At 58.7% G+C, this 113,533-nt stretch overlaps 7 protein-coding genes, 2 long non-coding RNA genes and 2 pseudogenes across 14 annotated transcripts; 5 read left to right on the top strand and 6 right to left on the bottom strand.

The window, feature by feature from the left end:
- Nucleotides 1-8,922: 8,922 nt before the first annotated feature.
- Nucleotides 8,923-20,227, bottom strand: RBFA (ribosome binding factor A). The gene is given in 9 exon segments (XM_016126534.2): nucleotides 8,923-11,071; nucleotides 11,074-11,123; nucleotides 11,125-11,271; nucleotides 12,174-12,247; nucleotides 15,096-15,180; nucleotides 17,204-17,316; nucleotides 17,655-17,831; nucleotides 18,425-18,467; nucleotides 20,035-20,227. Coding segments are annotated over 9 exon segments (882 nt in total). The 5' UTR covers nucleotides 20,193-20,227; the 3' UTR covers nucleotides 8,923-11,036.
- Nucleotides 20,228-21,574: 1,347 nt separating this feature from the next.
- On the bottom strand, nucleotides 21,575-23,942 carry LOC107500849. The gene is given in 2 exon segments (XM_036229033.1): nucleotides 21,575-21,861; nucleotides 23,014-23,942. Coding segments are annotated over 2 exon segments (774 nt in total). The 5' UTR covers nucleotides 23,568-23,942; the 3' UTR covers nucleotides 21,575-21,641.
- A 2,344-nt stretch (nucleotides 23,943-26,286) lies between these two features.
- On the bottom strand, nucleotides 26,287-28,583 carry LOC107500848 (annotated as a pseudogene).
- A 38-nt stretch (nucleotides 28,584-28,621) lies between these two features.
- Nucleotides 28,622-38,577, top strand: TXNL4A (thioredoxin like 4A). Of its 2 annotated transcripts, XM_016126533.2 has the most exons (4): nucleotides 28,622-28,740; nucleotides 28,891-29,063; nucleotides 34,568-34,671; nucleotides 38,271-38,463. In XM_016126533.2, the coding sequence occupies exons 2-4, from the start codon at nucleotides 28,911-28,913 to the stop codon at nucleotides 38,440-38,442; spliced, it is 429 nt and encodes a 142-aa protein (XP_015982019.1). In that variant the 5' UTR covers nucleotides 28,622-28,740; nucleotides 28,891-28,910; the 3' UTR covers nucleotides 38,443-38,463. The 2 variants fall into 2 exon arrangements, with proteins under 2 accessions (XP_015982019.1, XP_036086078.1); XM_036230185.1 differs by lacking the exon at nucleotides 28,622-28,740 and having other exon boundaries at nucleotides 28,911-29,063; nucleotides 38,271-38,577.
- Nucleotides 29,070-31,496, top strand: LOC107500858. 2 transcript variants are annotated; one of them, XR_001594602.2, is made up of 4 exons: nucleotides 29,070-29,525; nucleotides 30,249-30,381; nucleotides 30,607-30,780; nucleotides 30,998-31,496. It is a non-coding gene; the product is annotated as an uncharacterized LOC107500858 (long non-coding RNA). The 2 variants fall into 2 exon arrangements; XR_001594601.2 differs by having other exon boundaries at nucleotides 30,243-30,381.
- Nucleotides 38,578-43,196: 4,619 nt separating the features above from the next.
- Nucleotides 43,197-47,874, bottom strand: HSBP1L1 (heat shock factor binding protein 1 like 1). Of its 3 annotated transcripts, none has more exons than XM_016126525.2 (4): nucleotides 47,405-47,874; nucleotides 46,828-46,894; nucleotides 45,795-45,889; nucleotides 43,197-44,089 (listed from the first exon to the last, which is right to left on the bottom strand). In XM_016126525.2, exons 1-4 carry the CDS (start codon nucleotides 47,765-47,767, stop codon nucleotides 44,084-44,086), a joined length of 531 nt encoding a protein of 176 aa, XP_015982011.2. In that variant the 5' UTR covers nucleotides 47,768-47,874; the 3' UTR covers nucleotides 43,197-44,083. The 3 variants fall into 3 exon arrangements, with proteins under 3 accessions (XP_015982011.2, XP_015982008.2, XP_036086077.1); XM_016126522.2 differs by having other exon boundaries at nucleotides 43,540-44,089; nucleotides 45,795-45,884; XM_036230184.1 differs by having other exon boundaries at nucleotides 43,540-44,089; nucleotides 45,795-45,881.
- Nucleotides 47,875-50,036: 2,162 nt separating this feature from the next.
- LOC118610466 lies at nucleotides 50,037-50,153 on the top strand (annotated as a pseudogene).
- LOC118610067 lies at nucleotides 50,097-53,643 on the bottom strand. Its single transcript, XR_004953788.1, has 3 exons — nucleotides 53,045-53,643; nucleotides 50,800-50,935; nucleotides 50,097-50,144 (listed from the first exon to the last, which is right to left on the bottom strand). It is a non-coding gene; the product is annotated as an uncharacterized LOC118610067 (long non-coding RNA).
- A 92-nt stretch (nucleotides 53,644-53,735) lies between these two features.
- SLC66A2 (solute carrier family 66 member 2) lies at nucleotides 53,736-78,349 on the top strand. 2 transcript variants are annotated; one of them, XM_036230182.1, is made up of 6 exons: nucleotides 53,736-53,814; nucleotides 54,112-54,452; nucleotides 58,342-58,475; nucleotides 61,814-61,867; nucleotides 72,046-72,262; nucleotides 76,887-78,349. In XM_036230182.1, the coding sequence occupies exons 2-6, from the start codon at nucleotides 54,250-54,252 to the stop codon at nucleotides 77,092-77,094; spliced, it is 816 nt and encodes a 271-aa protein (XP_036086075.1). In that variant the 5' UTR covers nucleotides 53,736-53,814; nucleotides 54,112-54,249; the 3' UTR covers nucleotides 77,095-78,349. The 2 variants fall into 2 exon arrangements, with proteins under 2 accessions (XP_036086075.1, XP_036086076.1); XM_036230183.1 differs by lacking the exon at nucleotides 61,814-61,867 and having other exon boundaries at nucleotides 53,737-53,814.
- An 880-nt stretch (nucleotides 78,350-79,229) lies between these two features.
- On the bottom strand, nucleotides 79,230-88,911 carry KCNG2 (potassium voltage-gated channel modifier subfamily G member 2). The gene is given in 3 exon segments (XM_016126513.2): nucleotides 79,230-81,054; nucleotides 88,155-88,778; nucleotides 88,781-88,911. Coding segments are annotated over 3 exon segments (1,449 nt in total). The 5' UTR covers nucleotides 88,802-88,911; the 3' UTR covers nucleotides 79,230-80,250.
- A 12,230-nt stretch (nucleotides 88,912-101,141) lies between these two features.
- On the top strand, nucleotides 101,142-101,660 carry LOC118609931 (proapoptotic nucleolar protein 1-like). The gene has a single exon (XM_036229032.1). It carries the CDS (start codon nucleotides 101,142-101,144, stop codon nucleotides 101,658-101,660), a length of 519 nt encoding a protein of 172 aa, XP_036084925.1.
- The last annotated feature ends 11,873 nt before the right edge of the window (nucleotides 101,661-113,533 follow it).

Below are 113,533 nucleotides of genomic sequence, written 5' to 3'. Positions count from 1 at the left end.
GAGAGATCTCCCCTACCACCACCACTGCACACATAAGCATGACAAAGGTGATGGGCGTTTCTCACTATGCCCCAAACACTGCAGGCGCCTTTCTCTGCACTCGCTGTGCCGTTGCATCCCCATCTTGCCTTTCTAGCTTCTCTCTGACACTGCTGTACCAACAGGGACCGTATCTTTCTTCTTATCGATCATCTCTCTGATGCCTAGGTGACTTTAATATAAATAAACAAATATTTTAATATATTAAAATTGTAATACCTGTTGACTTGTTTTCCTTTAACATTATAGTTTTGATCATATTGAGACGTTGAAATAATTGCACAGTGAACACCATCACCTAGATTTTACAATTAACATTTTGCTCTATTTGCTGTATCACCCAGCTATCCAACCTCCAACCATTCTCTTGATCCATCTTTTTTTTTTTTTTTTTGATGCAAAGGAAATTGCAGACATCGGTCTACTATGTCCCTAAATATTTTAGCCTGGATGTATAAAAATGATATTTAAAACTACAATCGACAGCTGTGATATTGAAAGGACAGCTCCTGCCACCACAGAAGGAATGGGCAGTATGACTCTGGGGCTCATCAAGATTACTTTCAAGATTCAGAAAAGTGCACGACAGAGATGTCATCAAATCATTCAAAAGCAGAAATGAGACCCAAGGACTTATCCGCCAGGCATGTCGCAGCACATGCAGCTTTGTTCTGCTGCTTCCCAGCCTGCTGGGTGCCGGCGTGAGCGCTGACGCTCTGGTCCACGTTGCTCAGGAGGGCGGAACAGTTTAGATGCTATGCCGCACCTTTCCTACGCTCATCTGGTTCCCCCTGTAATCAGCATCGGCGTTTGTTCAGATGGCCATCCAGCCTGAAGAGAGCAATCTGGGTGACCACAGAACAAAGACAGCCTTAAATTGCCACCAGCCCACAGCCTCCTTTGTGAAAATTACAAAAGCGGGGAGCCCCTTGGGCATGTGCTGCCCCGAGGGCCCGAGCTTCAATTAGGATATAAGTGCCAGCCCCAAGTCAGGTCACAGACCCCACTCCCCTACTTCCACTCATCTCCATGCAGTGTGCACACTACACAAGGGCATCCGGCGGGCAACAGCCCGACATGGTGAGCCGCAGAGACAGCTGTATACATGCTCGTCTGCAAAAAAAAAAATAAACGAGATTAATCTAAAACCACTGAAACTTCTATAGAAAAAGGAGACAATTATTCTTTGTGAACAACTTACATGTAATCTTGCCTTTCTCGCCTCTGTTCTTCGTATGCTTTGTGTGTATGTGCTAAGTGCCAAGGAGACAGTATGAGCAGAAAGGGAAAAAAAAGCGGACTCAGTCCCTGCTTTCTTAAAGCTTAGAGTCCAGTTGGGTAGAACGCCATTAGTGAAATAACTATGCAATGAAAGGTTAATTATAAACTGAGGTGAATGCTCCTGGAGAAGGCAAGCTCTCCAAGCATCTATGACCAAGAAAATGGATCGAGATTCAGAGTCTGGAAGCAGCAGCAACCAAGAGGAGCAGCAGATGTTAGCAGATCCAAGCGGCAAGAGGCGGGAAAGAAGATGACTTTGCAGGCACAGCCCCCGCGAAGGCCCTGTGCCTGGAGGGCGCACGGCACAGGCGGACAGATCGGAAACACGACTGGCTGGAGCGCAGACCACAGGAGGGAACGTGTTATGAGAGGAGATGAGGGACCAGATCATGAAGCCGTGTAGGTCTTTTTAGGGCTGATGAGACGCCAATGCAGTGTTCTCAGTGGTTGGGTTGATAGAATCGAGGTTGCATTTGAAAAGTACAGCTGGCCTCAATGTGCAGGAAGGAGTGGCAATGGAGAAAGGGCAGATGTGAGAACAAGTTAGGGGACAGCTGGAATGGTCCAGGTGGAAGAGGACAGCGGTTTGGGAGCGAGGCTAGTTCAGCAGCGCCGAAGAGGAAGAGAAGCAGGCAGCCTTCAGAGGTACCTGAGGTGACACGAACGAGACTTGATGACAGTTTATATGTGGCTGTGAGTGGATGTCAAGAACGATGGCACTGAGAATGGACGGTGGGGACATTGGGAAGAGAGAGGGGATCACAAGTTTGGTCTTAACCACGTTGAGTATGGCAGTTGAGACCTCTAGGTGCCAGTGTCAAATAGACAGTGGGAACTACGGATCTGGATCTGAGAGCCTAGGGCAGAAACACGGATTTAAAGTCACCATAATGTGCATGATAATTAAAGACATGAACTTGGATTAAACAGTGAACCAAGCACAAAGGAATGTACTGGATGCAGGTCGCTTCTTGAAGTCACTTCCACACTGTGATTCCCTTATTTTAATAAAATGATAGTTAAAAAAAACCAAACCACTTTATAGCCAAATAACTTCCTAGGTTTGTTATGACAAATGAGATGATGAAAATAAGATAATGGAAGTCTTCTGATCCATGAGCATAGAATGTGTTTCCAAGATATCTATTATATCTTCTTAATTTCCTTCAGCAATGTTTTGTAGTTTTCATTGTACAAGTTTTTCACCTCTTTGTCTAAAGTTTATTCTTTTTGATGCTATTGTAAATGGAATTGTTTTATAAATTCTTTTTGAGATCATGCGTTGTTTGTGTATAGAAATCCCATTGATTTTTGTGTGTTGTCTCTGTATCTGCTGAATTCATTTATTGGATCTAACAGCTTTTATGTGGAATCTTTAGGATTTTCCTATACATAAGACCACATAATCTGAAAAATAGATGATTTTACTTCTTCCTTTCCAATTTGGAGGTCTTATATTTCTTTTTCTTGTCTAATTGCTCAAACTAGAACTTCCTGTACTGTGTTGAATAGAAGTAGTAGAAGTAGACATTCCTAGCTTATTCTCGATCTCAGAGGAACAACTTTCAGTATTTCACCATTTGTTTGCTGTGGGTTTTTCCTGTACGGCTTTCATTAGATTAAGGTAGTCTCCTACTCCTATTTTGTTGTTTCTCATGAGTGAATTTTGTCAAATGCTTTTTCTGCATTGAGATTATCATGTTTTTTCCCCTCCATTTTGTTGATGTGACGTATTATATTGATTTCTCAAATGTTGAACCTTGCATTCTAAGAATAAATCCTACCTGGTCATGGTGTATAATCCATTTATTATGCTGCTGAATTCTGTCTGCTAGAATTTTGTTGGGAATTTTCGTATCAATTTTCATAAGGAATATTGATCTGTAGTTTTCTTTCCTTGTAGTGTCTGTCTGACGCTGGTATCAGGGTTATGTTGGCCTCTTAAATGAGTTAGAAAGTGTTCCTCTTCCTCTTCAACTGTTTGGAAAAGTTTGAAAAGAATTAATATTGGTTTTCCTTAATGTTTGGTAGACTTCAATGGTAAAGTCATAGGTCCAGGGCAATTCGTTGTTGGTGGTAGATTTGTGATTACCGATTCAATCTTCTTATTAGTTATAGATCTATACAGATTTTCTATTTCTTCATGATTAAGTCTTGGTAGATTTTGTTTCAAGGGATTTGTCCATTTTGTTGAGGTTGTCCAGTTTGTTGGTATACGACTATTCATTCTCTCTTATAATCTCCTTCATTTATGTAGACTCGGTAGTAATGTCCCCACTTTCATTTCTGACTTTAGTAATTTTGAATTTGAATTCTTACTTCATGTAGCTAAAGGTTTGTCAATTTTGTTACTCTTTTTGGAGAACCAACATTTAGTTTCAATATTCTGTACTGTTTTTCTACTCTCTATTTCATTTATCTCTGCTACTCTTTATTTCCTTCTTTTTGTTAGCTTTGAGTTTAGTTTGTTCTTTTTCTATTTTCTTCAATTGTAAAGTTAGGTTGTTGATTTTACATTTTTCGTTTTTTAATATATTTGGCTATAAATTACCCACTTAACACTGCTTTCACTCTGTCCGTAAGTTTTGGTATGCTGTAGAATCATCTTCATTCACGTCTAAGTATTTTCTAATTGCCCTTGTGATTTTTCTTCTTTGAGCCGTTGATTGCTTAACCGTATGTTGGTTAATTTCCACAGATCGATATTTTTGTTTTATTTCTGTTGACATCTAACTTCATCTCCTTCAGTCATAGAAGATATACTATATCATAGCTATGTTTTTAAATCTATTGGGACCTACTTTGTGGCATAACATATGAACCCGTAAAATGTCCCAGGTGCACTTAAGAATGTGTATGCTGTTGTAGGGTACAGTGTTCTGTATGTGTCTGTGAGATGTAGTTTGTTAAGTCCTCTATTTCCTTACTCATCTTCTGTCTGGTTTTTGTATCCATTATTGTGAGAGGAGTACTTAAGTCTCTAACTGTTATTTTAGAATTATTTCTCCTTTCAATTGTCAGTTTTTCCTTATTTTGATGGCCTGTCGTTAAGTGCCTAAATGTTTATAATTATTATATATCTTGTTTTACTGAAACTCTTGGCAATATATAATGCCCTCCCTTGTCTCATGTAATCTTTTTTATAGTCATTTTTGTCTGTTATTACTGTGGCTAACCTTGCTATCCTTTGGAATTTCTTTTTACAGTCTTTCACTTTCAATCTATTTGCCTTCAGCTCTAAAGTGAATCTTTTGTAGGCAGTATGTAGTTGGACAGTGTTTTTTATCCACTGTCATTTCCTGTCTTTTCATTGGAGAATTTAATCTATTTACATTTAAAGTAATTGCTGATAAGACTTCTGTCATTTTGCTATTTCTTTTCTATATGCCATATAGCTATTTTGTGCCTCATTTCCTGCATTACTAACTTTTGGTATTGAGTTGGTTTTCTTGTAGTGAAATATTTAAATTCCTTTCTCATTTCCTTTTATATTTCTTGTATATATCCTATGACTATTTTCTTTGTGATTACTATGAGGATTACACTTAGCGTCCTAATGCTGTAACATTCTAATCGGAATTTATATCCACTAAATTTAAATAACATACACAAAAAATCTGCTTCTTTAATAGCTGTCCCAGCCCTTTTGGCTGCTATGTCACAAAAATACATCTTTCCACATTGTGCACCCCAGCAAATAATTCTTTTAAATGCATTAGACTCTTAAATCACATAGAAAACAAAATGTGGAGTTACAATAATACTAGCCTTTAGACTAATAATTTAAAAAAATGTATTAGTCTCTTAAATCATACAAAAAAACAAAAAGTGGAGTTACAAACTGTTGTTACAGTAAAATTAGCTTTTACACTTGTCAGTGTGTTTACTCCCATCGAGAGCTTTCTTTCTCCATACGGCACAGAGTGACCGTCTCGTGTCCTGCATTTCCCTTGCAGGGCTCCCCTGAGCATTTCTTACAGGGCAGGTCTCGTGGTCACAAACTCCCTCAGCTTTTATCTGGGGATGTATTAATTTCTTCCTCCCTTTGAAGGGCAATTTTGCCAAAGATAGGAATCTTGACTGAAAGATGTTTTTGGGGGTTTTTTTAGCATTTTATCAGCCCACTGCCTCCTGACCTCCAAAGTTTCCGATGAGAAATCTGTTAGTCTAATCGAGGATCCCTTGTGTGCGATGATTTGCTCCTCTCTTGCTGCATTTTGAGATTCTCTGTTTAGCTTTTAAAAGTCCGTGTATCTCACTGTGGGCCTCGGAGTTCATCTTTCTTGGAGTTCCCTGAGCTTCCTGGATGCTTCATCAAATCCAGGAAGATTTCAGCCATTATTTCTTCAATATTCTCTCTACCCCTCTCTCTCTGCTCTCCTTCTGGGACTGCCATGGTGTGCATGTCAGTCTATCTGATGGAGTCCCACAGGTCCCTTAGGCTCTGTTCACTTTCATTCAACCTTTTTTTTTCATTCCTCAGACTCAATAATTTCCATTGTCTGATATTTCAGTGTGCTGTCTCTTTCTTGTGCCTACTTAAGTCTGCCTTGAATCCTAATGAATATTTCATTTCAGTTATTGTGCTTTTCCGCTCCAGAATTTCTTTACGGTTTCTCTTTGTTTCCTCTTTGTTAGATCCATTTTGTTCGTACATTGTTTTGAGTTTCTTTACATTTTCTTTAGCTCTTTGAGCATTTTAAGACAGTTTTAAAGTCTTTGTCTAGTAGATCTGCCATCAGGGATCATTTATTTATTTTTTCTTTTGAATGGGCCGTAGTTTCCTATTACTTTGTATGCCTTGTGATTTTTTGTTGTTTGAAACTGAACATTCGACTCTAATAATGTGGCAATTCTGGGAATCAGATCCCCCTGCTCCCCCAGAGTTTGTTGTTTAACTGTTTTGGGGTTTTTTCCTTGTTGTAGGCCGTCTCTAGGCCTCAATCATTCCCTGAGCCCTCTCCCAATACTCAGGCACCCGATGTCCTCCATCTTACCAGAAATGCACAAGAACCAGGGTCCCCATGAGAGGAGGCCTGCTGCAACCCAAGGGTCAGGGTGGCCACTCTGTGCTCCAGGCCCAGCTGTTGCCACAGATCCCGAGGGCGGGGGGAACACAGCCGTCGCTGTGCACTGGCCGAGTAGTCTAGCCTCAGTGTGTTTCTACCCACAGAGCACATCTTTGCAACAACATAGGACCCCATTTTCAAGCCCACCTCCTCCCTGACCTGCATGGGTATGAGGCTTACCGAGACAACACCAAGTCCACAGTGAGATGTGGGTGGCATAGGCTAGGTGGGAGTGCATGTTGTACATGTCGTGTGAGGGCTGTGCACATGCGCGCACACACACACCTGCACACATGCATACATGGGCACTTGCACAGAAGCGCGCACACGTTCCTGCACACAGGAACCCACACGCGTCTTGGTCTGGCTCTGAGGCCATGTGCAGCCAGGCCTTGCTGGTTCATATAAACAGAATCCAGGCCCAAATCTGCAGGGCATCTTTTGTCATTTGTCAATAGCTCTTCCTCTGCTTTTCTTCTTTGGTAACTAAAATACACTCATACACACTTATTCTTTGCTTTGCTACCCAGATTAACACTCTGATAAAACCTGTTTGGAAGACCTGGTACGCAAGGACGGGAGGCAGATGGGGCAGCTGACTCCTCACGAACATTTCCTGACCCCAAGGATGAGCGGTACAGGTATCCGGCCCCTGCGCCAATTTGCATGTCATAGGCCTGAGCCAACAGGGACCAACATCAGCGAGTCGACTCATCCAGATGAAAGGACCAGCCTGCCACACAGACGCCGCTGTCATGCCAGCCGCTCCAGAACCGACGGCTGCCTGCACCTGCGGTGCGGTTCTCAGCCCCAGGACATGTGGCACCTGCAGGGGGCACGGCTGCATCGCTCGGCCTGAAGAGCCCGCGCGGTGGCCGTCTGCGTGCAGCGAGGGCGCAGGGGGAGCGGCCAGGGTGGCGCTGCGGGCGAGGCTCTGCAGCCCGGGCGCGCTCCACACGGGTTCTTCCCGGACCGGTTCAGCTTCAGAGGCCGCCCCTAACGCGCCCCCACTCCGCGAGGTGCCCCGTGTAGGGAAGCTGGAAGCACGTGCAGAAACGCTGTCGCAGGGGCGTGCCGTCCATCAGACTGGCAGCTTTTCCCAGAGCTAAATGAAAGGTTTTTTGTAGGCCATTTTGCCTTCATTCACTGAAAATCTGTTTAAAAAAATAGATGGAAACCAAACTGCTTCCGCAGTCACCGGGATGATTTGGGTTCCGGTCTCAGCAGCAGAGCACATTCACGGCATGTCACCTCAGGTTTCTAGCATGACGCGCTCTGCCACGTCCATCCTCCACCTGCGACCTTGACAGAGGGGTCAAGTGAGACGTGGACAGCTGTGAGTCAGAGCTGCTGCCCCCCACGCGGTCAGGCCCAATGGGGTCTGTGGCCAGGCGGACCGGAGCGTCTTCAGGGAAAGCGGCTGCACAGGGGCTGCCTGCTGCTCGGTCGTCTCGGGGGACCAGGCCCGTGAAGAATGGGACAGTCTCTCCCGCTGGTCCTCTGTACCTTGCAGACAGAGAACAGCTCCTGACATCTCGCTTTGCCAGAATCTCGGAAGGAGGGACCCGTCTGCATGGCTCCTGTTTGAGGAGAGAGCGGCGAGACCTCGGCCACCTCGCACCAGAGTCAAAGCTTTGGAACAGGCCCGCCCGCCGAGAGGGCCGTGGGGACTCCTGCACGGGCGCGCTCCGCTGGGCTGGCGGCAAGCGGGCTCCGGGGCAACTGACAGGGAAGCTCTCTGAGATCTGGGCTAAGTAGAGGCCACTGTCACCCCAGGGACAGAGGAGACCAAGCAGAGGGCACTCAGCTACTAAGCGGCAGACCCTGATTTAAGAGCCGAACCGCTGCAAGGCGCTGCCTTGTGGTCTGAGGCGGACGCACAGACGCAGTCCCAGGGCCCAGCAGGGCTCGGAGTCGGTGTCTCCTACTCTGCCTCCACCTGCCCCGGGGACAGCCTCTCCCTGATCCCTCACCTGTCCTGGGGACAAACTCCCATCGTCCCAGCCCTGCTCAATGCAGTTCCACACAGAATGTCAGAACCAGGCTGTGCGCCGTCCAGCGCAGGTGGGCGGGCAGCCACCTGTCACTGCACCGCAGCCACTGCGGCAGCCACCAGCTCAGGTCACAACACACGGTGAGACCGCCAGACCCATTCACTGCAGCCACAGCCCTGTACTTTCATTACCAACACTTTAAATCCCAAACACGGGGATCCACAATTATCTGTCAAATTTCATTTGGTTGATTTTGGTTCATCTCAACCTGTTAAAAGACAATTTCAAGTTCTATTGTGTCATATAGGATACATTATTCTTTACAGTGTTACATTTTACATCTTTTTGATAATGTGCAATTATGTGGTGATCAAATTCTGAACTAGGATTTTCAGAAACCGGTCCTCATGCTTTCCAGCAGGCTGGTGCTGAACGCGAGGCAAGAAAGGGGTGGGGCGTCGGGCTTCGCTCCTCCGGGCGGAACGATTGGACCTTTTATTTCACTCTGGAGCTTAGGTACGGCACAGATTTGACTGTGATGCTTGAATATGCTTTTATTCTGATGAAAAATATTTTATTCTCAACAAGTATGTATGTCATAAACTATTGGACAGAGAAGATGCCGTAAGAAATTTTGAGATGTTTCGAACTTTATTGAAAGCGTCTAGAAGGCCGAGACACCAGGTGGGAGACTCGAGATAGGAAAACGCTCTTTGAAGACCACGAAGTCTTTAACATCTGGAAGACACGGTCCTTTGTGGGCAGCATTCCTCTGGCAGCCCGTTGAGCCCTCTTTCCTATCAGCTGTTTCTGGGGCTTCGTCTCTGGTTATTCCGGTTCTGTTCTCTGGCTGCTCAGGAAGCCCTAAGGCACCCTAAGGTGGCCCTTTGCTCTCACCGTCCTCAGGAAGTGACACGCGGTGCGACTTTGGGGCTCCATCTGAGCTGGGCGTGTAGATGGCCACCACACGGTCACAGGATTTAACTCAGGGGCCCCGGGCCCTCTCCAGGCGCCGACCCCACCCCACCCCCCCACACCGCCACCTGCTCACCAGCCTCAAGCCCCCAGACGTGCCTGAAGTAACTGGAGTCCTAAGTCCCCAGAAGTCCTGTGTGCGATTTGTTTCTTTTTGTATCAAAGACAAAATTAACCCTTAAAAATTTGCAGAGTGCTGCATTCCCACTGTAACATGGATGCGATTAATGTCATTTTTCTACCCAAGGAACAGTGCTCCATGTCCACATGGCAATGCCCTCCACCCCTGTCAGGAAACACAGAGGGACGGTGTGGCCGGACTCCCCTCCCTCGTGAACAGGCTCACCCCTGGAGGACCCACCCGGCTCCCTTTCTTGACACAGAAACTTATTCTGGTCCATCTACTGCTGGTCCAAGTGCCATCCCTGTCCGGTCCCCAGCCCCTTCTCTGCGCTGTCTTTCTACCACCGCGTGGTGCTCTGTCCACCCTCTGGACTGGCTTACACCCTCCCGTAGCAGTGTGCAGCGTGAACAACCTCCTGGGCCTGGAAAAAACCATGATCCTGCCATGTGCTAACTGCGTACAGAGCATGGCCCCGGAGCACAGGTGAAGACGGACAGGGCCAGCAGCACCTTGCCCCAGCCTCTCCGCCAGCCTGGCGTGCGGAAGACTGCTGGGCACGTGAGCACGCCCCGGAGCCCGGCCCCCACTCACCCCTCGGTACTGGGGAGCCTGGCGCTTGCTGCAGTGAGCACGCAGAACTGGGGGTCGGGGAGCAGGCAGCTGGGGGTCTGGTCGGGAAGCCTGTCCTCCCTCCCCTTCATCTAGCTCTACATTCCTGGCCAACACCCTTCCGCCCTGTAACACGCCGGGGCCAGGCACTGAACGAGCCCGCCGACTCCGCTGTGAATGTCCAGCCCTGACCTCACCCGTCCCTTCCTGTGGACGGCTGGCTGCGCCAGCCTCTGGGCCTCAGCTCTGGCGACTGTGCGGCAGGCAGCGTCTGAGCACACCCCCGCAGACGTGCATACGGAAGCGCTCGTGCCCCGCCCCCGACCGGCTCGTCCTCCGAAAGGCTCGTCACAGGTCACAGCCACCTGCACTCAGGGAAACTGCTGCAGCCCCGCGCTGGGCGTCAGGCAGTGAAATCAGCAACAAAAGGCTCCAAACTGTGGGGAGCGTAGTGCCGACGAGACCGCGAGCGGCGCCGCTGTCCGCGTGGTGGGGAGCGGGCAGGCGGGGTGTCGCCCGGTCGGCCCTTGACCGGGACGTGTGCATCGCACGGCTGGTTTTCACCTCCGAGCACACGGAGAATGACCACGAAGGCACCATGTGCTACAAGACTTCGGTGAGCCCAGGAATGCTGAGCGGCCTTCCTGTCATCCACCCCATCCACCCACGAGGCTCTCCGCACTGTCTGCCCGACGCCCAGCTTCTCAAAGTGACAGTAACGACAGGGCTCAGACGGATGACAACCGCTCGCCAAACAGGCTGTCCCGGAACCTTGGAAATGACTCCTGGGGGGGGGGGGGCTGTGGCCGCCCCGTCCCGACCCCGGTGCCTGACTGGTCACCTCTGTCTTCCGGCCCCTCCGCCCTCCACCTCCGGCCCCGCCGCGCCTCTCGGCACTCCCGCTCGTGAGCTCCCAGGAAGGGCCGGCCGTCAGCCCTGCCGCCTTCACTCACGGCCTCTCACGGGCAGCTCGTGGGGGACAGGCCCTCGGCCGGGCGGGCGGCGGCCTTCTCCCTCCTTTCCGCGTCGGTCCGCCGGGCCCGCACGTCCTGTCCCCTTCCTCCTCTTGTACTCCACGACCTGCTTGCTGAGCGCCTCGTGGTCGATCCCGCACAGACTGGGGGGCACGGCAGAGCCCACGGCGTCGCTTGGCGATGGGGCGCCCGGGGCCTCAGGGTCCCTGGGGGGAGAAGCACAAATGAAGCGCCAGCGCGGCCTCGAGGGGGCCCCGGCTGGCGCCGCCCCCCGCCCCGCTGCCTGCGCGCTGGCTTCGCCACCAAGGGCCAAGCGGTGGCGTTCTCCAGCCCAGGGCCACCGAGACCGCACTCCCGGTGCCCGAGTGGCACGGGCCAGCCGCCGGGACGCAGCCCTGCACGCGGGCGGCGAACGCGCTGCCTCCCCACTCGGAGCCGCAGAGCGCCAGGCCAGGTCCACGCAACTGTGGGGGGGCCTTTCAGGCCCCCCAGTCGGGCTCCTGGGAGAGCGGGATAGAGTCTGCCCCGAGGGCGAAGCCAGCGCCCCTACCAGATCTGGCCTCGCGCGGCCTCGAACCCCCGAACTCTGCACCGACGGCCCCACGGCCTCGGTTCGCCTCCGCACGCGGGCTGCGGCTGGGACACAGGGCTCAGAGCTGCCCGGAGCCTCTGCTTGCGCTCAGCGGCCCCGAGGGCAGCGCCCACCGCCCACCGCCTGGCCGGTGTCCACGCGAGGCTGACACGGCCGGCCCCGCACACGCCCCTCGAGTCCCTGTGGCTTTCTCCAGGCCCCCCCGGCCGCCTATGGGAGCTGCAGTGCCGCCTCGCCCACCGCCGCGGCCTCTGGTCCCGGGTGCAGACCGCCCCCTCTCGGCCCCACTGCGCGCGGCTTCCACAGATGCTCCCGCCCCGGCGAGGCGCCATCATCACCAAGGGGCGAGGAGACGCTGGACAGCCCGACAGGCCAGTGCTGCGCCGGCGGCTGCCTGAGGCCCTGGCCGCGGCCCCGGGCGCGGTCGCCGGGCTGCTCCCAGGGCGGCTCGCAGGCGAGGCCGCCGCCCCCCCCACGGGGTCCGCCCCGCGTGGCCGCGCGGCGCGCGGGCGTCACCTGCGGCTGGTCCGCGGGTCGGCTTCTCCTTCGCCCGGCGAGCCGAAGTCAGCAACTGCCAGCAGCCGGTCCACCTGAGCGGGAAGAGAGGGAGCGACTCAGCCGCGCTCCTCGGCGCCCGCGCCCGGCCCCGGCTGGCTCCACCGCAGGCCTCCCGACCGCGCCACAGCTCATGCCTCTCAGCGACACCGACCCGATGCCAGGCGCGATCCGCAACCTGCCTTCAAACGCGTTATGTTAACAGCTATGTTTTCTGATAATGAAGTCTTTTTTTAAAAAAACTACATTTAAAACTTAAAAATGACTCAAATTAATGGGGAAAAACTCAGATATTAATTGAATTAAATAACTAACATTTACTGGTTTATCGAATGTTTCAGTTTTACCACAGAATTTGTGTGTTTCAGGAAAAAAAAGCCCCCGGCGCGGCACTGTGAAGTCACTGTCAGGGGTGTCTTCAAGTCTGGCAGAGGTGGTGGAGGGGCCTAACCCACGGGGCGCCCGCGGCGCTGCCACCCCAAGGACCTCGGCCCTGCACGCCCCGCTGCGGCCACCCGCACCGGCCTGCTCTGCCTGGCTCGCGGCAGTGACCGCTCCAGGTCCACCCAAGAGAGCCTGTCATTCTGCAGTGCATGGCACTGTCGCCCACGGTGCACCAAAGAAAAGTCGTCACGAACGTGAAAAGCAGACCAGGAAAACGCCGTGCACACCTTGGCCAACAGCAGAAACACCGGGCAGGACCTCAGGGAAGACGAGCGGCCAACAGGCACATGGGAAGATGGCCAGCGTCGCCAGCATGGAGGACACACACACTACCAGATGTGCCCACGCCAGGCAAGTGAACGCAGCCCCTGGCTCCAGCCCTTGGCGGCGGCAAGGTGGCCCCGCCGTTTCCTGAAAGAGACACACCTGCCACCCCTCAGTCTGACCTTAAGGAAGCAAAACATCCTTTACAAAAAGATTCTACACACATCAGCTTTACGCACAACAGCCTAAATCCAGAAAAAAAGACACACGGCCATCGGCAGGTGAGGTGTGAATGAGCTGCAGTGCGTTCGTGCAACGGAGACCCCTCACCAACCAACACGAATCACGTGCACGAGATGCGGACAGGGCTCCCAGCTCCGCTGAGCCAGCAGCCAGAGGCAGCGGGCAACCCCCTGCCAGGCTCTGGTTACGTGGAATTCCGGAGATCTGACCGGGGAGACTGATCCATGGGGCAAAAGAAGGTGGGTGGTCGGAGAGGTAACAGCCAGGTGAGTGGGGTGGCGGTCGCATGAAGGTGTGACTTGGTCCAAACTATGCACCAAAGAGCTTATTTTAGAAGTGTTTGCACAGAACTAAATGCAATCTCTCTGCGGGTTCACGTTCATTTTCCTAATGACAGTGATGCCAAGACCCCTGCCTGGATTTGTGGGCATAACATCAACACTGCTAGATGTTCCCTGGGGTTTAATCACGACAGGGCTCACAACGTCTCCTCTCCCAGATGCCTAGATGTGACCCAAAGGCCATCCTGAGATTGCGAAGCAAGCTTAAGAAGCTGCTGATGGCTGTTGCCCCTGGCGACCAGCTGCGAGTTCTCAGTACAGAGCGACAGGCGCATGACACAAACCGACTGACTGGGGAAAGACAAAAGCTCCACCCACAACCCCCGATTTTAACGTTTGTGGCTGTCGCTGGCTGGCTTCAAACCTATTCCAAATGTACGCAAGTGTTTGAAAAACACTGCATTGACTCACGCAAGAGAAAGCCGGTAAGGACTGTGCCCTCTGGTCCAGCCTTGCCTTCCTCTTAGCTAGAAAAAACAGGCTTCATGACAGAGTGCTGAGGCTCAACCTTCCTTTCGCCTCTGGCTCAACAGCTGAGCTCTGGGTACACACGGGGCCCACCATGACCACGTGACATGTGGTCTGACCATTGACCTCCTCTGGGCACACGTGGGACGTGGTGAGACAAACAACAGACAAGCCTGAGGCAGCTCCCCACACAAATACCTAGCCACACAGTCTCTGGAGAAAGGATTTCTCCAGAAACACCTGAGCTTCTCATGCGCCACCCTCTTTCCAGTGACTGTTCCCAGAAAGGAGCCCGCAGAGCCAGGGAGGGCCTTGGTGGCCACTCATGCTACCTCCCCAGGGAGCGACAGGTCCGGCGAGCGAGCAAGGGCTCAGCCGCCAGGAGAGACGGGAGCCTCCCCGGCCCGCCGTCCTGCGTGCAGGTGGGCCCTCACGGCCCCGGCCCTGCTGGACTCGGAACCAGGCCTGCGACTCACCTAGTTCCCTTCTCTGCCAAGGTTATTATTTGTGTGATGTTTTCAGCATCGCTCGTACAACGAAGAACAAAAGACAAACATGTCCAATTAGTTATTTTCCTATGTGGATCTAATTACTTAGTTCTACAATGAATAACAGCCATCTAATTATGATATAGTAAATGCTACTTCCTGGCTTTTTGACAAAACTTTTTAAAAGTCTAACATCTTAAAAACCACCAGATAAAATTTGTGAATATATTTATAGACTTTAACTTTTATAATTAACCTATATCTAAAGCAAGGAAAATATTGGAAAAGTCATAGTTACAAGACAGAATGTAAACCTGGTGAGCTGACGGTGCACAGTAACCACAGATGGACTGGAATCTCGGGAGCGGCGGGTGGGCGAGCAAGGGGCTGCTCTGCCTGCCTCCCATCCGCGAACCGAGAAGCACAGATCTGCTTTACTAGCTGCTGTCACAGGGGTAGGCGTTCACGGAGATTAAAGGTAGAAAGCAAGCCTGCCTCTGGCAAACTGGTCTGGCAACGGGAGCCTTGCTTTCCATTCGTACCCTTCGAGCTGTAACTTTTTAAAACTGGACACGGTGTCTTTTAGAAATCTTACTCACGTAAAAGTTTACGTTATCATTCCCCGATGGCCTCACCTCGGCGAGAGCTGCAGCTTCTTTGTCTTGCACGAACACGATAGGCGGCACATTCCTCAGAGTCTGCTGGGACATCAAAAGATGCCTGGAGAGAGACAAAGCAGGCTGATGCCACGGCGGCCGACGTTTGCTGGAGAGGCGGGGCAGTGCCAAGACAAAAACGTATGCCGGTCACGTGAAAACACAAGAGGTAAGACCTGCTTATTGCATTATTCAAAGGTGAAAACATCAGCCCACAAGTCTTTGTTGGCCAACTACACATTACAAAAAGGGTAAGAAATGCATCACCAGTTGTTTTCAATTCTCTAAATGCAACCTTTGAGATTCCAGTAAGTATTCTGATCTGAACGTATCGACATCCTCTTGAGCATCACTGTGGCCTTGGACCTGCAGCTGGGCAACAATGACCTGTCAGTGAGCCATCCTCCACTCAATGGGCATGCACTGGTAACACTGCCACATACGACGGTCCCAACCACCGTGTCGGCAGACAGGCAGTGATGTCTGCACTACCTAGTCAGGTCAATCTGGGTGTGAGCACAGGGTGAAAATGTGGCTGTGACTCAGAGCACATCTGTCAGTGGAAGACCTTGGGACACACTTATGGGAAAACCAACACTAAACCCTGGGTGATCAGAGGTTTGGGAACAGGGACATCCTACTTAACGGAATTTGATAACTACCTAAAATTAATCAGAAAACTATAGTTATCTCGACACTTATTGAAAACCCCTCATTTTAAAATTTCTGTTAAACGTAAAAAATGAAATCAACTGATCATTCTTTCACATACGAGTTTACAGACTCCTGGGAATACCTGCGATGGACATCGGTGACCACGAGGCAGGACGGCTAAGGAGACGGTGTGAAGACACCAGTGCGTGCATGACCGTGTGTGAGACTCCGACCTCCCAACACCGGCCACGCCCACGGCAACGACGGGCGGTGCAGGGGACGCCGCGGGGGACAGAGAGAAAGCAGGGAGGCAGGCCGGGTGCGTGCCACTCCTGAGCGTGCGGAGTGGCTGGGTCTCCGCGTTTAGTCTGAGGAGAGCACTGAGTGACTACTATCACCCGGCTCAGTTCTCAAAATCTTAGGATCCCTTTACACTCAAAAAATTACTGAGGACCCTAAAGAGCTTTTGTTTATGTGGGTTATAGCCATCAATATTTGCCATACTAGAAATTCAAACTGAGTATTTTAAAAATATTTATTTATTAATTCATTTAAAGTAAACCTGCTAAACATCCAGACATTTTTAATATAAAAACTATTTCCAAAATGTTTTTGAAAAGAGGGGCAGTGTTTACGTAGCTGCAAATTTCTTTCACACCCAGGTCGTGGCAGACAGCTGGTCTGCACTGGCATTCGCTCTGCTGATCTAATTTTTGGTTGAAAGATAAGTCTGGCCTCGCACAGATCTGTAACTGGACAATGAAGACTATGAACACCCTTCGAAGCACGGGGCTCTTCTTGACGCCACACGAACACGCAGCATGTGCTCGTTTTCAGGGCTGGTCGCGATGTGGACCGTGGTGGCAGGTCGCCGGGCACAGCCCAGCTGCTCGTGCGCTCTGCACTGATCTCCCCGGCACGTAACCGCAGCCTCGCACACCGGTCACCTGGGAAGACCGGCTCCCCAGGCTGTGCCCGCTGCAGAAGGCCCCCGCGTTCACCGGACCACACTGCACTGTTCATGGCACCACCGGTCTCGTGGAGTCTGTCGGTTCCAGAAAGCTGTCAAACGCACAGCGGTGGATACTAGTTTCCTAAAATTCTGATCTTCACTTGAAAGCCTGAATTTTATCACAGGCAACAAGTTGTCGGTTGCTTTCCCTGAGGTGACAGGTTCACTTGGTCGTTTGCAGAAAACATCTGTCAAGTACCCGTATCTGCAAACCACAGTTGGTTCACTTGCTCCTTCAAGAGAAAAAGTGACTATGGGACAGCTTGACCCTCAAAACCCCGAGAAGGAACCAGAGCCCCCATTCTGAGACTCGCTGACCTACTTATGGCTTAAACGGAAATGTAGATGACACTCTTTAGCTCTTTAGTTCAAGAAGACGCTGCCCAGTTTCCCGCCGAGGGCAGGCGCGGGCGCGGCTCACCTCATGTGCGCGGCGCTCCTCCGCAGCGCGGCCCCGGCGCGCGCGTCGCGCTCCGCCGACGGGGTGGCCTTCCAGTACACGCGGCAGGCGGAGAAGTCCGCCGTCAGGGACACCTGGGCCCGCCCCGAAGCACCGTCAGCACCGTCAGCACCGCCACAGGCCCCCGCCGCCCCGCGCACCCCCGCAGAAGCCGGGCAGGGACACCCAGACCGCACCCGGCCCAGCACCCCCAGGAGACCCTGCCCTGCCGCCTACTCGCCCCCTCCCTTAGCTGTCCACCACGGGGCAGAGGTGGCCCCTGCCCCCCCCTGCCCTGACCCAGGTGTCCCGACGTGGCAGCCCTCACGCGTGGGCAGAAGCGCGTGCTTGCACACCACACAGGTGCAGACACAGCCACATGGCCTACGCCGCTGGCCCGGCCTCTCCGGAGCTGCTGGGCCCGGCCCTCTACCTTGGACAGCTCCACGTTCAGGTCGCAGAGCTCTTGGCTCACTTCAGGGGTGCACAGCAAGTCGGTGAGCGCTTGGTGGAGGAGGCCGTTCAGGGCCCTCAGCCGCACGCTGTCTTCCTTCCTGGTCCTTGGCGAGGTGCCCTTAGTCAGAGACTCCAGCTGCGACGGCTTGTGAGTCTCCGGACACAACAGACACACAGCCGGCATTAGAATGTACCCCACACTGTACTACTTACAGAAGGGGCAGCGGGCAAGACCCTGAACGCCTCGGTAAACAAGGGGCAACTGTCGCGGCACAGTGTATTCTACAGAGCTGGCCCCTTCTGGATCTTACGCAGGTTGAAAGTACTGCCATTATAATGTTTCCCCAACGCGAATTGGAATATAAGCCACATATCATAAAACTCTCCCACTTAAAATGCACCATTCGGTGGCTTTTAATATAGAGCACATTTTTTCCTAATTAGAGCCAATTGTTATATAAACTATTATAGTATATTTATACATATGTGTTTTAAACACACACACACTAAAAACTGAATGGACATGATCTTATTAGAATTTGATAACAATATGACATTCTGGAAAACTTTAGAGTAATTTTTTTTAAGGTCAAAATTCCATGTTACCAACGCATCCAGCCCACTGCTACAGACCCGTCCCCTCCAGCACAGAAATGAGAGGGCCGCCAGGCTGGCACCTGGCTGACTTGGGCAGCCCTGTGCCCACCAAGGTTCCAAAGTGGCTCGTCGCCACTCCTCTGTACTTACCAAGTGAGGGCCCAAGGAAGGACCTTCATACCAGAATTTTTTTCTATGGGGAGAAAATAAGAACTGTGTTGGATATCAATAGCAAATTACAGAAGAAAAAGTTACATAAGTTAAGGCGGGCTTCTGGTACCACAACTGTTTCTCAGGGGCTGAACTTGGACACAGAAATCGTGAGACTGGGATCCAAGAAATTTAGATATCTAACTGACAACATGGTTGTGAGGGAGAGACAAAAGATGGTTTTAATGCACCCTCATAATTTTTTACTCAAAGTCCCAAAGGTAGAGAAAGAGAATCTTAAAAACACACCTAACAAAGGGCACGAGAGCACTGTGCTCTGCTGGACAAAGCTGTGTCCCAGGGGTTCAGGTCAGCGACTCACATTGCCACCTGTGTAACTGGGATCAAACAAGTGAGTGGGGGCAGGGTGGGGAGCCGGGCTGCTCAGTGTTGCCGTGGAGGTTACAGATGAGCAAGGAAAGGAGGCCGGAAGGGTCATGGGGTATGGGTAGAGCTGGAGATCTGTTTCACTTTTCAGAAACAGATGGTGACACACAGAAACATTCACAGGTAAGTGCATATACAGGGCTTAATATAAACACATTCTTTGCTGTCAGCTGAAAGGGCCTAAAAGACACACCCTGGTAGCAACGGGCATGCTCAGCTCTGAGGTCATGGTTTCTAATGCCACCCTCCAACACGGGAACCAGAGCTCCTTGGAGAAGTGGCTGTTCTGGAGCTAAGGCATCTTGCAGTGCCACAGAGAAGTGCTAAATAACTAACCCGTACCCGCCAAACTTTTGAGGTCTTCAAAACAGAGACAGTCTGGGTGAGAAACTGCCACAGTTAAAAGGAGCCTAAAAAGATGATGACTATGTAATGTGGTCCCTCAGTGGGACCCTGGAACAGATAAAGGACATGAGGTGAAATCTATGGGAGCATAAATAAAGTATGGGCTTCAGTTATTGACACTGTATCAATACTGGTTAATTACAACAAACGTGCCAGACTAAGGTAAAATGTTAACATGGGGGGAAACTGGGTGCGGCTTATGGGAACGCTGTACTGTGCCAATTTTTCAATAAACCTAAAAATATTTTTAAACAGTCTACTACAACAAAAACAAAAAATATATCCCGACAAACTACCTGTAGTCCACAAATTACGCCCACATGGAAAGCATTAACATAGAAAGAAAATGTCTCGTATTTTTCTGATTTCCCTCTTTAATTAATGAAACTACTCTCCTGAAAAATTCTCCTGATAAAAAGAATTAACGTAAATCTATACATCACTTTGTTTCATACGTTCAGGATGTACTGTTAGTTTTCAGAAGACTTAAAACTATTACCTGAACTGTGAAAGAACAGAAAAAGGGCTGGGTAGGAAAACGGCAATGTTAAACGGAGAGCTGGAATTGCTAGTGACCTTTCGACGATCACTGGCCGACAAGCAAAGGCTGAGCTTGCTGGCCGGGCGCTGGGGGCCAGGGCCGCGCGGTCCTGGTCCTCCGCGCGGACCCCGGGCCCGTGGGCACCGCCCCAGCCCGCAGGTCCCCTACGTTGAGCGCACCGCCCCCCTTCCCCCACCCCGCACTCGGGGCGCGTTACTTGGTTTTTGATGCAAATTTCTTGAGCAGGTTCTTGCCGCAGGAGACCGGCGAGCCGTGCAAGTCTCGGGCGCCGCCCAGAAGCCCTGAGTGATGGGCACCAGGCAGCGCCTGGAACCCCACGCGGACGGACCCCAGCCAGTACGCCAGCACGCTCATGGCTGCCGGGGAAGCGCTGTGGCGCGGCGACGACGAGCCTGCAGGACGGGCGCGCGGACCTGAACCCGCGGGGCGGGGCGACACGGGCGGGGCGGGGCCTGGAGGACGTGAAGGGGAGGGGCGGGGCCTGGAGGACGTGAAGGGGCGAAGCCTGGAGGACGTGAAGGGGCGGGGCCTGGAGGACGTGAAGGGGCGGGGCGGGGCCTGGAGGACGAAGGGGCGGGGCGGGGCCTGGAGGACGGGGAGGGGCGGGGCGGGGCCTGGAGGACGGATGGGCGGGACGCGAAGCTGCGGGACGGAGCGACCTGCCTGTGGGACGATGTGCGTACGGAGCGGTGCCGAGAGATGGGAACGATGTGGGCGGGAAGGGACCCGAAGAACGGAGAGACGGGACGTGAGGGGGCGGGGTGACGCGGGGCGGATCCTAGAGGATAGGTACGAGAGACGTGAAGCGGCGGAGCGACGTGCGGGACGGGGTGACGCGACGGGGCGGGGCCTGGAGTTGGCGGGGCGGGGCCGAGAGGCAACGTGGACTCGCAGGTGGAACGCTCGCTCCCACCAGGCTGCCGCGACGGGTTTACGCAAGTCACCAAGCTAACCGAGAAGATGCTTTCAGCTCCCCTACCGCAAAATAGCAAATGAAGAGAGCAGGGAGGTGCGCGCTCTTCGCTGGGTAGCTTACGTGCGACGGGACAGCCTGTAGTGCAGCCCCTGCTGCCTACACAATTACCCGGGACTCGTGTTTCTGCCTGTTTCCAGGGCCAACTCGTTTGCTCATGCCCGAAAGTTTTCTTCCTAGGTACCACCTCCTCACTAGGATACCAAGAGGACAACGGATCCAAAACCACTCCGGAAAGGCGCGGTCCCTGGTAACCCCGGCCGCAGAGCCGGCTCTCTCCCCAGTTGTTCCGCGCGCTGATCGCTAGCTGTTTGGTTCTCCCCCACTAGTAAGTAAATCCCCTGAGAGGGGTTCTTTGTTCCCTACAGTAGCCCCAGCACTTAGAACAGGACTTGGCACCTAGAATGTGCTCAATATTCATTTTTTAAATGATCGAAAGAAACGAATAGGGATTAGGGTATCAGGGAGACTATGTAATCCAAGAGGCTGTCAGAATTTAACAGGATGGAAAGCAACAGCCTCCTGGGACATCCGCAGACCTACCCCAGGGTTTTAATCCAAATGTAATTACTTGCAGGACGTTAGACAAGTAACCCTCTATTCAGATGCACTGTGAGTGATCATAGACTCCCCTCGTGGAGCTGCCTTGAGGGTGGAGTGAGAATTTAGCAGCTCTCAATAGATGGTGACTATTATTACCATTCTTAAAGTTTTTCAGATAAAATAATATTGAACCAACCTACATAATGGACTCTAACATAAGTACACAAATATTTTTTTCTATTTTATCTGCCATGTTTTCATCCCTGTGAAGTCTCAGCTCACATAAATCATTTAAGTAGCACTTCACTGGGAATGGGAAGCCCATCAAGAGAAGCCAGTATGCTTTCCACCAAATTTTCCATCATCTGTCATCTGGCTTGATGAGTTGCACTTCCAATGTGAGGTGTCAGAATGATGTTCTTCAACTTCAGCAAAGGATGACCTCTGAAATACAGATGAATTGAGGAAAAGCATTCAGAGCTGTTCTGTCTCCTGAACGTCTTACTCCTGTTTCACACCCCATACTGAGAAGAACAGCTATAGGATGCTTTATGGCATACTTTAATTACACCTAGCTATGACCACCTCTCATCTAACCCCCGTATGAGGGACCCTACATTTTTGGGTGCTAACACCTATTAGTACACAATGGCACAAAATGTGTGGTGGATTAAACACTGGCACACAAGACAGAAAAGGGCCTTGGGGGAGATAGGTGCTGGTCCAGGCATCACAGGACAAGCTGGATGTGCCTTTAATGAGTGGCATTCAGAGGGCAAAGATTTATTAACCAGAATTAGCAGATTAGACAGGGGTCTCTTCCAGAAAGAAGGCAAAGGATGGGAGTCAGCCTAGAGAGATGATGAGGTTTTAGTGGAGCTGGTCAGACAGACTACAGATAATGATGGATAACAGTAGAACCGCTGGGAAAGGGCTGCGACCTACCCCAACAGGGCCTCCTGTTCAATACAGAAGCCAAAGGAGCCATGTGGCAATGACCCTCCATCCTAGCTACTGCAGCTCAAAGGGCAGACTTTTGGGAAGTGTATGGACCCCAAAACCTATGGACATTCTCTGGGGCACTCGTATCAATGCACTAGGACTGCCCTACCCCCCAGGACTGATAGCAGGAAGAAAGACATCCTATAGTATAGTCAGCGGGGGTGAGAACTACTCTTCCCTCCTATAAAACAGCACACACTGGAAACCAGGCTCAGGAAGAGGCCGTGAACTGAGACAGGGTGACTGCCTTAGTCCCAGCTGAGCGGGGACCTGCCGAACTAAATATAACACTGTATAGCATTAAAAAGCCTAAAACGGCAGCCTTCATTGCTTATCTAAAGCCTGGTGGTGCTTTCCAGTGAATGTCCGTGGTGGCATGAGCGCTACCATATAAGAAACCTGCTGTATAATAAACAATCTTGGACATTTATCAACTGTTGATATGAAAAGGAAAAAAATCTCAATCTGGGGAAAATTTTTCAATGGAAACAAGTCACAGCCACATTTCTAGGTAATCGTAAAAATACCACAATCCTTTTCTGGACTGTCAATCCTACTTTCTGGAAAGAGTAGGGGAGTTGCGTGGAAAACAGAGGGACCACACATCCGACGTGATTTAAGGCAGTGATGGTTCACTGCAAGCCCGCTGCCCAGTCTCACCTGCATCTCCTATTGTGGTACAGAATCTTCATGTCAAACGCCTTGGCCCTCTGAGCAACCTTGTAGCTGATACTGCCCATGCCGACGATCCCCAGGGTGGCGCCAGTCACTTCCTGACCCATCCAGTTTGTGGCAAAGTTCTCTGTATCTGGCGAGATGGCCACTTGGTGACCTAAGATACACGACGTGACAGCGGGAGTGGAGATGGCACCACTCAGAAACCCATGACCGTTCCTGGGACCTTTTTCAAAGTTGACGAGGGGAGAGGATGCTGGTGGCCGCCCATGGCTCTCATGCATCTCATTCTGACACAACGTTCCTGCAAGGGAAGAAAGCGGGGCCAGACAGCCATGTCCTCGTGCAGAACCAGCACCTCCTGGTAGAATGCTAGAAACAGCCGCTGTGTTCACCTCAAGGAAGGGTTTTGGTCCAAGTTCATCGGTTTGGGGTGTCTGTGTGTGAGTGATTGTGTGCGCATGTGTGACAGTGCAACTGGGTGTCAAGTGTGGCTGTTCTGTGCGTGCGACTATTGTGTCTGTGTGCATTTGCATATGTGACTCCTCTGTGTGTGTGTGTGAACCAGCATTCAGAGTCAGAAAGAGCCTGGTTCTTGCTTCTCTTTCCCCTGCACTTCACACTACACCGCCCTTCTTGAGGACAGTCTCCGATGCTCCCAGGGACGCCCAGTGTGTGGGCAGGTGGGTCGTGCCTGCCCACCTGTAAGCCTCCCCCCACAGCAGCGCACTGCCCACCAAGGAGTGGGCCCCAGGGCACCTCCGCTGGCACCCCCAGGAGAACACATGGTCTCTTCAGCTATCCTGTAATCTAATCCTCACCTGCTTTCTCTCACCTTCATTTAATCTTCCTCACATTCCCTCCTTGATGCAAAACAAAACAAAACAAAACAAAATAAAAACAAACAAAAATCCCTGCAAACTCATTCTGGAGAGCATTTGAGATCTTGCCTCCCTGCAGTTGTCAGTTTGGGCTCAAATAAACTCTCATAAAAATTCTCTACACGTTTGGAATTTCTTACATTGGCATGATAAGTTTTTACTGTGAAAGTAAAAGACATTTATTATCATCTGTCTAATGAATTAAATAATGTTTTATATTCCTTGTTACTAATTAAAAATAAGAAATATCTAACATTTTATAGCTTTACTCCAAAAAGCTGGTTGTGTTTCAGGAATTGAGGCTAATGGATGAGTTTTATCTTTAAGTCATGAACTTAGCTAAAAATGTTTAAAATTCATTCAAAGCTCAGAGTGTAATTAGTTAAAAAAATCTTTTTGGACTTTGAGTAGATTAAAGGAGCATTATTCAAGATAAGATTCTAGTTTATTTTCACAGACGGGTGGCTTGGTTCCTGACTTGCGTCACAGAGCAGCGACATATACCCACCACGCCATTGTCAGTGGTCTTATGTGGAAAAGATGCAAGATTCTCCAGGTGACTCGGAGCTGCCCCACGTGCTGAGAGGGAGTGGGACTCCCCGTGGGGAGAATGGCAGCAGCGGTGACGGGAGCACTCGGCAGATGCCCGGCCCTGGCCTTTCTTAGCCTCTTTCTCTCACTCTATAATGCCCCTCCAAAGCTGGCTTTTGTTTACCCTCCCTGCCAAACCTGCCGTCTTGTCCTCTCCAACCCCTTTTAAAGTCTACTCTCGTCTCGCTTTACCAGTAGTTTTCTGCCCCTTCCATGAGTATAAAATCGAGGTCACTTGTTCTCTGTTTCTCACAGACACCTGGCTCAGAACCTGCACAAGACTCAGAAAACAGGCTGAAAAAAAGAATTTCCCTTAATAAGGAGAGAGGCGATGCCACCGTTAGCCCCTCTGCTTTCTTATCAACCTTAGCAAATTTGGGATTTAATGGGAAATTATCTGATCAGTACATGACCAGATAAGGGGACCTAAAAGACCAAGGTATGCCAAATGGTTTACAGATTTTGTAACAATCTGCCTGCTGGCTCAGGATTAAAGAACACTGCACTGTTTGTACTTTTTATACGAAGTTTCTTCAGTCACCATGTATCAACAAATCCAATGTAATTTAAAACCAATACCATCACAATGTACTTCAGCAAAAACAGGTGCTGTACGCCTAAAAAACTGGATTTGTGTTAGGGAGAAAACTATGAACTAAAATCTGATATGGGTACCTGAATTTTACTCATTTAAAGCTTAACCTGTCATTGCTTGTAACTTAGATAAATAATAAATACCTATCCAAATCGAATGTTAAATTCTGGCAGAGTCCCTGAAGCCACCTCAATCCTCTCCCAAACGAGGGAGGTATAAATAATAACAACATTGGACTTTCCCTGTTACGTCCTTTAGGCTTCCTCAATGCGGGTCAGAATGGGTCTTAGGATTCTAGTGCAGACCACCTGTCCCAGAGCTCCGTCCAGCCTCCGGCCCACGCCATGACATCCGAGGTGCACATTTACCTTATGAAACAACCTCAAATTTAAGGAGCCCTTTCGTGGAAACCAGCTTCCCGGAAATGGCCTTGACAGTGAACGCCAAGGGTCTAAAAGCAGAGAATTCCCAGCTGCCCAGCACGCCCTACCTAGCCCCAGATCCCGCCCCGATGGCCCCGCTCCAGGCTGTGGCCCACTGCCCCCCCGGCCCCGCCCAGGCCCGGCCCCGCCCAGGCCCGGCCCCGCCCAGGCCCAACCGCCAGCACCCTCTTGCCCCAGGCCCCGCCCCACTTGCCCCGCCCCAGGCTGCGGTCCGCCCAGCGCCCAGGCCCCGCCCCTCTTCGCGCCGCTCGCTCCCCTCCCCTCCGCGGCCTCCGCACGGCCTCCCCGTCGACCGCGCTGCCCCCGCCCAGGCCCCGCCTCCCCGAACGGAGAGGCCCCGCCCCCAGGCCGCGCGGAGCGGGCCACGCCTCCACTTTAGCTTCCGGCCGGAGTCTCGGAAGTTGCGGGGGGCTGTGGGGAGCACCGGAAGTGCACTTGCGCGCGGTGGCCCAGAAGGACTTTGTTGCCGTGGCGACGGGGATAGCGCTTCGGATGGGGTCTCCTTCCGGAACGCTGGGGAAGCCCCTGGGCCTGGTCAGGGCCTGGTGGGTGCGTGCGGCCTGCGTGCTGGGGAAGGTCGGCCGCGGTGACCGCCGCGTGGCAGGTGTGAGCACGCGGTGCGTGGTGGGGGACGGCACACCTCCGGGCTAGGAATCTGGGGGTCGCGTTTAAAGCGCCTCAAGTTGTATGTTTAATAATTTCAAATCCACGTTTATGACAAGTGAATTTGTTTTAGTACATCTGATTATGACAAAGACAAAATGTTGCTTTGATATTAGAACCAAACTAAGTCAGGCTACACCTGTTTTTCCCAGTCAATGAAAGAGAAACTTTATCGAAGCCCCTGGGCCAAGAGGTTTGGGCAGAGGCCGCAGGGGGGCCCTATCTGACCTTACGAGTAGGTTGTTGGTGTGGCCACACTTCTGGCAGTTGACAGCACGGGATGCAGGCGGGCATAACGCTTGCGGCAGACCCTGTCGCACTTGTACTTCTGGGCAAGCTGTCGGAGGGAGGGCTCCATGCTGCCCTGCAGAAAGAGCACCAAGTGCAGGCTGGACTTCTTGATATTTTAGTCTGAGAGAGTGCGGCTATCTTCCAGCCGTTTGCCTGCAAAAATCAGACGCTGCTGGTCAGGTGGGATGCCCTCCTTGTCTTGGATTTTAGCTTTGATGTTTTCAGTGGTGTCACTGGGCTCGACCTCGTGTGATGGTCTTGTCCCAAGGTCAGGGTCTTCACAAAGATCTGCATCTCTGCATTTGCTGGGCAGACTGCTCTGCGGCACTGCTGAAGAGGAAGCACCTGTTCTTGATAAGCAGCAGTCCAGCTGTTGAGGGGCCCCTCTGGGGGCTTATCAATAAGAACATATGGAGACACCACCATGGCAAAGGACATTTAGACTGCAAATACTGAGAGTTTGTAAGAACTCAAGAGTTTTGGTTTGGGTGAGTCGACCCTTTCTAACCTAAAATCTCTCTGAAAACCCTTGGGGCATTCCCGCATGTCCTGGCATTCTTCCTGGACAGTGGTTTATAATAAACCACGGGGAACGATGGCAGCCTGCCTAGCATCACTGCAAGGTTGCAGAATGCGAGATCAGTATATAAAAATGTATTTCTATACACTAGTTGGGAATAACCTGAGAATATTTAAAATAATTCCATCTAGATAGCATCAAAAATAACAAAATACTTAGGAATAAATCTAACAAAAGTGCAAGATATGGGCACTGGATACTAAGGCATAGATATTAAAGATCGAAATAAATGTAAAGACATCCCACATCCATCGATTAGAAGACAAAATTGTTAAGATAGCAGTACTCCCTAAACTGGTGTACAGATTCAACACAATCTCTACCAAAATCGCAGCTGCCTTTTCTGCAGAAATTGACAAATCCAAAAGTTACCATGGAATGCAAGGGACCCAGAAAAGTCAAACCAATCTTGATCAAAACCTGAGGACTCACTTCCTGATATCAAGAGTCACTACAAAGCTACATTAAACAAGACAGTGATACTGACATAAGACTTCACAAACAGATCAATGGAATAGAATTGACACCACATAAATAAATCCTTAGACAGTCAATTGATTTGCAACAAGGGTGCCAAGGCAATTTGATGGGGAAATCATAATCTTTCCAATAAATGGTGTAAGACAACTGGATAGCCACATACAAAAGAATAAAGTTGGATGCCTACTTAACATACAAAGAAATTAACTCAAAATGATCATACAACTAATATAAGAATTAAAAGTATAAAACTCCTATAAGAAAACATAAACATTTGTGACCTTAGAATGCTTTCTTTGATATAACACCGAAAGCACAAGCAGCAACATAAATTGGACTTAATACTTAAAACCTTTGTTCTGCAAATACCAAACGGAAAAGTCATTCCACACAATGGGAGGAAATATATACCTGGTGAGGGTAGAGTTGCTTCCACAACTCTGTGAAGAACCACTTTACCTTAAGTGAGTGAATCTTCTGTGAGTGGTATCCCCACAAGGTTTTTTAACAGACATTTGAAGATGGATAGTGATGATGGTTGCAAATGACACCGAATGCTTAAACACGGTTAAAATATAAACTCATATGTATTTTACCACAATAAAGAATGTGAAACAATGTTTCAGTAAATTATTTGGGGATGTTTGAGTCTTATGCAGTAGCTTGGAGTACTTTTCTGTTAAGAAACTGCTTTTGACAAGCAAAGCAAACGTTTCAATGTCGGGAAAGCATGACCGCCAAAATGACTAATCCGGGGCGGGGCGTGAGCGGGACCAGCCATCCCCTACAGGTGCCCTCCACGGTCCGCCCCGCCTACGGCGCTCGCGGTGTCCTCTGTTCTGCGCCGCCCCCTCCCCGGTCACAGTGGCACCGCGGCGAAGTCCGGTCTCCGACGCCCTGACGGGACAGGTAACAGGTCTGATACGGCGGGGGCCCGGGTCTGCGGGGCGGCGATCTCACAGGCGCGGCGACCACCGGGGGCGACCGCGGGACCTGCACTGCCTCCCGACCACGGGCGCGCACGCGCACGGCGGACGCACGCACGGCGGACGCACGCACGGCGGGCGCGCGCACGCACACGTCGGCGCGCGTCCACGCCCTGGGGACGGCTGCGCGGGAAGCCGTGTGTCGCCGGAGGTGCGTGCGGACACGGCGCGGAGCGGGGCCAGGTGGGAGCGCGGCCAGGTGAGTGCGGGGTCCTGGGCGGGGTGCAGGGCTCGCGGGGAGCCGGGTCCTGGGCGGATGTTCCGGGCGGGGGGCAGGCTTGGGGGGGGGCGGCCCCGCGTGCTGTGACCGAGCCGGAAGAAGCCCGTCCACCGAGTCCCTCTCTCACAGAGGCCGGTTCAGTCGCCAGGATGTCGTACATGCTCCCGCACTTGCACAATGGCTGGCAGGTGGACCAGGCCATCCTTTCGGAGGAAGACCGAGTGGTCGTCATCCGCTTTGGACACGACTGGGACCCCACGTGCATGAAAATGGACGAGGTTCTGTACAGTATAGCCGAAAAGGTAACGCGGCTCCTCCGCTTCACGTTAGGCCCCCTCGTCAGCTCGGTGTTTAATTTCTTTTGTTTTGCCAGTTGGCAGGAAAATGTAAAAGCAGTTAAAAACTGCGTTCTATGTTCATTTTTCATATCTTAATTTCTGATGTGCCTCAGCCGCAAGTCACCTAGCAAAGGGAAGAAGACGCAGGCTTGGTACGCGGACAGATTGTTAGCCTGTGCCGTGAGGATGTTCTCCCTGGAAATGAACACAATAGCGTATGTCTTTTTCCGGGAGGAGTTTCCATTCATTTTTACATTTTAAAGAGGTTCACGATCCCTCTCCCTAAATAAGTTTATGATTCCAAGGGATAGGATGTTTTTCAGAATTGACATCTGTAGTGCCTTGAACAAAACGCATTTGCAGACTGGGAAAAGCTTGGAGCTTACTTTACATAACTCAGTTTAAAAAGATTGCCCCTTTTTTGAGGTACTATTGTTATTTGTATTTTTAAAGCAGAACATTTATGTTATTTGCATAGTAAATCCTGTTATTTTTGCTGTTTTTTAATCCCATCATGCTCTTTGTAAGTTACTTGGTTTATATCTTAAAGTGATGTAAATGCAGAGAACAGTAGGAGAAAATAGAATTGTGGTTTGTTAGAGCTAGTTTTCCTAATTTTAATATTATACTGGGTGGTCTGTGGCACTTGGTAGCTGTTAACGAGAGTGCAAGTTGTAAGACACAATTGTATAATTCTTTTGTATAATTTCCTCATGGCAATTTTAAGTCAACTTTGATTTGGTTTTTTGCAATTGTAGCAAGAGCAAAAGCAAATATGTTAGCATGTTGATGAAATGATTAACATTCTATAAATGATTTGAGAGGTCATTCATTTAATAGAAAGTAAAAGTGGACATATCGAAACCGTCTTTCATGGGAATAGGTGTTGCTAATGTAGGCTGGGTTGGAATAACGCCTCTGAGCGAATAGTAGCAGATGTAAGGCTGTATTTTATATCTAGGAAGGGACAACTTGTCTGACCTGCCACTGCTAATTTTTACCATGTCCACTTGGTAGGGAGGTGCGTGAGGTGGGGGTGGTGCATTGTGAGTGTCCGGCCGTTCTGTGTAGCCGTCACAAGTCCCACTTGGAACACTTACCATAGCGCACTGCAGGATTCTGATTCTGTCGGTCTGTGTTGAGGTGCAGAAACGGCATGTCTAAGGAGCTCCCCTGGGAACTGATGTGACCTTCAGACACCCCTCAGCAGAGGCCAGGGTCAGGGTGGGAGTGCTGCAGTTATCAGCCACCCCGCTTCTTCCTCTTGGACACCCGGACGGAGGTACCTAGGGAACCAGGAGAGCCGACCGTTCTCTCACTGGGGCCCTCCCAGTCGGGTCACGAGTGAGGTGGGGCAGGGGGTCACTTACGCATCGCTTAAGCTGTGGTGGTTGGGCAGACCCTGCTGAATTCAGTGAAGACTCTGCTAAGCACTTTTCCCACACACGCATCGTTAGCGTGCTAACTTTGAAATAACAGGTTGTATGCTCTGGCTTCTACCTTGCAGGTGGTGGCTTAAACACCAGGTATGTCCAGATCCTGTTGCCTTCAGTGTGAGCCTAGGGTGGCTGCAGACCTGAGGGTTGGTTGGCTCTTCATGTCTGAGGAAAACTCAGCGTGACGCCTTTGGCTGGGAGGCAGATTCTCTGTGTCTGTCACAGACCAAATCGCTGTGCCCGTGGTGAGCACACAACTTTCGTTGATAAGGATAGTTTAATTGGATTCACTTTGAACATATATATATATGGGTTTTTTTTTGTTTTTTTTTTTTAGTATAGCGATAAAATATGAGTTTATAATTCTGGAAGTTCTTTTTGGGGAAGCTCAACAAGAATTTTTGAAATCTAAGGTTTTAGTAAAAGAACAATTAAACTCTATTTAAAAATCTCCCTTTGCAGGAATAACAGATAAAGGGGGATCTTCCTCACCTTGTTACGAGCCCCTTTGGGCCCCCCAGCTGTTTTACCTGGAGTGAAAGTTCCAGTGTTGAGGCCAGACCTGGTGGCCCTGTGTTCTCCTGGAAGGCGGAGTGGTGACTGGATGCTCTGGCAGTGCCCGCCGCCCGTGCCGGACTGGTTCTGAGCTGTGCTCGCACAGATAGCTTATGGGTTGTACAGATGTCAGCTGGCCGGTGGAGCCGTAGTAACAGATGACACTTCCTGTTCAGCAGTCGTGTGTAGTCTGCACAGCTGCGAAGACACCGGCTCGTGCGTCTCCAAGCTTCGTTTTGTCACAGTGACTCCCTGTTACCTGAATTCCACAATGAGTAAAAATAAACGCGATGTTTACTTTTTGTGTGTTAAAAAGGCCATTCAGATAGTCTAAAATACGCAGAACTGAAATGATACCGAGCCATGATTGTACGTTCTAATAAAACTGTATGTTTGTGGAACTCTGCAGGAATGGCTGGGGGCCATCCTTAAGTTCACATGAAGTAGGTTGAACCAGCAGAAGCTGAGGCTCCGTCAGTGAGGAGTCTGACAGGAAGCCACAGAATGCCCAGTTTGGTGTTCGCTGTGAATGTGCGCCTCTGGGAGTAAGAGCCTCGCAGCCAGCAGCGAGGTACGCGGGCGGTGGTTACAGGTGCAGACCGAGCAGGTTCTGCCTCCTGCTACCCGTGTGGTCTTAAATGACTTGTCTCTTCACCTCGTTTTACTCATCTGTAGGACAGGGGTGCCAGTGCCTAACTCGCTGGGCAGTTCTGAGGATCCAGTTCACGCAAAGCCTCTGGGGACACTTCCTGTCACAGAGCAAGCGTATTCAGTAATCATCAGCCACCATTATTCTCTCACGTCACAACATCTGCAAGAGTTGTTGTGAGTAGAACTAATCCGTATATAGTAGTTTTCGAAAATAAAGTTATGCAGTTTTTTGGGTGGATTTGAAATGAATTACCTAAAAATGTAATAATTAGCCCTTCAAAAGTGGACAGTGCCAACTGACAGTCCAGAACATTTTCTTGTGCTTCTTGGGCGGTCCCTGGCTGGCGGAGGGGCTCCGTGCCCAGGGCGGGGCGGCGGTGGCACGCACCGGCCTCCGTGCTGCTGCCCTGCGGGGTGGTGGCACGCGGAAGGGCCGCTGGACAAGGCATCACTGACTGGCTTGGAGGAGGTAGGCAGCAGGGTTGGCAAGGGTATTCACTGCTGTAGGTGATCAAAACAACACATATTAAAAACAGCTTGATAACAGAAAGGACATTTGTACATATGGTTCTCGGTTTACAAAAATACTGTTTAACATCCAGTTAAAATTACTGCAAAAATAGTAGGCAAAATGTATTTTACATGTGATTGACTTTTGCAAAAAAGTTTTAAGTACCGTTTAAAAAGATGACTCCTGTGGGTAAATGGGCAAAGAACTAAAAAAGGATATTCGAGGGGTTAAGTAAACTTCAAAGAAATACATTGAAACAGTGCACTGCCGTTTTTCCTGTGAGTAAAGATGAAACGGTGTTTAACTGTTGGGCGGTGGTGACGGTCGCCTGCCTTTGGGAAGCAGCCTTCCAGGCAGGTGGAGCATCTCGCTCTGGGATCGGTGGTGTAACTGATCGCACGGTCCGAAACCACCACAGTGTCCAGTGACGCGGCCCACGGTGCTGCCCGCAGAGTCGCAGCGCCTAGGAGGAGCCCGCCCCCTCGCCTGGCCCTCACCCCAGCCCTCTCTCTGCACTTGGAAATTGGGAGTTAAACTGCACATGTCCACCCTGCTGAGTGGGGTAATATTTGGCCATCGAAAATGACTTTTTTAAGAGCTTGATCTAATAATGTGAGGAAATGTCACATGTCCCAAAGTTAGCTGGAGACCAGCAGGCTCCCTTTCACTGAAAGCCGTTGTGCGGAGAGGCCGGGGGCTCCTCCACCCAGCCCCCTGCACCTGAGTGGCTGTGGTGGCCGTGACAGTGGCACTCTGCAGAGGCTGCTGGGCTCGTCTCCCACCTCCAGACCTTCGTCGGGCACGGCCCCTGCACTGGCCACCTTCCCTCTGTGCCTCTCGACACAAGCGCTTCTCTCAGCTGGACAGGCCCTTGCCCCCCCACCCCCCACAGCCCCTCGGCCCCTCCGGGCAGAATGACTCTCTCAGGACCCGGGTGAAGGCTCCCATCAGCGGTGGGGTGGGGGGGGGCGGTGCTGGAGCCAGGCCTGCTGGTGGCAGCCGTGGCACTCGCTCCCCTGTGGCTTGCAGTCGCCCCATCTGAGAACCTCGGTTTCGTCACACACAGGACAGCGATGTCTCTGTTTAATTAGGGTGTCAAAAGAGCTAGAACGCGTGAGAAGCGCCCTGCACGAGCAGGTCCGCAGACACGCACGGCACCCATCTCTGGTGACGTGGGCCGTGGGCACGTTCGGGTCTTCCTGCTGGGACACCGCCAGGCTGGGCCAGGGGCCCCCCGGCTCCCGCGTGGCCTTGTCTGACAGCTGTCTGCAGTGCACGCAAGTCCATTCCGAGAGCCGGGGGTGAGGGCGTCAGCGGGCCCTTGGGGCTGGGGGACACCATTTAACTACAGCGTGTAAATTCAGTAAGCTTTCTGGAGGGCGTTGAGACAGTATGAGGGACCTTTAAAATGTCATGTCCTTCGTTATAGAGATTCTGTTTTAGGGGTTTATTTTTAGGAAATAATGAAGTATACACAAATTTAAGGGTAAGAATGTTCACAGGTGAATAATTGATGTTAATGAGAATGAATTATGTTCATTAAAATCAAAGAAAATAACAGAAGAATGGTAAAATAATGGCATAGCCATTTAATGAACTGTTATGTAACCATAAAATTGTTTTTGGACAGCATATAATTTATGTAAGAGAATGTGCATAAGTAAAGCAGGATATAGAATATTGTAGCACAATCACCGTGTGATCACATTTTGTTAAAACAGTATAAACAGATATTTTTATATATATATACCAGAAAAAAAAATGGGAAAAATGTAATAAAAATACATTCACAGCAGTTAACTCTATTGCAAGTGAAGGTGATTTGATTTTTAGTTTTCTGGGTTTTCTCAATCTTCTCTGATGAACTTGCAATTAAAGAAAAAAATCAAAGAAAATTTGTTACACAGTATTATTTGGGGTACCAGTCTGTTAGTACAAGAGTTCAAATCTAAGGTGGGGAATGTATGGCTGAATTCTAAAGGCATGTTTAAGGCAGCTGTTTAAAGCACATCATTAAGTAGCTGTCAGTTCAAGTTCATGCAGATTGCTACTGGATCAGCATGAGTAACATATCTGTGGACGTTTTCTGTAAGCTGCTACGTTTGTGTAGCCTGCTGTTCTGAACAGTGTTAGAGAGGTGCAAACAGCCGTTTTTCAGGACCCTGAGCGTCTTATTCTGGGAGGTGCTAGAGAGCAAGTTTGCAAATTGTTCTCTTATACACAGATTGTTGTTTTTGTTTGTTAATGTGTTTTTTACAGAATTAAACATTGATTTGTTATTTTAGGTTTTTTTCCCCAATTTTCTTTACTTTTAGGTTAAAAATTTTGCAGTTATTTATCTTGTGGATATTACAGAAGTACCTGACTTCAACAAAATGTATGAGTTATACGATCCGTGTACTGTCATGTTTTTCTTCAGGTATGTCCTCTTAAAGTTGTTATTTAAATTGCAATTATTGGCCTAGAAATTTAATGTGATCAAGATATCTTTAGATTGTTTACTTGGAAGGAAGTCAGTTTGTAGCAATAGCACATGCAGTTTGTTTCAACAGACATCCTGACCTTTTCAATAATTTTCAAAGTAACAATTCCATTTTCAGTGTTTACTCATTAGCAAATTACCCTTTTGAAATAACTTTGCGGGAACATAGGCGTAGAGGAAGTGTAGTTAAACAGAAGACTTTCTCCTTGACGTTTTAGCTACGTCTAAATGTAATCTGTTGATGAAAGTGTCTGTTTTTAAGTAACTCACTTTAAAAATATGATGTCAGCGACTCTGTAGCATCCTTTTCTGATACCCGAGAGGAAAACCTGTACTAAATTTCTTTGCTATTTATATATACAAGGTGAAAACACCCTGTTGTGGACGCTAGTCAGTCGGTATTGGTGTGAAGAACAGAGTTTCCCTCGTGGCCTTAGGTTAATTTGTATCCATGACTTATGGGCTTTGCAGCACAGGGAAATGTGGGAACGGATTCTGGCCGCGCACCCAGGGCCTGGTGCGAGTGGCAGGTACATTCGATGGTACTTATGTAATAAAGTTAGGTGACATCATGAGTAAAACGTGATAATGTCGTGGAGCTTCAGTTTGGAAGGAAATCATCATTTGACCTTGCACTTGTCACATCTCTTCCTGTTGCTGCAAACGGTGGTGAACAGCAGATCTGTGTCAGGCCAAGTCCTGGGAGCAGCACCTCTGTGGGAGGGGAAGGTCCAGGGGCCCGTGTGGGGCGTGTGTCAGCTTTGTATTCCGTGTGACATGCCGGCACACGCTGAGTGGCTAAGGACGGCCCCTCTCCCCAGCTGGCCAGCTCCATGGGCTCTCAGGGTCTCACAGGCCAGAGCCATGGGCGGGCTGAGCAGGGCAGCCGGTCAGGGTGGGGGTGATCCCCGGGGCTCACTCAGGTTGTTGGCTGACTGCAGTGCCTTGTGCTCATGGGCCTGAGGCCTGCTGTTGCTGGGGCTCCTTTCTGCTACTTGAGGTCCCCCTCCCAGTCCCTGAAGCCCTCGCCGGCAGGCTGAGTTCCTGTCACAGCCTCCCCAGCATCCTGCTCTGCTCCGAGGGCCTGCGTGATTGGATCAGATAACGTCAGTCGTTTGGCGACCGCAGGGACGTCTGCTGATCTCTGTGGGGTTTAACGGAGCTGGTCACAGCCTTGTCTCATCCCTTCTCAGCCCCTGAGCTTAGGGCAGGAAATCCTGGCGTTATTTTAGGGTTCTGCCTCCCACTGTCTGCCCTTCGCCTCCTGTCTGCTGAATCGTTCTGGGCGACCCACAAAACCCAGCTCCTGGACCTGCTCTGTGGCCCAGCTGTCGCGGCGTGCGGCACGGGGCAGGCACAGGGTCTGGTCAGGGCTGAGATCTGCCCCTCCCCGCCCTCGGGCAGGTTCCGCCCAGGTTTCCCCCTTGCAAGGCCTTCCAGCTGGGTCACTCTCAGCCCGCTCCCTGCCAGCAGCTTGGGGCCCCAGCAGTGCCTGTCACTGTGTCCTCGGCCCTCTCAGCCCGAGGGCAGCGCTTCTGCCCTGGGCGTCCGGTCGCCTCTGCGTGGCCCCGGCTCCCTGGAGAACGCCCCTGAGGCACCTCCCCGCGCTGGTGCGCGGTCTGACCTGCAGGTCTCTGGTGGGCTGGACGGACGCGTGGCCTCTTCTCTTTCTGTGCCACGAGTTCAGCCATTTCTAGATTTCAGCATCTGTCTGGAGAGGCTGCGAATTTATTCTTCTTCCGTCACCAGTTTGTAAACCGTCCTGTCTTTTCTCATTTCACTGTCAGCGGGAAGAGACCAGGTAGCGCCTTCAAGACGGGGCTTGATGTTTCTCCAGCTAAACGTCCAAGTTTGCCACTCACAACTTGTGCTTCCCACAAGCTGCAGGACATGGTGCCGCTGACATTGTGCACCGGCAGTGAGGACCCCTCTCCTCCATGACCTGCGATGCACCCCGTTTTCCCCCAGGCCCTCGCCAGAGGCATTTCAGCTGCCAGGCTAGTCAAGGGGTCCGGGCGTTTTCCACCATGCTCCTCAAAACCCCGACTCCTGCAGGGGAGTCGCGAGGGCTGCCTCAGACCCCGCCTGCCACCGAGGGGCAGAGGGCTGTGCCAGGGAGGGAGCTGCAGGGGGGCGTCGGGGGGGCGTGTGGTGTCATGGGCCTGGCGCCTCGTCCCATCTCTGCCGCCCGGAACCCCGAGCCGAGCAGCGTCAGTGCTGGCGTCCCCCGTCCACCTCCCCGGGCTTTGTGGCCTGGCGCTGGGACATCATCAGATAAGACAGGGTTCCCACTGTCACAGACAGTGACCTGATGGCCACCCCCGCACGAACCGGCCAAGGGAGCGGGAGATGCCAGAGGACAGTGCTCGCAGACACAGTCACCGACCAGACGGGGCGCGGGGAGAGCTCGGGGCTGCGCGGTGACGCACAGTGAGGCTCCGGTGAGCGTTGCACTCAGCACAGGTGGGACCCGCAGGACTGAGATGGGGCAGCGTGAGGGCCCAGGCTGTCCCGGAGGCTCAGGTTTGCCGCAGAAGAGACGTCAGACTTGCCTGTCGGACGCCTGCTCTGGTTGAAAGGAGGCCAGACTGAGGCTCGGGACGCAGCGCTCCCCGGGGACGTGGGCCGGTGCGGTGTCCAGCCTTGCAGAAGTGCGAGTTCATTGACGGAAGCGACCCGCAGCCCCGGGAAGGGCCGCGCAGCAGGCAGGGCGAGGGCCGCAGCTCCACTTCCCAGCGCACGCGGGAGGCAGCCTTTCGAAAGGCGCGTTTGCGAAGAGTCACCTGCTTTCCTAGCACAGGGTGTCCTGTTCACAGTTAGCGGTTTCACGTACTTTCACGATTGGTAGGGCTGTGAATGAAACGTCCATGCAGCGCTCACACAAGCACCGTGAGAAGCCCACGCTTGGTGTTTCCAGCTGCACCATCCGGAAAAGCTCGGCTCTCCGAGGGACGGAGACGCTGCCCTTTGCCCTTTCGGTCGCCCCGTGGGACGGCCGTCCTGAGGACGTGGGAGCGCGCGGAGGGCCCGGGCCCGGCCCGCGTGTGTGAGGCGGGAGGCGGTCCTCCACGGCTCCGTTCGCGGCGCCTCGGCTCTGAGTCGACCTGATTTCGTGACCTCCGCACGCCTCGGTTGTCTCTGCCATCTCGCGGCCCTGTGGTGGCATCAGTGCCCAGCTGGCTTTGAAACAGCTCGGCGTCACTCCTGCTGGGGTTACTGACGCCCCCCCCTTGGGCGACCTCCTGCAGGGCCCAGGCCCGTGCTCCCAGCCCGTGCTGCCGGGCATGGCTGTGCCCCGGCACTCCCACTCTGGAAATCGGTGGCCCTGCCTTGCCACTGCTCGCTGGCCGCGTCTCACGGGCCGAGACGCCTCAGGGTGTTTCTGGCCGAGGGAGCCGTCAGGAAGCTGGGCAGAGCTGTGGCAGCTGGGTCGCTGCGTGGCCCGGCCACGTCTGGGGCCAGTGGCAGGCGCTGGCGGCGGGGGAGACGGGCACCCGCCGGCCTCCTGGTGGGCGCTGACCCGTGTCCTCCCGCAGGAACAAGCACATCATGATCGACCTGGGCACCGGCAACAACAACAAGATCAACTGGGCCATGGAGGACAAGCAGGAGATGATCGACATCATCGAGACGGTGTACCGCGGGGCGCGGAAGGGGCGCGGCCTGGTGGTGTCTCCCAAGGACTACTCCACCAAGTACCGGTACTGAGCCCCGCGGCCCGGAGCGCGGGCCAGGGCCTCGGCCCCCGCGGCCGCCGCTTCCAACGAGCGGGCGCCTGTAAATGTGTCGCCAACATGAATAAAGCACACGGCGTGGGAGCAGCCGTGGCCGGCCGTTCCGTGAGAGGCTGCGTGTTAGATGACCCACCGCGTCCGGCCGCCACTCGGGGCGCCTTCTGGGGTGAAAGTCGGGGCTCCGTCCTGCGCACATGGCGGTGAGACGCCGTCTCGGGTGTGGGGGAACACGGGGTGGGGGGCGAGATTCAGCCCGACCGGGCGTCTGTCCCGGCCCCACGGGGTTCACGGCGTGGGGTTCACCTTCGTGGCTGCCCTGTGTCTGTCTGAATTTCCACTCTTCTAAGGACGCCTGTCACTGGATGAGGGCCCCTCGGCTCCAGCAGCAGCCGGATCTCTGTGTAAGGTCTCCTTCCGAGGTCGCCAGGGTTAGGATGCCCAGCGTGTGAATTTGGGGGGTGGCGTGCAGTGCAGTCCACACCAGAGCCCCAAGGCTTGAGTCCGGAAAGAAAACACACTTAAGGAAAAAGTCTTGTTTTTCTTGTTCTAAAAATCATGCAATGAAACAGTCTCTGGAGGCTGCCTTTTCAGTGTGAAGAGAGGGTTTCCCACCGCCCGGGAGGGCAGCAGGGCCTGAGCAGCGGAGTCAGCCCCGCCTCCCCTCTCAGTCCCCGAAGCCCTGGCGCTTGGGGGCTTCCCCAGCAGGGCTCTGCACAGCACGAGATGTGGGAGGAGTGTGGGGTGTCGGGGGTGTGCAGGGTGTGGGGGAGTGCGGGGTGGGGGGCAGCGCGGGGTGGGGGGAGCGCGGGGTGTGAGGGAGTGTGGGGAGTCGGGGGAGCCTGGGGTGGGGGGCAGCGCGGGGTGGGGGGAGCGCGGGGCGGGCTGCGGGGAGCCCGAGTGCACGGAGCACAAGTCCCCGTCCGACGTCACAGCCCAGCTGTGTCGCTTGCTCGCTAAGAACCTGGGCAAGTGGCCTTCCGGAACTCCGTCTTCGGAATGAAGGGGCCAATGGTGACAGGAGAGGAAATCTGAGGTGCTCCGAATTAAACCACAGCAACAAAGGACGCGGGAGTGGCCCGCCCTCAGCTGTGGGCCCTCTGGGCCAGCTTGCCCGGTTCCGGACATGCACATCGGAGCTCTGACCCAATGTCTAGGCACCCATTAGCCCACACCCGATGTCACGGCATCCCACAGGCCCGTGGGCTTCCAGGACTTGCGTGTAACCAATCAGAGGTCCTAGATAACTCTTCCAGACTGCACCCATCGCAAGACTGCCCCCGCTGCCCCTCCCCCCCACCTGTAGCCAGTGAAAGTTCCTTCAGATCAACTTACCTCTTTCTTCCCCAAAACCCTATATTGGAGCCCCTGCCAACTCGGACTACAGGGTGGCTTTTCTGCACCTGCTCTACTGCCGCGGGTTCAGACTGCATCCCCAGGACCTGGCCTCTTCTGGCCAGCATGTGGCTCAATAAACCCTTTCTTTTTAACAATGAAACAAAACGAACTTTTCAGCCACCAGTGTTTTTGCTTCGCAGTAGTCTCTGCTGTCTGATTCACATGCGTCGGGACCGCATAGAACGGTGCCTGGCGGGGCCTCTGGTGTGACCCTGCTCGTTGCCCGGCCAGGCCGACTGTCCTTGAAACAGGAGGGGTGCCTACCAAAGACTGAGCCCAACAGATGCCAGTGAGGCTGCACTTTTAAACGGGTTTGAGATTCAAATGCAGGTGCGCAGTTTAATCTTTCCAGCTTTAATGCTCCCACGTACCGAGACGGAGTGTAACTATCCCGTGAGGGGCTGATGCGGAATCGCCGCAACGCCAGGACCTGGCGTGTCGTGGTCCACGGTGCACTGCTGACGGTCCTCCAGGGTGTTGCCAGTAATCACGTGGAAAGGCGCGCCCTGTCGTTCGTCACCAAGGAGGCTCCAATCAGAAAGGGAGGTTCCAGCTCACACCTGCAGACTCGGGGGGGCAAGGACGGGGAGCAGGTGCAATGCTGGCGGTGCTGGTGAGGGCGGGACGGTCAGTCACCGTGGAAACAGTTACCCTTTGTCGCAGCCACGTCACTCCTAGGCACATACCCAGGAGGACGGGTCGTGCGTGTCCACACAGAAGCTTGCACACGCACATGCACACGCACGATGCGTACAGCCGTGTTCGTAGCAGCCCAAACGTGAACCACCGCAGGGTCCGGCCGCTGCCGGCCAGACAAGCAGTGTGGTCCGTCCAGACAGCGGCCCACCATTCGGTCAGGAGGGATGAGGCGGCAGCAGAGGTGAGCGAGGCCGGCCAGCACGCAGCGTGTGCGCCCCGGGAGCCGGGAAGTGGGCCGCTGGGAGGTGGCGCTGCTGGGTGCAGGGTTTCTTTCTGAAATTGTGAACACATTCTGAAATTGGTGATGGTCGTGCGTGTCAGTGAACGTGCTGAAAACCATCGACCGCTGCTTTGGTTGGGTGAGCTGTGTGGCACATGGATTATGTCCGATGCCATATAGCTTTATTAGCTGTTACCAAAAAAATTAAAAATACACCACATTTGTGAATTCGGTGCACATCATAAATGTGTTGCACTTCTGAGTTGTGATGACCTCCCTCCCGTCTGCCTTCACGGCTCTTCTCGCTGCCGCTCTGGCTGCAGCATGCTGAGTTTACCACACGTGAGTCTCTTCGTTGCAAGTTGAGGTCGTACTGTAAATGGGTCGACTGTCTCCCTCGCCCTGAACCAAGGGATTCTCGAGCCAGTTTCTCACGCCCTGCCAGGTGCCTGCCAGGCGACAGTTTTGCAGAGACGAGTCTGAAGCCCACTTGGCCAAAGGTGGGGCGGGTTGCAGAGCGCGCCGAGGATCCCACCGCCCAGCCGCCCGGGCCCTGCCACTCGCCCCAGCGCTCGTGGGGCGTGTGCACAGCCCTCGGGCCGGCCAAGCCAGTCCAGGACTGGGGTGGGCGGCGGGCACAGGCGCGTTCGTGTGGCCTCATTGGGCGGCGACTGTGGTCAAACGCAAGGCGGGGGCCGAGGACGCCTCCCACGGCAGCGCGCAGAGCCGCCCGTCGCCAGGGGGCGCTCGGGAGGACCCCGGGTGTATGCGATCCACCCGTTTGCAGGCTGTTTTAACACCTTCAAAACAAGGGGCGAACACGCCGGGTCCCGCGGGGAGGCGGGGAGGCGGCTGGCACCCCGTGGGGCCCCAGCACCCGCCACCCCACACTGCCCTGAACGCCGCGCTGCGGGCGCTGCCCCGCCCCGCGCCGGCCTCCCCCGCGTCAGCTGAGAGCTCGGGCGCTACGGGGAAAGACGGGGCTCGCATCAGAATGGGGACCTTGGGAGGGCCCACTTTAGTGCGCGCCAGTTCGAATCGTGTTTCCTACATTTTTACTCACGGCTCTCAAGATGCATCTGACCCTCGCACCCCGTGGCACCCCGTGGCGCGTGTACATCTGCCGCCCAAAGCCGCCAGCGCCACGGCGCCCGGCGCGGCCTGCGGCCCTGCAGGCTGCTCGGTGGCACCGCGCGCCTGGGCGCTCCTGCTGCCAGCCCAGGCCCTCCCTCCCGCCCCCGCTCACACACCTTCGCGCGCAGAAAGCGTCGTGTAAAAGACCGCGAAGTATTTTGAAACTCTTGAAACTCATTAACTTGAAAAAATGTTTGAGTAGCTTTGGGCCCCAGGGACAGTGCACGTGGCGGCGACAAAGCCTGCCTTGTGGAGAGGACCAATCGGTCACGTAAACCACGACTGTGACGGCCTGGCCTCGTGCAGCGAGAGGTCTGGCTGCGCAGCTGCCCCGCGGAGGGCTGAGGCCCGGTGCGCAGGAGGCGACTGGGGGGGCGGCGGCCCTCGGAAGCGGGCGGAGCGCTCTCTGGTTTGGGTTCTGAAAAGATCTGGCCCCAGCCTGGGGAGCGAGGAGGAGATTTGGGGAGAGCTAGAAGCCCTGGCGATGGATGAGGCTGCGAAGAACGTTAGACGTGAGAGAGCGACGCTCAGACAGCGGCGCCCAGAACTTGGGCCCGGCAGGTCCCACCCTCTGCTACTCAGCGTTCCCTAAGAGCCATCACTTCGGTTACGTTAGTTTTAACTTACAGGCGTGTAAATGTAGTATTCGGTGTTGAATAACTCCATGTTACTTGTGTTCTGTGAATAAACCACTTTCTCATGAAGTTGTTGTATTATGTAGTTTAGAACAGAATTAGTTTAAACACACGTCTCTTCTCTGCTCCTATGAAAACATTCTGATTCCTTGTGAGTGTGTGTAAATGGTGAGAGAAAGTAGCAGTCATTTGTTAAAGTGTCAGAAAGATATTGAAACAGGTATGATTTTTTAAAGGGCTAAATGACCTGTAAAGGTGGATGTCTGTGGCTTCTGTGAATGGCCAAGGTGGTACATGCCATCCTCTAAACGGGGCTCAGCCAGGAGCTTCCTGCAGAAGGAAGTTAGTGTATTTTTGACAATAGCGCTGTTTTTATTTTAGTTAATAACTAATAGAAACGTCCTTTATTACTGTTAAAAAATCCTGGATTTTAAACTGTTCTATGTATTGATGAGGATTCAAATTGGTTTACTTCAATTCAAATATACAGTTTCTGCTAAAATGATGATCATAGTTAAGGCGCTTTGAGATTTTTCATATAATCAAATGAACTATCCTGATTTTAAATCACCAAGAATGTTGAATTTAAATGATGCAATTTAAAAACTGGATTAAGAAAAGCACACATCACCGTTGGGAGAATAAAACAACACTCCCTTTTTAGATGCATTTAGGTAAATGATCTTGGCCTTTAGCCAGACTCCGACGCTAATGGAATCTGCCAGGAATTCATGGATAAGAGTGCTCATTACAGATTATAACAGCGAGAAAGTGGGATATGACTCCATGCCAAAGGAATAGTGAAAGGGATGGTTAAATTGTTAGATATGGGACAGGCCATCAGTTAACCATAAAAAAGTGAGTATGAAATGTTCACATAGGAAAATGTGTATGATTTGAAGAGAACAGAATGTTAGATTATAAACAATATGCAGAGAAAAAATGTTGACAGTGGTTCTAAATTGTACAATTAGGGTTGATTTTGACCTTTGCATGAAGAATATGATTTATTTTATATGCAGGAATGCTGTTTTTTACAATGAGAGCCTCTCATTGACCCCTCTTTTAGGTAATCAGGTCTGTTTCACTCGGCCTTGGAGAGTGGGGAACGGGCCGATTTTTTGAAAGCGTTTCCCCATAATCTGCCAAGCTGTCCTTGGGCGGGGCGGGCGAGGGCGACCTCGGGCGGCAGCGCGGCGCCCGGGGCACCTGCCTGCGGGTTTGGTGCGGGACGCGTGCCAGAACATTCCGACCGGACAGATTCGACACGCCCTACGGACCCTGAGATCGGACACGTTGACTTGGAATGCAGTCATTTACAAAGCAGCTTCTACCAGAGACCCGGTTACGGGCTTTTTGAAAAGCGCTGCGGAGCTTCCGGTTCCGAACAAAGCGCCTCACGCGGCTTCACTGTCCTTCCCGGGGGGACCACGCGGGGTGCTGCGGGCGCCGGGGGCGCCGTCCTTGCCGGGTGGCCAGTCGCCGTCTGAGTTCCTCCTCTCACGGCGCCTTCTTTCTGCCACCGTCTGTCTTCAAGTCTGTAAGAAAAAAAATTGAAATTAAGTCATAATTGCCTCTGTACCAGTTAACACAGTTAAATAAACTGGAGTCCAAGCTTTCAGTCAAAATACCTTCATTTCCCGTAATTAGTACATCTTTTGTATAGGAAAAATTCAGTACAGAGAAACATAAATGTTAGATGACCTTCATTTCAGTCAGGGTCAGCGTGGACCCACAGCCCAGCCGAGTGGACGGCGCTGGGTCAGCATGACATCACCGGGGGACGTCACCGGCGCCTGGCGCACGCTCAGGCTGCCCGAGCGTTCGCCTTACAGACTCAGCTTAGTGCAGAGGCTGACGCCGGGCCGGATCTCCCAGAACATGGGACCATAGCTTTTACCACTCGGGGTCACGCCCCCTACCACTCACCACTCCCCACAACAGGGACACAGTTTAGGAGGTCTGAGAGGTCCCCAGACATCCGCACCCCACCCCCGACTCAGTGCCACCAACGGGCACAGGCCGAACGGATCTGAACACACTCAGGCCCTTCTTTTAAAAGGCACTAACAGCTTCACACACTCAGGTTGTGACCTCTCACGCTGCTTTAAGTAATGACTATGCGTCAAAAACGTGAAGTTTGGATACCTATTTAACCATTTAATTTGATGCTTCATATTTAGTGTGTTTTGACCAAACTTAAAACAGCCAGCTGGAGTCTGGTGATGAGCGGAAGGGTCTGCGTCACCATCCCATGCCTGGTGGTGAGCCAGCGCTGGGGGTGGCATGGAAGCTGGCTCAGCAGCCCCTGACTCGGACCCTGGCTTATCCCCTGTCAGCCGGCATTGGGCAGAGGCCTTGGTGTCCAGCTGGCTGGAGAGCGGACGGGAGCGGTCAGGTGCAGCCTGACCCTGGAAAGCTGTATTTTTTGCCCGGTGGACAGAATTTCAGGGTGTCCATCCACCCCAGTGTGTAGCAGGACGTTGAGTGCAGTTACCTTTTCCACCAGAACACCAGGTGTAGGTGTTTCCGAGTCGCCGACAGTGAACCCCCTCTGCCTTAGCAGGTGCGTACATACAGATGATTTGCCAGCTGACTTAGAGTAACACTTGTGAAAGAATCAGGAAAACGAGGACAGCAAAAGCACCTGATAGACTAAAATGTGCTCTGGTCGGACTGTGACGCCAGCACGTGTGGCAGCCTCGGTACGAGGATGCACCCTCCGCTTGCGCCGCAGGGACCTAAATTCCGCTGAGACCCCGAAGCCCAGCGTTCGTTTGCATCTTTAAGGTGAAAGGCAGAGTTCCCCTGGAAAGGCTTTGCATTGTGGGGGGCCAGGGTGGGGTCCTGCAGACCACCCGGGAATGTGCATGTGTCACCTTTAAAGGGTTCCCCGAAAATACTGTCCCAGCGGAAGCTGCTGGTTACAACCCCGTCTCCACGTCATCGTGATTTGTGTTTTGAGTGAAGACTGATTTGAGGGGTGAGAGTAAAATGTACTTTAATAAAATCCAGTTTTCAAATCATAATGTTTTTCACTTAAAATGTGCATTTTCAAAGGGATTATGACAAATTGTCATGGGCGGCCTACTTGGAAGAGAGCATTTGTCATCCCTGAGTTTTCGTGTGGCACGGAGGCACTAATTCCATCGTGGACAAACATGGGAATGCACTTTTCAAGGTGCAGGTCATCATAAAATCTGCAGGAAGTAAACTCGTTTGGTTTCCCAGTGGGGGCCTCACCGTTTGTTCTGTGACAGCATTTTCGATCCCAGCCTGCAGCATCAGGTCGCTGACATTCTTCTGTAGGTCCTCGATCCGACTCCCCATTTCTTCCAGTTCAGCGTTAAGGAGAGCCGCATGCAGAGACCCCCCCACACTCACACAAAAGCCCTCAAAGACCCTGCTTCAAATGACGGCCCCCGACCAGGTGGCCTGGCACCAAGGCTCTGGCAGTGCCACTTGTGAGACACGAGGGAGTCGGAGGCAGAGTGGACTCACCTGTCGGCAGGTACCTGCTGAGGTTTTGAGGTGTGTCTTTATCCTTGGAACTGTGGGCTCAGTTCTGCGAACTCGGCTGCTCCGGTGTGCACGCGGACTTGGGAATGTGAGGTAGTCTGGTATGTTTTTGTCATAACCAAACTCCAACAAGTGTGTAAAGGGAATGGAAATGAACCAAGTTTAGCATTATCACGCCGAATCTCTTCCCCTGTGGGAGCCGTCTCCAGAGCCAGACGTGGCTCCACATGCAAACACTTTGCATACAGCTTTTGAGGAACGAATTTGTGTGAATTCTGCACACACTGTCAGGTCTTGGGGCAGCTGTTCCCTTGTCTGGATTTGCTCAGACTGGAAGCAAACATTCTACCTCAATTCTGTTTGAATTCGTGTCTTAACAAAGCAGTGAGCTGCTCCAGTGAGGAAACACAAACAAACAGACGTAGGGCCGGCCAGCTGCCCGCCTTGGGGCGCCCTGTCGCGCCTGCGGGTGTGAGTGCATGTAGTCTGCACGCCGTCCAGCAGGCCGCCCGGGTTCCCCGAGGGCTTGGCGGGACAGCCCCGTGGTCTGCGTCGTGTCCTTGCCACACGGATGGCCTGTCCTGCCGGTCAGGCAGGAAAAACTTACCTGTGGGAGCTGATTACACCCCGGATGCCATGTAAAGACGTGACTGTGAATACCAGGAAGTCCTAGGTCCACAACTACCCACCAGAACGGCATTCCGTGATGACGTATCAGCCCAGAAGCATCACAGTGTTTGCTATAAAAAAAGGATATTTCTAAGGTTCAGGGCTGCCGTGAGGGCTTGAAAATGTTCTTGGAGTTCCTGGAAGAGATTTTCTGCCTGAAAAAAATGAACCATAAGATAAGAGTCTAAGTTTACACTTCGGCGTGAGCACCCTGGGCGCGGTGGGCAGAAGCGCCCGCGGACAGCGAGCTGGGCTTCGTCAGGGGGCCAAGGCCTTTCCGTTCAGAAGGGCCGCAGCCTCCGTGGCCAGCGGGCTGGGTCAGTGAGAGAGCCCCGAGCGCCAGCCGCCGGGCAGCAGGCCGGGCCGCTGCCCCGGCTCACGCGGGCGCCCAGCGGCGTCGTTCGCCTGACCGTCAGCTCCGGAGCTATCACGCGTCACGAAGATGGCACAGAAAGTCTCGTAAACCGCAGGCTCTGTCTGTACATCATGACGCCTCTTTCGCAAGACACAGGGTCCCACCTTTGTCTCCGGCTTGCCAGGTCTCGGGGTCTCTGCGCGGGCGGGTTTCCGAGCCCCTGGGAGATGCGGTCGGCCACCGCGACCCGCCCCCAGTTCCCGCCCGGGCGGGGCTCCAGCACCCGAGGGGGTCCGGGGTCCCCACTCACCGCGCCGCGCAGCGCCTCCCCGCCCGGGGCTTCGGGGCTCCGCGCGTCCATGCGGCCCCCGCAGCGTCCGCGGCCGGCCGGCCCTGGGGGTCGGGGCCGCTGCGCCCGCGTCTGGTCCCGGCGGCCGTGGCGGCGGCGCGGGCGGGGCCGGGCCGGGAGCGCGCACCGGGGAGCCCGCGCGCGCCGGCACCGCTGGGCGTGCGGCGCTGGGGACGCCAGCGGCGGCCGCGTCCCGGAGGGGCGGCTCCGTCCCTGTGGCCACGGGCCGCGTCCCGGGGCGGAGGCCCAGGTCCGAGTGGATCCGCAGCTCCGGTTCCTCCGTTTCCCTGCGTGAGGGATGAGCGAGGTGGCCGTGGACGCCATCGTTACAGAGTCCGCGCGACATAAAACCGGCCTTCTTCACCACTGTCGAGTGCAGCGCCTGCCGCTGTCACCACCGGCCACCACAGGACTCTGTCTCACAGACACTGTCCCCATTAAACCCACGCCCCTCCGCCGGCCCCGCTCCCCCTCCTGGCTCCGCGCCCCACCGTCAGCTTTCTAGTGGGGGGATCAGGCCTGTCGTCACCCGTTCGCCACGAAGGGAAGCTGCCACCTCTCTGGATCCCAGCCAGGCCTGAGGCTCTGCCCTGTGAACGGCACTTGCATCTGGATTTTGATTTTATTGGCGTCGCAGCCTCGCCTCCCCCTCCCCCTGGTGCCCTCCAAGGTCTGGACGGGGCTGTGGGTCACTTCGCGGGTGGGCTCCCAGGTATGGCTTTAGCCCCCGCTGGACTCCAGCTCTGTGGGGCAAGACTGTGTCTGCCCAGGTCACGCCTGGGCCCCAGGGGCCTAGCTCGGCAACAGCGCTTGGGTTGCCCCGTGTGCCGGGGAAACACGGCCGCACAGGCAAAGACACCCAGCATCGTTCGTCATCAGGAGAACCCGAGGTCCCCGCACACTGACGGCTGCGGTCAGAGCGCAGAGGAGCGGGGAAGCCGGAGCCTCACGCGTCGCGGGGCGCCAGCCTGCAGCGCCGTGAAAAGCGGACGTCCAGGTGCCGCGTAACCCCGCCTCCACCTTGCCGTGTCCACGCAAGAGGAGCGGCACCACGTGCCCAACAGGGACGCGGACGCTCCTGCAGCGTCAGTCACACTGCGGGAGCGGGAGGGGGGACCTGTGTCCGCCACGGACGGGCGACCGGGTGGCCAGAGCGTGGTGTCTCCTGCCGTGCGGTCGGTCTCCGGCCAGAGGAGGGGTGAAGCTCTGACGCGAGCCCCGGTGACATCGCACTCAGGGAGAGAAGCCAGTCACAATGGCCAATGTGTTACAGTTCGATTTAGGTAAAATGTGCACCAACGGAGATTCCGCAGAGACAGCCGGCTGGCGCTGCCCTGGCTGTGGGAGAGACTGATAAAATACTCGCATTTCTTTTAGGACAGAAATATTCTCAAATTAGATAGTGGTGATGGTTGTACAACGCCGTGAATACACAAAAAAACTGTCAAACTGTTCACTTTAATGAGGTGGATTTTATGGTCTGTGAATTGTATCTTAATAAAGCTGTTAAAATAACGTTTTTAAAAGATGGCTGTTTTGCCCTTTTCCATGTCTTTTTAGCATCTGCCTCTTTTCCTCCGAGAGGGGCTGAGGTGGGGGTGGTGCTGTGCAGACACTGGAGTGGCCGGGGCTGAGGGGCACCTGTCTGTGCTACTTCGGGCAGAGGGCGCCCGGGGAAAGCAGCCTCCCCGCGGCTGGTCTCTGCGGGGCAGGCCCACAGGGCGGAGGCCAGAGGCGCCTGCACCCTGGGAAAGCCCAGGTGGAGCGAGGGGTGGCGATCCAAGCCGAGGGAGGTGCCTCAGCAGAAAGTGAGGGTTTGGAGGACCAGAGCTCACTCAAGTGAACCTAGGGAAAAGTGGGGGAAAGTATTTAAGGGGTCACTTTGATTCAGGACAGGGTGAGCCCCCCACCACCCTGAGAGGCAGTGATGGGCCTTGACCACGAGCAGGAAAAAATCTGAGTGTGTGCCAGAGCCAGAGGCGAAGAACAGTCTGTTAGAGAAGGACAAACGCTCGCCCCACGCATGTGAGAGGGACCCCGAGTGCCAGAGGAGGTCACTGTAAATGTTTTCCTTTCCGGAATCTTCCTGTAGGTCCGCCTGGCCTGGGCCCCTGGTCTGGCCACGTGCCCATCGGCGAGGCCGCGTGTGTCGGGGGCACAGCAGGCTCTGAGCACCGCTTGGTTTAAGGTTTAATTCTCATGCTCTTCTCTGTTTCAGCCTCAAAGCCCCACCAGGCTCCTTGGGGTTCCACACGCAAAGGAAGGAGGTCAGGCCCTTACCTAACACCACCTGCCAACGTCCGCTCAGAATGGATCACAGCCCTGAACGAAAGACTCAGACCAGAAACTCTTAGAAGAAGGCAGGGGAAAACTTCATGACAGTGGGTTTAGCGATGGTTTCTTGGATATGACACCAAAGGCACAATAGGCAAGTTGTACTTCATGAAAATTAAAAATGTTGTGCATCAAAGGACACTATCAATAGAAAAAGGCAGCCCACAGAATGGAAGAAAATATCTGTAAATCACACATCTGACAAGAGACTGATATTCAGAACATTTAGAGAACTCTTAAAACTCAAGAACAGAAAACAGTCTACGGCCTCACCACACTGAACAAACCTGATCCCGTCTGATCTCGGAAGCTAAGCAGGGTCGCCTGGTTCGTACTTGGATGGGAGACCGCCTAGGAAGACCAGGTGCTGTAGGCGTAAAAAATAAAAAATAATTGTAAACTAACAAGATCCTTGCAATCTGTGAGGTCAACCAAGGGTTGCCTCGCCTAAAAAAAAAAAGAGAGAACAAAAAAAGCCTGATTAAAAATTGGCAAAGGACTTGAATGGGCTCCAAAGAACACATGCAAATGGCCAGTAAGCACTCAGAAAGCTGCTCAGCATCAGCGGCCATGAGGGAGATGCAGACCGAAATGTCAAGGAGACAGCTCTCTCGAGGAGACAGCACCTCACAGTCACTAGAAGAGCTGCTGGTAAATGACAGAAACCACAGGGCTGGGGAGGGCGCGGAGGGACTGGGACTCTCGTGCCCTGGTGGGCACGTAACACGGTGCCGCCACTGTGGGATCGTCGTAGAATTGCCACGCGGCTCAGCAAGCCCATGTCCCCAAAAGAAGCGAGAACAGGGACTTGACTAGATGTTTGTTCACAGCAGCCAAGAGGAGGGCACGAGCCGAGTGTCCGTCGACAGACGAGGATACGTAAAATGTGACATGTACACAGAGGAGCATTACTCGGCCTTAGAAAGGAAGTCAGTTCTGACGCACGCTGCAGTGCGGGACGGACCCTGCGACATCACGCTCAGCGAAATGGGCCGGACTCAGTGCCGTGTGCGCGCACTTACCGAAGCACCCAGAGCGTCCCGACTCGTGATGAGAGAGAGCGGAGCGGCGGGCGCCAGGGGGTGGGGCTCGCGTCGAATGGGTGCAGAGGTTCCGTGTGGGAAGATGAAAATGTTTTGGTGAGGACGGTGGTGACAGCTGCACAACATGAATGCACTTAATGTCACTGAACTGGACGCCGAAGTGGTTAAGATGGTAAATTTGATGTTCTGTATTTTTTACCACAATATTTATGTTTTACGGTGCATCTCCCCAACTTCAAGCCCAAGGCTGAGAATTCCAGGAGCCATGATTCTCTCTCCTTTTCCGTTGTCCGTTTTACTACATATTTTATCTTTCTCAACCCTAATCTCTCTGGCCCAATGGGAACCTACCCAGAAACTCTCTGAGGACTCTGAGAATCCAGTCTTCACTGCCGAAACAGGACCTGTCATTCTACACCTAGCACCTGGATGGTTTTTTATCTGCACAGCCCAGTCGGGGATCGAATTCTTGGTCCTGCATCCACGGGGCACAAATTCATTACCATGGAAGTGAGACTCGCTCCACGGAAACTCATTCTGTTAAGAATGTTACATTTCAGGAACCAGGTTCAGGAGGAAAATCCTCTCATGTGACTGACCTAGGAAATCTCCACTACGAGTATGAGAGTGTGAGGAAACCTGCAGGAACGAGGTGGTGTTTCACAGGGCAGATCGGGGGGGAAAACAGAGCCTCAGTAACAAGTACGTGTTTGTGGAATCAAAGACACAGATGATAAGAGCAGAAGCTAAATGTGAAACAATACTCTACATTGGAAAACTAAATTTTTGATTTTGATAGATGAGAACATCATGGTGCGACCCAACTTCAGAGCAAGTTCCATCCTGTGAAGCCCCAATGCCGATTCCGTGTCCAGTCTCATTTCTAAGGCCTTCACTCTAACAAGACGCTGGTTTTAGGGTGCACTGTCATTGCCAAGAAATGGAGAAATGCTGCCAAATAGGCTGTCCTGTTAAATTTTTATTTTATATTCATTTAAAGAGCTCTCTTATACTTATTGAGGCTGGGTGATAGATAAACAGTACTACAATCTCTACTTTTGCATCTGTTTACAAATTCTCATTTAAACATCCTGTAAGAAAGGAAGGATTCTTTAGGGGTATAGATTTGGGCATACAGATTTGAGTATAGAATTATTTTTGTTTTTTATTCTAAAATAGTGCAATGTTTTCTTAACTTTAGCTTTAATTTTTAATGCGACATTATCAACTATTTTTTAATCCACTAATTATTTACTATGCAACTCTGGCTCCATAGATGGATAGTAAGTGCCCTTTCCTGGAAGCTGATTTTCCTGAGTCATGGACTTCCTGTCTTGGGTGTGAATTTTAAAGCTGTAGCTCTCAAACCTGGCCACACACTTGAGTTTCCTGGAGGCTTCCCTGGCTGCATAGGTTCCAGCTGCCCCTGGAGGTGCTGCCTGGGGACCTCGCCTGCACCCCCTGGTAGACGGAGCAGCAGGTGGGTGTGGGCTGGCCACCAGTTTGCTCACGTATGCCAGAAAAGCAGGGCCAGCAGCAGTGACCCCACATGTTCCCAGGCCAGTCAGGAGGGAAGTCTGGGTCCGTCCTCCAACATCCAGACTAGAGAGAATGGAACATTCTAGAGGGTTTAAATCAGGGAGAGGAAGTGCTAAGTAGGGATGCCTTCTTCTCCCCAGACCGCCTGGCCTCCTGAGCGGCCTGTGCTGTGCTCTGGGTGACTTCCTGCTGAAACTCCCAATAGTGACAACCCAGGAACAGCTGAGGTATGCTCAGAGGTTGAGAGGGGTGAGAGCAGCCCCGCATTTTGGGGGGCCCCTGTCACATCAGGCTCCTTGGGGAGTTGCTCTTGATGAGACCGAAACTTCCTTTGCTCTCCCACGATAGGTACCAGGTGGGAAGCAGCAGCCCGACCTGGGGGGTGGGGAGAGTGGACTGTGAGCCCATCTGGGCCAGGTGTGTGCCTGAGGCTGCCTTGACTCATCCACCAGGCCTTCCCTTCTGGAGTGCCTCCCACCTGAGGGTGGAGAGGAGGTCCCCAAGGGAGCTGGACGGGAACCCTGGGGTTTCCAGGGCCCCCCTGCACAGGGGTCCTGCAGGCAGGGCTGCTGGCTTCTCACGGGGTCTTCCGGTCCCCACCCCACCCCGGCACTGGGCGCTGTGCCCCCCAGGCCCCCAGCGTCTACGTCCTGGGCACCGACCCCTCGGGCCTCTGGGGTCTCACCTGGGCCAGGTAACAGCTCAGAAATCCTATTTTCTGTCTCAGCAGAGGGCACCCTATTCATTCTGCTCGCAGGGCCGAGACGAAGCAGTGATGTCTATCTAACACTCCTGTGCCCGAGGCCCGCGGTGCTTCCTGCGGAAGGGCCACTGGAGGACCTCCAGCGGCTGCGGGCTGTGGGGTGGGCACCGTTTCCCGGTTAGCCTCCCCCGACACTGCGAACTTCCGAATCCTGCTCCTCGGGTCTCCCCCTGGGTCAGGATGGGACCGCGACTCCGTCAGAGAATGACCGCGTGGAAGGACCCGTGGGGGCGCGCGGGTGGCGACCCACACCCGTCCCGATGAGGGGTGACGTCCCTCCACCTGTACCCTCCCCATGAGGGAGGCGTCCTCGGACCGGACCTCCCCGACCCCGCGAGGCGGGTCCCCAGGCCGCGCGCTGGCCGCGGTGCTGCGACAGGACCGCGTCCTCCGCTCCCGGTGGCCGAGAGCCGCGTCTGCACGGTCCCTGCCTGGGGACGGGTGGCCGGTCCTCGCGGCCCCCGCCCCTGCCTGACGGGAGGCAGGACCCCCTGCCTGGGGCTGCGGCGGCCGAGCGGCGCCCGGGGCGGGCCGAACGCCCCGCGGCGGGTCGGGGCGCTCTAGGACCCCGCGGCGCGCGTGCGGCCCGGCGTGGGCGGGGCCGAGCTTTATGACGTCACGCCGAGGCGGGGCCCCGGGCTCAGACAGACAGACCGACGGACGCGGGGCGGACGGGCGGAGCCGGCGCGGCGGTGAGGGCCGGGCTGGGCTCCGCGGGGCGCGCGGGCGCGGGGTGCGGGGCGGGCGCCAACGGCCCGGCCCCGGGGACCGAGCCCCGGGACCGAGCCCCGTCCCCCGGCCGTGCGTCCCGCGCCTCTGTCCCCGCTGACGCCGATGCGCGCGCCGAGGGCGCCCGAGCCGCGCGTCTTTGCCGGAGCCCCCGCGTGTGCCCGGGGCGCGGCCTCGGCCTCCGGGGGTCCCCGCGGAGCGCGGCGCTCGCCCGGCTCGAGGCCCCTGCCCGGCTCTCACCTCTTCTCCTCTCTTGCCAGGTCCCGGCGGCGGAAGAGCGCGCAGGGCAGCGGCGGCCATGTGGGAGTGACAGTCCACGCGCGTTCCGGGAGCTGGCGGGAGCGGCCGCGGCTTGGCCAGGACCTCGGCCCGCTGGCAGGCCGGCGCAGGTGCTCGCCATGGACGCGCAAGGCTTCGACTGGCTTTTGGTCCCGCTGCACCAGCTGGTGTCCTGGGGCGCCGCCGGGGCCATGGTCTTCGGAGGGGTGGTGCCGTACATTCCGCAGTACAGGGACATCCGGAGGACTCAGAATGCCGACGGCTTCTCCACTTACGTGTGTCTGGTGCTCCTGGTGGCCAATATTTTACGGATACTGTTCTGGTAAGTTGGGGCGCCCTTACTGGGCGGCTGCTCCCAGAGAGATGCCTTTCTCCTTTTGGGGTTCCTGGGTGAGCCCAGAAGTCTGTGCTTCCTGAGAAGGAGCTGGTGACACCAATGAGATTATTTCCCAGGGAGGGCGGTGGGAGTGGAGAACCTCGCACAGGGTCCCAGATCTTTGCAGCCCAGGTGGCTCACACACTCAGCTGCTCCTTCCCCGGCCTTTGTCCTAGGACTGAGTCCCTTACCTCAGGGAATTTGCCCCACGAGCAGGTGGGGAGGGACTAGCCCAATACAGGAGTGTCAGGACCAGAAAAGGACATGCAGTTGGAAGAACATTCCAGGGGCGGGTGAAGCCCCTCAGGAGCGGCCGTCCGAGTCTGACCGGCTTCCAGCCTGCTGTCTGTCCCCTTCAGCCTTCCCCAGCCTGTGTGTGGTTTTGTTTATTTTTAAGTAGGAAGTCAAGTTTCGGACAATACTGACTAGGCTGTTCTTTCTTGCTCCTCCCAGCCCAACTTCCTCTTATCATTTTCAGTCTGGTGAGGCCAGATGTAATTGGGATGGTGAATTTCAAAGGAAAGGAGAAGAGCTCTCAGCCTGATTCTAAGGCCCCAGAATTCTGGAACTTTCCTTCCTCTAGGCGGTCCTTGGTCCTGGGACAGGGGCTCCGGCTCCTTCCTCTGACTTTTGGTCATTGTCTGAGTAATCATGCATTTTTTCTAATTGATAGTAAGTTGTCCTTATTTAATTTTCATTAAATAAAATCGCCCATTCTAAACGTGCAGTTTGATGAGTTTGGATGACTGTCCCCACCCCTGTAATCACCATCTCAATCAAGATGGCAGTTTGCTGAGCCTGGAAGCTCTCTCTGCCCCACCTCCACCCCGTTCGCTTTCACTGTGGGCTAGTTTTGCCCCTGTCTGGGGTCTTTTAAAGGTGAGCTAGCAAGTGTCACATCACAAATGTGTCTCCAGGCGAGCCCACGTCCTGAGAGGTCACCCTGCTTAGCACGGTTGAAAATCTGCACTTTAAAGACCCCTCCTTTTCCTTTGGCGGAGAGCGAGGGAGGCCCACCTCTGAGGGGAGGGGGCGCGCTGCGTCCCTTTCCTGCGATGGCCTTGAGTCTGAGACTGAACAGAAGCAGGTGGACATGTCCGTCTGACACAACCGTTGACCCTAAGCACTCTGGTGCATGCTGGGAGCCCGGCCACAGGTCCAGACCCGCGTGCGATGCCAGGTGTGAGCAGCATGCCCTCCCGGCGTGGAGTGAGGTTTGTCCCACAGCGGAGGGAGCTGCCAGGTTGGATTACCCAACAGGGAAAACATTTCCATTTAGAGGCCTTTTCCCCTCCATATGCTTATTCAGAATTGCAGAAAGAAAGTTGAGTAATCTGAGTACCTGGTTTGGAGAGTCAGAAGTTAACCCAGTCCTTGGATGCTGGCCTGTCGGTGCCTCTGTGTTTACTTGGCACTCAGTGCTTGGACTGAGCATTCTCTCTGCTCCGCAGGGCCTGTGCCTTTGAAGAGTCCTGCGCTCTCTCCCGATGCCACATAGGGTGGCCTTTAGGGGGACTCGAGGCTTTGTCCACTGGCAGGTCTATTTCTGCCCCTCCCCTTGGCCCTTTCCCAGAGAGTCAGTGTCCTGAGCTGTCCTGGGTCTCTTCCGGGGCTCTGTAGCCACCACGTGAGCACGCGGGGCTGCCTCCAGCCAGCTTTCCAGGAGCCCGCAGATGTGCGGGGTGAAGGGGGACAGGCAGGGGCCGCGGGTGTCTCTTCCAGGCTTTCTCCGGCCTGAGGCACACTTTCTCTGTATTTCACTCCCGGGAAAGGCAGGCGTCCCTGTTCACTCATGCCGATGTGCACCTCTGCCCACCTGGTCCCACGATGCCCCTGCTTCAAGAGAGAAGCCGACGCTCCTTTTGTCCTTTCTTACTCCCGAGGCCCCCTCCAAGTTGTCCATTTGATTTCATAGGCTTTTGAGGGTTTCCGAGCGCCAGACACTGGCAGATGCTGTGGAGTTCCCCCGCGGCGGAAGCGCGGCGGGGAATGTACCTTCACGCATGCAAGGGGGCGGCTGGCTCCACGCCAGAACAGCGGTGGCGTGAGACGCACCAAGTGTGCGTTTCCCAGAGCGGGGACCGCGGTCCTCAGGCCGGTCACCTGGTCCGCCGGCCCCCGGGGACGTTCGTGGTGCCAGGCGCGTGAGCGGCTGTGCTGTCCTGCAGCAGGGGCCGACTTGCTGCGCAGACCCAGGGTTCTGAAACTCAGGGAGCTTCCGTACCCTCATTTCTTTCAGTTCAGCAGATCATATGCCAGGAAATGCTGAGGAATGGGGTTTGGTCTTTGCGATGTCAGAAGCCAGGAGAAGGGCTAAGTGATCCCTCATGACCGATATTTTCAGGCTTGCGATTTTGTAGACAGAGGGGACGGAGGGGGCCAGGGTGTGCAGACGGCGCGGCAGGGCCATCCGACCTGGAGCCCCCCGCACTCTCAGGGCCCGCCGTCAGGCCCCATGCCTGCTGGGTGAGAGCGCTGTCTCGGGGACCATGCAGCCGCACTGGAGTGCAGGTCTGGGGACACCGTCAGAGACGGAGTGACTCTGAGAGGTGACACTGTGTCAGAGAGGTCGTACTGCTGGCTAAGATGTCACACTGTATCAGAGAAGAGGTGACATTGTATCAGAGAGAGATGGGTGACATTCTGCTACAAAGGGCCATAGCTGTCAGCGGCACAGAGAAGTAGACACACACTTGAGTGTTTTTCCGGTACTTTAAAGAGACAGAGAAGGTGGTCCCTGTGGCAGGCAGCTTTCCGCCCGGACTTGCCGAAACATCGCACACCCCAAAAGTGTGTATCTCCCCGGGGCGGAGACATGGACCACCACCCAGGGAGAAGCCGCGTCAGCCAGCTTCTCCGAGCAGCAGGCGCCGCACCTGTCTGTGGCCTGCCCCACCGTCGGTGATGGGGGGCCGTGCCCACCCTCATTCTCAGGGGACAAGGAAGCGCTCTGTGACACCCTGCCAGCCACAGACTGTTAGCCCTGAAGGAAGAAAATGTTTAACCAGTTTGATGAGTAAAAATGGCATCTTCCTATTTTAATTAGTTTCTTAAAATGACTCATGATGTTGAACTTTGTTTCTTATTTATTTTATCCCCTGTATATCATTTATGAAAAGTTGTGCTGTTTGAAAATTCATGTCCCGCTTAGCTTACCTTTATCCTAAAATCAGTTAAATGTTTATCTCTGTTCCCTGTCGCTTCAGTTTAATGACCTCATTTTTACTGCAAACATTGAGTTCATCGAGTTCATCTAGATTTGATTTTTGATGAGTGGTATAAAGAAGCACAAACCTTGGTATTTTTACCCCAGTTTTTCTAGTCATTGTTGAATATTAAAGAAAAAACTATTTTTCACATAGTGGCCCAAATAGCACGTCTTCAGCCTCGTAACTGGGAGTGAGCCTGGGGGTGGGGTGCCTAGTGTGAGGCTGGCCACTTGGGAGGCACCTCCAGCCCCCCAGCCTGGCAGAACCTTCGCTGTCCCCTCGTTTGACCACTCTTGTGAGTTGACCTCGATGATCAACCAGGCGGCATGGGGACCAGTTCTTAGGAATCACCAGAACCATCCTCACAGCCTTAGGGGTCGTAGCTGTGCTTTGGAGAAGGGACGAGGCTTGGGGCGGTGGGCCCTGGGCCCTCTGGGGGCGGCGGTGAGTGGGCACGGGCAGCGTGGCCCTCCGCATCTGGGGCTCTGGCCGGAGGCTGGGGCACCAGCGCCCCTGCCCGGCTCCTCGGGAAGCCCGCATGATTCTAAGGGGCTCCCCGCCCCCCGCGGGGTCGAGGCCTGGGCGGGGGCGGGCAGCGCCCCTGACCGCGGTGTCCCCGCCCCCAGGTTCGGACGGCGCTTCGAGGCCCCGCTGCTGTGGCAGAGCATCGTCATGACGGGCACCATGCTGCTGATGCTGAAGCTGTGCACCGAGGTCCGCGTGGCCAGCGAGCTGAGCGCCCGGCGCCGTTTCTTTGCAGGTTGGTGGTCGCGACGCTGGGACGAGGCCGCTGGCTGCACCCGCGAACCCGCCCGCGTCCGTGGGCGAAGCGGGGCGCTCAGGCCAGCGCATCCGAGCCACCTTCCCCCGAGGGCGCCGGCGTCCGTGGCCGCCCCGGGGCAGGCCGGTGTCGCGACCGGGACCGACCCGAGCGGGAACTGCGGCGAGTCCTTAACTGGACTCGGAGCGCGCTTCTCCCCAGGGCTCGCCGCGCGGGTCCGAGCCCGGACGGGCCGAGTCCTTTGGTCCCTGTCCGGCTTGACCAGGTCAGAGAAGCATGTTGGGGGGGTGGGGGGTGGCGGTTACCTTGGGCCTCTAGCGGCTGGTGCATGGCGCGTCCCTGTGCAGAGTGCACGCTGCCTTCTCACGTGCCCAGGGGCGCTTTTGGGTCCCGCTGGGTCCCCGCGTGGGTGGGCGCACGGAGGACACGCCCAGCCCACACTGCTCCTCGATCTCTGGGGGCCGAGGAAATAGAAAGCGCTTCTTCCTGTTGTCGCTTTCTCCTTGGGAAAAGCTGCTTCCGGGCCGCGGGCCCCGCACCTGGCCTCCGACTCTCCCCTCAGCGCCGACTCTGACCCTCTAACCGTCCTCACTGCGATTTCGTCTGCGAGTGGAGAGTGCCGGGTCTCAGGAGGCTGGGCGAAGTGGTTCCTGCAGACCGCTGGGCCGGGGTCTGCGGCCTGAGGTCCGGCCCGTGTTTATTCCTGCCGGGTCCCTCCCTCCCCTGCGGCCTGTTTTCTGAGTGACAAGGATGTGTGCTCACTTCGGTCTCTGTGGAAAGCGGGTCAGCCTCCTGCTCTGAGGTGCAGCCTGGACCCTTATACGGTGAAGGTGACCACCCTGTTCCTGGCGTGGTTGGTTTTTTCTCCCTGCCGATGCGGGTCTCTCCTCTGCGGGTCTGGCCCGGGTTCCCTGTCCTGCTCAGGGAGTCACACCAGGCCTGTGCCGGCCCCTGCTGGTCTCGCCGGCGGCTCTGGGAACAGGCCCGACCGGGTGGGGTGCCGGGCTCTCCGTGCCTCTTGGGCAAGTGCTTTCCGCACCCTAGGCTTCTGCCCCTTGTCCCCGTGGTCTGGGCCCCTTTGAACTTCACCCTCACTTTGGCACGAGAGCTCCTGGCCGACGTGGAGGGGCAGTGGGGCTTCCCAGCGATGCCCCTCCGCACCCAGGAAGCGGGGGGCGGGGCACCCTTGGGCGGGGTTGCTTGTGTCCCTGTGCCTCGAGTTCTGCAGGTGTGTGGGCCTCCCCTTCCCTCGCGTCCTGCCTGCAGGTGTCAGGCTGGCGCAGGTGAGGCGGGGGCGGCGTGCCTCGCGGCTCTCTCAGCGGCGTCCTTGCTGGGGCGGGTGGGGTGGCGGCAGCCTGCTCCCTGTCCCTCGAGTCCCAGTGTTTTCTATGGATGTTCTTAAAGGAGTATTTCTATCCTGTTAATGAGGCTTGAGTTAAAACAGTGAGTCTCAGTCCCCAGAGAAAGAGCTGAAGTCTGAAATTGGACAAGTGACCTTCTGTGTGGCGAGCAGGTGAACGGTCCCCATCTGTTCACACCTGAGACCCCGCGATGTGTCACGTCATGTGGCAGCAGGACTTTGCAGTCGTGATTGAGGTTGGGGCCTTGAGTGGGCTTGTCCTGGGTTGTCGCGTGGCTCAGTGTCGGCACAGGGCCCCTAGCTAGTCAGACACTGATCTACAGGACTCGGCTGCTGGCTTCGGAGGTGGAGGAGGGGTGTGTCCTCAAGGCGGGCATCCTTCACCTTACAGCCAGCAAGGACTTGGGACCCTTAGCTCTCCAGCCGCGAAGAACCGAATGTTGCCACGTGCTGTGTATTAGGAGCTGGGTTCTCAGGACCTGCCCGCCCCGCCCTCGCTCCGCGGTCACCTGTCGGGTTGGTGTGGCCATGGGCTGGGACCTCGGTGGGCTCTCTGCTGGAACACCCACACGGGTCCCCCTCGCATGGCCTGGCACCCTCACAGCATGGCCCAGGTTTCCAGGGGCGTGTCAGAGGTTGGACTGGGCCACACGGTGTCTCAGAGCTCTGCTCCTGGGACGGACCAGCACTTCTGTGGTGGCTGCAGGCCCACCACAGTCAGGACGCAGGCGCCACCTCCTGGTGGGGAGCGGTGGGGTTCTGGGAAAATGTGGGCGGGGCCTGGAGCGTGTGCGCATTCCGACGGCTGAGGGTGGGTGGTGTCTCTGCCGGACACATCCCGTGCTTCCCTGTCCTCGTCTGTCTTGCTCAGAGGCATTTGTCCGAAACACGGGTCTGGCCATGCTGCTTTCCAGCCAGGACACCTGAGTAGCAGAGGGGTCCTCAAGGGCTGTGCCGCTGCCCGCCCGGCCTGCCGCCTGCGCTGCCACGGTCCCTTGCTGCCCGGCCGCTGGGGCAGCGCGTCAGCGCCCTGCCGTGACGCGGACACTGGCTGCTCAGGCAGCCCAGCTGAGTGTGCCCCCGCACACCCTTCCCTGGGCGCCCCCCCCTTCTGGACCTTGATCTTTAGAGGAGGTGCCAATGAATGGCGATATTGGTCTAAATCCAAAACGCAGAAGCAAAAGGCTGAGAAAATCCACTGGGCTCCGGGCCTGACCCGACGCCCGGAGGGTGGAGCTGGGAGGGGCCGGCCGTGGGGGTGGTGCTGTCCACGGGCCGTTTGCTTTCAGCCGCTGCTCTGCAAAGGTCCATGTCTAGGTAGAGTCTGCATTGCCTGGGGTAGACGACGCTCAGCATTTGGTCCCATCGCTGCTGCATTCCGAGCCCAGGCACCTGGCTTGCCTTCGAGGGCCTCAGAATGGAGTCATCACCCCGGGTCAGGTGCTCCTGGGCTGGGTCACCTTGCTGTGAGGTGGCAGCGTCTCCAGGCTCCCCACATCCTGCGTTCGGCGGAGTCTGGCCCCTAGGCCCCTGCGGCAGCCGGGGCTGGTTCGGGGAGCTGCTCTGGGGGCTGCCCAGCCCGGGGCAGCGTCCGCGGCGCCTCCTCCCAGCAGCACTGCGGGCCTGCTGCGGCCTTTGTGCCGCCTCCGACCTCAGGAGTTAAATGAAAATGTGGTGACTTCTCATTTTTGGCCCAGAATTTCCTCCCCTTTTTCTAAGCACTCATATTGGAAGAGGGTAGGTTTGGAGGAAAATAGTTAGATTTCAGAAGTAGATTTCCTAACGCACATGAACCAAAGTCCGGTGCTCTTTCTGTCCCGACTGTTTTCTGGTTTTGTTTGTTTGTTTGTTTTTTGAAAAAGAAACGCAGGAAGGGCTGGGAGGCGCGCTCCCCGTCAGCGTTTAAACCACTGTTTTGTCTTTTCTCTTCTCTGTCTCTCCCTCTTTCTAAATGTAGCCGCAGATAATAAGGATGAAGAAGGCAAAGCCCCCCCCCGGCGGCCGTATCCGGGTACGTACTGTGCTGCTCGAGGCCGCCCGCCGGACGCCGGCGCCACTCACTCCCCCTGTGCCGTCGCTGTCGCCTGCGCTTGCATCTTGACCATGCATGCGACTCATTTTCCCAGTGCGGCCACGACTCCAGCAGTCTGACCAGCCATAGCCTGCTCTTCTCCAGCATGCAGTGTCTAGAGGCTGCCCCTGCTTCCTGCGGGCCCGTCGAGGGAGGGAGGCGGGAGGGGGAGTGACCAGAGCACAGGTTCCGGAACCTTCTGTTAAATTTATTCTAGAGTATTTATTCTTTTCGGTGCTATGGTAAATGAAATTGTTTTCTTGATTTCGTTTTGGATTGTTCGTTGCTACTTTGTAGAAATAAAATTGATTTTTGCACATCGATCTTGTATCTTGCAACTTTGCCGAACTCATTTATTAGTTCTAATAGCTTTTTAGTGGATGCTCGAGGACTTTCTATGCATCAGGTGATGTGATCTGCAAACAGATAGTTTTGCTGCTTCTTTTCCAGTCTGGAAGCTTTTCTTTTTCTTGTCTAACCCCGCTGCCCGGAAGTGACGAGAGCATGCACGTTGTGTCTGCCCCTGGGGAGGCCTTCGGTCTTTCACCACTGAGTGTAGTGGGTTTTAAAGACGCCCCACTACTCTGAGTCTGTGGAGTATTTTTATCATGAAAGGATGTTAAAGTTTGTCCAATGCTTTTCTGTGTCTGTTGAGATGACCTTGTGGGTTTTTTTATGATGATACTGTAGTACAGTGATTGATTTTTGTATGTTTTGCCAACTTTGCATTCTTGGAGTAAATCCCATCGGTCATGACGTATAATTCTTTTCATAAATTCTTAGATTCTGTTTACAAATATTATGTTAAGGATTTTCGTGTCCATATTCATGAGAGATACAGATCTATTATTTTTCTTCTGATTTTAGTGTCAGGATGGACTGGCCATATAAAATAAGTTGGGAATTAGAAGTGTTCCCTTCCCTGCTATTGTTTTTGAAGAGTTTGTGAAAGATTGATATCAATTCTTTCTTTATTAAAGATGTTGAAATAAATTGAATAAAATAAATAAATTGAGATATATTTGACATGTAACATTGTGTAAATTCAACTCGAAACATTTATACGTAGTAACATGATTGCCATTGTAGTGGCGATCGGCCCTTCTGTAATGTCACGTAATTACTTCTTAGTGGCCGGGACCATGGGTTTTAGCCTCGGCGAGTAGGAGGACTGTGATACAGACTCGTTTACGTTCACTGTGCTGTCCGTTCTCCCGGGGCGTGCCGGCTGCTCGCTGCCATCCGCGGCTCTCCTAACGCCTGGCGGGACTGCCCAGTGACACCGTTGGGCCTGCGCTTTATTTGGGGGGCAGTTTTAACACTACGGATCGGTCTCTCGCTATAAGTCAGTTCTGTTTTTCAGTTTCTTCCTGAGTGAGTTTCATCGAGCTATTCGAGCGTCTAATCGAGTCGTGGCGTTCGTTGGTCACGCGCATTCTCCGTGCCCTCTCATGATGCTCTTTGCTCCTGTGAGGTGCCGGGGAGGGCCCGCCTAGTTCCTGACTTAGAAATTTGCGCCTCCCCTTTTTCTTTGGTCAATTCTATTGATTTTTTTCCCCCGAAGCCACTTCTGGTGTCGATTTTCCCCATTGGCCCTCCCCTCCGACTCCATGCTTGCTGACCCCAGATGCTCTGGTCCCTGCTTCCCCCAGACAGGCGCGTGGCCCCTGCACGCCGCACGCAGCGTCCACGCCAGCATCGCCGGCGCGTCCCGCCGTGACCGTGGCGGTGTCCCCAGGGTCCCCTTGGGAAGCCTCCCGTCAGCAACGCCTTGCACTTCCTTGTCCCCAGGAGCCGTTCCCTGACCCGCGCTCCCCGAACCCAGACCAGCTGTGATGGGGGGTCCCTGGGCCACCCTCCCGCTCCCCGCTCGCAGCGCCCCCGGAGGCGTTCCTTCCCACTCGAGGTCGGTCCCTGTCCCCAGGGGCTCCGTGAAAGGCAAGCCGCCCGGTGTTCCCGGACGATCGGCGCATTCCCCTGCTTTGTTCAGTGGGGACTCGGCTTCTCGCTTTGTTCGGTGAGGAGCCCGTTCGTCCTGACCCCACGTCTGCTCAGGTCCCCGCATCTTGCCACCTCTGGATGGGCCGGGCACTGGGCACTGGGCGGGTGCAGCCGCCGCCCGGCCCAGGACGCAGCCCTTTCCCCAGGAGGAGGTGCGATTGCAGCTTGTGACGGAGGATGGTGACCGGCCAGAGCCGGGAGCTGCCGGGCGGGAGGGCCAGGCCGGGTCTCCAGTCACTGGGGATGACGCGGGCCCTTCTGGGCGCAGTGGGACCGAGAGTTGCTGAGTGTCTCCTCCCGGCAGGTATAACTGTCACTGATGGAGGTGCAGCCCGTGGGGGTCAGCCGTGGCTGGGAAGGAGGCCGGCGTGGCCCCCAACCCTGTGGACTGTTTTAAACACAGGTGACAATGACCACTCAGTACGCGGCAGGCACTGCTGTGCATTTACGCAAATTGCTAGTTCTCATGCCGGCCTTGCAGCAGGCTGTGATTTCCCCTGCTTGACAGGTAAGGAGACTGAGGCGCAGAGAGGTGGGCCGCCAGGCAGGTGGCTGTGCAGTGACGAGTGGCAGGCTGGGGCCCCAGGGCCTTCGCTAATGCCCGGCCCGTGCCCCCTCTCACCCTCGGGAGCCCCGCAGCCCGGCCGGGCGGCCTCTCGCCGTGGGTGCAGGTGGCGGCCCCGGCCCCCTGTCCCCACGCGCCCTTGGTGCCCTTGGCCGGAGCACAGCTGACCGTGGAGTGCCGAGCGCCTGCCCTCGCTGTCCGCTCCTGTGCCACACACAACGTGGCGTGGAGCCCGCGACCGCGCACCGGAGGGCCGTGCGAGCCCGGGTGGCCCGCGTGGCCTGCGTTCTCTGCGCCCGTGTCCAGCTCAGGCCCTCAGGGCCGCACGGCGGGGACACTCAAGGCCTCCGGACCCCAGACAGCCCCGGGCCAGGCGGCGTCGACGGCGACGCCAGCCAGCAAGTGAGCCGCGGGTGTGGTTTACAGTTTCCGGGGAGTGCGTCAGGAAAGGCAGAGTGGTGAAGTGAGTGAGTGTTGACACGCGTTTTACCAAAACCCCTCGTCTCGCCGCGTTCCTGCTGTCCCCCCATTCCAATGGGAGTTCCTCGTCCTTTCCCTGTATGCAGCCTCTGAAATCGAGCCCTCGAGGCCCGCGGGCCCCCCAGCCCTGCGGCCACAAGCCAGGGGCCCGGATGGGGGCGTCTGTCCCCAGCCCAGGTCCCCTTTGGCTGCTGACCTCAGAGGCTTTGCCTGGTTGCTTTGGAAGGTGCCTCGTCGGGTCCCGGCCCCCGGCCCTGGGGGAGCATGTCCTCGCCGGCCGGGCCTCGTCCTGGCTTAGCTCCTCTCAGCCGGGACGCGCCATCTCTGCGGGCTGCTCGCAAAGACCCCTCGGTGCTCTCTCGCCGCTGTCACCGAGCTGCCTGTGAGGACGGTCACACTTTCCAGCCACCCGTCCCCCCGCCTGGGTCGAAAAGCAGGAAAGCAGCTCGGCGTTCTCGGCTTCCGTCTGCCCAGAGGGGTGGCGTCCGGGGGCCTCTGTCCCTCTGCCCGTGGCCTGGCTGGCCTGGGTCCCCCTCTTCCCTGTGCCTCGAGCATCCGTTCGGGTTGGGCCTGCATTGTTTCCTGCCGCTCGCACCTTGTCTTTCGGGGTCTGCGCTGTGAGTGCGTGAAGGTTCAGGGTGGCTGTGGAAGCCACTGCGGGGGGCGGGGGGCGGCGGGCCTCTGGGCCCGGGCAGTCAGGGTGGACTGCGACTCCTGAAGTTTCTCTGCACCCTCAGACTCGCAGTGAGATGCGGTTCAGGGCGGCAGGCTGGGCTCACCGTCCGTCCTGTGGACTCGACTCAGAGGCATGTCACTGCCACCACATGAGGCCTGAGGTCGCGTGACAGCTGTGGGAGGCCCTCTTGGAAACAGCTCTCTCCTCCCTTGGGAGTGACCTGCTTGAGAGGGGCTGCTGGCTACGCAGTCACCGGGCTGCCCTGCCCTAATTGCTGGTCCCCGTCCTGACCAGCTGGCTCGCCCTGGTCTCTGGCTCCTCGCTGGGCCCCTCCCTTCCCTGGAGCAGTGGCCTTTCCAGGACAGCCCCTCAGCCTTCACAGTCTGGGGAAGGGGACGGGAGCAGGTCCCCAGGCAGCTGCAGACGGGAGCCTGGGGCACCGGAGGGGACGGCGTGGCTTCAGTCTTGGGAGCAGGAGGACTTTGCCTGTGCTGGCAGAGACGGCCACACGGGGGTGCTGGCGGGCGTCCTGTTCGGGTGGTTGCTGGTCCGGGCGGGAGCCCAGCGCAGGGGTAGAGTCCAGGGGGACGTGTGTGCGGCCGAGTGTGCGGTCCATGGTCAGCGGGGTCTTGCCTGCAGCCTGATTGAGAAGGAGCCGCCGGCAGCGACCCCGAGGCCGGGACCTGCTGCAGCGCGGTTTGCTGCTGCTCTGCCCATTGGGGCTGCCGGGCCCTGTGGCCGTCGCCTCCTGTGGGGGGGGGTGTGTGGCCAGCTGAGAGGTCTGGCCCTCGGGTTCCCAGAACTGGCGCCCCTCCCCCGGCCGGCTCGCCCAGCACGTTGCCGGCCGGGTCCCCCCTGGTCTGCAGGCCAGATGCTGCTGGGTGGCCCACGGCGCTGAGCATCGGTCGTGCGCTTCCGTGGCGTCCTCCGCCCTCGCCCCTGAGGTGTCCCGATCTGCCAACTTAAAAATCGCTCTTATGGAGTTTTAAGTTTTTTTATGCTTTGGATACAGGTCCTTTATCAGATAGATGACTTGCAGTGTTTTGTCCCTGTCTGTGGTTCCTCTTTTTTCCTCTTAGTCTTATCTTTTAATAAGCAGAAGGTTTTAATTTTCATGAAGTCAGCTTATCAGTTTGTTCTTTCATGAGTCTTCCGATGTCACATCTAAGGGATCTTTGTCACAAAGGGTTTTCCTGTTCTAGTAGTTTTATTTGTTACATTGAGACCTGTCATCCATTTGAGTTACTTCTGTCTATGATGAGGGTCGTTTCTGCGCAACGATAGCCAAGGCCACGTTTCCCGCACTAAGCTGCCCGCGCCTCCCGTGGGCAGCCGGAGGTGCGGGGCGCGTGCGGGCGGCTCGTGGGTGGCGTGGACCCCTCCCTGAGCCTGCGCATGTCGCCCGCAGGGCGTGGCTCGTGGGTGGCGTGGACCCCTCCCTGAGCCTGCGCGCATGTCGCCCGCAGGGCGTGGCTCGTGGGTGGCGTGGACCCCTCCCTGAGCCTGTGCGCATGTCGCCCGCAGGGTGTGGCCGCTCGGCCTGGCGGCGCGCCTCGGGGCCTCGGGATCGGGCGGCGTTGGCGCCCCCCTTCCCGCCTGGAGGCCTTGAGTCCTTTCCCCCAGTCGCCCTGCTGCACAGGCGTGGCAGGCGTGAGCGCCTTCCCTCGCCTCCAGTCTCGGGGGAAGCGTCCAGCACTAGGCACGTTTTCTTTGTTCCCTGTCATTCTGTCCAGAAGCCGATTCATTTGTTGATCTTTTCGAAGAGCTAGCTTTTGGTTTCACTGCTTTTCTCCATGTTTCTGTTTTGTATTTATCGGTTTCTGTTCTGAACCTTATTATTTCCTTTTATCTACCTGGCGCTTTCCTCTTTAGCAGCATCACATAAATTTTTATGTGTTGCTTCATTTCCATTCGGTTCAAAATACTTTGTAATCTTATCTCGTTTTGTCTCACGTTGTCGTGGTGAGAGCGCGTGGCAGTCGTGGGCCTCCAGGGCCGATTCCTCTTGCTGACGGAGCCTATGGCTGCCCAGTTACTGGGACAGTTTCGACCTTCCCTGACCTCGTTCCTGTCTCTCAGGGACCACTGTCCTTGGTTGCCCGATGTCCGGTGTCTTGCAGACATACATTTTGCCCGATTTTGTCACAGACGTCATCTATAGTGCCCACGCTGTGGCCGTATGGGAGACTGCATCTGGTCCCTGTGCTCTGTCGTGGCTGGAAAGGCAGTGGCAGCTGGTTTTAATGTTCCTTGCCTTCCCGCAGGCAGACCTCATGTTGCACTTCACTTGATGAGGTCCACAATGTTACGCTTTTTACAAATGGAAGGCCAGACCCGCCACCGGCACGAAGAGTAAGGCTCACTCTACCACGAGACTCTGCAGTCTGGAACGGAGCCGCAGTGTCTTCGAAGCCAGCCTGTGCCCTCTGACCTCTCCCCACTCTTGGGTGTGAACACCCGTCCAGTGTGGGCTGTTCATCTCCTGCATCCGAACCTGCCAGAGCCGAATGGTGACCGAGCCTGTTCTCAGAAGCAGTGGTGACAGCGATGAACTGCTGCCTTTGCTCTGGATTAGAATTGTCACCCCGATGACCAGGAAACCCACTCCCCCGCCTCTCTCTGACCCCCCAGCGGACACCTGCTGTCCCTCTGCCACTCTAGGGAGCTCCCATCAGGTGGGGCCGCTGGTGGCAAGTGCGTGACTGAGGTTCTGAGAGGGTGTTTAGCTCGCGAGCGCCCATGTTTTAGGAAGACCCCGTGCCTTTGTTTCCAGTGGCAACAAATGGGAGTGTGGCCTGGATGAGCTGCCGGGCTGGGATGGCGCTGGACATTCTAATTCGTTTGTCCGAGGCCACAGACGGGGACAAACGACTGCATTTGGAGACCAAGGGCGTTAACCACGCCCTCCGGGAACCACTGCCGTGAACGCAGCTGCCGGTCAGCAGGGTCTTGGCCGCAGACGCATCGTGACGCGTTGAGACGCCCGAGCCCCTTTCCCTCTGCGGGCTGCCGGACGCGTCACGCGGACAGGGCCGCTGCTGACCCTGGCGCCGGAGCTTCACACACTCCTGAAAGGGCCGGTTTTGCGGCCTGCGGTGCAGGTGGGAACAGACGTCTGGGCAGAGCGCCCGTCACGCCCACGGTCTGTCCTGCCCCCCGCCCGGCTCGGACCCGCCCCCGCCCCGTGGCCTTCGCCTTCGTCTCCGGAGCAGGCGCCGTGGGCACCGCGCCGTGGCACCCGTGTTCTGCGCTGTGGCAGCGTGCTGTTTGCCAAACGACGGTTGAATTGGGCCACTCGGTGCCCGGTCCGGAGCCCACTGCGCTTGTTGACGGCCGTGCTGTTGTTCGGGACATTTCTAAAAAGCACCTTGCCCAGGTTTGTGCGTTCAAAACGTATCTGGTCGGTGCCACCTTTTCCTAACCACGTGGCAGTGACGAGATGCACAGTTCTTTGCTTCTCAGATGCAGCGGTGCCCGGGTCCCCACCTGTGCCTCGGCTCCTGGCTGCGCCCCCCTTTCCTGGACCTCCGACCCTTCCCGGGTGCAGGATCCCCGGGGGCTGTGACCCGCGGCGGCGGCAGAAGGGGATTTTGTTTCGCGTTGGAGTTGAGTCCCGCAGGACTCGGGACTCGGGGAGGTTCACGGAGGGGCGTCGGTCGGCTCCCCCTGCGCCCCGCACCGTGACAGGGGCTGTGGGGAGCGGCGCACGTTTCCGTCACTGTCACGTTAGCGGTCACAGCTTGTGACTGTGGACTGATAATGTGAGAAAGGCGACCCTGAGCTCTGTACTCAGTGCAGACTCTGACTCAAGTGGCTGCAGTTTCATCAGACTAAAGGGGGAGGGGTCGCCGTGTATCCGCTGAGGCCCGGGCAGCGAGTACTGTGCAAAGGGCTCGTGTCTCTCAGGTCCCTGAAACGAGGCAGTTGGATATAACCCTCAGAGGGGGCAGTTTCTTGGACATTGAACCCTAGGAGACTGACCCATGCTGTGACATAATCCTCTCTCGGTTCCTTTACGCGCCCAGGGCTTGCGGCCACCCTGCTGAGCCTCGGTCCAGGCCCGAGGGTGGGGGGATGGGGGGGCCCCCAGCCTGCTGTGCTGTGCGCAGGAGCAGGCTGGGGCTCACCCCTCTGCGCCTAGTCCTTGCTCCCAAAAGAAGCCCTTAAAAACATATCCGTGAGGCTTATTTTATGCCACAAATTGTTTCATTGCATGAAATTAACTTTTGTGAGTGTTTTTGTACACGTAGGTTGCTCTGGCTCCCATCCCTCCACAAAGACCCTCTTATAGATCCTTTAGTGCAGTCGGGTGTCCTGGCAAACGGCCACCACGTGAAGGGAGATGTTCGGAGCACGGTGGCCTCGCGGTGGCAGCAGACGCCCCCTGGTGCCCGCCTCCTCCCCCAGCGAGCCCGCGGGGGGGCTGTCTCCAGGGGGGAGCGGGGCACACTCTGAATGGCCACGGGCTCTACGCCTCTGGGAAACACTCTTGGTGTTATTTATCAGGATGTTCGTATCCCTCCTGCGCCTGAAGCCTGAAGCGAGCACAGCGTCAGGGGCAGGGCCCCCATCAGGGTTGGAGCCCGCGTGGCAGCCGATGGCATGCGACTTCACGTCGACTTGCAGGGTCATTTTTAACCCATGATGGGTGGTTTCTGGCAGTTTGCGTGGATGAGCTGCTTGGCTGGAACAGCTTTGCAGTGTGTTGGGATGCGGACCAGCAGACCAGGGGCCTGAAGGAAACCGGAGGGCGGCCGGCTGTGACCCCGGCACACCCCCTCTTGGGAGATCTTCTGTCCAAGCAGGAGCTGAAGGCCTGCAGTCCTGTAGCCCTCAGGACCTATGCCTCTTGCTGGCCTTGCTCCCAGGTGAGCACACACGAGCCTTCCAGCCACGGAGAGTGGGGAGCGAGCCTTTCTGAGTAACGAGCTGGTGGCCGTGGCTTCACTGGTGCCAGCAGAGAGGACCTGAGGGGTCCTGCGCACAGCTGCCCCCAGCGCTCAGCCCTGCACTACCCCGGCCCCCGGGGACCCAGGCCCTGTGCCCACACGTGCCCCATCCTGTCGTGTCGGCCACCTCAGGCGCCCATCCCGCTCCTCTCTGTCTCCGACGTTGGCTGCTGAGACCCTAAATGCAGTCCCGCAGCTCTCTGGTTCCCATCGTGTCCGGCTTAGTTCAGCGTGGTGTCCTCCAGGTTCATGCATGTCGTAGCACATTTCAGAATCTCCTCCCTGTTTAGGGCTGAATGGCACTCCATTCCACGAGTGGACCACATCTTGCTTATCCGGTCACCGTCGGTGGATGCTTGGGTTGCGCCCATGACTCAGCCCTTGTGCATAATGCTGCTGTGATCACGGGTGGGCAAATCTGTTTGACACTCTGCTTTCAGTCCTTTGGGGTGAACACCCAGAGGTGGGGTTGCTGGGTCAGGTAGCAGTTCTAGTTTTAATTTTTTCAGAGGCCTGCACACTGTTTTCCGCAGTGACGGCAGCATGCTGGGAGACCCAGTGCTGGGGGACCCAGTTTCTCCGCACCTTCACGGACACTTGCCATCGTCTGATTGTTTTTTTAATAGTAGCCATCGCAATGTGTGTGATGTCGAATCTGGTTGTGGTTTTGATTTGCATTTCACTAATGACATTGAGCATATTTTCACATATTTATTGGCCATCTGTGTATCTTAATTCCTTTGCCCCCTTTGAAAATTGGATTTTATTTTTCAGTTACATTCTTTGTATATTCTAGATACAAGTCTCTTCCTAGATATGTAATTTGCAAATATTTTCTCCCATTCTGTGGGGTGCCTTTTCATTTTGTTGACTGTCTACTTTGAAACACAGATGTTTTTAAAATTTTCGACTTTAATTTTTCAACTTTATTGAGATATTGATATATAAAAGTTTAAGGAGCATAGTATTATGTCTTGATACACGTATATGTCACCAAATGATCATTATGATAAGGTTAGTTAACACTCCCATCCCTTTATACGATTACCGTTTTTCGTGGGTTTAATATCTACGATCTACTCTCTGGAGAACTTTCGAGTGTGTCTTACAGTGTTTTTAGTTAGAGTCGCCAGGCTGTGCATCGCACCGCGCCGTATTCATCTCGACGGGAAGTTTGCGCCTGGGACCAGCTGCTCCATATTTCCCACCCATTACAGGCAACCCCCATTCTCTTCAGTATGTCTATGAGTTCAGCTTTTTCAGATTCCACACCTTAAGTGAAAACATACACTGTCTTTCTTTGGACTGATCCCACTCAAGGTTCATACACGTGGCAAAAGGCGGAGCGTCCTCCGCTCGCAGCGGCTCGTCCTCCTCGCGCGTGCGCGTCCGGCTCTCGCGCCCGCACCTGCTCGTCTAGTTCGTGCCCCTCTCCCTCTCGCCCTAGACTTTGACCCTCACCACTTCTGGCACTGGAGCAGCTTCGCGGACTACGTGCAGTGTGTCCTGGCCTTCACGGGCGCGGCGGGCTACATCACGTACCTGTCCATCGACTCGGCCGTGTTCGTGGAGACCCTGGGCTTCCTGGCCGTGCTGATCGAGGCGATGATGGGCGTGCCGCAGCTGTGCCGCAACCACCGCCACCAGTCCACGGAGGGCATGAGGTAGGCAGGGAAAGTCACGTGTGTCAGTCTGCAAGGAGGGCGCTGAGTGTGGGAGACGGGGTGGGGGGGGCAGGCTCCGCCCACAGGGCGCGGTGTGCGGTGCGCAGTGTTCAGAGTGTGCGGTGTTTACGTGTAACACCGAGGACCATTATTCGGACGCGGTGGGAGGAAGATCGCACTTTCTAGGGCATTGCAGTCTGCGTCACCCGTGGTGTTAACTAACCCTTTATTTTTGTGCATGATACTCTTATTTTTGGTGCAGAAAACTTATCTGCTGCTGTCTTAAGCTGGCCTTTTAATCTTCCTCTTATTAATTTTTGACCACTAGCTCCACCTCTGGAAGTGTCCCTGCCCAGGTACACTGATTTTTAATTTGGTGTCTCATTTGAATAAAGGCCTTGAAGGCAGGGACTATACCCCATTCATTTCTCTCCTTATCATCTGATGAAGTGTTTAGAAAATTACAGCAGTTCAGTAAATAGTGAATGAACAAATGAAGTAGCGAAATAGTTGACTCTCAGAGCCACCTTCGGAAAATAGGGAAACACCTGAGGAAACATTTATAAATGTGGAAAATCGACCAATGTGGACACCTGGTCGACGGTCCTGATTCTTGGAGAATTTGTGCATGACAGCAAAAGACACAGAAGGCTGGGGTAAGAGCTGCAGTGACTCACGCAGCAGAGGGACGGAGAGAGTCCAGCCCAGACCGCTCCGCAGGATGGTGTGGGCGTGGCTTCCCGCCCCACCTCGGGTTCAGCTCCTCTCTGGGCACCACATTTGTGACAGATTTGCGCAGAAGGCCCTGGCATTCGGGATGTTTGACTTTGAGGAATGCCAAGGTACCCGTGTGGTTTAGTGGACTGCGCGTGCCCAGCCGAAACCACAACTTCAGGGCACAAAGGCTGTGTGGTCCGCGGTCCTCTGCCCGGTGGCGCCTTCCTCGCAGAGGTGCGAGAGTCCACGGCTCGGTGTGGAGGCTTTGGTGGCGGTGGGCGCCGAGCCCACGCGAGGCCCGGGGACCCCGGCCGCACACTGCGGCGGTCCGCCTTCTGTCCCTGTGGTCTGTCTGTTCTGGACACCGCATGCGACGGAGTCCTGCGGCCTCCAGTCTTTTGTGTCAGCTTCTGGTTTGCACTGTGTACCCCTGCACACCGGCGTACGTGCACACCCACACGTGCACATCCGCACACCTGCGCACCCGCACATCGGCACACTCGCACACGTGGACACCTGCACACCTGCGCACCTGCACACGTGCACACCTGCGCACCCGCACATCGGCACACCCGCACACGTGCACACCTGCACACCCTCACACCTGCGTACCCGCACACCTGCGTCGATGTCCCGCCCTTTCCAAGCCTGACCCACACTCCCACGTCGGAGGCGAGGCGCCGAGTGGCTGCTCCGTTCGCCAGTAACGGCGCCTCAGGTGTTTCCGGCTGTGTCGTGAGTGATGCGGCTGTGACGGTGTCTGTGTGGCTGTGTGTTCCTTCCCCCTGGAAGACACCTGGGAGTGGAATTGCTGGGTCACGGGGTCACTCCGTGAGGGACCGCCACAGCGGCCCCCAGCGGCAGGGCGCGGGGCTGCAGCTTCTCCTCACCCCGCTCCCTCCTCCGGCCGGCGCAGGCGCAGGGCGGCCCGCGGGGCCTGGCGAGGTTCTGCATTTCCGTTTCCGTTTCCACTCCCTAGTGACCGATGGTGCCCGGCGTCTTCCCTTGTGGCCGCTGGGCTTTGTGCATCTTCTCTGCGGGAAGGTCCATTCAGACCTTTCGCCTGTTTTAAAATTTGGTCGTCTCTTTAGTATGAGTTCTACAGTTCTTCAGCTGTTTTGAGTGCCAAACCTTATGGGATGTGTGGTCTTCTCCCATTCCGAGGGTCGGCTTTGCACATTTTTGATGTTTTCCATTGCAGCACAAAGGTTTTAGTTTTGATGAGGTCCAGTGTGCCTTTTTTTAAAAATTTTTTTATCACCTGTGCTTTTGGTGCCAGATGCAAAAACCCACTGTCTAATTCAGGGTTACAAAGACCTACTCTCCTGGGGTGTGTTTTGGGTGGATTTTGAATCACAGGAGGGCTTTTGTTGGGAGGGAAGGCGGGGGAGGCCTGGGCTGGCCAGGCAGTCGGGGGCTGGGAGCCCGCAGGGCGGCGACATGCCTGAGCCCCCGGTGGGGACGGGGCGTGTGCTCAGGCCCTGGCTGCCATCTCCTGGGCACTGGCTGGGGAGGCTTGCGAGGCTGCCGCACAGGCCACGGATGAAGCGAGAGGTATTTTAGGGATCGTGATCTGGCAGCCCAGCTGCAGAGGCAAATTTATGGAGCCAAGAATGAGGTAATGGGAGCTGGATTTAAATCGGGGGTGGGGGTGGGCCAGGTGCAGCAGGGGGCAGCTGGAGCTGAAGACAGCACGAGGGGGCCTAGAACAGGGAGCCCAGCTCCCGGCCGCCAGCCCGGGGCCCGGGGTGGTCAGTGCCCCCTCCCACCCAGACGAGCCCCTCTGCAAGGCCCTCCCTGCTCCAGGGCTGGGCTCTCGGGCTTCTTGCATGCTGGGACCCTGGGCGACTTGAATTGCCTCCCTGGAGCAGGGGCGTTCTCAGCTGGGATGCCCACCACCGGGACTCACAGTGGCCGAGCTCCAGACTTGGTGTCCATGAGGACATCTCTAGCATATTGAACAGCGAGAGCAGAACCTCTGAAACTTGCTCACCCGTCCCTCCCCCCCTCCCTCCACCGTCCACCGTCCACCCACTCACCCATCCCTCCATCCGCCCATTCACAGTGTCAGTGAGGGTGAGCGTCATGTTCACAGCCCATGTCGAGGAAGAACGGGAATTCATAGCCTGTGGAAAGTCCCGGGAGGCGTGTGGAGCGAATGCCTGCACTCCAGCAGCCCCGTGCCGGGCACTGCGGGGTCTCGGGTGGCCAGAGGGTGCTGACGAGGGAGCCTGTCATGTGTCAGGGGCACCCCTGCCCCTCATCCCAGGACATTGCCGCTGCTGCGCAGAGCCTCGTGGCCCTGGGTCTGACAACATCAGCCGCGCCTGAGTTGCCGCTGTGCGCCCCACCCCCACCCCAGAGCCCTCACGCAGGCGGCTGGGAGTGGGGCCTGGTCAAGGCTGTCAGATTCTTGTCCCCGTGCGATGGCCAACTGGGGGCCAAGGCCAGGTGAGGCGTCTGGGCTGCTAAAAGTGTTTCTGTGCGTCAGAGCCAGCGGCAGTGATGACCTCGCTCTGCACCTGCTGGAGTGAAGTGTGCACCTCTGCGTCCAGAGCCCAGAGGGACACTCCCAGGGCACCAGGCTGGCGGCCTCGGGACGGCGACAGGTGGTCCCGAGACCCCGCTCCAGCTCGTGCTCCGCTGCCCCGCCCTGTCCCTGCCCCTCGAGAAGCACTAGCTGAGTGTCCTTGGGCGAGTCACTTAACTGTCTGCGCCTGCCTCCTCCTCCATGGAAAGGCCACCTCCTCGCTTGGGGACAGGGAATGGGCCCTGGCAGTGTTCGGCATGTGCGTGGCCTTTTCTGACGTGTGTGTGCGTGCGGGTGCTGGTAGCCGGGCTGCCTCTTACAGGGGGCCCTTGGTCCTAGTTGTGGAGCATGCCAAGCTAGAGCCACACCTGTCGGGCCTGACTCGGGTCACGGCGTGACCCATCACTGGCCACCCACACACTGTCTGATGAGGGCTGTGGCCAGTGGCTCTCGGGGAACTGAGGGCCAGCACCTGCTCCCCCGCTGCCCCCTTCCATGCGGCCCCCCAGGGGGCGCCCAGGGGCGGGGTCTGCCTTGGGCCCCAGCATCTGAGTGGCCCTCCCCCTCCCCCGGCCCCCAGTGCTGGGAGCTGCAAGCCCACCGTCAGCTGCAGACCTCAGGAAAGATAAACACAGATGTGTCTTCGTGTTGACGGTTCCAGAACAAACCTGCCATGAAACCGGGCGATCCGTTTATTACCCGTGTGCGCAGAGCTCAGCACACCTGCAGACAGCGCAGTGGCTTCGCTGTGCGTCTGGGTGGCCAGCAGGAGCGCGGCCGTGACAGTTTGCAGTGGGGACTGGGTGCCGAGCCTGCGCCCTCCACTCCGCCTGCAGTGTGGGCGAAGCGGGCGTGAGGGGCGGGGCGGGGCAGCCGCGGCGCTGGCTCCTCCCGAGGCCCCGTGACCCGGTGTCCGTCCAGAGGACGACTGGTTCCTGCTTTTGAGCCTGAGCTCGGTGCACAGGGGGCGGTGACCGGACCGGGGCGAGGCAGGGTCACTGATAGGAAGAGGTTGGAGCAGGGGCAGGTGGGGATGCGGCGGAGGTGACAGCGGGAGGTGTCCGGGTGTGTCAACGCGGGGCTCCGCAGGCAGCTCTGGAAAGTGCGTGGGGCGGGACAGGCCGGGCGCAGGTGTCCCTGACCCCTGGTGTATACGCCCTGCCCCTCGGGACGTCCCTGACCCTGCTGCGTCCCTGAGCCCTGCTGCACCCCTGACCGCCGCCGCGTGTCCCCCTGACCCCTGCCGCGTGTCCCCCTGACCCATGCTGCACCCCTGACCTCCGCCGCGTGTCCCCCTGATCCCTGCTGCACCCCTGACCCCCGCTGCGTGTCCCCCTGACCCCGGGCGCGTCCCCGACCTGGGCCGTGTCCCCGCAGCGTCAAGATGGTGCTCATGTGGACGAGCGGCGACACCTTCAAGACGGCGTACTTCCTGCTGAACGGCGCGCCCCTGCAGTTCTCCGTGTGCGGCCTGCTGCAGGTGCTGGTGGACCTGGCCATCCTGGCACAGGCCTACGCATTCGCCTGCCCCCGCCCCAAGCCTGCCCCCCACACAGCGCACCCCGCCTCTGCCAAGGCCCTCTGAGGCGGCCGGAGGCCGGGGACACGTGACCGCGGCCTCCGGGACAGCGGCGGGCGTCACCCCCTTGCGGGGCTCCGTGTTTCCAGGGCGATGGGGTGGCCGGTCTCTGCCCCACCTGCTCGCAGACACTGCTGGAACCCGGGACACCACCGCAGACCAGGAGGAAGGACGAGGGCCCCTGCGAGACAGGCCGCCGGGAGCCTCTCCGCCCAGGCCCAGCAGGCGGCCTCCGCCCACAGGGGCCCTGGAGCCTTGAGACGGTGGGACGGGGCCCAGAGCGGGGAGCAGTGTCGGGAGGGCTCGGGCCAGGCGCGCGGGGCTGTGGTCCCGGAGTGGCCGCAGTGACTCGGCAGGTGGGCCCAGCGTGGGGAGCGGGGCCTGGGCTCCGTGCGCCTGCCCCTGGGAGGAGGTGTGCCAGCACAGGGCAGGTGTCTTCACCCGTCTGGCTGGAGTTGGCCTTCCCAGGGCCACCTTCGCCGGCCCCCCAGGGGTTAGGAGTTGGCCTCGGCCCTTGGCTCAGCGTGGGGCCTGGAGGCCTGGCTGCTGCGCTGGCCTTGTCCCTGGAGATGCTGCCGTGGGGCCACTGGCCAGAGCAAGCTCAGGGGTCGTGGGCCGGAGCCAGCAGCTCTCCACGAGCCCTGGAGGGGGTGGCGGGTGCAGAGGGCGCACACGCAGTGCCCCGTCTCCCCGGGGTGGGGGGCATCCTGTCCAGCACGGGGACACGCACGGCAGGCCTCCCCGCTGCCGGGGCGGCCCCGCACACTGTCCTCCACGCCCGTCCACTGCGTCGGCCTTGGTGGGGCCACCAGTCACCCCATCGTCCCCCCTCCACGGTTACATGAGCATCTCAGCCGTGTCTGTCAGCCCCGTGCCCGCTCCCAGCCCCCGAAGGCCACGTGTTCCAGATGCTTCCGTGCAGCTGTCGCGGGCAGCCGGCTGCAGGGTGGCGCTCTGTGCGTCGTCAGCGCTGACCGCGGCCAGTGTGCAGGCTCCGGAGGGGTCCGCCGTGGCGCTGAGCGGCGTTCGAAGCCACCTCCTCCTCCTGAGTTTTCCTCCAAGCTCCTGAATGTTTGAACGAGGGTCCCCCCCAGCCCTTTGGGCTGCAAGATGCTTTGAAAATGTTTATTTTAAAACAATGAAGGGAGAAGTCCGTAGCGGTGATTGTCTAAGTCAGAGCACCGCCGACTGCATGGTGGCCGGACGGACGTGCACACAAACTCTGTACGGTGACTTCAGACCAATAAAGCGCTCGAGGGTCCGGTGTGGCCTCGTGACTGGGGGCTGGGGCATTTCACCTTGGGCATCCCCAGGGAGGGTCCAGCCCCAGGAACTGGCCTCTGCCGGGACCCTCCTGGTCCCCTGGCTGGGCCAGCGGCCACTCCTGGGGTACAGCTCTGGCCTCTGTCCTATGAGACTCGCGGGACAGACCACCTCTGAGGGTAGTGGCCGCAGGAACCAGGTCATACGCCCTGGCTGGGCTGGCCCGGCTCGGCTGTGCACACGCCAGGGGTGGGGGGTGGCGGGCAGCAGGTGTCCGGCCGATGCCGTCTGCCTGGCTCACCGTGGAAGGCCCGTTTCCCGTCGGCAGGAGCTGACGTGAGCACCTTGAGAAATCGTTTGGGCTGCGCCTTCCTTGGCTCGTGGACCTCGGCGCAGCCTGACCCCAGAACGGGGCTCATCGCTGGTAAGACCAGTTCCCCGGCTCGCCAGGGCCCTGCCCGCCTGACACTGCCTGGCACCCGGTCGGTGGAGCCGGAGTGTCTGTGCCCTTACGCGTGGCCAGGAGTGAGGCAGAGGAAAGGGGAAACTGAGGCTGCCTTGTGGCACTGCAGAGCCCCGGCTCAGCGCAGCATCCCGCCCCACCCAGCCCTGCAGTCTGTTCCCGGCCGGTCCCCTGGACGCCCAGCCTCGCCCTGGGGCAGCAGGGACACAGCAGGCTGTGTGTCCAGGTAGGTGGCCCCACACTCATGGGTCCCGAGTCCCCGTGATCACAGGGAGCCCCTTCCTGGCCCCCCAGCCCCTGTGCTTTGGGGAGGACGCTGGCACTGCCTACAGGAAGTCAGCCGAGTGGTGCAGGAGGCGGCACGTTTTATTGGGTACGGCAGGAGAAGCCCCACCTGGCCCCGCCTGGCCCCGGCCCAGCCTCCCCTCCTCTCCCTGCTGGTCCCCGCCAGGCGCCCTGGCGCAAGCCACACCAGGTGGGGGTGGGTGAGTGTCCCATGCCTGACCCCAGGCGGGGCCCCTGTGTGACGCAGGCTCCCCTCCCGCAGGGTTTGGGGCAGCGACGTCCCAGGCATCACAGCTCAGCGCACTGAAATGAAAAGTGTGAAGCAGCGTAACCGGAAGGTTCTAGCAGCTGCATGGCCAGGGTCCCTGTCCCGTCTCCTCCCGGATCCTCCAGCCATGGAGAGGGAGGGAAACGTTCCTACAGGAGGCGGCGTCCCGGAGGACAGAGGGCAGAGGACAGGAGGTGGCCGCAGGCAGCCGCAAGGGCAGAGGTCCCTGTGACAGCCACCCAGGAAGGTCTAGGGGTAGTGCCAGGGAAGGCGGTTGGGGCTCAGGGCTGGACCGCAGAGGAACTGGGGGACCGTGAGCATCGGTGTCACACCTCTGTGCCTGTCACGTGGCAGGGATGTGGGCTGGACGTATAGGCACCACCCCCCATCTGCTGGGGACGACTCACATCCTGCTTCTCCAGGGGCTCCCTCCATTGCACCCCCCACGCTGCTCCCTGGGACCTCGCTTGTTGAAGAGCAGGGAAGGGTCAGGCTGAGGCCTGGGGACAGTGTAGCTTTTTGGTTTTGCTAAGGTTTGGAGTTTCTAGAACTTCCCGAATTCACTTTTCCTTAGCCAAAGTCAGACTTCAAAGGGGACGGAAGGGAGAAAAGCTGGCCATGCCCTCTGGGAGTTCCTCTCACCAAAGCACTGCGGTGGCTTTGGCCCCACCTCCGAGTCACGCGGGGTCAGCCCAGGCCGAGGCTGGCCATGCGCGAACACGGAGCCAGGCCCTCGCAGCAGCAGAAGCTGCCACCCCAGGGTCAGTCCCTGTCCCTCTTTGTGCGGTGTGAGGCAAAAGCTGTCGCTGTAAAGTTTGTGAGACGCAGCCTCCAGTGCCAGGGGCAGCTGCGGCCACCACGGTGCGCAGGCCCCCCGCCCGGGTCATGCCGGCCTCGTGCGCGCCCAGTCGCCGTCCGCGGAGTCCCCGGGCGCTCCGGCCGCATCCGGCCCCTGCAGGCTGTCCTCGGTGGCGCTGGCGGAGTGCGTGCTGTCCTCGCGCAGGGCTGGCTCGGGGCTGGCGGCCCGCTGCTGCTGCTCCTTGAGCTCCGAGTAGGAGCGCGAGAAGGTGTGGAAGATGGAGGTGACCGGGAAGGCCATGAGCAGGATGCCGCTGAGGATGCTGCTCAGCGCCACCACCTGCCCAGGCAGGCTGCGCGGCACCATGTCGCCGTAGCCCACGGTGGTCATGGAGATGACGGCCCACCAGTAGCTGGCCGGCACGCTGGAGAAGTCGCGGCGCGCGCCCAGCTCGCGCTCGGCCAGGTGCACGAGCGGCGCGAAGAGCGCCATGGCCACGCAGAGGAAGAGCAGCAGCAGCCCGAACTCGCGCGCGCAGCGGCGCACGGTCAGGCCCAGCGAGCGCAGCCCCAGCGAGTGGCGCGCCAGGCGCATGACGTAGAGCACGCGCAGCGCGCGCAGCAGCCGCAGCACCAGCCCCGCGCGCTCCAGCAGCTTGTTGCCGCCCGCGCCCGCGCCCGCGCGCGCCGCGCCGCCCGCCGCCAGGCCCACGAGCAGCGACACGTAGAAGGGCAGGATGGCCAGGATGTCGATGATGTTGAGCGGCGTCCGCAGGAAGGCGCACTTGCTCTCGGCCTGCAGCGAGCGCAGCAGGAACTCGAAGGAGAACCAGGCCACGCACACCGTCTCCAGCACGAAGAGGTTGTGGCACTTGCGGGAGCACTCGCCCTGGGGAGGAGAGGGACGCCTGTTGGGGGCAGCGAAGCCTGTGCCCTTGGCTCCCTAGGATGGGGGGATGTCCCAGCTTGGCTGCCCTGGCTCCCGCTCCAGCCCATGCAAGTGTGCCCCTGCAGGAGGCCCAGGGGGTCCGCGGAAATGCCCAGTTCCAGTGAAAAAAGATTTCAGTGCAGACTGGCTTCTGGCATGAGCTCAGCTGACCTACTCCCCAGAAAAATGGTGAAAATCATGAAAACGACACAGCCCTGTAAAGCGTCTGGAGAGGGTCCCAAGGGCCAAAGCAACGGAACATCCATTCATGAGAGGGAAAACTTGTGAAGAAAGACGGGTCTGTTCTCTGAACCGAGAGCCGGGCCCAGTCCTAGTGCAGCGGGGAGATTCGCCCCCCCCCCCCGCCTACACACTCCTCTACCTGCGTCTCCTGCTCCTAGCCCCCCCGCAGCTGCCCTAAGTCCCAGTGGGGGGTGGAGGGGCGCAGATGGCACCGTCTCCTGCCCAGCCCCAACTGGGGTGGAGGCTGCAACTGTGCACACTGGGCCCTGAAGCCCTGCCCAGCTTGGGGGGGGGCGGGGTTCAGACCAGGAGAGGCAAGACCGGTGACCTGGGCCTGCCCAGTGTGGTGACCTCCCACCAGCCCGGGGCCAGTGTGGTGACCTCCCACCAGCCCGGGGCCAGTGTGGTGACTTCCCACCAGCTCGAGGGCTTCCTGATGCTTCAGGTGGAGAGCAGGTCATGGGTCAGCTTTCGGCCTTGCAGAAGTGTCACGGCATCCGTGGCAGGAGGAGGTGGGACCCCACGGGGCTGCTTCCCCCGCCGCCTTGTCCCTTCGGAGCTGGGCCCTGACATGGCTCTGCTCTGCTCTGTGAGGAACCAGGGCCCACGGGCCCCGCACACCTCCAATCTGCATTTCCCAAGCCACACGCACTGCTGGGCGGGGAGCAGGCGCAGATCCCCACTCTGCTGCTGGCACCCCGTACCTGGGCCTCCACGTTAACCACGGCCTTGCGCTGCGCCCAGAAATTCTGGCCACGTGCTTGCTTCCCGGATGGCCCCCCACAGGCCCACGGAGGCCTGGGAGCCCTGGGGCCGTGCTGGAGCCTCCCGCCCCCCACTGGAGCCCCGTCCTGCAATCAGAACCCCCCACCCCGCATGGAAGCTCTTAGGGATGGGGATGGACCTGGGTAGAACCCCACCCCCAGGAAGGGCCAGGGAGGGGACCCGCCATGCTCAGGAATGGTGGGTGACAGGGGGAGCCGTGGAGTCAGGCACAGTGCCAGAGCTGGTGGTACTGGCACTGTGGCCGGGCCTCCCTCACCTGATCAGGAGTCTGATAACCTCAACTCCGTGACCGGCAGCCCCACACGGTGTCCCCGTAGGGCAGACTGCAGGCCTCGGCACCCCTCGGCACAGGCGGCCCCCCCTCAGGAGCAGTTGCAAGCCCCGTGGGGCTGTGACCACCGCGTTTGGGAGAGGAGGGAGCAGGCCTGGCCCGTGGGGTGGTCCGGGAAGGCCCCCTCGCCACACAGGAGGGGCGACCTGGTGCCCAGCAGCAGCCGGATCATCCTGGTGGATTCGGGAAGAAATGAGTCTCTAGGGAGCCCCCGAGAACCCCCCATTTCCTTAAGGACCAGCCATGAGGTTAATTGGAGGGAGCTATTTCTGGAACTTTCAACCCAGAAAACAGACCCTGATTTACCATCATTTGACACATCTGGACTATTTGGCCAAAATCAGGTCAAACAAATCCCCTTTCAGCCGGCTCACCGGGCCCTGCAGCCTCCACCGCACCAGCCCCGTCACCCTCGGCGGCTTCGCTCCTGTCTAGCGGTCACCGGGGCAGGAATCCCATGGGCGCTGCGTGCTAGAGGCGCAGCCACCTTGTCCCCGGTGGCCACAGGGCGGGGCGGGGATCCCAGGCGGTGACCACCCTCTGCCCGTCAGCTCCGGCGTGAGGCACCATCCGTTGCCCCCACTGGGGACCGGGCCACTGGGGGTGGGGCGGGGTGACCTGCTGACGGCTGCCCGTCGTTCTCGGGGCCGAGAGGGGAGGCTCTGGTCCCAGGTGTCTGGGGAGGACAGAGACTCGCGCAGACGCTCCTGGAGGGCAAGAGCGTGGCCCCCAAACCCTGAGGTGGGTGGGGCCTCGCCCGCCACGGCGCCCTCCGCCTCGTGTCCGCACAGTGCTCCTATGCGCATGCTCACGTCTGCAAGGGCGTGGGAGACAAGCGGCCCGCCCCCATCAGCGGCCTGCAGACAGGGCCTGACCCTGCACGGCCTCACGCTGTCCGGGTCTCCGCACACGCAGGCGCCACGGAACCCAGCGTCTCTAACCCACATGTGGGTGCCTCGCTCGCTGCTGCAAAACCCGATTGAGCAGAACGCCTGGGAGTGCCCTGGCTCACGTGAGCTAGGGATGCCGCTGCAGGTGGGGCGGGCGGGCGGGACGGGCACCAGGGGGCCGTCCACGCCAGGCCAGGGGGACACGGGGGACAGTCCAGGCTGGCCAGCTCCCCGGACGGTGGCAGCAGGTCCAAGCCCACTGTTGGAAATGAAGTGTCTGGAAAACGGTGTTGCAGGGCACGGCCTCCCGGCACGGCGCTCGCTTGGCAATGACCAGGCTTTGCTTTTCCAGTGAAAGTACAAAAACACGGGGCCAAGGCCGTCCGGTCACAGGCCGAGGCGGCCAGCGACGCGATGCTCGGCAGAGGCCTGGCACCTGCACACCCACCCCGCTCCGCCCTCATGTCGGGGGTCAAGAGCTCAGCGGCCTCAGCCCAGGAGCACTACCAGTCCCTCCAACTCGCTGTCACTGTCGCTGGGCGGAGCCGGGAGGTGGAGGGAGGCCAGCGGGGGTGGGGGGAGGGCGGGGAGGGGCGGGAGGCGGGGCGGAGGGGGCGGCTGCTACCTGGCGAGGCCCTCCCCCATGCGCCTCCCCCGCCCCCCGCGCCACCGCCAGCTTGGCTGGGCGCTCCAGCAAAGGCCCTGAGGCCCACACACGCCTGCTCATCTGGTGTAATTAAATTCTCAAGTTGCTCGCATCCCTTGCTGCCTGTGCGGTATCTGGACACTGATGCCCACGTCTGCCGCCCTCGCGGGCCTCACGCGGCCGCGGAAACAGACTGCGCCCTGCCCGGGCCACGCTCCACCTCCAGGGGGACGCCTGTGCTCCCCTATCTCCAGCCTCCTGTGAGTGCCTGGAGAAAATACTCATTAACTCGTTTTACTAACTACAAATTTATAATAATTTGACTTTGAACTGAATCAAGGTTTATTTCAATTTTCTATTGAAAAAGGCTCTTACAGGGCAAACAGACAAGTAGGAAAAGGAAAATGCAATCTACTGAAGAGAATAAATTATTTAGCAACAGCTGCGATTGCGATGGAAATGACGAATGTCCCCGTTCTGAATGCCCTGCTCGCCGCCCTGCGCCAGGCAGCCGGTGTGACGCCGTCTGATTGAAGCAGACGAAACTGCGTCACAGAGCACCCCGCACCCCCCTCCCCGGCACGACCCAGCTGGGTGGGTCCTGCATAACCCCCGTGAGCTCACTCCCTAGGGCCACGTCCCGGACTGAGGACTGACCGCTGTGAGGCCCGACAGGACGGGAGGGAACCGAGGACCAGATGGCCAGCACCGCCTGACTGGGGCCCGGGAGGCGAGGGCGCCTGCGCCTGTCACAGCGGCCGCTGCCGCATCCCACGGGGCGTCCGCCTGGTCTCGGCCTGCCTTGGGGGGTGCGGGCAGTGCGGCAGGGGCCGTGCCTGCCGCTGGGGGCCTGGCACCGTCGTGGGAGTGACCGACCCCAGCTGCCTAGAGACACGGACTCCCGGGTCCCCGGCCGCTGTCCTGGCAAAGCTCTGGCTCCAGCAAGAGGCCAGCACAGCTCGCCGTGCGCCCCACGCGGCGGAACCTGTCACTGGCTCTCGGTGCTATGGCCACACGTCCTCAGGGAATCCAACAGGTCGTGGAATCTATAACTACGCTGGCCCTGATCGACTCGCGTGAGCTCTACGGAAGGAAATCGGCTGCAGAGCCCAGAGCTGGCCTCGGGGAGAGGGGCGCTGGCCTCGGGCGCCGGCCTCAGGGCCCACCACCTCGCCGGGCCCTCCGCGAAGGCAGCCGTCCCCCCGTCAGGGCTTTGCCCTGTCTGCAGGCGACGCCGGCCACCCATGGCATCTCGGAGCTGGCGCTGGAGCCGTCCCGTCCACCCCTCACGCCGCCTGAAGTCCCCTCTCTAGGTCACACCACAGCGTCCCACGACAGCCACTCCGGGCTGGCCTTGGCCCCTGTTGGCCGCCGAGCAGCTTGGCCCCAACGACCGTCACCCTGTCACCTAATTTCACTCCAGACGCATGTCCTCAGAGAGTCAGCGCTGCTTCCGGGCTGTTCCGCAGCCCTGGGTGCTCTGGTCACAGCGGCATGGCCACCCCATGCCTGCGGCGAGCTGTGCTGGCCGCACACCTGTCAGCCCGGGCCATGGGCAGCGAAGGCCGCAGGCCCACGGGAGACACCCCAGAGGCAGCGAGGAGTGGGCACCCCCCTCTGACGCGGCCTGGGGGGCTGAGGTCAGCCTTGCCTTGCTGACAAGCGCCTGGCCCTCCCCACCCCCCTGCTGAGCTTGCATCCTTGCCCGGTGACCTGGTGACCCGGTGACCACACTTACAGCTCTGACCCCTCCTCATTCCCCAAGCGCCTGGCCTCAAAAGCCCAGCTCGTCCGGAGGGGGACCCCGCCCTGGCAGTGTGTTGGGGGGGGAGGGGTGTCTGGAGGGGGACCCCGCCCTGGCAGTTTGTTAGGGGGGGGGTCTCTGTGTTGTTACTGCTGTGCCCTCTACCGGGAACTCTAGCAAGCAAGGCCGGCCCGGGCATGTTATTCTGGTTTAGAATGTACATTTGGGGGCCAGAGGATTCAGGACTTTCTGCGGGTATTTAAGCTATGGCATTTCCGACTTCTGTCCCTACGGACAGCATAGGAGGCCTGGGCCTGGAGCCCTTCCTCGCTGCAAAGCCAGGCCACCGCGTGAAGGGCCCCCGGTGCCCTGAGAGGCAGGCCTCCCCGGGCAGGCCACGGTCGGTCCTGGGAGCACACCCTCCAGGTCCCGCTGCGGGGGGCCACGGCCCTGGGGTCCCAGGCAGCTGGGGGCACATGGGGGCACATGGGGGCACATGGGGGCAGAGGAACGGGGTCGGTAAACAGAATCACTTCATGGGCTCAGACCCCGAAGAGCTGAGGGCAGGGACTCCGCAGACGTGTGCACACCGTGGTCACGGCAGCCTCCTCACACCAGGAGGCGGCGACCAGCGGCCACCGACGGCGGACGGACGGACAGTGCGGCCCACGCCACAGTGCAACACCGGGACCCCCTGACGCCCGCCGCAACGCGGGCCCGCCCGGGGGCGCTCGGCCGAGTGAAACCTGCCGGTCACAAAAGACGGAACTGCGGGAACCGCGGTGCGAGGCGCGCGGCGTGGCCCCGTCGGGGAGACGCGGGGCGGGCGGCGGGCGGTGGGCCTGGGGCGGGGGCGCCCGGCGTCCTCGTCTAACGGGGACACGGCTCCAGTTTACAGCGTGACACAGCCGTGCGGGCGGGCGGCGGTGACGGCTGCGGGACACTCTGAATCAGATGCCCCCACCAAACGGCATACTTAAAAGTGGCTAAGGTGGCGAATTTCATGTACATTTTACTACAAACACGCACGTGTTGATGAAACATGGCGCTGCTTCCCGCCCGCGGCAGCGGCCACGCTGGGCGCCCACACGCGGAGCGGGCCAGGCGTCTCCCCCGCACGGTGGTGAGGGCGCGTGGCCGCGCCCACGCTCAATGCTGCTCTTCATCTGGCACGGGACTGGTGAGCCGGCACCCCGCAGTGCCAGGCAACGTCCGGGGAAGTGCGGACGGGGTCGGGGACGGACGTGGGTGGCGGCGTGCACACGCAGCCGGCCGAGAGGGTGCTGGGTGGGCCAGTGGGGCTCTGGGACGCGGTCACGGTTGAGGCCGCCCTGGCACCTCCTGCCTCCTGGGCCTCAGCTGGGTGATGCTCCGCCCGCACGTCCGGAGTTATTGCTGCTTAGAAAACCCGAAGGCATCAAGTGTCTTCAGAAGCAGAGTCTGAAACCTGGGCCTGGTTAAGACACCGGAGACGCCTCAGGAATCGGATGCCCGCCAAGGAGGGTGCCAGACCCACATCTAACCTACGGTCACGGTTGCCACTCTCCCAGTCACACCAGTGAACGGCCACTGTCCCAGAGGCATGCCACAGTCCCTTCTACTTCTGTCTGGATATCAAGCTGACGGCACCTCCCAGCATGAGGCCCCGGGCTGAGCTGCTCGGCCTGAGGGAGGCTCACCGCCAGGTCTGTGCCCGGCGCCTGGCAGGCGGGAACAGGGCCCAGCCAGGGGAAGGCCAGGCGGACGGTCCTCTCCATCAGGAAATGCAGGGCGACCCTCATCTGCGTCCGTCAGAACCCGCCCGACTCCCTGACCTGTCCCCGACCGTTCCATGACACGCTCTGTACAGATGCCGACCCGACAGCGACATTTCTGCCCACACTGCCCGTGCCCGTATTCTCCCAGGACAGAAGGGGGCGGGAAGTCCACCGTTTGCTCAGAAAGGAGCCCCAGCTCCTGGACAAAGCCAGCACTGGGTACCGGAGCCATGCGCCTGGCCGGGCTCTCGACTTTGGGAGAATGTGGAGGTCGCGTCCCTTTGTCAAGGGCGACGAAACTTGACACACAATCTGGACCTTTGTGACAATGAATGTGTCGGCCCCCTGTTGACCAAGCTTGGAGGGACTGACTGGCAGAGATCCAGGGGACAAGGCCTGCTGGCCAGACAGTCCCGGGAGCTCTTGACCTCGGCTGTAATTTGGAGCCTCCGCCTGTGCACGCACGGCCCGCGCCCCAACGGCAGCCTCGGGGGCTGGCCCAGAGCGCGTGACCCGGAGCAGGCGAGGCGGGCCCCAGCCTGTGGTTTCGCCCCCAGACCACTGCTGGGCAGGTGCGCCCTCCCGGGCCGGGGCTCGCCACCCACTGCCCCAACCTCTGCCCAGACTGCCCCCAGCCCCAGCTCACAGCCCGGCGCGCGCTCACCCGCTCCTCCTCGGCGCGGATGTCGGGCATGGTGCTCAGGCAGAGGCCGACCGCCGTGACGGCCACGAAGGCGACAGACACACAGGCGAAGAGCTTGCCGGCCAGCCCCGAGTGCGGGTTGTCAACCACGTCGCGCAGGCGCAGGCGCCGCCGGCCGCGCGCGCGCCGCCCGTCGGGCCCCAGCGCGCAGCTCGGGCTGCCCGGGGCCGCGCAGCCCGGCGGCGCCGCGCGCGCCTCGGCCGCCTCCTCCTCGCGGCGGCGCAGGCGGCGCAGGCAGCAGCGCTCCAGGCGCGCCTCGTCGATGCCCCAGTAGGCCAGCTCGTCGCGGAAGGCCAGCGCGCACGGGCCGCGCAGCAGCCGCAGCTTGCCGGCGCGCAGCAGCGCCACGATGGCGCGGAAGGCGCACGGGCTGCGGTCGAAGAAGAACTCGTCGCGGCTCACGTCGTAGTCGTCGCACACGCGCAGCAGCTCGTCGTGGCCGCGGCAGGCCCGCAGGCGCTCGAGGCGCGCGAGCGGACAGCGCGCCAGCGCGGCCCAGGCCAGGCGCACCCTGCAGCCGCCCACGTTGATGATGACGTGCCGAGCGCGGGCCCCGCCGCCGCCGCCCGGGGGCTCTGCGGGCCCGCGGAGCAGGGCCATGGCCCCATGCGCTCGGCCGCGTCCGGAGGCTGGGCCTGCGGAAGGAACAGGGCGCGCGTTAGCCTGTGAGGCCGGGAGCTCAGGGAAGCCCGACCGCCCCAGGTCTGGGGACCCAGCGCAAGCAAGGACCCCCTGGGCCTGCCCGCGTGGTTCTTCCCTCCCGCTACCAGGATAGCGGACCACGAGCTTGCAGATAGACCGCCCCCCCCGCCCCCCCCCCCCCCCCCCCCCCCCCCGCCCATGAAAGCGGCGCCTGCCTCCCTTTTTCTCCCCGAGACTGGGAACTGGCCACTGGAAGCCCGGCCTGGAGAGGCTGCCCTGGGAGAGCTGGGTGGGGCCCAGACATCACCCTGTGACCTGATCCTCATCGGGTTGAGGACAAAGGGACTGCTATAAACCGAATGGAGACTTTATCATCTCTAGCTTGGCGCTCTCAAAATACTAGCAGATGCTGGTCATTTACCACGGGTATTTACCACAGGAATGCAAAGACAGTTGACCATGCAAAACCGGGTGATACCGAATCAATGCAGTGTACGTATTTAGGAAGGAAAAATACTCAACCCATCTCATAGATGCAGAAAATGCATCTGACCACTTGCAACACCCTTTCATCATAAAACCAAACGGTAACCAGGGGTAGAAGGAGCGTCCACCACATGACGAAGGCCACGCACGCGAAGCCTGCAGCCAGCCTCACACCCGTGGGGAGGACTGGGGTCTCGCCCTCTAAGATCAAGAACAAGACCAGGACAAACCATCCAATTAAAAAAGGGGCAAACACTTGAATAGACATTTCGCCAAAAAAGTATATGTAAATGGCCAACAAGCACATGAAAAGATGCTCAACATCATTAGTCATCGGCGAGATGCGCTCAAAGCTGACACCGCCTCACAGCCATTCGCATGGCTTTGGTCCAACGAGGGGGCGACGAAACTGTTGGAGAGGATGTGGGGAAGCTGGAGCCCCCCACGAGGCAGGTGGGGCTGTGAAACAGGGGGTGCAGCCGCCGTGGAAGCAGCCTGGCACTGCCTCAGAGGAACGGTTACACGATCCAGCAGTCCCCCCTAGGTATGTACCCACGAGAAATGGAAACATATGTTCAAGCGGAAACACGTACGTGCACGTTCAGGCAGCACGGCTCATGATCTCCGAACGGTGGAAACGAGCCAGCTGTCATGCACGGATGGCCGCGTAACAGATGCCGTGTGCGTGCGCCTTAGGACAACGTTTGGCCGTGCGAAAGGCGGCCCTGACACATGCCAGAGGGGGACCCCGTGACCGCACGATGCAGGCGAGGGGCCAGCCAGGCAAGGCGGCGTGTCACGCGAGCCCGCTCGTGGCAGAGTCCAGGGTGGGCACCGCGTAGGGGCAGAGCCGGGCAGCAGCCGGGGGCTGGGAGCAGCGGCGCTGGGGAGGGCCTGCTGGGACCACGGGGCCTCGTTCGGGCAGCGGCAGGGCTCCGGCATTAGGCAGCAGTGACGGTCGCACAACACTGTGAGTCTATTTAAAAACACCAAATCGCACAGTTTAAAATGACTTAAATGTAAACACTATGTTATCCGACTTTTATATCAGTTTCAAAATCAAACTCTGAGTGAGTGGGTCTGGGGCGAAGCCCAGCAGTGCGCGCGTGCACGGGCAGGCCAGCTCACCGAAGCCTGAGAACCGCTGGCTTCCACGGTCGACGTCGAGACCTGCAGCTGCCAACAACTCTGTGCCCTCGCCCCCGCCAGGTGAAGCCGAAACCGGCACCAGGCGACCCAGGAAGGACGCGACGGGCCTCTGCGTGGCCGTGCTCGGCACGCGGCCCAGAGCTGCCACCTGGCCCGAGCGGGACCCGCCTGAGGCTAGGAGTGGGGGGGAAGGATAAACAAAGTCGCACCTACTGGCACCGCTTGCGAATAGAGAATTCGAGAATGTCTTCGGAGCGTGAGAAAGGTTGCCGTGGAGCTGCAGCGGCAGCGTCTTCAGTGCTCGGCGCTGCAGGTGTGCTTTGTCCTCTGCGCCAAGGTCGCTGCGTGTTCCTGGGGATGAAGGGACCCAGATCCCACCGTGCCTATGCCCCGCGGCCGGCTCGTTCACTCGGTAGACGCCAGGTGCTCAGGGCACGGCTTCCTGGAGCTCGCAGCCTGGGGCGGGAGGGGACCCAGGCCCCTCGGCACCTCCGCCCCACCAGGCCAGTTCTAAGGCAGGGACAGAAGAGGGCGCCCTGGCCGGGCCCCCGGGAAGGTTGGGGACAGCAGGCTGGGCGACAGGTCGGGGACCTTTGGAAGACGCGATGCAGGAGGCGGTCTTGGTGGCTTCAGAGCGGCCGCGGCGCAGGTCATGGAAGCCGCCGGCACTTTCTGAGCAGCTTCCTCACATGGTGCACTCAGCGGGGGTCCAGGCCCCCGGGCCCGCACGCCAGGACCTCAAGTGGCGAGGGGACACTGTGGTCAGCGGAGGTGCTTGGCCCAGGAAGCCTCGCAGGCCTGGGTGGGGCGCTGCGTGGAGGGGGTGCCCCCGTGCTCCAGGAGACATGGCCTCTGTCCTCAAGGAGGGTGCGGGGTTCTTCCAGACCAGGGCTCCCGAGCGGGCCCCCCGCACCCCTCCATGCTGCAGGGCACAGGAGACCCTGCTGCAGACGCGGGGGGCTGCTGGCCCGAGTGGGCAGAGCTCGGGGTGCTGCCGAGTGCCCCCCGGCCCCCAGGCACAGGACGCCTGGTGCTGGGCACCCCGCCTACACGCAGTGTGCTGAGGTGCAGGGCTCAAATGCTCTCGCTGAGGAAACTCGTTAAAGGCGCCGTGCAGGAGAAGAGGTGACCGAAGCTAGGTACCAGTGCAGAGGCTGGTGGCATCCTGAGGCTGTCGGGGGGCCAGTCGCCCCAAGCTGCCCCCAAAACGAGGATGTCACAGAGGAGGAAGCTCAGAGTGGGGCGACCTCAGCCTGAAAGCCAGCTGCACACCACGGGTGTGGCGATAACTCACCCGGCAGAGACAGGCTTCCTCAAGGTGTCCCCTGCCTCCTTTGGGTTCGCGTGTCTTGTAAACTTGTCACACTCACTCACGTCTCCCTCAGCTCCTGTCACCGCCAGCCACCCCGGGGGCCAAAAGTGTCACTTCAGGGAGGGGAGCGGCGTCTCGGTGAGCCCTCCCCGATCTGCTGGCTTCCGGGCGCACGCCTGCCTTTGCGGTTGGACACGTCCCCTCTGCCGCGACCCAGGTTCGCGAGGACAGACACGTGGCAGGCCACGTGACAACAGGGAGCCGTGACAGGGACAGGATGTGCCTTTGGTCGCCGACCCCCCTGCGGCTGAGGCCTGACGTGCAGACACACCCAGCACCCGACAAAGAGGCCACAGTTGTTTGCAGCTCCGTCTTCCCCCATCTTCCAGGACAACTAATCTTAAATAAAACGTGACTCCCTTGGAGTTTCCTCAGCTTGAAATAAAAGAACTATTAGGATTGTGTCTATAATGGCTGACCATTAAACTCAGGTGTGTTCAATTCTTGTTTTGAAATGGATTTATTTTCTATATGTCGAAGTCACAAATTACAAGAGGCTTCTAAAATTCTATGAACAGAATTGGAAAGTTGCTAATTAGGTCTATTTTTAGCCATGTTGGTGACAGAAATTGACTATTTCCTTCGGTCATGATTTATGATAACCACATATAATCTCCAAACCCATGATACATAAAATTTGGTAACTAATAACCCTACCCGCAAAGCAAGGTGTATGCAGCAGAGCTCCACAGAGGAAGCTTTGCTTCTGAGGCTGTAGAGATCACAGGAAGCCTTCACTCGGCCTCACCCGCGCACACCAGGCCGGGTCCCACAGCCGGGCCTGACTCTGTCTCGACGCCTCTGCCATCCCGAGAATGGTGTGGAAACGCACCTGCACTGTGAGGGGACCGTTCAGGGCTGGATTGTTCCACTCGGCGTAATCCTCTGGAGGCTCACTGGGCTGCTGCTGGGCGGGCAGTTCGCTCCTGGTGACCTCGCCCGGTGCGGGCATGCCACGGCTTGTTGAAGGACAGCTGGCTCACCTCCGAGACTTGAGCATTACGGACGAAGCTGCTGTAAACATTTCGATAAAGGCTTTTCTTCCCTCTGGGATGAATGCCCAGCGAAGCAAAGTTTTACTTTTGATAAAGTCCAACGTATCATGCTTTTGGTGTCAATAAGCCTCGTCCAACAACCCAAAGGTTTTCTGCGATTCTTTTCCTAAAACGTGTCACTTTACATTTCACACCGTGGGCCACGACCCACGCTGAGCTCCTTCCCGCAGAAGCCGCGGGGCTGGTGTCCGCGTCCACGCTTTGGCCTGCGGGCGTCTAACGGCCGCAGCACCGCGTGCCGTGGCGTCTCCTCTGCTGAATCCCTTCTGAAGCCTCCAGTCCGGCTGGGCACACTCGTGCGCGCCCGTTTCCGGGTCTTCTGCCCTGTGCCGCCGCCCGGTGGACATTCTCCCCACCAATGCCACGCGGTCTGGACGACCCCCGCCCCGCGCCAGTCTCCAGGCCGGGTGGGCTGATTCCGCCCACGCTTTTCTTCTTTTCAAAAGTTCTGTCCATTCCCGTTCCCTTCCTTTCAATCTAATTTTTTTTTGTATTTTCTTTTTTTTAATCCCTCCCCTACACGCACACACCGCTTCCTCCCCTGACTTATGGATGTTGCCGTTTCCCCTTAAGAACTGGATCTCTGAAGGCGAGGTGTCCCCTCCCACACGCGCTCGGCATGCCCTCCGGGCCTGGGGCACCCGGGGTCTGTTCCGTGGCTCTGCTGGGGCTCGAACCCAGGGCCTTCTGTGTGTAACGCAGATGTGCTAACCGCTAGGCTGTGGAACCAATTCCAGACAAACCTTAGAATAGTCTGTACTTACAAAAACATCTCGCTGGTCTCCTCAGGGCAATCAGTCAGCGTGGCCCTGGGGTCCTCGCACCCTACCCTGCTGCCGTCCCCGGGATGTCCTCACCTGCACAATGTCACACCCTAGCGTGCGGAGCCTGAGACGCCCGTGCAGAGTGCCACGTTCCGGCACAGCCCCAGCTGCTGCGTCTGCTCCGCGGTGTGGCTCAGGGAACGAGGATGCACACGTTTGTCTGCGATGTTCGGCCAGTGTTCATCTGAACTGGCTGTTCACGTGAGCACTCTTGGGCTGGAGCCCAGAGACCGGAGAGTCCGCCCGCCCCATGGTGAAGTGCCCGGAGCTGCGGGCCTCGGCCAGTCACCCGTCCAGGGACTGCTGGTGCCCAGCCCGCAGCCTGGAGGGGGGTCACCCTCCTGTGAGTCCCATCTCTCCTCCCAGCAGCCCCCAAACCGCCCGGTTTCTCCTGATGCTCCTGGGACCGTGGATGGACCCTCAGCGTGTCCAGGGGCCCCCAGCACCTGGTCCCGCGCCTACCGACTTCTACCTGGGTGATCGTGGTACAAAACACACACACAGCAACAGCTCCTTTGTGGCCTCTGCCGTCTGAGGCTGAGAACTCTGAGCCCCGCCCTGCCCCAGCCTGAGCCCTCGCTGGCCGCTGGCCACTGGCCGGGCAGCTTTCCCGCCCAGGCCTTCAGTGCCACTCGCCAAGTGGACGTCTTCACAGAGACAGAGCTGCCAGAGTTGAGGGGAGCCTGGAGGAGACTCAGCATGAAGTTCCCGTGGATTCAGGGGACAACCCCCCCCTTCCCGCTGGCCCCTGCACGCGGTGGGGTGGGGGGTGTTAAGCAGCCGCTATTTCCACAGCCCAGCTCTGCGCCCCCAGGATGCTCTGCGCCTTGGGTGAGGGTCCCTGGATGACCCTCGTGAGAGCAGGCGGCCCCGCAAGCGCCAAGCCGCACCTCCCAGCTGCCCGAGCGGAGCGGGGGCGCCCGCAAAGCAAGCTCCAGGCGCGGGATGCTCGCTTTCCCCTCGCGACCATTCTCAGTTGGTCACTTCTTCGTCAAGTCAGTGTTATTAGACAAGTGTTCCCCTGGGACAGGACAGCGCACGGAGAGACAGCCGTGTGCGGTGGTGACATTCGCCGCAGTGCGGTGTGGGCGGGGCCGACTGCGCCCAGAAGCCCCGCCCCAGCTGGGTCCCCTGCAGCAGTGACTTCCTCGCAGAGGGAGCCGCACCCCCGGGGGTGCGCAGCAGCCTCCCGCCAGGCCGCCCCTCCCAGGCCCTCCCCTCCCGGTCCAGCCCCTCTCAGGTCCCCCAGCCGGCCCACACCCCCGGGACAAAAGCCCGCGCCCTGACGGCTTGCTCGCAGACCTCGGCCCCTGCAGGGCCTGCCTCGTTGCCCTCAGGCGTCCCCTTCGGCTCTGGGGAGCGATGCCCGTGACAGAAAAAGCAACGTCCAGAACAGCACAGGCTGCGCGACAGCGTGTGTTTACACGCGGCTTCTCTCTGGGGGCGGATGCCCAAAGCGAGCTCTGGAAGCGACCTCGTCACCGAGTTGGCAGTACGCAGGTGGGCCGTGGCACCTCAGGTGCGTTCTATTTCCTTCGTGGCATTTTTTTCTTCTGCTTTTTTTTTTTTTTTAAACAAAAAATGCAAGTAATTTTAGGGACTAGAAAATGGAACAACACTTCTAATTTAGGAGGAGGAAATCGCATCATATAATTTCTTATATGACAAGACTGACATCCTATGAAATGACACCATGATAAATCTACCTTTCTGTCAAATCCTTACTGGCATTTACTATCCTGAGAATTAAGCTAAGTCAAATTGGTGCCAGCCAGGGAGCAGGTGGGAGCCCCTAAGCTGCTCCTGTAATTCTCAGGCAATAAAACCTCTTTCCTGGGGGCAGATGGACAGAAGAGATATTTTGTATCCACACATAGCTAAACTGTGAAAACTCAGGGTGAACGCTACTCTGTAACGTGTTGCTTTGCAAATAGTAAGACTTAAAGTTCTAGGATGGCGTATTTTCCAGTCACTCAATTTTTTCATTTTCCTTTTTTTAACCACATCATGAAAGAAATTTAACTTTTGAAACAAAAGGAGGGCGCGGAGCCCGGGGCAAACCTCGCACCCCGTCAAGCTGCTGTCAACACCGATGCGGGACCACTGAATGAGAAAGGCCGGGACTTCCAGCCACGCTGCTGGTGGAACTGGGTATTCACACACTTCAGAAAGGAGGTGGACCTTGACCTAACGGCTCGTGCAGAAGTTAACGCGAAATGGGTCAGGACCTAAAAGCAAGAGCTAAAACTGTAAAACTCTTAGAAGAAAGCACAGGGGAGAAAGTGCCGCGATATTGGATTTGGCTCCGGGGCTCCCTTCCGACATCACGGTCCCTGGTGTTGCCCAGTCCCCTCCCCGTTCGCGGCAGCGGGTCTGTTGGCCCCCCTGGGGCCCTGGGGCCCGCCTTGGCCTGGACCTGCTGGCAGCGGTGAGCCCCGGGAAGCCCCTGCAGTGGGTTTCTGAGAAGAAGGACGCATCGCGATTTCCGGAGATAAAATCCAAGTTGTTTATCCAGAGCGTTGCTCCCACATGGCCATGTTTCCTGAGACTCCAGAATTTTCTTTTAGTAATTTGGTGAGTATTAAAGAAGCCAATGATATACATTTCCTATCTTTCCTCATCTAAAAGATGTCTTTTGTTCCTTATGCTGGAAAAAAATCAAGGAAATTTGTTCACAGTCAGAAACTGTCATTTTCTCGAATTAACTGTGAACCCGCTCGAAGCAGGCAGAGCCGAGCACAGCACTCCGGGAAGGGGACAGACAAACGGGCTGTGCCTCTCGCAGGCCGCCTGCTCGGCCACAGGGGCTGCCGGGTGCCCACGGCCCTGGCGACCAGCTGGCCCACACCGGGCTTCCCCCTCTAACACGTCTTACATTTCGCTGAAGCTCTTCACTCCACGGCCTTAACTGCTGTGACGTTAATGAAATGTACAGACATAAACCTGACATGCATGTTTCCCCTGTTCATCCACACGCGAGGCGCCTACCCCCGCCCCCCCAAAATGAAGAAACAAGCCAGGAAGGGACCCTCTTCGGGGCTGGTACGAGCCGCAGGTTTGGCCGCTGTCAGGGAGATGGTGGGGAGCTGCCGGCGGCTCAGGCAGAGCACCAGACGCCGCTCTGCCGGGGAAGGGGAGGACACAGGGGTGTCCTTGCACCCCAACCCGAGTCAGGCGAGGAATCCTGCGGGATGGGGTGCCACCAGCCACCCGTGAGGCCAGGGCAGGGGCCTGCTGCCGTCCTCCTCAGCTTCTTAACTAAGTGCTTTCGGGAATTTCTAAACCTCCCTAAACTGAACTCAGAGAGAGGAGACTGGAGCTTCCAGCAGCCACGCGGGGGCCGGGCTGGGTCTTTCCGTTGTTGCAAACCCACAGCAGGAAGCACGGTTTATACGGTGACCCCAGACCCAAACCAGGCCTGCGACCTGCGACACGCCGATGCTTCGCCCCCGCCCCCCGACTGCACCCCAGATGTGGCTCGAGCCTGGCAGGCAGGCATCCCGCCAGGTGAGCACAGCGGGCGTGGGGGAAGGCACCCTCCTCACCACACAAGGGCGCGGTCCAGAGGCCACGCCCCAGAGGCCACGCCCACAGGTGTCCTCAGCCGCTCCTGGGGCCAGCGGAGCCCAGTGGGGACTAAGGTGTTTCTCACCACATGAATCCTTTACAAAGGGGGATTTGCCTAGAATTTAGTGAAACATCTGCAATGTTCGGATTGGCCTGAGGGTTTGGGGGCTCTTCTGGGCCCCGAGTTCCAGCCTTTGGGGTTCATGTGCTAGCACTACCCAGTGTCCCATGGGACTTAAAGTCCATAGAAAGCTAACATCCCAGAACGGCAGCCTGGCTCAGCGCCCGCGCCGTCTGCCCTCCTCAGCAAGCGGCCAGGACCAGCGTGGCCAGCTCCGGGCAGGGGCAGAGCAGGTGTGACCCGGGGCGCCGAGGGACAGACCGCTAGACCAGGAGATGCCCCCACCTGCAGCCACCCCACGGGGCCGGCAGAGGCGCAGGACACGGCACAGGGGACCCAGGAGCAGTGCTGGGGTTGGCCACGGGCCTGGGAGCTCTGCAGGGTCTCAGCCTCGCTGATCTGACAGAGTGACGTCGAGGTCTTCTCTGCGGTCCACACGTCACCTTTCAGTTAGTCTTGTTCTGAACGCGCAACCACGCGGAAGCGTGGCGTCTTCTCCTGCAGAGTGACTGCCCTCTGGTTCCCTTTCGTCCACGCGAGTTTCTCCTCTGAGAGTCACAGGGCTGAGCGTCTGCCTGTCTGGCCTCATGGACATGGGAGGAGCCGGGAAATACCAGTTACTGGATCTGGCCAACATCTCGGGGCCCACGGGGCCCAGGGCGTGAGCACCTGCCCTCCCGAGCTCCGAGGGCACCAGCAACACGGCTCTGAGTAACCGGTGTGTGCAGCTGGCCGGCCTGACCGCACCAGCCACGAGGAGCAGCCCTGCTGGGCCTGCTGTTGGGGCCCTCGGCGGGGCTCTGCGGGGCTCCGCCCCGCTCTGCGGGCTCTGCGGGGTTCCGGGGGGCTCTGCGGGGCTCTGCAGCTCCGACCCCACCCCAGCTGCCGATTTCAGCTTGACATTCGGTTGAGTTGCTTCCCAAAGTTTCCTGATTTAGGTTGTTCTTACAGACAATCTGGCTGGGCAAGCACAGCCCAGGGTGCCCACAGGTGCCCGTAGGTGAGCGGAGCGCAGGTGAGCCGAGCGCAGGTGGGGGGAGCAGGTGGGGGGAGCACAGGTGAGCGGAGCGCAGGTGGGGAGAGCGCAGGTGGGCGGAGCGCAGGTGAGCGGAGCGCAGGTGAGCTGAGCGCAGGTGGGGGGAGCGCAGGTGGGCGGAGCGCAGGTGGGCGGAGCGCAGGTGGGGGGAGCGCAGGTGGGTGGAGCGCAGGTGAGCGGAGCGCAGGTGAGCGGAGCGCAGGTGGGCGGAGCGCAGGTGGGGGGAGCGCAGGTGGGCGGAGCGCAGGTGGGCGGAGCGCAGGTGGGGGGAGCGCAGGTGAGCGGAGCGCAGGTGGGGGGAGCGCAGGTGGGGGGAGCGCAGGTGGGCGGAGCGCAGGTGGGGGGAGCGCAGGTGAGCGGAGCGCAGGTGGGCGGAGCGCAGGTGGGCGGAGCGCAGGTGGGGGGAGCGCAGGTGAGCGGAGCGCAGGTGGGGGGAGCGCAGGTGGGCGGAGCGCAGGTGAGCGGAGCGCAGGTGGGGGGAGCGCAGGTGGGCGGAGCGCAGGTGGGCGGAGCGCAGGTGGGAGGAGCGCAGGTGAGCAGAGCGCAGGTGGGGGGAGCACCTCAACCCTGAGGGGCCGGCCCCCTCTGCATCTGCCACCCTGAGAGCTGCTGGCGCTCTCGGGAAGGTGCAGGTGGTGAGAGGTGAGGCTGTGTCTCTTTAAGGCCTGAGGCCCAAGTGCACCTCAAACTGTGAGGTGCAGATCAGTCTCCTGCAAAAGGGCAGGGTGTGCGGAGCCTGCGCCCCACCAGCCCTGAGGCTGCGGACGACACCCCCATTCAGTGTGGAGTGAGGACCCGGCAGACAGTGGAGCTAGTCGCCCCTCTCCTCCTGAGATGCCCAGCATGACACGGTGCTCAGACGTGGCACAAGCCGTGCAGACCCCAGGACGCCCGACGTCCTCCTCGTGGGGCCCAGCGGCCCCCTCGGGGCTGCTCCTGCCTGGGGGGGCCCCATCTGCTCCCTGCTCTCCCGCCCCCACACATCCGCACCGGCTGCAGGAGCGAGGCCCTCCCACTCCAACACCCCCAGCCCTGCCCTCCCGCTGCCTGTGCGAGGCGCCCCGCCCCACTCCCTCCGCTCCGGAAGAGCAGCCAACCCGTGGGCCGCGGAGGGGGCCGCGCGGCCGGTTCCCGCCTGCCCGGGGCCCGAGGCCCCGGGCGCTCAGACCCACCTGCCTCTGCCAGGCAAACCGGCGCCCTGTCAGCCCTCCGGCCTGCGTCCTGGCCGCCCGCTAATTACGGCGCACGCCTGCGAGCGTGGTGATGCCGGCCGGCCACACGCCGTAGCAGCTCTTAATTATGACTCGATTAACCCACCAGCACATATTTCCAGAGCATCTGGCGTGCACAGGACTCCGTGCCAGGCACCGAGGAGAAGCTGCACAGCCTCCCGCTCAGCCCCAGCCCGGAACGCACGCCCCTCCTTCTCCCAGGCCTGCAAAACACCCAGTGCTTTCCTAAATTATGAAAATATCGAGGTATAAAAAACGGCTGCACAGTACATCGAAGAGGAAGCGTCAGAACGCTCTCTGGCACTGGCCTCGAGAGTCTGAAAGCTGTTTTCATAACGTGCCCCCAACCAAGCTGCGAATGTAATAGTCCTTTCTTGGCAGCACTGTGGAATCCTGTGCATGTGTGTGGCTGGACTGCACCCCCAAATGTGGCATGATGCCCCCCAAATCCACCATGCAAGCCAGGCGATTCCATCCCAGTGACTAAGTGGGGCCAGCTGAGTCCCCTGCAGGACCTAGAGGTGGGGGGCGGGGCACACTGCCTCCGCTTAAACCCACCGGTGGGTGGGAGCCACCCCCTGGGGCTTCTCAGCAGACCTGAGGCCCTCTGGGGACTTAGGGCACTGCGCTTCCTGGCCTGGTAGACTGGATGACCTTGGGGGGCTCCCGTCCAGCAGCTGCCCCTGAGCAGGGCTGAAGCAGGAAGCAGCTGGGCACTGGGGTTCCTCAGAGGCCACCCCCTAGCGGAGGCACCCCGAAGCACCCACAGTCGGATCCATCTCACAACCATCTGCTCCAAACGTCCACCTTGAGCGCACACCCCAGGGACCAGCGGGGGGTGGGGGGAGAAGGAGGTTCTGGAACTGTAAAGGCCGAAGGGCATCCATCCAGCCCAAACCCAGCTCTGGGCTGCGGTCTCGGGACAGGCGACAAAGGGGACGAAGGGGGTCAAAGCCCATGAGCCCATCTGCTCTCCGAGAGCCAGAAACCAGAAACCGAATTCGCCCGACTGAGGCCGGCTGAGAGGGGGCTCCGCCAGTCACCCCGGGACCACGGGAGCGCAAACACGCGGGGGCGCACGGGAGCCACGAGGTCCGGGGGACCCGCGGGCTTGGGAGGGGGCCCAGCTCGCCCGGCCCGGCGCGCCAACCAGCCGCGCGGGAGACCCAGGACCTGCTCCGCGTCTGCCCTCCGCGCCCGCGGGGACTCTGTCCGCCCCAGTCTGACCCCGCAGCCCCCAGCCCCGACTCGGCGGGCCAGCGAGGGGCCCCCTCGGCCCGAGTTAGCAGAATTTCTGGTCGCCGGAGCAAGGCTCCCTCCTCCCCGCTCACGGCCTCCCGGGTCTGCGCCCCGGCCAGAGAGGGCAAGGCTGAGAGGCAAGGCGGTGCGCGCGCGTGGCCGTATGTGCGCGCGTGAGTGTGTGAGCGTGCGCAGGCGGCGTCCATCTCACCACCAAGGGGCGGCATGAGGCGGCGAGGACAGGCCCAGGGTGCCCTGAGGGCTCGGCCACGGGCGCCAGCAGCGCCCGCCTCCGAGCGGGGCGTGCGCGGGGAGCCCCCCGCCCCCGCCCGGCTGCGGCCGCCGCGCTGCCCCGATGTCGCAGCTCGCACCTGGCTCCGGGAGGTCCGACGCGGACAGACGGGGCGGCGGCCGGCACCCGGCTCCCGCGCGGGCGGACTCGGCGAAGGCGCACTCGGCGGCCGGAGTCCGCGCGTCCCCCGCGGGGCTGGGGGCGGCGCCCGGCAGCGCCCCGCCCCGGCTCGGGGGGCCCGGGGCGCCGAGCGCGGGCACCTCGCACGCCTCTGTCCCGAGCCCCCTGTGTCCCCCGCGCGCCCAACCGTGGCCGCTTCGGACTGGCGCCCCCGGCCCGCCCGGCCCTGCGCGTCGCCCCCAGCGCGCCCCCAGCCCACGCTCTGCCCCGGCGCCCTCCGGCGCAGACCGTCCGCGCGCGTCCCCGCCGCAGCCCCGAACCTTGCGGTGTAGACCCTCGCCGCGGCTCCCGCGCCGGGCCCCCGCGGTGTAGACCCGGGCCCCGCGCACGCACAACTTTACCTCTGGGCCGGACTCCGCTCGCCGGCCGGCGGCCGCCCCGGGGCGGAGCGCGGAGTCCCCGGAGCCCGCAGCCCGCGGAGCCCGGCCCCGCCCCGCGCGCCGCCCCCGGCCGGGCCCCGGCGATCCGCGCGGCTGCGGGTGCGCGGCGCCCCCTCGCGCCGGCCGCGGGTCCCAGGGCCGAGCGGACCCGCCGGCGCCTCCGCCCGCGGCCCGATCCGCGGCCCGATCCGCGGCCGCTGGGAGCGAACTCTGGGGCGCGCGAGGTGCGGACCGCCCTGCGCACCGCGGCCACCAGCGCGAAGGGCACACGGGCTCACTCACGCACACTCGCGCAAGCACACTCGCGTGCTCACACTCGCATTCATGCGCGTGCACACACACGCTCTCGCACAGTCCCGCACATGCTCCCGCACACACACTCACATACACACACGCACACGTACACTTGCGTGTGCGTGCACACTCTCACAACACACACACGCTCACTCACAGGCGCTTACACACAGGGGCATGGAGGCGTAGAGCCTCCCCTCACACACCCCAAAGCAGCCCTGGGGCCAAGGGCGGCTGGGGGCCTCCCGCAGCCCCTGCTGGGTGGGCCAGCAGGCGGAGGGGCCAGGATTACCAGGCTGTCACCGTGGCCTTACAGAAGGGAGCCTGGCGCGGCTTGAGCCTGAACGCAGCGGGGAGAAGTCTCCTGTGCAGGAGGCCTGGCCTCCCAGCCCTGCAAGGCCACCTCCCTGGGGACGTGTCTCTGGCGGCTGTCTGTCCGCGAGTGTCCCTCAGGTGGGGCAGAGTCTGCCTTGCCCAGCACCGGCCACCGCCTGTCAACGAGGCAGGACTCCTGTGTCCACAGAAGCCTCCAGCCCTGAGGAACACTCGCCGAACCAAGCAAGCCCACAGAGAACGCCCCGGAAGCTGCCGGCAGCGCCCCGTGCGCGGTGAGTACCCAGCACGGGGGCTTTCTTTCCGCAGATGGGTGCGTGTGGTTTGTCCCGCTCAGCAGTCCCATCCCTGTCCCTCACGGGGGACAAGCTCGGGCGGGCTCTTGCCGGCCGCACCTGGCATCAGCCCCTGGGGTGCTGCGGCCGGGCGGGGTGTCCGGACAGCCTGTCCCCTCCCTGTTCCGGACAGCCCGCCTTGGGTGCTCCCGCCTTGGGCGCTCCCGCCTTGGGCGCTCCCGCCTTGGGTGCTCCCGCCTTGGGTGCTCCCGCCGCAGGCTCGCCTGCCCTTCCCGGCACCGCGTCCCGTTCTCTGGGCCCTGGCGTCTCGCAGAGCCCGGAGCCCAGCGGCCTCTCCCTGAGCGGCCGCGTGTCAGGCCCCGATCCTTCGCTCCCGGTGACACCGATCCGCGAGATCCGGCTGCAGCACGTTCCGCCGGTTCCCCTTCAGTTTGGCCTCATTCGTTTATACCAGCCCGTTTGGGAGTCTGTCTCCCCATCGGGCGGCATCTCGCCTCAGCCATCACGGCGTGGGTCCAGCCAGGCTGAGCCCACGGTCGGCCTTGTCACAGCAGGGGCTTGGCAGCTTCGGTGCGGGCTGACAACCTGCCTGGGGCCTGATCGGCTGTCCCTCTCCAGACTTCTAGCAGTTTCCGTTTCGGGCAGAGGTATCAATGGAGACAATTAAAGGCCTTTCTGAAAGCGAATATAACCGATCAGGCCTCTGAACTGCCGGGCCCACCAATATTACCAAAACAAACCCAACCCCAAAACAAACGTGGTCCGTTCAGTATGACTTCCTGCAGCCCCCGCCTCCCCGCCCGCCCCTTTTGAAGCCGTGCAGTGTTTGCCTGTTGGCCTCGGCCGGTGCAGACCCTGCGCCACCGCTTAGAAGTGTGTGTGCCCTTGACCAAGTCACTTTCTGTCTGGTTCCTGTCTACAAAATGGGAATTGTAGTAGAACCTACTTCACTGTTCTCCCAATGAACTGAGTTGATACCGGGACACATCTGGCCCGCAGTAAACGAACCAATCACCACGGTTATTTTAGATGCTTACAAAGCAGTAATGATCTAGATTGTTTCAGGAATGTTGAAACAAAACCCTGGCAAGTCTGCAAACCAAGGCGTTTGGTACTCGAGACCCAGGGGTCCCTCGGGGAGGTCGGGCTGCCCAGCTTCCCGCCCACCGACAGCCCGGCACCTGCAGAGGCTGCCGGCAACACGAGCCGGCTGACAGCCTTCGTTCACGTGCCCCGGCTCTCTCCCCGTGACTGAGCACGTGCGCCCAGCGGCCCCGCGCGCCCCCCGGACGGCGCCTGCACCCGCGCGCCTCTCGCCTCTGCGGGCCCCTTGTTTTCCCTTTGCACCTCGTTCCCTTTTGCTGTTTTTATTGCTTAGTCTCCGGATTTCAGAATGTTTCACTCTGTTTCTGATCGTTGCTGAGACCGCCGTTCGGCGGCGTCGGGGCGACAGGGCAGGGCTGCCAGGGGACCGGATGGCGCGCGGTGGCCTGCGCCTCCCAGCAGGCTCCCTGCTCCCTGCTGCTCTCCCTGCAGAACACGGAGTGCACTCTTGGTGGCTGCGTCCGCCCTCCGTGCGGCTTCTGCTTCAGGGGAGGGAGAAACATTTGCGTGGTCTTCGTGGTTTTCATATGTGACAAGTGGCCTCGTAGAAACTTAGTAGCCTTTCCGTGAGAGATGTAAAGGAGAAAATAAGAAACTCCCTGTATTTCCATCTGTTAAGACTTTGTCACTGTTGCTGTTTTGGTACTTTCTCAACATGAAAATGTTTTTGTTTATATGTGAAACTAGCATCGTAACACGCGCTGGATTTTCACCCCTGAACAGGAAATAAACACTTGCAATGCTTTCCAGGCGCCCACAGCACCTTAGCGAGTGTGCAGAAGTAACACTCCTGTGCTGCGCCACTGTTACCTGACACGTTCCCGCCGTCTCGTAAAACGCTCTGCCGTGGACACCGTTGTGGGCGTGGCTGGACCCAGCCTGACCACGGCGGCCCGCAGGGACACGCGGCCGGGCTGCGCCCTGCGAGGGCCTGGCACCGGAGCGTGTCGGCGATCTCGAGCGCGGACAAACGAGGGAGGGGCTGGGCCCGGCATCTCCTCCTCCTTTTCCAGTGTTTTCCAAAGTAGTAATTTTCTTCTAGATATTGAACTGTAATTTCCACTTCCCGACTGCTTTTCCAAGCCGCATGATCCATTCCCTCCTGTTCTGGGTCACAGCTGTGTAGAGACGGAATCCAGACGCTGTGGGCTTCACCCGCCCCAGGGTGCACGTCGATGGTGTCACCGAGTTTGCGCTCACCGCCACGATCGGTCACAGAACACGCCGGAGCCTGTAAAGGAGCCCGGGCCCTTGTCACCGCCCAGCCCTCCCCAGCCCCCGCCCTTCAACGCGGCTTCTGCTGTCTGTCCCCCGCCCCCCCCCCCCCGACCCTGCTCGCTGGCTCTCCAGAGCTGGAGGTGATGCCGGGCCCCTCGCGCCCGCCGCTCCGGGCCCCCCTGGCCCCCTCGGCCCTGCGCCCACGTTCGTTCTTCTGGTAGCGAATCTGCCTGGGTCTCGGCTTCCTTTCTCTTTCATTTATTCACAGAAGGAGCCCGTTTCTGAGTCCCGTCACCGCGCTCTGCAGGGGGAGGCCAGCCAACCCTCCCGGCCAGGCCCTTCCCGCGGGCTCCCGCCTCCTCCACTTCTCCGTTCTGCCGCCTGACGGCCCGCCCGCATGCGCCCCTCTGGCCTTCCTCTCCCGCGAGCGTCGGCGATTCCTCAGGTCATGTCGCGGGTCCCCCAGACGCCCGCCGACCTGTACGTGGGATGCCGCGGTCCCCCCCTGCTTCTCATCTGCTCTGTCATCTCCACTTTGATGGATCAAACGTCTCCCGCACAAAGCCTGCACCCCCCGCGCTTTCTCAAGTTTCCTCCTTTGTTCACGACATTTCATCCTCTGCCCCAAGTCCCCGAGCCCTACATTCCTGTTCTTCTATTTCCTCATCTTAATTTGAGCTCCGGACGGGAAGCAGCCCCCTGGGGGACGCGCTCCCTCTGTACTGTGTCTTCCAGGCCGCCACACGTGCCCTTGACGGCAAAGCTCGGCTCTGCGAACAGACGGCGTGCACTGGGGAGGCGGGCGTGCACGCGGGAGTCGGGCGTGCACGCGGGAGTCGGGCGTGCAGACGGGAGGTGGGCGTGCACTCGGGAGGTGGGCGTGCACGCGGGAGCCGGGCGTGCACTGGAGAGCCGGGCGTGCACACGGGAGTCGGGTGTGCACTGGAGAGCCGGGCGTGCACGCGGGAGCCGGGCGTGCACGCGGGAGCCAGGCGTGCACACGGGAGCCGGGTGTGCACTGGAGAGCCCGGCATGCACACGGGAGTCGGGCGTGCACACGAGAGCCGGGCATGCACACGGGAGTCGGGCATGCACACGGGAGCCGGGCGTGCACTGGAGAGCCGGGTGTGCACGCAGGAGCCGGGCATGCAAGGGGGAGGGGCGGGCGTGCACGCGAGAGCCAGGCGTGCTCCTGAGTTATGTGCGCGTAACTCTGTGAGCTGCTCCGAGCGCAGCCGCGCTGCCCTGGCCGCTGCCCGGCCTCTGTGTGCGCCCGGCTTCCTTGGCTGCGGCGAGGCAGGCCTGTCTCCGGGACCTATTGCCCGTGCGCGTGCGCGGCAAGCGCGGGGCGGACCTCCGGCGGCTGGGCCTTCTCTCCCCCGCTGCCAGGCGAGCGAGGCTGTGTTGCTCTGTATTTCTAAATGTTCAAAGTCACATTTTAATGGCAAATTTACAGAACGCTTCTCAGCATCGCTTTGTTGGTGCGAACTGTCCCTGATCCAGTGAGCAGCATGGCATTTTTGAGAATGTCTCTTATCGTGTAAGTCTTCAGCGTAATCGAGAACCTTTTACCGCCTCTATCAATTCGGTGCTTATGAATTTAACCCTCGATTTTGCTTGTGTCATGCATCTCAGAGACAATCTCAAATTTTATGTAAGGACACTTGAAAGTAATCGAATTGCTTCATTCTGTGAGCAGAGTGGGGTCCGCAGCTGCTCAGTATTGGGGAGCAGATCACTCACCTCGACTCAGCTTAGTAAATATTCGTCCACGTGTCAGCCGAGCACCTACCGGTGCCGGGTGTGCCCGAGAGCCTGGGACTTGACTCAGAAGAAGCTCCCCATGCAGGCGGCACCCCCCGCCCCCGGCCATTGAACCTGTGGGGATGGGACAGCGGCCCTGGGATGGGGCAGGCTGGGGTGCTGCATGGGGAGGCCGATGGCTTCTCCGTCTCCGCTCAGCCGTAAGTGGGCTTTAAAATCTTCCTCCCAAGCGAGCCGCCCAGCTTCGATCTTCAGAGAAAGCAGGTGGCTCAGATCGCAGAGGCAGGAGACTCGTGAGAGGAGAAAAGGGACACGTTTTCTCCCACACACGACACACCCAGACGGGGCAAAGTCGGTCCCCACGGCCAGAGCGGCAGTCCCCGCCGCCCTCGGGGCCGGCCTCGTCGGGAGGGGCTGTGCCCTGCTCCCAGCTCTCGCCCCGCCTGCCGCCCCTTCTTCCTGGGACGTGGTCGGCGCGTCCTGGCGCTCGGCTGGCCGTCCGCAGGTGTGGCCGCGGTGCCTGTTTGCGCGGCTGGTGTCCCGAAGGCCCCCTCCCCTCCCGCCAGGCGCAGCCGCCGCAACGGCCCGCAGCGCGCGCCGCCCCCCAGGCCGTCCCGGCCCTGCTGCTCCTTCTGCCCTGGCGCCTTCATTCCTGCACCGTCTCTAATAGAAACGCCCATCTCCCCACACGCTTAGGCAGCGTGTGGCCCTTTCGTGGGACTCGCAGCCTCGCGCCCTCGCTCGCGGTCCCCTGCGCGGTGCCCCCCGCGTGGGCGCGCGGCTGCCGTGTGTCTGTGCTGACGGGGGCCGTCGACAGCCCTCGAGGCCCGGTTTCCATCACGAGGCGTTCCCGCCGCCGACTGGCTTCCATCTGCGCCCGCCCTGCCCCATCTGCCGCCCCACGTGGCCGCCCGCCTGTCCCGCGGCACGGAGCCCGTCTGAGCAGCGCGGGGCGTCCCTCCCAGCGGTCACACCCGGGGACAAGCCAGGCCCTGGACAGGGCAGCTCCGGACGCGCGGGCGCGGCCCCCCCCCCACTCAGGGTGGGCCCGGACATGGCCTGCCCCGCCAAGCGGTGCCCTGCGGCCAGGGCCCAGCCTCGCCGCTGCCTGCCAGGGACCCGCACTCACAGTCCAGCGCCCCCGAGACGCCCCGCCCCCGGCGCGGCTCGCCCCCAACCGCACTTCGCCCCCTCGTGCGCCTTGCTCACCCGCGCGTGCGCAGTCGGCGGGACCCCCCGCTCCTGGCAGCGGGGACCCTCGGCGCGGTGTGCGGGAGCTCGGGTCCCGCTGGCGTCCCCGGCTGGGACGGTCGCTCTGAGCGGGTGGGACCGCGCGGGATGGGCGCGCGGGCTGCGCTGTCTGCGTGCGGGGGCCGCTGGGCGGTGGGGGGCGGGTGTGCCTCGCGCTGCCGCTCGGGTGCCGCACGTGGCTTCAGCCTCCGTCACCCGCTGTCTTCCATGTGGCGTTTCTGCCGAAGCCCTTTTTTCTCGGATGAATGAAAGGCTCCTGGGGCCATTCCTGGCCACTTTCTCTCCCCCTGGACGCGCGAAGCCGTCTTGTCACGTCGTACCCTCTGCCGGCCGCATCGCTGCCGCCGAGGCCACGCCGAGGCCAGGCGCAGCGAGAGGGCCCCGCGGCGGGGAGGGGTGCGGGGCGCGGCCAGGGGAGGCCGCCGCCCGCCAGTGCGCTCCAGTCGGCCGCGGCCAGCAGCACGGTGTCCCCTCCCTGCACGTGCTTTAAAGACTTTTCAGATTAATTGCTCCATTACGCACGGATGAGGCCCGTGATCTGCTGCAGCCGTGGTGGACGGCGCTGGCCCGGGACGGGAGGCGAAGCACAGGCACTGTTGTCCCGTGTGGGCCCCTCGTTAAACGCGGGCCGGAAGAGCCCCCCAGACAGCGGGCCCCGCCCCGTCACCCCGGAGCAGGGACCCTGCCGCGGGTGCCCGGGACTGCCTTCTGGAGGGCCTCGCGTCTGCACCCCACGCCCGCCCGGGGCCAGGCAGCGCCCTCCGCCGGGCGAGGAGCCGCGGGGTCTGGTGGCCCCGTCCCCCGCCAGCCGCCAGAGCGGGAGGTTCTCCGTCATCTCGACCCATGCGCGGGCTGCCGGGCCCTGCCCCCGTCCACACGCCGGGGCGGTGGACCGGCCCCAGCACGGCCCAGAGGGGAGGCAGCACCGGCCTCACCGCCTGAGCCGGGGCCGCCCTGTGGTCGCCACGGCAGGAGACGTGACCCTGGCGACGAGCACAGGAGGAGACAGAGCGCGCCCCGAGGCCGCTCGCCCCAGTGTGGCCCCGCTGAGGCCCTGCCGAGTCCCTGGGCGCCAGCACCTCCGTAGCCGTGAGCGGAGGGTCCTGGTGTCCCGGGCTCGGCTGGCCCCCAGGGCCGGCACAGAGCTGGCGCCGGCCGAGCGCGTGGGCGCCGCTCCGGCCGCGGGCGCTCGTGTCGGGGCGATTCCGGGCTCGGCCCCAGAGGACCGGCCGCGTGGTGCACACGGGGCGTGAGGTCGCGCCGCACCGCGGGCCGCCCAGCCGCCAGCCGCGTCCGCACCGGAACCGCATCAGATGCCACGTCCGGCCGGAAGCCACACACCGGTCAGCAGGCCTGTGCGAGTGGTCACCCTGTTCACTTATTTTCTTATATTTGCTGAGGAACGACTGAAAATTCCCCATCTCTTGACACAAACCAAAATTAAACCCAAAATAAAGAGAACGTGGCCGCTTTCCGAACAGGTGAGCGCGGGGTGGAAGGCCCCCCGCCCGCCTCGGGCGCGGCTGTGGGAACCCCAGGATGGTGGAACCGTTAGGCACACGGTTGCTCCCGAGAGGAAAATACCAAATGCTGCCAGATTTAAATTTTCTTTTTGTCATGTTGGACTCTGGCCAAGTTACACAACCGAAAATTTGAATTTCAGATGGAACGGTGCCGCCCCTGGCTCCGGAGTGATGGAGGTCTTGCGGAAGCTGTCACCAAGGGGAGCGCGGTCATTCTGAGTCAGCCCTGCGAGCTTCCTAGGGCGTGACCTTCACCCCTCCCAGCCTGCGCCCCGTCTTGCGGTCGGGCAGGAGAGGGCAGCAGCTCCCCCTGGGGGGTCGCCCACGCCGCCGGCAGCCTGTGCGGCGAGGGCCCCCACGGGGCCGCGAGGCGGGGTCTGCTCCGGGAGTCTGCGGGGCCCCGGGGCCTGCACGTGGGCCCGGACATTCGCGGGGTCCGGCCCAGGGGCAGGACCGGCAGCCGGGCGGAGGCTCCCGGGGCGGGTGGCTCCCTCCGCTCCCGTGTGCAGGGCGGGGCTGCGTCGCGGTCAGCGAGGTGGCAGTTCGCTCAGATCTGGAACCAGGGATGTTTGCCGACTTGACGAATGGCAGGCCAGACGCGGGCACCGGACACTGTGTCTGTGACCAGCACCCCTGGCGTGGCCCGCAGGGTTCGGGCCTGACCGCGGCGGCACTGAACCCCGCACAGCCGCGCCCCGCGTGTCCCCGAGACCCCGCGCCGGGCTGCAGGCTTTGCACCTGTCATCTCACGGCCACACGTTCCGGGGACGCTGCCCGCGGTGGCCCGGCGTGCGCGTGTGTGCGTGTGGAGGTGTGTGCACGTGCGTGTGTGCATGCGAGTGCACGCGTGTCTGTGCGCGTAGGTGCATTCGTGCACGAGTGTGTGCACAGGTGTGTGTGCACTTGTGTGTGCGTGTAGGTGTGTGTGGGTGTGTGTGCATGTGCTGAAAATAGCTGGGAGCCTGCAACAAGCTTACGAAGAAGAAAGGCAGATGAAGGCAAGTTGACAAAAGCAGATGACAGGGAGGGACGGTTCGTCGCCTGAGTGACATGACGGGGAGCTCTGTGTCCGCGAGTCTTCCGCTCCCTCGCCTCAGAGGAAAGCGGGCGGATGAGCTGAGCTGCCTACGGTGTGGCCGTGGACAGTGGCCTCGGCCCCGGAGCTGTTGCAAACAGCCGACTCTCGGGCCCCACCCCCAGCCCTTTCACAAGATGCCCAGGATCCGTCCTGAGAAGGTTCTGGAAGCCGGCTCCCCCCACCTCCAAGGTTTCCAGCTCTGCGTTTATTTGGTTCTATGAAAAGGAGAGAGGCTCTTAAGAGGCTATAAAGGGACCTGAGCGCATCTCGGAGTGTCGGTGGAGGCCCTTCGCACACCCGTTTGCCCGGCGGTGCGGGCGGGGGCGGCCTCGCTGGCTGTGAGCAGGAGGCCGCCGTTAAACAGCAGGGATCGAAGATTACCTTTTATAAACCTGCCAGGACATAAACATATTAAAGAGCAAAGCTCATCAGCCCCTGAGTTCTGTCCTGCATTTTAGATTATTGTGTTGTGTCTGAACCCAGCCCAGGCGGGAAATTTGTGGCCCTCGGCGGACCCCCCCACAGGGCTCCTCAGCGTCTCAGGCAGGGGCAGCGGTCCTCTCTGGCGTCTGGAGCCCGGCCCGCCTCATCCCGGAGCGTCCCCACCCACCGATGCCGGGGAGGCAGGGGCGCCTCAGCTCCGGGCCCAGCCGGACAGCGAGCCGCCCCTCCGCGCCCCTCTTGGGCTCGTCCACGTGGCTGCTCGGGGTTCACGTTTGAATCCGGCTCCGCATCTGTCCCGATCACCGAATTGTGCCGCAGCCCAGGAGGTGTGACAGGATCTGCGTGAGCCAGTGAGGCCTCCTTTCTGCTTGGACACAACGAGGGGGTGAAGGAGGGTCAGACCACCCGGCAGCAGCCTGGGGGGGGTGCGGGGGGGGGGCGGGGGCCGGCCGCCACGCCTGCCACGCGGCTCTGTCTGCCGTGTGTGCCACCGGCCCCTCTGCGCAGACCCTTTTCGGAGATGCGCGGCCTCGTCCACGGCCGCGCATTCAGCACCAAACATTCGCTAAACGCACGAACTCATAAGACACTACCTCTAAAGGCGGGACGTGTGCGGTGTGAAGTCTTTCCTACAGCAGTCCTGGGGACTCGGCATTCGTACGCGGCAGTGAGGGTCCAGGTGCAGGGCCGCCCGCCCCTAGGCGGGATAGCAAGCCGCCACAGCGGAGGGGCAGCAGGGGGCGCCGTGCGGGCCGGGCCGGGGCGCTTGCCCCTCCAGCCGCACCTGGCTGGGGTCACCGCTGTCCACGGCGACGTTCCAGGCCAGCGACTGACGGGGAGTGGGGGCCAGAGGCCACGGAGAGGCCACGGAGCGGTGGCACGTGTGTCCTGTGTCCTCGTGCCAGGGGCCCCCTGCGTGCCGGGCAGGCACGATGCAGGGATCTGCGGGCCGCTGGGTCCCTGCCACTCCCCCCCAGGGGCCGCTGGCCACGGGCCCGGCCTGGGCGGGCAGGCGGCCGCCAGCTGTCTCATGTCACGTGCTCTTCCTCGTCGGGCCAGCGCCGGCCTCGGGACCGTGACTCACAGTGGGGGCAGCCGCAGGCCTCGCGTGGCAGCAGCTCTAGCCGGTGCAGAGTGGTGGCCGGGGACGCGGGTGCTCGACCGTGGGACCGGAGCGTGACCCGCGGGCGCGGGGACCATGACAGAGGAGCAGGTCCTGCACGGACACTCAGTGCCCGCCCCCGGCTGCCAGGCCCTCCGCACGTCCCCTGTGCCTCAGCCCATCCAGAGCCAGGTTCGAGGCCGCGCGCCCAGCGCACGTGCGGCAGCTCTGAACCCCTCGCCCACGGCGGGGCCCTCGGAGGCCAAGACTGGCCAGTCCACTTCCGGACGCCGATTCAGAGCAGATGGCCCGGGAGTCCCCACGGTGCCGAGCCAGACACGGAGGGTTGTGACCGCAGGCGCCCCCTGCAAAGACACCGCGCAGGTCGGTTCCCTGTCCGTGTTCGGGTGGGCAGTGTGGCGGGCCTCGCTGTGGCCTCGGCCCCCGCCCCCTCGGCCGCTGCCCGCTGCCTTGCTTTCCGGGCTCTGGCCCCGAGCTCAGGGACGGCCCGGGCTGCTCCCGCGGGGGCCTCGCCACGCTGCACCGCTTCGGTGGTGGGCACCCCGCTGCCCCCTCCCCTCCGAGGGGCCGTGCTGGACGCCGTGCGCCCCAGTCCCATGGAGCCAGGCCCTGCCCCCCGCACCGCTATCTGCCGCCAGGGGGCCGGCCGCTCGGCGCCCCCGCCCCCGGGAGGACGGCGCAGCCGGCCTCGACTCCGTTCTCCTCCCCAGCGGCGAGGCTCGTGGGCGGAGCCGGGGGGCAGCTGTGTGGCCCGGCCTCTGTGCGCCTGGGGGGGGTGGGGCCCGGGACCCCGCGCCCGGTGCAGCCCGGCAACGCGCGCGGCACCAGACACGTCTGGAATCAGGCCCAGCTGCCTGGAAGGGCACACGCAGGTCTGCGGGGCCGAGGGGCCCCGACGCGCCCTGGGCGGCCTTGCTCAGGCTCTCCACCCGGTGGGTGCTCAGACCTCGGGGCCCTGAGCCCTCTGCGGGGCCCGTCGGGCACATCGCTGACCGCCGGGGGCTGGCCGAGGCCCGAAGCTGCTCCTCCAGCATGGCGTGAGCTGGGTCAGTCCTGACCCGTAGCCCTGGCTCACGTCTGCCACACAAGCAGAGGCTGAAACACCCCATCCGAGCTCCATCGCAAACCCGCACCGACTTTTCTGGAACACTGTCTCCCTGGGGAGGTGGCAGTCAGGAAGCAGCTGCCCTGAGAATGTTCTGGAACACATTCAACTGCTAAAGTGAGGCCACCTTGTAACCTTGTCCCACTTGGGATTCGAGCCTCATCAGCGGTGCTGCTGGGCGCGGCTCTGCCCGGGGGCCGGGTCCCCGGAGGCCCTCACGGGGCCGGCAGGG

This window comes from Rousettus aegyptiacus, unplaced genomic scaffold (genome assembly GCF_014176215.1).
Source record: "Rousettus aegyptiacus isolate mRouAeg1 unplaced genomic scaffold, mRouAeg1.p scaffold_m13_p_12, whole genome shotgun sequence".
Taxonomy (NCBI): domain Eukaryota; kingdom Metazoa; phylum Chordata; class Mammalia; order Chiroptera; family Pteropodidae; genus Rousettus; species Rousettus aegyptiacus.
The sequence above is the reverse complement of the archived record's forward strand: the minus strand, read 5'-3'. Positions and strand labels throughout refer to the sequence as shown.

What these genes read in the sequence shown, in the direction of transcription:
- TXNL4A (XM_036230185.1), top strand. Translation starts at nt 28,911, where the DNA reads ATGTCGTACATGCTCCCGCACTTGCACAATGGCTGGCAGGTGGACCAG. An exon ending in TGTACAGTATAGCCGAAAAG is followed by an intron (nt 29,064 to 34,567) that starts GTAACGCGGCTC and finishes CTTTACTTTTAG; the next exon opens with GTTAAAAATTTTGCAGTTAT. An exon ending in ACTGTCATGTTTTTCTTCAG is followed by an intron (nt 34,672 to 38,270) that starts GTATGTCCTCTT and finishes GTCCTCCCGCAG; the next exon opens with GAACAAGCACATCATGATCG.
- HSBP1L1 (XM_016126522.2), bottom strand. Translation starts at nt 47,767, where the DNA reads ATGGCGTCCACGGCCACCTCGCTCATCCCTCACGCAGGGAAACGGAGG. An exon ending in GGCAGCCCTGAACCTTAGAA is followed by an intron (nt 45,885 to 46,827) that starts ATATCCTTTTTT and finishes GCTGAACTGGAA; the next exon opens with GAAATGGGGAGTCGGATCGA. An exon ending in ATGCTGTCACAGAACAAACG is followed by an intron (nt 44,090 to 45,794) that starts GTGAGGCCCCCA and finishes TTTTTCTTACAG; the next exon opens with ACTTGAAGACAGACGGTGGC.
- SLC66A2 (XM_036230182.1), top strand. Translation starts at nt 54,250, where the DNA reads ATGGACGCGCAAGGCTTCGACTGGCTTTTGGTCCCGCTGCACCAGCTG. An exon ending in CCGGCGCCGTTTCTTTGCAG is followed by an intron (nt 58,476 to 61,813) that starts GTTGGTGGTCGC and finishes TTCTAAATGTAG; the next exon opens with CCGCAGATAATAAGGATGAA. An exon ending in CCCCCGGCGGCCGTATCCGG is followed by an intron (nt 61,868 to 72,045) that starts GTACGTACTGTG and finishes CTCTCGCCCTAG; the next exon opens with ACTTTGACCCTCACCACTTC.
- LOC118609931 (XM_036229032.1), top strand. Translation starts at nt 101,142, where the DNA reads ATGAGGCGGCGAGGACAGGCCCAGGGTGCCCTGAGGGCTCGGCCACGG.